A 122,732-nucleotide genomic window follows, 5' to 3' on the forward strand; every position below is an offset into this window, starting at 1 on the left:
AAGCAAAAATAAACAAATGGGACCTAATGAAACTTAAAAGCTTTTGCACAACAAAGGAAACTATAAGCAAGGTGAAAAGACAGCCCTCAGATTGGGAGAAAATAATAGCTAACAAAGCAACAGACAAAGGATTAATCTCAAAAATATACAAGCAACTCCTGCAGCTCAACTCTAGAAAAATAAATGACCCAATCAAAAAATGGGCCAAAGAACTAAACAGACATTTCTCCAAGGAAGACATACAGATGGCTAAAAAACACATGAAAAGATGCTCAACATCACTCATTATCAGAGAAATGCAAATCAAAACCACAATGAGGTACCATTACACGCCAGTCAGGATGACTACTATCCAAAAGTCTACAAGCAATAAATGCTGGAGAGGGTGTGGAGAAAAGGGAACCCTCTTACACTGTTGGTGGGAATGCAAATTAGTACAGCCACTATGGAAAACAGTGTGGAGATTTCTTAAAAAGCTGGAAATAGAACTGCCATATGACCCAGCAATCCCACTTCTGGGCATACACACCAAGGAAACCAGATCTGAAAGAGACACGTGCACCCCAATGTTCATCGCAGCACTGTTTATAATAGCCAGAACATGGAAGCAACCTAGATGCCCATCAGCAGACGAATGGATGAGGAAGCTGTGGGACGTATATACCATGGAATATTACTCAGCCATTAAAAAGAATTCATTTGAATCAGTTCTAATGAGATGGATGAAACTGGAGCCCATTATACAGAGTGAAGTAAGCCAGAAAGATAAAGACCATTACAGTATACTAACACATATATATGGAATTTAGAAAGATGGTAACAATAACCCTATATCCAAAACAGAAAAAGAGACTCAGATGTACAGAACAGACTTGTGGGCTCTGTGGGAGAAGGCGGGGGTGGGACGTTTCAAGAGAACAGCATTGAAACATGTATATTATCTAGGGTGAAACAGATCACTAGCCCAGGTTGGATGCGTGAGACAAGTGCTCGGGCCTGGTGCACTGGGAAGACCCAGAGGAATTGGGTGGAGAGGGAGGAGGGAGGGGGGATCGGGATGGGGAATACATGTAAATCCATGGCTAATTCATTTCAATGTATGACAAAAACCACTGCAATGATGTAAAGTAATTAGCCTCCAACTAATAAAAATAAATGGAAAATAAAATAAAATAATCTAGTAACCACGTGAAAAAAGTAAAAAGAAACAGGTGAAATGAACACATTAAAATTTTTATTGAAGCCCCCCCCCAAAAAAAAAGTCCTAATTGACTCTATCATTCCTTGTTGATGGAAATTGAGATCATTTTCTGGTTTTTTAGTGCTACCAGTCATGAAGCCACTGATAAGTTTTTTCATGTACCCTTATTTACTAAATATTTTATATCCATGCTCTAGATTGCCAGAGGTTTTTTTTTTAATAAATCATATATATTTTTATTAGATGATACCCAAAAGAATCTAAAAATTAGAGTTAACAGAAACAGAAAATAAGAGCACATTTTTCCAACCATTTTGCCAGCAGTGAATTTTCCTACTTTAATTTTCCGAATCTGATCATGTCAGAAGCAGTATTTGGTATGGTCATTTGCATATCCTGGATTACAGTAAATATGAGCATATTGTATATATTTATTATCAGCTGAATTTCCTCTTCTGTGATTTACCTATTCAAATATTTAAATTCAAGTAGTCCTATCATTTTTGCATAATTTCTATATTAAACAAGTTTTCAAATATGTAGTTGGGACATCTTAAATTTGTGATACTTTAATATTAATTCATGTAAGGGTCACATCTCTTTCTAATCTCTGAATTTAACCAATGACACAAACCTAGCCCCAGTCACAGTGCACACTCTCTTTTGGAGCATTTATCAAGGGAGTCAGACCCTGAGAGGAAACCAGGAAAGAAGCCTCAGCTTGACAAGAGGTCTCAGAATGGAATGTCACAGACATAGTCTCAATTCAGATATCTACCACTTGCCATACACCACACAGAAATTGGAAGATTATGCAGCACTCAAGGACAGGGATGGGCATGGACACCTGGCTAAATTTCCAATAAGCCAGCATTAAGAAGACACATAAACAAGGGGATCATATACAGAGTTTATAACAGAGAAGAGGTGAAAAGAAGTCCAGAGTAATGTAAAGCCTGGTTAGGTTTGTGTTAGGATCACAGATCAGCTCTCATCCTATTATTCCATCAGAGGAGATGAGGAACACACAGGGCTGCACAGTGACTGTCCAGCATTAGAAATCTGAATGCATGCACCAGACACAGCACTTTCCTACTAGTTACCAATAACTTAAGTATCATCTCTCCATGGACGTCTCCAATGGCTTCCAAATTAAAGTAACCCTCAACTTGTGAGCAGATAACTTGATTCAGTTTTCATCACAATATCACTCCCTGATATTTTCTTGTCTCATTGTTTCTTTGCCCTTTGTTTCCCTGGTTTTCTGTGTCCCTTCAAATAAATAAGCTCTAAGAGAAAAAAAGCTTACTTAGTTGCATTCTATTTCACAAGACCTAGAAGAAGGCCAAGTATTTGGGAGACTATAAATGTGAGTTGATTAGGAGGAGGAATGAATGATTGAATAAATATAATACAAATATTAAGCATTCCACAAAGGGGAGGAGTTTGAGAGAGGGAAGATACTGTGAAAAGTAAGGATGCAGCAGCATGTGAATGAAATCTTGAAAAGCTGAACCACAGGCTATGATTGTGAGCTATGATGTAAAATAGATACAGAAGAACTAGAAAGACAGGAATCCCATGAACAGAATTAACTATGAAAGAATTCCAGTGGTGTTTAGGAAAAAAGTTTCTTTATTATCTCCAAATTCCAAAATCATGTAAACCTGAATAAAAAGAGGGACACACACAAAAAAACAGCATGCACCTACAGATGAAGATAGGCGTACCCCACACCAGTGAGCCGTAGTCATCACTCAGCTGTATCTGATAAAACTCACAATACTTCCTGTACTGAAAATTAAGGAAGTTCCTTCCAAAGCTTCCCTGTGTGCTGGTTCGTTATGTTGCTATCAGAAAAGATCTCCCCAAAGTACAAATTTTCTCCACCATTGAAATTTCCTATTTATGGGGAAAAGCTTCTAATTCTTTCCCTAATTCTCTTTCTTTTCTCATGACTGCTCCATGCTGCAAAACCCAGAAATACCCTTTCATGAAGGTAAGCAATCAGAAGTGTGTTTTTGCCATTGTTATCACTTTTACCTTTTTTCTCTTTCTTTCTGGGAATACTCCACTGTTTCTTCTTCCTTTATTGTCTTTGGTATTCTTATTTTTCTGGACATCTTTTCCAAAATTTCTCCCTATTTCTTTTTGCAAGTCTCTCTGTCTCTTTGCATGTCTTTGTCATACTAAGTTTATCTATAGCTGTCATCATCCTTCGCCCTCATCCACAAATTGCATTTATTATATTTACATAAGTCTTACAGGCTGTGCAACATTCTCAGCCTTCCCAAACTCCTTTCCTACAAATCTGAAAATAATTACACACCAAAACAGTCCTCGTTGACACCTTGGGAAATACCTTTCAGAAAATGTGTCAGGTTTACCCTGGAATATTTAGATGACTTTTTAAGACTTTTTCCTTGTCCTCAGCCCCCTCAACCCTCACACTTACTCTCTCAATCACTGAGTGTCGCATTACACTCCAGGACATCTGAAGACACTTCTATTAGAAGTGTGTCGCTCCTGACACCTGAGGGCAGTATTGTTCTGAATATGGTGCTAGGTGCTTGTGCTCAGTTGTGTCCGACTCTTTACAACCCCAGGGACTGTAGTCGCCAGGCTCCTCCCGCCATGGGATTTCCCAGGCAAGAACACTGGAGTTGGTTACCATTTCTTTCTCCAGAATATGGTGCTAAGCAGAAGCTTACAATACCTGCGTTTCTCCTCCTTCCTGCTCACCACCCTCTCCACGAAAGCTTGCCTTAGTCTTTTACCATGATGCTTGAGGGATGTTTACTTTGCATACTGTTAAGGATTTATAAAAAAAACCTGAACAAGTACTTGTATATTGTAGTAAATTTTATTTGGAATTACTCTTGAATTATTCAGCACTATAATAGATGGGGAAACAGTGGAAGCAGTGTCAGACTTTATTTTTTTGGGCTCCAAAATCACTGCAGATGGTGATTGAAGCCATGAAACTCAAAGATGCTTACTCCTTGGAAGGAAAGTTATGACCAATCTAGACAGCATATTAAAAAGCAGAGACATCACTTTGTCAACAAAGGTCCATCTAGACAAGGCTATGGTTTTTCCAGTGGTCATGTATGGATGTGAGAGTTGGACTGTGAAGAAAGCTGAGTGCTGAGGAATTGATGCTTTTGAACTGTGGTGTTGGAGAAGACTCTTGAGAGTCCCATGGACTGCAGGGATATCCAACCAGTCCATCCTAAAGGAGATCAGTCCTGGGTGTTCATCGGAAGGACTGATGCTGAAGCTGAAATTCCAATACTTTGGCCACCTCATGCAAAGAGTTGACTCATTGGAAAAGACCCTGATGCTGGGAGGGATTGGGAGCAGGAGGAGAAGGGGACAACAGAGGATGAGATGGTTGGATGGCATTCACTGACTCGATGGACATGAGTTTGAGCAAACTTCGGGAGCTGGTGATGGACAGGGAGGCCTGGTGTGCTGCAGTCAATGAGTTGCAAAGAGTTGGAGACAACTGAGTGACAACTGAACTTAACTGATGTTACTTTCAGATGTAGCACATAGTGAATTCAAATTTTTATAAGTTACACTCCATTTGTAGTTATAAAACATTGGCCTTATTCCCCATGATGTACACAATATATCTTTTAGTTTAACTATTTTTTAATTAGTAGTTTAAACCTCCTAATTCCCTGTTCCAGTATTGCCCCACCTCACTTCCATCTCTGAACTCTTAACCTATGATTTGTTCTCTTTATGTGGGAGTCTGATTCCTTTTTGTAAAATGACTAATTTTTTCATTTTTAGGTTGCACATGAAAGTGATAACACAGTATTTGGCTTTCTCTGTCTTGCTGATTTCACTAAACATAATGCCCTCCAGATCCATTTATAAATGAAACCCAAATTGAAAAGGAGAAAGTAAAACTATCATTGTTTGCAGGTGACATGATATTCTTAAAGACACCACTGGAAAAATACAAGACTGCATCAATCAATTCAGTATAGTTGCAGAATAGAATATTCATATACAGAAATCTCTGTGTTTTCATATACTAACAATGAACTGTAAGAAAGAGGAATTAAGGAAACAATCTCATTTAAAATTGTCTCAAAAAGGATAAAATACTATGAATAAGCCGACCTAAGGAGTTAAACAACATGGACTTGGAAAAAGCATAAAACACTGATGAAAGAATTGAAAATGACAAAAATGTGTGGGAAGACATAGCACGATCATGGATTGGAAAAATTAATATTGTTAAAATGACCATACTACCCAGGGCAGCCTATAGATTCAATGTGATCCCTATCAAAATACAAATGGTGTTTTTCTCAGAAATAGAACAAATATTTTTAAAATTTGGATAGAAATTGCAAAGAGCCCAAATAGCCAAAAGAATCTTGAGAAGTTAGAGTAGAGCTGAAGTTATGTTCCTTGACTTCAGACTATATTAAATAGCTACAGTTATGGTATGATACTGATAGAAGAACAGACACAGAGACCAATACAACAGAACAGATTGCCCAGAAATCAATTCATACACTTGTGACCAATGTTTATTTGTCAAAGGAGGCAAGAATACACAACAGGGAGAAGACAATCTCTTCTATAACTGGTTCTGGGGGAACTGGCCAGTTGGATGGAGAAGAATGAAATTAGAACATTTCCCCACAACCTATAAAATGGCAAACTCAAGGGAGTCCCCTGGCGGTCCAGTGGTTAAGACTTTGTACTCCATGGTTCAATCTATGATAGGAAAATTAAGATACCACATGTCACTTGGCATGGCCAGTACATAAATAAATAAAAGGTAAACTCAAAATTAATTAAAGACCTAGAGGTAAGGCCAGAAAACACAAAACTCCTAGAAGAAAACAAGCAGAACACTCATTGACATAAACTGTAGCAATACTTTTTTTGGATCCCTCTCCTAAGGCAAAGGAAATAAAAACAAACAAATTGGGCCTATATAAACTTAAAAGCTTTTGCAGAGTGAATTAAACCACTGAAGGAATGCAAAACAACCAAAAAATGATAGAAAATATTTGCAAATGAAATGCCCAATAAGAGTTTAACATCCCAAGTGTGTAAGAAGCTCACACACCTGAATATCAAAGAAACAACCAAATTGCAAAATGAATAGAAGACATAAATAGACATTTTTCCAAAAAAACAATACAGATGCCCGATAGGCACATGAAAGGATTCTTAAGTCTGTAACCATCCCAGAAATGAGAATCAAAACCACAATGAGCCATCTTTTAGGATGGCTATTATCGCAATGACAATACATAACAAGTGTTGGAGAGAGATGTGGGGAAAAGGGAACTCTTGTGCACAGTCGGTGGGAACATAAATTAGTATAGTTATCTGGGGAACAGTATGAAGTTTCCTCAGAAAAATTAGATATAGAACTACTATATGATCCAGCAATTCCTCTCATGATATTTGTCTGAAGAAAACTAAAACACTAGCTCAGAGAGCTGTAAGCACACTGCTGTTTATAGTAGCATTATTTACAACAGCCGACATATGGAAGCAACCTAAGTGTTCATCAACAGATAAATGTATGAAGAAGATATTACATGTATTATATATAATGGAATATGACAAAGTCTTAGAAAAAGAATGAAATTTCGTAATGTGCAACAACATAGATGGTTCTGGAGGGTATTATGCCTAGTGAAGTAAGAAAGACAAATAATGAATGTTATCATTGATACATGGAAACAAAAAAGTGAAAGAAGTAGTGATTATACAAAAAAGAATCAGACTTACAGATATAGAGAACCAACTATTGATTACCAGCTGGGGAACAGAAGTGGGGAGGGGCAATATAGAAGTGAGGCATTGAAAGCTATAATCTAATGAGCATAAAATAAGGATAACCATATATTGTATTGCATGGGGAACATAGCCGATATTTTATAACTATAAATTGAGCAAAATAATGTATAGAATTTTTGAATTACTATGTTGCATACCTGAAAGTAACATAACATTGCAAATCATATATACTGCAATATTTTTTTCAAAAACTGATGATTTTAAAGTTTCATAATGCATTACTCTCAACCCAGAAATCTATCTGTTCCTCTCTTCAAATCTGTAACCAGTTTTTCTGACAGCAGTGCTGAATAATTTAACAGTAATTCCAGATAAAAATTACCAGAATGTCCAAAAACTTGATCAGGTTTTTTAGTTAATACTTGATTGTGTGCAAAGTAAATTCCAGCAAGTATGATGATGGAAGACTAAGCTATGTTTTGGGATAAAGGGAGCTGAGAATTCCATGAACTGTACAGTCCATGGGGTTGCAGAGAGTAGGACACGACTGAGTGACTTTCACTCTCACTTTTCACTTTCAAAGGGAGCTGAGCCAGAAGGAGGAAGACTGAAGGTATTCCAAGGCCTGTTTGGTACCACATTCAGAACCATACTGCCCTCAGGTGTCAGGAAGGACACTCTTGTAGTGGAAGTGTTTTCAGATGTCCAGGAGGGTAATGTGATGGTCAAAGACTAAAAGAGGAAGTGTGAGGATTGAGGGGACTGAGGACGAAGAAAATGGGTGCTTACATAAGTATTCCAGGGTAAGCCACACACAGTATTCAGAAGGATGTTTCCCCAAGGTGTCAGGGAGGACAGTCTCAGTGTGTATTTATTTTCATATGATCAGTACGGGTGTTTGGGAAGCTGGAGAACATTGCACAACCTGTAAAATTTACCTAAATAAATAAAATAAAGGCACTTTGTTAGTAAAGTTTGGATGAAGGTAAAGGATGATGGGAGCTATAGACAAACTATGTGTGACAAAGACTTCCAGAGAGATAGAGAGACTTGGAGAAAGACCTTCTGGAAAAGATACTCAGAAAAAGAATTCCAAAAGATAATAAATGAAGAAGAAACAGTGGCATATACCTAGAGAAATGGAGAAAAATAAAATAAAGTGGTAACACAAGATTCTGGAAAAGATACTCAGAAAAAGAATATACAAGATAATAAATGAAGACGAAACAGTGGAGTATTCCCAGAGAAAAAAAATAAAGTGATAACAGGAGATTCTGGAAGAGAGATTCAGAAAAAGAATACAAAAGATAATAAATGAAGACGAAACAGTGGAGTATCCTTAGAGAAATAGAGAAAAAAAGTAAAGTGATAAAACTAGTATAATATTTCTTCTGATTGTTTTGGTTCATGGAAGAGCATGTTTTGGTTTTCTGTATTTTTCAGCATGGAGCATCCATTTAAAATTTATGGGAACAGGAGTGGCACTTATAGGGAATTGATATAAACCAGTTGAGTGCAATGAGCCTAGACTGGGAAAAGAATGAAAATTAGGTAACTGTTTGGAATTTCTTCTCCTTAATTACAGAAACTAAATAGTGGAGAGAATTTGCTTAGGAGAAATCTTTCCTGACAGTTGAATAACGAACCCGGGGAAGGTTTGGAAAGATCTTTCCTGAATTTTCAGTACAGGAACTATTTTGAGGTTTTTCCGGTCCAGCTGAGTAGTGACTATGCTTCACTTGTGTGTAGAATTCCTATCTTCATGTGTAACTGCATGCTGGTTTTTTTTGTAACCCTGTATTATCCATATTTTTGTGACTATATAATTTTGAGACAATAAAGAATCTTTGTACATAAACACCATTGGAATTCTTCCATAGTTAATTCTGTTCATGGGATTCCTCTCTAATCTTTTTTGTTGTTTATTTCATATCTTAACTCACATTCACAGCCTGAGGGTCTCTTCCAAGGTCTCCCCCACAAGCTACTTAACCTTTTGTTTTCACATTATACTTCCTCCTAATACCTTCCTTAAAGACCTCCCTTTTGTGTTATGTGTATTATATGATTTGTTTTTCACTCATTATTTCATTCATTTGTTCACTCATTCCATCATTCATTCTAGTTAACTCACATTTATCAAGAGCCTATCCAGTGGCATTCTTCTAGATCTTGATAGAGTTGACAACTTTTTTTTTTCTCTTCAAGCTTGTTTACTTGGCAGGGACAGAAAACCAGAGAATCTGTGATTGAAGAAACAGTAAGACAAGAAAATATCAGAGTGATAAATATTGTGATGAATATAGAATCAAGTTATCTGCACACAAGTTGAGGATTCCTTTAGTTTGAAAGCCATTAGAGACTTCCATGAAGAGGTGCTATTTAAGTCGAGATGAACAGTGATAATGGAAGACGATAGACAAAGACGATAGACATTATCTACTGATGAGCAGAAGAAATGTGCTGTGTCTGCACGCCATGCTTAGTGCACGCATTCAGGTTTCTTACATTGGACAGTCATTGTGCAGTCCTGTGTGCTTCTCAGCTCCTCTGATGGAAGAATAGAAGGTGATCTGACCTTTTATCTTAACATCAAATCCTCCTGGGCTTCACATCACCCCAAGGCGTCTCTTCACCTCTCTTCTCTGTTATTAACTTGTATCCTATCCCCTTGCTAGTCTGTGTCTGGTTAGTGCTGGTTTATTGGAAACAGCTCTGTCATTGCCCATCCCAGTCCATCACTGCTGCAGAATCCTGCAACTTCTGTGTGGTATATGGCAATCGGTGAGCAGTCTGAATTGGACCAAGTCCCTGATGCTCCTCTATAAGAACTCCAGCCATACTGAGACTTCTTTTCTGGTTTCCTCTCAGTATTTTGCTCCCTTATTAAATGATCCAAATCTGAGTGCACACATAGGTGACTGGGGCCAGGTTTGTAATCAGTGGGGAAATCCAGAGATTAGAAAGAGATGCAACATTTGCATGAAGGAATGTTAAAAGGTCACAAATTTAAGATGTCCCAGTCATAGATTTTTTAAATTGCTTATTATACAGATTGGATTAAGATGAAAGAACTACTTGAATTTAAAACCTCCAATATTTATTGTGAATAAAATTAAAACATGTGGGTTAGATTGGAAAACTGTGATTTGTATAAAAGGTAAAGAATGTTAAAATTTGTTATGTACCATAAGTTCTTAAAATGACAGGAAAACAAAACAGAATAGGTTTAAGATTTGAATAGGTAAATCACAGAAGAGGAAATTTAACTGGTCAATAAATATATGGAATATGCTTTATTTATAGTCATCCAGGAAATGCAAATGAGTATAATAAACACTGCTTTTGACGTATCAAGTTGGCAAGATTAAACTGAGGTAAATTTACTGCTGGCAAGAAGGTTGGAAAAATGTGCTCCTATTTTTGTTTCTGTTAATACTAATTTTTAGAGTCTTTTGGGAAATCAATTTTGTATAGTTTAACAAAAATATACATATGATTTATTCAAAACCTCTGGCAATCTAGACCACTGATACAAAAAATTTGGTAAATATCACTTAAAAAGCATATCATTGGCTTCATAATTAATAGTAGCAAATAACTAGGAATGACCTCAATTTCCATCCACAGGGAATGCTAGAGTCAGTTATGACATAATGAAGCCACTGGAAGAAATTATATACTAGATCTATAATGGCTAACTTCGATTTCAAAGGTGTAAGCCTGTCTGCACAATGAGGAAGAATGGTCCAGAATATAATGCCATTTGGTATATCACTTTTTAAGAAACATATATACATACATTTGTATATATACACATTTGTCTATTACAAAGGGAACCTGGAGCAATTCACTTAACAGGTGCTTTCTTGTGGTGCTAATAGTGAGTGTGCAATGGCAGGCATGGAGAGCATGACTTCACATGAGCAGAAATGTGTTTAGCAAATATATAATTACCCAAGTAGTAATGTCAGTTATCTCATTGCATTAGATGATGTGGTAAATTTTACATTCTTATATATACTTCGATTTTTTGTTTCATAACAGAAATTATAAAAATAATTAAGTGATGGGAAAGGCAGTAGTAAAAATTTTGGAGATACATTATGAATTTAATTTGAGTTGTTAATTGCACTTCATTTTAATTTAACATTGTGGTTTTAATAAGCCTTTCTGGGTTACTTTATCTAAAATTATAACCTCCCTTTTCATCTCCAAAAACTCTTCCCTTTCTTCTTCTCTGTATTATTATTTATTAGGCCAGTAACATTACATACGAAATATTTCTTTCTTTCATGTTTCTTTCTTTCCTTTTCCATCTTTTCTCCCTCCCACTCTTCCTGTTTACTTTCTTATGTATGAATTTGCACAATAAGATGTATAGCATGGAATTTTTGCACAATATTTTCATTGTTTCTCTAAGATGACCCACCCTTATGGCAGAAAGAGAAGAGTAACTAAAGAGCTTCTTGATGAAGGTGAAAGAGGAGAGTGAAAAAGCTGGCTTAAAACTCAACATTCAAAAAACTAAGCTCATAGCATCCAGTCCCATCACTTTATGGCAAATAGATGGGGAAACTATGGAAATAGTGACAGATTTTATTTTCTTGGGCTTCAAAATCACTGTGGACGGTGACTGCAGCCATAAAATCAAAAGACACTTGTTCCTTGGAAGAAAAGCAGAGACAAACCTAGACAGTGTATTAAAAAGTGCAGGCATTACTTTGCCTATAAAGGTCTGTATAGTCAAAGCTATGGTTTTTTCAGTAGTCATGTATGGAGGTGGTGGACCATAAAGAAGGCTGAGCCCTGAAGAATTGATGCTTTCAAATTGTGTGTTGGAGAAGACTCTTGAGAGTCCCTTGGACTGCAAGGAGATCCAACCAGTCCATCCTAAAGAAAATCAACCCTGAATATTCATTGGAAAGACTGATGCTGAAACTGAAACTCCAGTACTTTGGCCACCTGATGCAGAAGGCTGACTTATTGGAAAATACCCTTGATGCTGGGAAAGATTGCAGGAGGAGAAGGGAATGACAGAGGAGGAGATGGTTGGATGGTATCACCAACTCAATGGACATGAGTTTGAGCAAACTCCAGGAGATGGTGAAGGACAGGGAAGCCTGGTGTGCTGCAGTCCATGGGGTCGCAAAGAGTCGGACATGACTGAGCGACTGAACAGCAAAAAATCACTCAATGAATATTTGTAGAATGAATGAATTGCCGCAATAGATTCATTAGTAAGTGTTAAGCTTTCTCTTTTCTTTCTCTTTCACTTTGAAATTTTCACAAGACACATTTAGATTCAGAAAAATCTTATCAATGCTGGGCTCTCTCTGTGTGTCATCTGACCTGATCTCTAGGTGCAGGAGGGAGGTGATAGCATGAGGAATGCACAGCCCCCCTAAAGAGGATGGTTCTTCAATCAGCCTATTGTATCCTGATCAATCTTTTTTTGAGGAGACAATGACTGAGTAAGCTTCAAAAGTCTCTGAAAAGAGCACTGTAGATTTGAGTAAAACGAGAAGGCTGGGTGTGTGGTTGGTAATCATGGAGTCAGTTTACATCACGCGCCAAGAGGAAGCCTGGAGGAGAAGTTGATGCCTGTAAAATCTTTAACATGGCAAACTCTTGGATTAAAGTCTGCGTCAGAATGAGGGGATTGAAGTCATGATTTTCAAGAGCCTCTGGCTATGCTGCTGATTCTCCAGTGGTTTCTCTGAGAACAGACATTCCTGGCATGAACAAACCTGGATTCTGGTCTTGTGGCTTCTGATTGGCACCCTCTGCCTATATAATGTCAGGATGTGGAATCCTAGAGTCGGAGTCTTATCTTCCTCTGGATTCTGAACTTCTCCTCTGTGCTGCCTGCTCTACAACTGACCATCATGAAGTTTTTGGTGTTCCTGGCACTGGTGGCAGTTTCCACCTTCCTGGTTTCTGGCCGTACGTAAAGATTCTTACCTGAAAACAAGGTTTTGATGAGTAGTATATCAAGCTGTGTGGAAGTGTGTTTGGAGGAGTCTTAAAATTATGGCCCCTCCTGTCCTCTACTCATTCCCCTGTTCCAGTACCATTTTCATAGATGATTCATGAATGAGTTGACTCTACCCTTTGGCTTTTCCTAATTCAGTCAGATCTTTGCTCAGTTCTAACTTTGGACCCCGGCTTCATGGTTAGAGTCAGTAAAATCTATTTAAAGTATGTAAAATCAGAGGTTTATTTCAGGAAAGCAAAAGTGAGCGCATGTTATGGTTTTGTGGGATTTTATATTATCTATCTATATAATATATAGTATTTTATATTATCTTTTCCCCCTCAATGTGTGTACCAAAGGCTAAAGTGATTCATCTGTGGAAGGCTGCACCATTGTCCATATTCTTATTCTCTCCACACCCAACACTGGTGTTCAATGCACATTCTGTTTTTCCCTTTTCTCTTTCAGAGGATACAGTAACCGTTCCTGCTAGTTCTTCTCCGGGTGAGTTTGCACTTGCACTTCATCTCCTTCTTGCAGTGACCATTTTCCATCCCAGTCTCATATCAGAGCTTCCATGAGAGATGGGTTATAAGAATTCTATGAAAAAGCCTGGAAAAGTATTGTTCCTCATATAAAAATTCATGGTTTCGTCACTAAGTCATGTCCAACTCTTTGCGACCCCATGGGCTGTAGCCTGCCAGGCTCCTCTGTCCATGGCATTTTCCAGGCAAGAATACTGGAGTAGGTCTCCACTTCCTTTTCCAGAAGATCTTCTGGTTCCAGGAATCAAACTGGGGTCTCCTGCATTGCAGACGGATTCCTGCATTGCAGGCGGATTCTTTACTAACTGAGCTAGGAGGGAATTCATGGAAACATATAAGAATCAGCTTATTTTTTATACAGCATTTGATAATATTAAGTCTCTTGCATGGATTTACAAAAATTGGGGGTCAATCATTGATTTTTCTCCAACAAAAGAACAGGGAGAGGTGGTCTGATGTGACCTGAGAATTTTGGGAATGTGCATGAAAGTCTTTCCGGTTATGCTGATTTGAAGGATTGAATACATGGCCATTGCTTCAAGGAGAGGCCTGAAGGAAAGAAGAGAATGCACACCCTGAAAGTGATTCAGAAATGAGGGCATGAGGATCACATGGGAGGGCAGGATACAGGATGTGTAATGTAGACGTCAAGTAAAAGAAGGGCTCTAAGCTTTGAGATTTGTAATGGCATCAATGCCTAATTCCCAGGCTGAGGTTTGTGTATCTTCTTTAAAGTGAATCCCAAGGCTGTGGACCAAACTCCTAGTCATTCTTGGGCTTTCTCCACAGCACCCTGCCCATTCTATGCTGTGTGTCATGCTCATGTGGGCATTTTGAAGATCTTTCTTTTCAGCCTCCACAGCTTGGAGACTTGGGTTCTCTGGTCATGAGGTCACTGACTCTTGTTTGACTTCATACACTGTGCCACATGTGCCATGTGGGGTTCACCTTAAAAAAATTCTCTGTCCTACATGAGGCCTGAGATAGGGTATGGAGATGGTGTTGAGGTGGTTTTAGCTCAGAGTTTGGGGGTCTGATTTGCTGTTTGCTCTGTAGGGGGAAATAAATCTCATCAATCTCGGCAGGTTCCCTTTGAATACAGGGTAGGTGACAGAGCCTTTGCTTAGCTTTATTATTATCAGAATAATACAAATATTTCCCGTTATTTCTAAGGGGCTCTCACAAATACTACTGTAGTACATGGAATCTTTGTGCCCTCCAAATGTAAGACAAATATACCCCCCCTTTCACGCAGGAACCTGTGGCAAGTGATTTTACTGCATGCATAGAAAGGAGATAGTACTTCTCAAGCAGAGTTGGTAGCCAGAGAAATGGTGTAACAGTATTGCTATCATTTGCAGAGATGAATTCAGAATGAGAAATGCATGTCCAAACTTGGGCAGCACAAATTTTATTGCCTGAGGAAGAATCAAATGTCTTAACTGCATTGTGTCCTAATTTCAACCTCTTATTCAACCACTCTTGATCCCCCTGCCACCTCGGCTGCAGCCACAGAGTCCACTGTGGCTGCGACGTCCACTGCTGCTCCCACCACATCCACTGCGGCTGCGACGTCCACGGCTGCTGCCACATCCACTGCTGCTCCCACCACATCCACTGCGGCTGCGACGTCCACGGCTGCTCCCACCACATCCACTGCGGCTGCGACATCCACGGCTGCTCCCACCACATCCACTGCGGCTGCGACATCCACGGCTGCTCCCACCACATCCACTGCAGCTGCGACATCCACAGCTGCTGCCACATCCACAGCTGCTGCCACATCCACTGCTGCTCCCACCAGAACCACTGCGGCTGCCACAACCACCACTGCTGCCAAGACCACCATGTCCTACGAAGACTGCCTCTTTTATTTTCGTAAGTTTACACTATGAGTACTTTCGTTATGGGTTTGCTAGAATCACTGTATTCCCTATTCTCAGATTAGAGTATATTTAGGGGGCAGAAGAAGTCATGAGAAAAGCCCTGTTATCTTCTCTTTATTCTCTAATTCCTTGTGGATTTACATATTGAGTCACAGAGAGACATTGAGGCTGCCTGAAGTCTGCAGTTTCTTGTTTACCAATTTCACCTGTGTGGCTCTTGAAATACTGGCCCCCTAACAGGCAAAATTCATCTTTAGCAGAATTGACATGGGAAAGACGAAAATATGGGTCTCCCTGAAACCAGGAACTTCTTTATGTTTGCTTTTTTCTACCAAAAATGTCTTTGTTTCTTTTAAAGAATATTCAAAAATAGAAACTAGCATTATAATGAGGCTTCCTTGATGTAGTTAGTGTTGAGTATCATTCAGGGTATTTCTCGGAATGTGGAAATCCATTGAGGGTCTAGGGTACAGTCTTCCTATTTCTGGTTAGATTCTCTCTTTCAACAGCCTAGTAAAATCAGTGACAAATATGATTGATTCTGAATATATGACAGAGAATGTGTTATAAATTCACATATATAATGTAATTTAAATCACAGTAATGCTATGAAATAAGTATTTTAAAGATAACAAAATTAAAAATTACAATAAAAATTTTTCCCAGAATATTATGCAGTCAGAAAAAGGTATGGATTTGTTCATAAACAAGGAAAGACATGTGGAACCTTTGAAATACTACATTATACTCTTTCTGTGCCTGAGACAATGCTTGGCACCCATCTCTAAGTTCTATATTGCATAGCCTATGGGTGAGATTATGAATAATTGTCTCTTATCAGAAGGTTGGATTGGTTTGTACCGTATACATGAAGAACTAATCCATATTGGTTGTCTCTCTGTTTTCTCTAAACTTTTTGCTGACCTAGATTTCCATCCCAGCCTGCGTGTCCTATTGCCTCTGGATGGGAATTAGGTGTTTATCTTCCAGGGATATAAATTTCATCTCTTTTTGATTCCACTGAATCAGTGTCATTTGACATTGTTAGTCTTGCAGGGTCCCAGGAAGGAAAACACACTCTTCATTGTTTTTGGAAAACCTCTTCACAATATTTTTTTCTGTTTCAGGTTTTACCCCATGGCTTCGATTAGTTTACTGCTAAAAGTTATCACTGAGATGGAATCAGCTTCAGCCTTCTATATTGATCCTACTGGATTCGGCCAGAGTGTCTCTTGATTTGTTTCACTGCTGCTACTTTCCAGCCCTATCATATCTCTATCTCTAATCAGTTTCTATTCATTCAAATAAAATGCTGAGTGACATCAAAAATAGTAGTTATTTTTTTAGCTGTCAGCCAAGTGGTCATCCAATCGTTATGTCAAGTGATAGATATTTTGAATCTTACCAAGTTCTTCCCTATATTACTGTAAATGAATGGACCTCCTATATACTTATCTAATTTTTAAAAACAAGTCACAATCCTTGTGTATATCACTGGTGACTAGAGCTTTCTCTATGTGAATCAATATTTCCTAGGTATAAAGGTTCACTTTGATTCTACCAAGCTCTGCTATCGACTGACCCATAAATACTCTATTTGGAGTGACTTAGCAAGTGAGAAAGAGGGAAGCAGTCCTGTGATCTGGGAACTGGCCTGACACTCCTGGGGTTTGGAACTGTTAGGACCTGGCCTAGGCTCACAGCTTGGAAATGACTCGCTCTTGTTGGACACAAACACTCTCACAAAACAGCAACATCAGAGAAGGGCACACAGTCACTTCTATAAATTTGACCAATTCATCATATTGGCAGTCTTGAGTACAGACAAAAATAAGATCAGTCCAAAACCATAAAACACTAAAGATCTGTCTCTCCTAGCTAAAGCATGATTGCAACTTCATTTACTGTTAGAGCTTTGGCTTCCCTCTATTCTCTTCTGCTCCAGATAAGGTTTGTTAAGACACTCAGTCACAGCATAAGTTATGTTCCCTTGAATCACCAATCCAGAGCAAAAGGGTCTTCCCTAAACCTTCCCCCAGATCACCTCACATAGGCCCCAGTTCTGTAAGAAGTCCTTTCTAACACCCAAGGTCTAAGGCACCTCTCTGATTTCCCATGGTTTACATTCTCCTCACTGCAGTGAGTACTAACCCAACTGAACTCAACTACAGTGGTAGTTGATATTTGATATCTGAATGTATAATTGGGATGGACATTATATAAGAACAAGGTGCGGCACCTTTGTCCCCACATTGGAAATTTACTGGGTTTAATAAAGCCTAATTTGGGGAGTCTTGCTAAAGAGAACCTTTAAAATTGCCTGAACTATCTCTATCAGTAAATTAAGCAGTACAAAATCCAAGAAGTGCAACATTAATGCTTTGATTAAGGAAATGATAAGGTTGGAATTTGGTGCTTACTAAATCTCTTTTCTTTTTGAAAAACAATTCTCTTCCACCTACCCCTGCTGAGAATCATTGCACTGAATGATTTATTGAGAAAAGGAAATTAAGTTAGGAGATTGTAGTTAAAAGCTCTTAAGTCAGAACTTTATTAGTGGCACATTAATATATCTTGTAAAAATTCTTACCTAAGTTTTTCGGTATTTAAGATTTGACCTAATTGGAGCAACCTGGTTTTTTAAAAACTTCATTTACAAATCAACAAGCATATACCTGGCCATTCAGAAACGGTTATCGGTGTACCTGTGTACAGCCAGCAATTCTTGCATATCTGGTATCATTTTACTTTGGATTTTGATGAGTCTCACATTAAATTTCTTCTCCCTTCTCTTTTCTTTCTTTTCCTTTCTGCTCCTCTGTCTCACTTAATCACCCTGTTCATATACATACAAAAACCCACATACTACTATATTCTCATGTTATATGTGGAGAAATATGAAAGCAGTTCTCTTTTGCTACTTAATAATGGGCAGAGGAGACTATTAAAGGTCAAACAAGGTGTGGCTTCTGATTGCTTCAGCTGTACTTAATATTGAGATAAGGTGGGACATGGGACCCTTTGCCAGAGTGCTCGCACCTGGACAAGGGGTCTTCTCCAGCAACAGAATACAAAGGAAGTATAAGGGACTGACAGTAAGATACAAAAAGGATAGAAGCAACGATCCAAAAACGTCCTAGACCAACTGCCACTCCTGAGGGGCCTGGAGCAAAAGCAGGGTAACTGTGCATGAACCCTGCATCCAGCACCAGAAAGGAGGTGGGCAGACCACCTCAGCTATAGCCCCCTGCTCAATCTCTCAGGCCTGTCTCTGTTATCACTTTTAAGGACTCGAGAAAATTTTCTTAGGGAATAAGCACATGTACTTGATATTTGTCCACATGCTGCAGTACAAGCCTTGCTTGCAACTCTGCTTTGGCCTCTTTCAATTTCTATTGTAGCAAGTGTGGGAGTTGGTAAAAATATGAAAAAGAATATTAAGAATAGCAACAATTCATGAGGAATTGGTGAATCCTTATGTATTTCAATAGCACCTTCCCTTTTATAATAATTTCTCAGTCCATTCAGGCACAATTTGAATTTTCATAGGTTGAAATCTGTGTACATTAACTCTATTGCCACAGAGATAGTTGAGTCTATTAGCATATTGCCATAATCTAATTAGACAAGATTTAGAGTTCATAATCATTAAAGTCAAATTACTACATACCATGATAATTACTTTCTCAGAGGAATATGCTCAAAAGAAATGTCCTTTCCTATTTGTATAACTAAAGGTAGTGGTTTTCATGTAATATTCAAGGCCTAATTCCATCTGTGAAATTCCTGGGAATTACGTGTGTTGAAGAAACCAGAGACATTGCTCAAATTATGCAACAAGTGGTCATGTTTTTCAGATCATGCTAAAACAAGAGATGCTGAGACCACAGAACTCTTGTGGTTTTGGCAAAATCATACTTTTAACCTAGAAATCCTATTGGCCTCTTCTCAAAAGTCACCAGGTAAATTAGCATTCGTTGTTGAAGTCTCACTCATTTTTTGATAAATTGACCTATTGTTAACTATATATTAATGATGCTGTTTTAAGTAATGTTATCAAATTTTTCAATTTTTATCATAGGAAACATGTGGGAATAACTTTGAATTTTATATAGTTTCTTTCTATCTCATGATCTTATTTTACTTATTGTTTCTGGCACATATTTGTATATGTGTGTGTATGTGATTATACATATACAAAACCATGTTATCTGTATGTAAGTTTAGTTTCCTTCATTATTTCTAAGGTTTTTAAATTTGTTTTTTTCCTGCCTATCACACTGGCTAAGACACCTGAAAAGATATTAAGTAGAAGTGAAAAGAACCAAGACCTACCCTAAATTCTAGTTTTTTTGTTTTAGGGGAAGGATTTGACTTCTTCTCTATTATAGATACCATTTTTGAGATTTTAGTAACTTTCGCTGACTCCTAGCTTAAGGTGATGAAAGGGAAAAACTTATGGATCTCATTCGAACACAAAGGAGAAATCAAAAGCTTTACAGACAAGCAAAAGCTCAGAGAATTCAGCACCACCAAACCAGCTCTCCAACAAATGCTAAAGGATCTTCTCTAGACAGGAAATACAGAAAAGGATTATAAACGCAAACCCAAAACAACAAAGTAAATGGCAATGGGATTATACTTACCAATAATTACCTTAAATGTAAATGGGTTGACTGACCCAACCAAAAGACAAAGACTGGTTAAATGGATAAAAAACAAGACCCCTATATATGCTGTCTACAAGAGACCCACCTCAAACCTAGGGACACATACAGACTGAAAGTGAAGGGATGGAAAAAGATATTTCACACAAATGGACAACAAAAGAAATTAGGAGTAGGAATACTCATATCAGATAAAATAGACTTTGAAATAAAGGCCATGAAAAGAGACAAAGAAGGACACTACATAATGATCAAAGGATCAATCCAAGAAGAAGATATAACAATTATATATGCACCCAACATAGGAGCAACTGCAATATGTAAAGCAAATGCTAACAAATATGAAAGGGGAAATTAACAGTAACACAATAATAGTGGGAGACTTTAATACCCCACTAACACCTATGGATAGATCAACTAAACAGAAAATTAGCAAGGAAACACAAACTTTAAATGATGCAATGGACCAGTTAGACCTAATTGATATCCATAGGACATTTCACTCTAAAACAATGAATTTCACCTTTTTCTCAAGTGCACATGGAACCTTCTCCAGGATAGATCACATCCTGGGCCATAAATCTAGCCTTGGTAAATTAAAAAAAAAAAATCAAAACAATCTCAAGCATCTTTTCTGATCACAATGTGGTAAGATTATATGTCAACTACAGGAAAAAAAATCTACGAAAAATACAAACATATGGACATTAAACAACACACTTCTGAATAACCAACAAATCAGAGAAGAAATAAAAAAAGAAATCAAAATATGCATAGGAACTAATGAAAATGAAAACACAACAACCCCAAACCTATGGGAATCAGTAAAAGCAGTGCTAAGGGGAAAGTTCATAGCAATACAAGCCTACCTCAAGAAACAGGAGAGAAATCAAATAAATAACCAAACTCTACACCTAAAGCAACTAGAAAAGGAAGAAATGAAGAACCCCAGGGTTAGTAGAAGGAAAGAAATCACAAAAATTAAGGAAGAAATGAATGCAAAAGAAGCAAAAGAGACCATAGCAAAGATCAACAAAGCTGAAAGCTGGTTCTTTGAGAAAAAAAAAAAAAAAATAGGCAAACCATTAGCCAGACTCATCAAGAAACTAAGGGAGAGGAATCAAATCAACAACATTAGAAATGACACAACAGACAACACAGAAATATGAAGGATCATAAGAGACTATTATCAGCAACTATATGCCAATAAAATGGACAACTTGGAAGAAATGGATAAATTCTTAGAAAAGTGTAACTTTCCAAAACTGAACCAGGAAGAAATAGAAAATCTTAACAGACCCATCACAAGCACAGAAATCAAAGCTGTAATCAGAAATGTTCCAACAACAACAACAAAAACCCACGACCAGATGGCTTCACAGCTGAATTCTACCAAAAATTTAGAGAAGGGCTAACACCTGTCTTACTCATACTCTTCCAGAAAATTGCAGAGGAAGGTAAACTTCCAAACTCATTCTATGAGGCCACCATCACCTTAACACCAAAACCAGACAAAGATGCCACAAAAAGAGAAAAGTACAGGCCAGTATCACTGATGAACATAGATGCAAAAATCCTTAACAGAATTCTAGCAAACAGAATCCAACAGCATATTAAAAAGATCATGCATCATGACCAAATGGGCTTTATCCCAGGGATGCAAGGATTCTTCAATGTTCACAAATCAATCAACATAATATACCACATTAACAAATTGAAAGATGAAAACCATATGATTATCTCAATAGATGCAGAGAAAGCCTTTGACAAAATTCAACATCCATTTATGATAAAAAGCCTCCAGAAAACAGGCATAAAAGGAACATACCTCAACATAATAAAAGCCATATATGATACACCCACAGCAAACATTATCCTCAATAGTGAAAAATTGAAAGCATTTCCCCTAAAGTCAGGAACAAGACAAGGATGCCCACTCTCACCACTACTATTCAACATAGTTTTGGAAGTTTTGGCCACAGCAGTCAGAGCAGAAAGAGAAATAAAAGGACTCCAGATTGGAAAAGAAGTAAATCTCTCACTCTTTGCAAATGACATGATCCTCTATATAGAAACCCTAAAGACTCCACCAGAAAATTACTAGAGCTAATTAATGAATACAGTAAAGTTGCAGGGTATAAAATTAACACACAGAAATCCCTTGCATTCTTATACACTAACAATGAGAAAACAGAAAGAGAAATTAAGGAAACAATTCCATTCACCATTGCAATGAAAAGAATAAAATACTTAGGAATAAATCTACCTAAAGAAGCAAAAGATCTATATATAGAAAACTATAAAACACTGATGAAAAAAATCAAAGATGACACAAATAGATGGAGAAATATACCATGTTCATGGATCAGAAGAATAAATATAGTGAAAGTGAGTATACTATCAAAAGCAATCTATAGATTCAATGCAATCCCTATCAAGCTACCAACGGTATTTTTCAGAGAATTACAACAAATAATTTCACAATTTGTATGGAATCACAAAAAACCTTGAAGAGCCAAAGCAATCTTGAGAAAGAAGAATGGAACTGGAAGAATCAACCTGCCTGACTTCAGGTTATACTACATAGCAACAGTCATCAAGACAGTATGATACTGGCACAAAGACAGAAACATAGATCAATGGAACAAAATAGAAAGCCCAAAGATAAATCCATGCACCTATGGACACCTTTTCTTTGACAAAGGAGGCAAAAATATACAATAGAGAAAAGATAACCTCTTTAACAAGTGGTGCTGAGAAAACTTGTCAACCACTTGTAAAAGAATGAAACTAGAACACATTCTAACACCACACACAAAAATAAACTCAAAATGGAATAAAGATCTAAATGTAAGACCAGAAGCCATAAAACTCCTAGAGGAAAACATAGGCAAAACACTCTCTGACATAATTCACAGTAGGATCCTCTAGGACCCACCTCCCAGAGTAATGGAAATAGAAACAAAAATAAACAAATGGGACCTAATTAAACTTAAAAGCTTTTGCACAACGAAGGAAACTACAACCAAGGTGAAAAGACAGCCTTCAGAATGGGAGGAAATAGTAGCAAATGAAGCAACTGACAAAGGGTTAATCTCAAAAATATACAAGCAGCTATTGCAGCTCAATTCCAGAAAAATAAGTGACCCAATCAAAAAATGGGCCAAAGAACTAAACAGACATTTCTCCAATGAAGATATGCAGATGGCTAACAAACACATGAAAAGATGCTCAACATCACTCATTATCAGAGAAATGCAAATCAAAACCACAGTGAGGTACCATCTCACGCTGGTCAGAATGACTGCTACCAAAAAAGTCTACAAACAAAAAATGCTGGAGAGAATGTGGAGAAAAACAGAACCCTCTTACACTGTTGGTGAGAATGCAAGCTAGTACAGCCACTGTTGAGAACAGTGTGGAGATTCTTAAAATGCTGGAAATAGAACTGCCATATGACCCAGCAATCCCACTGCTGGGCATACACACTGAGGAAACCAGAATTGAAAGAGACATGTGTACCCCGGTGTTCATCACAGGACAGTTTACAATAGCCAGGACATGGAAGCAACCTATATGTCCATCGGCAGACATATGGATAAGAAAGCTGTGGTACATATACACAGTGGAATATTACTCAGCTATTAAAAAGAATACATTTGAATCAGTTCTAATGAGGTGGATGAAACTGGTGCCTATTATACAGAGCAAAGTAAGTCAGAAAGTAAAACACCAATACAGTATATTAACGCATATATATGGAATGTAGAAAGATGGTAACAATGACCCTATATGCGAGACAGAAAAAGAGACAACAGATGTATAGAACAGACTGTTGGACTCTGTGGGAGAAGACAAGGGTAGGATGATTTGAAAGAATAGCATTGAAACATGTATATCATCATATGTGAAATAGATTGCCAGTCCAGGTTCGATGCATGAGGCAGAGTGCTCAGGGCTGGTGCACTGGAATGACCCAGAGATAGGATGGGGCAGGAGGTGGGAAAGAGGGTCTGGATGGGGAACACATATACACCCATGGCTGATTCATGTGAATGTATGGCAAAAATCACCACATTATTGTAAAGTAATTATCTTCCAATTAAAATTTTAAAAAAGCAAATATATAAAAATTTTTAAAAAGAGAAAATTCACAACTATGAATACTCTACATAGCAAAGCTCCCAGTAAGATTTTATGGATGGCTGAAAAATTTTACAGGCAAAAGATAAAAAGTTCAGAATCTCCAAACTAGCTGTATAAGAAGTGCTGAAGAGGCTTCTCTAAGAGAAAAAGAAAAGGCCACAAATAGAAACATGAAAATCAAGAGAGGAAAAGTACATTGGTAATGATAAGTATATAATATAGATAGCAAATCAACCACATATAAAGTTAGTAGGAAGATTAAAAGACAAAGGCAGTAGAATCATCTGTATGCACATCAAGCAGTTGAGGTATATACAAAACAGATGTAAAATATCATGTCAATAACCATAATGATGAGAGGAGAGCCACAGTGCAGGACTTTGAGATGTGTTTCAAATGAAGAGATAAGCAACTTAAATTTTACATATAGATGGACTACTACCTGTAAAACACAAGGGGACCAAGATCTGAAAATCTACATACACACAGAATGAAAAAGAATCCAAACACAACACTGATAATCAAGTCACAAAAGAAAAAGAAAAAGGAACTACAAAAATAACCCCCAAACAACTATAAAATGGCAATAAATACATACATATCAGTCATTACTGTAAATCTGTAGATTAAATGCTCCTATTAAAAGATACGGAAAAGGTCAGTTTTCGTTTCATTCCCAAACAAGGGAAATGCTAAAGAATGTTCAAACCATTGTACAGTTGCGTTCATGTCATGCTAGCAAGGTAATACTCAGCAGTACGTGAACTGAGATCTTCCCGATGAACAAGCTAGATTTAGAAAAGGCAAGATCAAACTGTCAACGTTCACTGGAATCCCAGAAAAATACCTACTTCTGCTTTCATTGACTACACTAAAGCCTTTGACTGTGTGAATCACAGCAAACTGTGGAAATTTCTTAAAGAGTTGGGAATACCAGACCACCTTACATGTTCCCTGAGAAAATGAGGGTCAAGAAGCAACAGTTAGAACTGGACATGGAACAAAGGACTGGTTCAAAATTGGGAAAGAATTACGTCAAGACTGTATATTGTTACCCCACTGATTTTACTTCTGTGCAGAGTACATCATGCGAAATGCCAGGCTGGAAGAATCACAAGTTGAAATAAAGATTGCCAGGATAAATATCAACAACCTCAGATATGCAGATGATACCACTCTAACAGCAGAAAGAAAAGAGGAACTAAAAAGACTCTTGATGAAGCTGAAAGAAGAAAGTGAAAAATCTGGCTTAAAAGTCAACCATCAAAAAACAACAATCATGGCATCCGGTACCATCACTTCATGGCAAATAGATGGGGGAAAAAGTGGAAGCAGTGACAGATTTTACCTTCATGGGCCCAAAAATCACTGTGTATGGTGACTGCAGCCATGAAATTAAAAGATGCTTCCTCCTTGGAAGGAAAGCTATAATAAACCTAGACAGTGCATTAAAAAGCAGAGACATCAGTTTGCCGACAAAGGTCTACATAGTCAAAGCTATGGTTTTCTAGTAGTCCTGTATGGATGAGGGATTTGGATCATAAAGAAGGCTGAGTGCTGAAGAACTGATGCTTTCAAACTGTGGTGTTGGAAAGACTCTTGAGAGTCCCTTGACTGCAAGATCAAACCAGTCACTCCTAAAGGAAATCAACCCTGAATATTCACTGATACTGAATTTGAAGCTCCAATACTTTGGCCACTTGATCATGATGCTGGGAAACACTGAGGGCAGGAAGAGATGGGGATAACTGAGGATGAGATGGTTGGATGGCATCATTGACTCAGTGGACGTGAGTTTGAACAAACTCTGCGTGATAGTGAAGAAAAGGGAAGCCTTGCATACTGCAGTCAATGGGATTACAAAGAAGCAGACACGACTATGGGAAAGAACAACAATAACAACAACATTTAAAGACATAGTAAATGAACTGATACAGAAACAAGACCCATATATATTCTCCAATGGGAGACTCACTTCAGACCCAAAGACAAGCACAGGTGAAAGGGAGGAGATGAAGAAAGATACTCCATGCCCAAAAGAAATCAAAATAAAGATTGGGTATCAATACTTATATCAGAAAAATGGACTCCAAAATAGACACTGTTAACAGAGAATAGGAAGGACATTACATGATGATCAAGGGATCAATCCAAGAAGATAAAAAAACTGAAAAGATAAATGCACCCCTAATAAGACCACTTAAATAGATACAGCAAATACTAACAACATAGAGAAAGTGACAGTAACTCATTAATAGTAGGGTCCTCTACTGTGTCACTATGATTGGAGATGTTTCTTAAAAGAGACAATGAATGACACATTAGACAAGGTGGATATAATAGATAAATGTAGAAATGTCCATCCACAACCAGTAGAGCACACATTCTTTTCAAGTGTACATGGAATATTCTCCAGGACTGATCATGTGCTAGCCTTAGTAAATCTTGTAAAATTGAAATGATAGCAAGAATCTTTTGCCACCCTGAGCTGTGAAACTATAAATCAAGAAGAAGAAAAAAAATGCAAACAACACACATATGTGGAAGTGAAATGATATGTTACTAATAATCAGTGATCCATTAAAGAAATTGAAGAAGAAATGAAAAAAATACCTAGAGACAAAGAAAATGAAAACACAACAATCCCAAATCTGTGGAATACAACAGAAGCAGCTCTAAGAGGAAAGTCTCAAATACATAACCTAATATGATTAGTTGCTCAGTCGTGTCCAAATCTTTGCAACCCCATGGAGCCTGCCAGGTTCCTCTGTCTGTGGGGATTCTCTAGGCAAGAAGACTGGAGTGGGTTGCCATTTTCTCCTCCAGGGGATCTTCCCAATCCGGGGATTGAATCCAAGTCTCCCACCTTGCAAGTGGATTCTTCACCAACTGAGCCACAAGGGAAGCCCAAGAATATTGGAGTGGGTAGCCTATCCCTTCTCCAGAGGATCTTCCCAACCCAGGAATCGAACTGGGGTCTCCTTCATTGCAGGCAGATTCTTTACCAACTGAGCTATCAGGGAAGCCCTGATAGCTTCTTACTTTCACATACCCTAAACTTACAGTTAAAGGAGTTAGAGAAATAAGAATAAATAAACCCAAATTTAGTAGAAGGAAAGAAATCACATAAATCAGAGTATAACTAAACGAACTGGGGTCTAGTAAAACAATAGAAGGGATCAATGAAAACAAGAGCCTTTTCTTTGATGATATAAACACAATAGAAAATCTTCTGTTAGACTCATCAAAAACAAAAGACGACAAGCAAAAACTCCAGAGAGTCAGCCCTACTCAATAAAAGTATAAATTAAAAGGGAGACGTTACAGGCAACATCATAGAAATATAAAGAATCCTAAAAGTTTACCATGAACAACTATACACCAGTAAGACAACCTAGAAGAAATGGACCAAATTCTTGAAATGTGCAATCTTCCAACACTGAAATAAGAAGCAGAAATATGAACAGACCAATTACCTGTAATGAAGTTCAATACATCAGAAAACAACTCCCCCCACCCCCAAAAAAGGTCAGGACCAAATGGTTTCACAGGAGAATTCTACCAAAAATAAAGAGAAGAGTTGATACCTAGCCTTATTAAAGTATTCCAAAAAATGTCATAGGAAGGAACATTTCTGAACCATTGTGAGACCGGTATCACTCTAATACCAAATCCATACAAAGAAGCAACCTAAGTGTTCATTAACAGATGAATGGATAAAGATGATATTGTGTATATATGCAATGGAATATGACTTGGCCATAAAAAGAAAGAAATTTTGATATTTGCAACAATATAAATGGATCTGGAGGGTATTATGTTTAGTGAAATAAGTAAGATAGAGAAAGCCAAATACTGTGTTATCACTTTCATGTGCAACCTAAAAATGAAAAAAGTAGTCATTATACAAAAAGGAATCAGATTCCCACATAAAGAGAACAAGTCATAGGTTAAGAGTTCAGAGATAGAAGTGAGGTGGGGCAATACTGGAGCAGGGAATTAGGAGGTTTAAACTACTAATTAAAAAATAGTTAAACTAAAAGATATATTGTGTACAGCATGGGGAATAAGGCCAATATTTCATAACTATAAATGGAGTATAATTTATAAAAATTTGAATTCACTATGTGCTACATCTGAAAGTAACATCAGTTAAATTCAGTTGTCGCTCAGTCGTCTCTAACTCTTTGCAAGCCATTGACCACAACACGCCAGGCCTCCCTGTCCGTCACCAACTCCTGAAGCTTGCCCAAACTCATGTCCACTGAGTCAGTGAATGCCATCCAACCATCTCATCCTCTGTTGTCCCCTTCTCCTCCCGCCTTCAATCATTCCCACCATCAGGGTCTTTTCTAGCTAGTCAGTTCTTCACATCAGGTAGCCAAACTATTGGAGTTTGAGCTTCAGCATCAGTCCTTCCAATGAATAGTCAGAGTTGATTTCCTTTAGGTTGACTGGTTTGATCTCCTTGCAGTCCATGGGACTCTGAAGAGTCTTCTCCAATACCACAGTTCAAAAGCATCAGTTCTTTGGCACTCAGCTTTTTTTATGATCCAAATCTCACATCTATATATGACTACTGGAAAAACCATAACTTGGACTACATGGATCTTTGTTGGCTAAGTAACGTCTTTGCTTTTTAATAAGCTGTCTAGGTTGGTCATAACTTTTCTTCCAAGGAGCAAGCATCTTTTAATTTCATGGCTGCAATCACCATCTGCCGTGATACTGGAGCCCAAGAAAATAAAGTCTGTCACTGTTTCCATTGCTTCACCATCTATTTGCCATGAAGTGATGGGACCAGATGCCATGATCTTCGTTTTTTGAATGTTGAGTTTTAAGCCAGTTTTTTCACTCTCGTCTTTCAGTTTCATCAAGAGGCTCTTCAGTTCATCTTCACTTTCTGCCATAAGGGTGGTGTCATCTGTGTATTTGAGGTTATTGATATTTCTCCCGGCAGTTTTGATTGCAGCTTGTGCTTCATTCCAGCTCGGCATTTCACAAGATGTACTCTGTACCACAGAGACTGAGACAGAACTGTGTTTGAGTGTCTCCTGTGGAGGTCCAGGTCAGCAGTGGACTGCCCCATGGGCAGGGGCTCTGGGTGTAGCATACCTGAGTATGGCATAAGCCCTCTTGAAAGAGGTCGTCATCAACCCCACCATAGAGCCACCAGAACTTTCACAGAACTGGGGAAACAGACTCTTGGAGGGCACAAACAGAACCTTGTGCATACCAGGACCCAGAAGAAAGGAGCAGTGACCCTACAAGAGACTGGCCCAGACTTGCCCGTGAGTATCCAGGAGTCTCTGGCAGAGGTGTGGGTCAGTGGTGACCTGCTTCAGGTTTGGGGGCAGAGTGTAGCAGTGCATGCATGGGACCTTTTAAAGGAGGTCACCATTATCTTCATTACCTCCACCATAGTTTGGCCCCAGGTAAATAACACGGAGGGAACACAGCCCCACCCATCAACAGAAAATTGGACTAAAGATTTACTAAGCATGGCCCCTCCCATCAGAACAAGACCCAGTTTCCCCCTCAGGCAGTTTCTCCTTTCAGGAAGCTTCCATCAGCTCCTTATCCTTCTCCATCAGAGGGCAGACAGACTGAAAACCATAATCACAGAAAACTAACCACTCTCATCACATGGACCACAGCCTTGTCTAACTCAAAGAAACTGTGAGCCATGCCATGTAGGGCCACCCAACACGAATGGGTCAAGGTGGAGAGTTCTGACAAAACATGGTCCACTGGAGAAGGGAATGGAAAACCACTTCAGTATTCTTGCCTTGAGAGCCCCATGAACAGTATGACAAAGCAAAAATAGGACACTGAAAGATGAACTCCCCAGGTCGGTAGGTGCCCAATATGCTACTGGAGATTAGTGGAGAAATCACTCCAGAAAGAATGAAGAGACATAGTCAAAGAAAAAACAACACCCAGTTGTGGATGTGACTGGTGATGGAAGTAGAGTCCGATGCTGTAAAGAGCAATATTGCATAGGAACCTGGAATGAAAGGTCCATGAATCAAGGCAAAGTGGAAGTGGTCAAACAGGAGATGGCAAGAATGAACATCGACATTTTAGGAATCAGCAGACTAAAATGGACTGGAATGGGTGAATTTAACTCAGATGACCATTATATCTACTACTGTGGGCAAGAATCCCTTAGAAGAAATGGAATAGCCATCATAGTCAACAAAAGAGTCTGAAATGCAGTACTTGAATGCAATCTCAAAAACGACAGAAAGATTTCATTTCCAAGGGCAAACCATTCAGTATCACGGTAATCCAAGTCTATGCCCCGACCAGTAATGCTGAAGAAGCTGAAGTTGAACTGTTCTATGAAGACCTACAAGACCTTTTAGAACTAACACCCAAAAAAGATATCCTTTTTGTTATAGGGGACTGGAATGCAAAAGTAGGAAGTCAAGAAACACCTGGAGTAACAGGCAAATTGGGCCTTGGAGTACAGAACAAAGCAGGGCAAAGTCTCATAGAGTTTTGCCAAGAGAACACACTGGTCATAGCAAGCACCTCTTCCAACAACACAAGAGAAGACTCTACACATGGACATCACCAGATGGTCAACACTGAAATCAGATTGATTATTTCTTTGCAGCCAAAGATGGAGAAGCTCTATACAGTCAGCAGAAACAAGACCGGGCACTGACTGTGGCTCAGATCATGAACTCCGTATTGCCAAATTCAGATTTTTTTTTTTTTTTTGGCTTATTTTGTGTTTTTTTTTATTGCTATTTACATTCACATTGTTATGCAGCCAACTTTTTTCATCTTGTAAAACTAAATTCAAAACTAAAACTAAAAACTAAAAACCAAATTCAGATTTAAATTGAAGAAAGTAGGGAAAACCACTAGGCCATTTATGTATGACCTAAATCAAATCCCTTATGATTATACAGTAGAAGTGGGAAATAGGTTTAAGGGCTAGATCTGATAGAGTGCATGATGAACTATGGACGGAGGTCATGACTTTGTACAGGAGACCAGGATCAAGACCATCCCCAAGAAAAAGAAATGCAAAAAAGCAAAATGGCTATCTGAGGAGGCATAACAAATAGCTTTGAAAAGAAGAGAAGCAATAAACAAAGGAGAAAAGGAAAGATATTCCCATCTGAATGCAGAGTTCCAAAAAATAGCAAGGAGAGATAAGAAAGCCTTTCTCAGAGATCAGTGCAAAGAAATAGAGGAAAACAATAGAATGGGGAAGACTAGAGATCTCTTCAAGAATATTAGAGATACTAAGGGAACATTTCATGCAAAGCCTTCATATGTATGATGACAAAAACTTCTATTATATGAACAATAAGATTGTATGGGCTTATGGGGACTGCCTGGGGCATGTTCTCAGTATATCTATTTAGGGTTTCTTCTTAGGGTCTGGATGAATGTCAGATGTCTATCTAGTGACTTTGTGAAAAAAGGCTAACAGGATTACTAGGTTAGGAATATGATTTTGTGAAAACCAAAAGGGTCCTACTTGTCTCTGCTCTTCTTGTTTATTAGTGTGATCTGAAAAACATGATATGTTGCAGAACTTGAACAGTGTCTCTGATTGATCCAACCCACATAATTTCCAGGAATTAGGCCTTGAATATTACCTGGTCCACTACCCTCTACTTATCTAATGAATGATAAAAGCCTTAATTATTTTGAATTTATTCCTCTGAGAAAGCCATTATCATTCTATGAACTAATTTGTCCTTAATAGATATAGTCTAAATCATGTCTAACTTGATCATGGCAATATGCTAACAATCTTCTTTAGCAATACACTCTATGTGCACAGATTTCAACCTTTGAAAATTCAAAATGTGTCCGATTGGCCTGAGAAAACATTATGGATGAGAATGTGTGTTAAAAGTGCATAAAGGATCACCAATACCTCATTGACTATTGCTCTTCCTACTTGTTGTTGTTGTTCAGTCACTCAATCATGTCCAACTCTTTGTGACCCATGGACTGCAACACGCCAGGCTTCCCTGTCCTTCACTATCTCCCGGAGTTTGCTCGAGCTCATGTTCATTGAGTGGATGATGCCATCCAGTCATCTCATTCTCTGTTGTCCACTTCTCCTGCCTTCAGTCTTTGCCAGGATCATGGTCTTATCTAATGAGTCGGCTCTTCCATTAAGTGACCAAATATTGGAGCTTCAGCTTCAGCCTCAGTCCTTCCAATGAATATTAAGAATTGATATCCTTTAGGATTGACTGGTTTGATCTCCTTGCAGTCCAAGGGACTCTCAAGAGTCCTCTCCAGCACCATGATGCAAAAGCATCAGCCTTGTTTTTGGTCCAACTCTCATATCTATGCATGACTACTGGAAAAACTGTAGGTCTGACTATATGGACCTTTGTTGGCAAAGTGATGTCTCCACTTTTTAATATACTATCTAGGTTTGTCATAGCTTTCTGTCCAAAAAGCAAGGGTCTTCTAATTTCACCACTTCAGTCACCATCTACAGTGGTTTTTGAGCCCAAGAAGAGAAAATCTTCCACTTTTTCCCCTTCATTTGCTGTGAAGTGATGGAACTGGATGCCATTATCTTAATTTTTTGAATGTTGAGTTTTAAGCCAACTTTTTCACTCTCCTTTTTCACCCTCATCAAGAAGCTCCTTAGTTCCTCCTCTCTTTCTGCCATCAGAGTGGTATTATTTACATATCTGTGGTTGTTGATATTTCTCCCAGCAATCTTGATTCCAGCTTGTAACTCATCCAGCCTGGCATTTCACACGATGTCCTCTGCAAATAAGTTAAGTAAACAGGGTGACTGTATACAGCCTTGTCATACTCCTTTCCCAATTTTGAACTAGTCAGTTCTTCCATGTAAGGTTCTAACTGTTGCTTCTTGACCTGCACACAGGTTTCTCAGGAGGCAGGTAAAGTGGTCTGGTATTCCCATCTTTTTCAGAATTTTCCACAGTTTGTTGTGATCCACACAGTCAAAGGTTTTCACAAAATTAATGAAGCAGAAGTAGATGTTTTTCTGGAATTCCCTTGCTTTCTTATGATCCAACTAGTGTTGGCAATTTGATCTCTGATTCCTCTGCCTTTTCTAAATCTAGCATGAACACCTGGAAGTTTTTGGTACACGAACTGTTGAAGCCTGGCTTGAAGGATTTTGAGCATTACCTTGCTAGCATGTAAAATGAGCATAATTGTATAGTAGTTTGAACATTCTTTGACATCTCCCTTCCTTGAGATTAGAATGAAAACTGACCTTTTCCAGTCCTGTGGCCACTTCTGTGTTTTCTCAATTTGCTGGCATGTTGAATGCAGCACTTGACAGCATCATCTTTTAGGATTTGAAATAGCTCAACTGTAATTCCATCACTTCCACTAGCTTTGTTTCTGGTAATGCTTCCTAAGTCCCAGTGACTTCACCTCCAGGATTTACTTTAATTAACCTTAAATCTGGATACTCAGCTAAGGCCATTCTACAAATAAGGTCTCTGCATTTAAGCAATATTCATCTACCTACCCAACATCCAACTGATAGTATGATTTCACTGGGTCACCTTCTTTCCTTTCCCTCCTTGATGATTTGCCTTCAAGAAAAGAAGTAATTGGCCAACATGGTTATACTGATTAAATTAAGTATAATTTAATTATGCTGTAGCAGGCAAGAAAAAAAAAAACCTATCTTTTCTGTCAGAAAGAACCTACCCATAACCTGGGTTCTTAGGGTCTTTCGCACCTTTAGCACACATTTTATATCCTAGATTACATTATTTAATGCAGATGCTCTGGATTTATTACTCTAAGTTTCCAAAGTGCAGCCCTAACTCTCATTGTTCCCTGAGATTTCTCCATTCATATCTGGATAGTTTTATAGTAACAAATTTTACTTTTGATGTGGCTTTATTTGAATGCCAATAACTTTGTTGAGACAAGTCGATGTGAAGAGAAGGTAGGCAATCAGGTGAAATGAAATGCAGACATATTCTAGCCTGAGACCAAAGGCAGAAAGGACAATGTATGCACAAGACTGACTAGCACAGTGGCTTCACCAAATATCCCCCAGTAGTGAGGCAATTCATGCAAATATACCTGTAACACACATTAAGAAGAGAGACAGAGATTGTTGACAGTTCCATAGAAGTTTATAGAACACGATCTCCTTATTTACCATCTGCTAGGGGAACAACAGTGCCTAATGCCACTGAGTTCATGGGAGGCAAACAGATCTGAGTTCAGAGTTTCTAGAGCCCAGTACATGTGAGAAAATCTACTTGTCTCCAAGAGAATGTGGTCTACACAAAACAGCATGGGAGCCTGCCACAAGGTGAAAGTTTTACAATGAGAATAATCCCAAGACTTATTAAACTGTTTTCCAAAAATATGCAACAGAGTAAGACAGCCTTCCTGTGAAGTCACCGGCAGTTTAATATATGCGGCAACATGTGCCCAGACAGTAGAATAATATAAAGCAGTGTTAGTAACAGTCTCCTCAGAACTGAGACTCCTTAAATATGAAACTTCTTGGCCATATATACCACGTGTCCAAAACAGCTACACAGTATCTCTGTATATCCATTTACTTTTCTTCAACACTTGCTACTTTAAGAAGTTGGTGTGAGATGAAACTTTTATTTAATATGTACAATATTTAACATGGTGCCCAGAAACCTTAGATTAACAAATTTATTGTAATAATATGTTGTTGGGAAGGGAAAAATAGGTAGCAAGGCAGGCCTAAATCTTGACCTGCAATAAGATTGAAATATCTCCAGTATATCCTGAAAGACCCTCAAAATGATCTGATCCATACTTCTTCCCTGAGAAATACCCATTATAAAGTCCTTTTCTACTTCTAGGGAAATTCTCCAAAGGAACAGTGAATGCCTTGGTCCTAACTGCCACAAACAGGTACATGGCCAAAGGTTGGACATTTCTGGTCTTTACTGTATAATTTCTCTTAAAGTTGAAGTTGTACAGACTGCATGCTAAAGGAAAATGTGAGTCAGGTAGTAGGCAATAAGTACAACCTTGTGGTCCCCATACTTTCTGTCTGCCTGCTTTGGAAAATGAACTGAAACTGGAGAGCAAGGAAAACAAAGGGCATTTCTTATATCTTCTCCTGCCTCAACACATATAGTCTACTGTGAAATAGGGAACCTACACAACCTAGAAGCCACATAAAGACACCCACTCAGAAGGTGGATATTAACAGATATAGCAGGTAGAGAAGGAAAGACAATCTACTGAATGGGAGAAAATATTTGATAATGATATGTCTAATAAAGGGTTAATACTCAAACAAACAAAAATACTAATCCAAAAATATGCATGCACCACAATGTTCATTGCGGCATTATTTACAATAGCCAAAATATGGTGCAATGTAAGTGTTGATCAATAGTTAAATGGATAAAGAAGGTGTGGGATGTGTGTGTGTGTGTGTGTGTGTGTGTGTGTGTGTGTGTGTGTGTGTGTTGGAGAAGGCAATGGCACCCCACTCCAGTACTCTTGCCTCAAAAATCCCATTGATGGAGGAGCCTGGTGGGCTGCAGTCCATAGGATCGCTAAGAGTCAGACACGACTGAGCGACTTCACTTTCACTTTTCACTTTCATGCTTGGAGAAGGAAATGGCAACCCACTCCAGTGTTCTTGCCTGGAGAGTCCCAGGGACGGGGGAGCCTGGTGGGCTGCCGTCTATGGGGTCGCACAGAGTTGGACACGACTGAAGCGACTTAGCAGCATGTGTGTGTGTGTGTGTGTGTGTGTGTGTGTGTGTATAACTCAGCCATAAAAAGTGAATAAAAATTTGTCATTTGCAGCAACATGGATGGGCATAGAAGGCATTAGGCTAAGTGAAATAAGTCAATCGGAGAAAGATAATTACTCTATGGTATCACTTATGTGTATAATTTTAAAAATACAATAAACTAGTGAATATAGCAGCAACAAAAAAAGCTGATTCATAGTTGCAGAGAACAAACGTGGTTAGCAGTGCAAGGGGCAGTGGCAATATAGGGGTGGGAATGTAGGAGGTGCAAACTACTGGGGGTAAGATTGGCTACAAAGATGTATTATTGGACAACATGAGGAATATAGCCAATATTTTAAAATAACTATAAATAAAACATAACCTTTAAAATTGTATAAAAATAATTTTTTTTTTTTTAAAGAAGAAAAGCTTCCAGAAGCATACGCTTTATAAACATTTCCCTTTTTTGAAGTTTATTTTCATAATTCTATCAGGAATTTCTGTTAAATAATTTTTGTTCATAACCCTATGATTCTTGTCCGGGTTTCAGTTTATAAATCTTCATCCATACCCAATGAGTTCATATTCCTCCTTGCTCTGAGAAGGCTCCTTTTCAAATTGGAACTTACAGTTTTAATTGTTCCAACCACTGTAATCCATACTAGAATGCACCCTGTGGGCTGTTCTACATGCTAATCCTGTGAGCTTCTGACTTGAAACCTTTCCAACTCCTTTCCTGCCTGGAATCTCATTATTCTAGATTCACTCATGCCTCCCCCTTTTTGGAAGCCTTCCTTGACCACCACCCACATTGGCTTGGAGAGCTGCCCTTCTTAACCTATTTCATCTGCTTCCTCTATTACATTCGCTTCTGTTATAATCATTCTCTCCACATCTAGACTTTACATCTTTACAACAGTCACATTGCACTATTTTCTTAAAATATGGCACAAAATACAAGATAAATATATTGATAAATATAGGGTGGAAAGCAGTCACAAAGGAGCCCCTTGGACAGCAAGTAGGTAAAACCAGTCAGTCTTAAAGGATATCAACCCTGAATATTCATTGGAAGGATTGATGCTAAAGCTGAAGCTCCAATACTTTCGCCACCTGATGCAAAGAGCCGACTCATTGGAAGAGACCCTGATGCTGGGAAATGTTGAGGGCAGGAGAAGAAGGAGGTGACAGAGGATGAAATGATTGGATGGTATCACTGGCTCAATAGAATCTGAAATGAATCTGAACAAATGAATCTCAAATGAATCTGAACAAATTCCAGGAGATGGTGAAGGACAGGGAAGCCAGGCGTACTGTAGTCCATGGGGTCTCTTAGCAACTGAACAACAGCATAAAAGAGAAGGAGAAACAATGGAAGGGCGAAGGCCAAAAAATTCATTCAAATGTTATAGTTTTCGGTAAGTAATGGACACCTAAAGGAAGTTTCATGTGGTTAATTTTCTTTGCTTCCTCTTGTCTGTCTCTCCCTTTGGAAGACAAATTCCATGAGAGTAATAACTTTGTCAGTTCACAGTAGTACCTCACGGGTATGAGGTAACATCTCATGTGGCTTAGAACAGTGTCGAGGATAGGGTAGATACTTAATGGAAAGAAAAGGCACTGGTAATAGATTATTAGTATATGGAGTTCTGATATCAGCTCTGCTACTACAGGGTAACGTCTGGACATATAGAAAAACCTGAAGTTTTTTTGAAGTTTATTTTTATAATCCTATAAGGAATTTCTGTTAAATAATTTTTGTTCATTTTGTTCAGTTGATAAAAAAAATTTATCAACTGTCCTGTCAAACTTAGGGAATTTGTTCTGATATACTAGGCAATGGGTGTAAAACTTCTCTGAAAATATTCTACATTCCAGGGTTTCAGAAGTTATGTTGAGAAATGTGGGACAATGTTTTGGAAAGTAACATAGAGGTAGGTACAAAAGCCGCACATGAAATGATCCAAAGAAAAAAAATTAAATGCATTAAAGTGATTACTGCCACATTGCTTAAGGTAACCCAAACCTGGAATAACCCAAATGTCTCACAACAAATGTGGATTTGGGGCTTCCCTGGTGGTCCAGTGGTTAAGAATCCGTTTCCAAGGCAGGGGACAAGGGTTCAATCCCTGGTCAGGGAACTAAGAGCCCACATGCCATGGAGCAACTAGACCTGTGTGCTGAGACAGTGTGCCGCGACAACTAGACACAATGAAGATCCAGTGCGGCCAAAAATAAGTAAATAAATACAACTGATTTAACACAGTGTTGGAGTATTTTGTAATCACTAAAAGAAGTTTTAAATAACAAATGGAAAGCATAATAAAACTAAGAAGCAATAAATATAAATCCAATCTTGTCTAGACACAGTGAACTCAACTCTATAAAATGAGTATGCGTGTTAAATATAAGCGAAAATTGATTGTGTATCAGAAGGATACTTATTGCAAACCTGGTGAAAGTGGCTTATTGCCTGGTGAAAGTGGCTCAGTTGTGTCTGACTCTTTTGTGACTACATGGACTGTAGCCCACCAGGTTAATCTGTCCATGGAATTCTCCAGGCAAAAATGCTGGAATGGGTAGCTATTGCCTTCTCCAGAGGATCTTCCCAACCCAGGGGATCGAACCCAGGTCTCCCGCATCGCAGGCAGATTCTTTACCATCTGAGTCACCAGGAAAGCCCAAGGAGACTGGAGTGGATGGCCTATCCCTTCTCCAGGGGATCTTCCCGACCCAGGAATTGAACCAGGGTCTTCTGTGCTGCAGGTGGATTCTTTACCAACTGAACGATCAGGAAACTAGCCTGGACTAAGGCTAATTTCAGCAGAAAAGTAACTTAATATAGTTTTTCATCTGGTTCCTAAAATCACTCAAAGTACTGGAGAAACGAATGAAGTGGAAGCTTATAGGGACACTAGCAGTATCTCTGCCACAGGACTTGGTCTAGTGAGAAAACCCCCACAAAACCCGCAGCTGCTGCTGGGTGCTGATGTGTGTGCTCGGCCGTGTCTGACTCTGTGACCCCGTGGACTGTCGCCCGCCAGACTCCTCTGTCCATGGGATTTTCCAGGCAAGAATACTGGAGTGGGTTGCCGTTTCCTACTCCAGGGGATCTTTCCAACCCAGAGACTGAGATTCAGTCTCTTGCGTCTGCTGCATCAGCAGGCGGATTCTTTACAACTGTTCCACCTGGGAAGTTGCCCAGTGCTAAATGCTAAGAATTTGATTAACACTAATAGTGAACGCTACCCATAAAGTGTGCTTCTGTGTCAGAATTCCATCCTATTAACACAACCGTTGCTCTCTTTGTAACCTGTATGTTTCTGCCACATATGCCGGCAAAATGAAGACCGTTTTCACACATGCTTATCTCCAGACTAAGGTCTTATGAAAATTGCTGAGATTAGCAGAGCAAATTCACAAACCTGCCTCCTGGTTGCAGGGGAAGCTAGAAACTATAGTCCTTTTTCAGTGTTGGGAAACTATACACAGCATCCTGCTGCTGCTGCTGCGGCTGCTGCTGCTAAGTCACTTCAGTTGTGTCCGACTCTGTGCGACCCCATAGACGGCAGCCCACCAGGCTCCGCCGTCCCTGGGATTCTCCAGGCAAGAACACTGGAGTGGGTTGCCATTTCCTTCTCCAATGCATGAAAGTGAAAAGTGAAAGTGAATTATCTCAGTCCTGTCTGACTCTCAGCGACACCATGGACTGCAGCCTACCAGGCTCCTCCGTCCATGGGATTTTCCAGGCAAGAGTACTGGAGTGGGGTGCCGTTGCCTTCTCTGACACAGCATCCTACTTACTTCTAAAAATTAAAAATAAAATAGCTGACATTATAATCTAGATTTGCAAAGAGAAATTGAGATATGACTATTTTGTAAATTATAAATTGTTTCAGGTTTCCTATAGAGATAATCAAGTCATTGACAAGCAGTGACTTTTTTCTTTCTCCAACTACTTAATCATGTATTTCCTTTTCTTAATGTTCACACTGAGAAATCTAGTATAAGATTGAAAACAAGTAGTGATAACAGCGTTCTCTGAATTATTCCTGATTTTAAGATAAATGCATTCAGTAATTCAAAAGTATGATATTTGCAGTAGGTCATTTGTAAATGACCTTAACTTTTTCATGTTAAGAAAAGTTCGCATTTACTTAGCAGGATACCCTCTGGTAAAGGAAATTAGGAGGTACAAACTTTCAGTTATAAAATAGATAAGCCACAGGGATATAATATACTGCATAAGAAATATGGTTGATAATATTTGTACAGGGACACATGATTACATGGGATTCCCCGGAGGCTCAGTGGTAAAGAATCCGCTTGCAATGCAAGAGACCCAGGTTCGATCCCTGGGTCAGGAAGAGCCCCTAGAGGAGGGCTTGGCAACCCACTCCAATATTTTTGCTTGGAGAATCCCGTGGGCGGGAGAGCCTGGCAAGCTATATACTCCATGGGGTCACAAAGAGTCAGACGTGACTGAAGCTACTGAGCATGCATGCATGCACATGATACATGATGGTCATTTCATAATGCATATAAATGTCAAATCACTATGTGATATACTTGAAACCAACATAATATTGCATGTCAATTATATTTCCATTTTTTTAAGTTCCCTTTTACTCTTCACTTGCCAAGACTTTTAGTAACAAATGGATATTGAATGCTACCAAATGCTATTTCTTCATTTAATTAAGTAAGTATATGTATTTTCTCTTTTAATTTCTCAATATGGTAAACTACAATAATAGACTTCATATGTTAAAACAGTGTTGCTTTCCAGGGAAAACTCCAGTTTTCCTAATGCAGTGTCTTGCCTTTAAAGAGGGTTGGATTCAGATTGCTGCTAATTTGACTATGATTTTTATATCACTTCCTAAACAACATCTACATGATTCTCCTGTTGTCCCTAAAAGCTTTTAATATCAAAGTTATAGTATGTTCATAGAATAAGTAGAATAATATTACCTCTTTTATATCTTCAGAAGGAGTTGTCTAAGTTTGGAACTATTTATTCTTTACTGGTATGACATATAAGGGCTGGAACTTTCTTTTCCACCATCTTGCTGATGCCACTCCCCTAAATTATATATTTATACGTTTGACATTTTATCTGTTTTCAGATACATTATCATAAACATATTTATGACATCCTCCTTATATCTATAGTTATGGTCCCTTTTTTTTTTCTACTAATACAGTTCATTTGTGCATAAGCAATATCCATCCTTAGAAGGAAATTCACTTCTGATTCCTTCTGATTTTCCTAAATAATCTCACAGCACAGCAGAGAGCCCAGGGCCATGGGGCATGCTGTAATCTTTGATTTTATAGATACCCAGCAGCCTTTAAATATTCATTTATTACTTATTAACTAAAATATAATGTCTATGAGTCCCTTGGGCTATCATCCAATTTTAACACATTCAGCCCAAAATATCAGAAAAACCAATGTACCAAACATCAAGCGTCAAGGTAAATGGACTTCTTCTAACAATAAGTGGGACAAATTCTGGATATGCTCCCACATCCTTAGGCAGGGGAAACACAAAAATCATAGAAGATAATAATGAAGTAGTTGTTGATGGTTATTACGGTTCAGTGGCAATTATTCAAATTGTGAACATAGGTTAAACATGCCACGACTCAGTACTTTAAGCAGATTGCAATGAAATATTCCTAGTTTCATTTATTTTATTCCTTAGTTTCACATTAACACTTAGGAGCTAGACAAAGCCCCTCTCCATTTCTTCTGACAGCTGATACCTCACTTCTTGGGGAGAAAGAGTGCTGCTCCAGTTGGTCAGATTTCAGAGCAAATGTGAAGACATGTTTTTCTGTGAATAAAAGCAATGGGAAATCTTCACTTTGGCTCTTTCTCTTCTAATAATTGTAAGTATAAACTCTTCATCCCTTTGAGTAGTAACCTCCAAGATTCAGTTTCGGGCAAGGGAAGGAGGGGACCATTTAGGCTTGGAGTAAAAAAAGATACCCATGGGATCTAGCCCAGAGATCCTTAAATATCCCATTCACAGGCACCTTTAAAATTTTGGGGAAACCTACATACCTTCTCACACATTTTTAAAATGACATTTAGGATTTTTAAATAAATTATTTAAGTCGAAATAGTTCCAAGTGATCTGACTTCCACTACATTAAAATACTGACATTTTAAATAAAACTGTTATTTCACTCTTTTAAAAGGTATCCAATGGAACTGAAATGCCATAACAATTTTATACCCACTATCAAACATTTTAAAGACAAGATGTTTATAAAGTTAAAATTTTTTTAATTCCTTTTTCTCTTTAATCTGTATTTATACCCCACTCCCCCACAAAACTTTACCCTAACATATTCTTATGGTTGAAAGTATTTTATGGATTCCTCTATCATATTCTTCTGCCACACATACACGTATAATATTTAAATCTTTTCGGTAGCTATAAAATTCCATGGGTTGAAAATTTCCTTCTGAAGTTAGTTATAATTTTTATTTATTCACTATTGATCAAAGTAGTACAGTGTAAATTCTAAATCTTGACAAATATGGAACATAAAAATATGTCTTTGGAAATGCATTCCATAGATGAACTTTTCCCCAATTAGTTCATGTATCTAAGAATGAATATTGCTTAATGCTACAGGGTTCAGCACAACTACTATTTCTATTTTTAGTTTTATTTGTGATCACTGATAAATTTTTTCAAATAAGTCAGTTGGGAGAAAAGGATAAACTTTTAGCAGTTCACTCATTTCTTTAAATTCCTTCTATGTTATGTGTTTTTAAAAAAATCACATAAAAAAAAAATAAAAAATAAAAAAAATAAAAAAATCACATAACCATCTATTATCAAAGAATAATCATCGTCATGTGACAAATATTTAGAAACCACTTGATTTGCAAAATGATTGGCTATTATTAGAGTCATTCATTTTCTCAGCACTGGTACCATATTTCAAATATTTAATATTAAATATATATTACTTAACTGCTTAATGCCCTAGAATTTTACACATCAGATTGATGCATGTGTTTTGCATGGATGAAAAATATGTTTTTCTTTTCAAAGTGGGAGAAGGAAAATTGTGGAAGAGGAGACCGGAAAGGGAAGCCGTGAGTCTTTGATGACATGTCAGTTCTCTGGCAAATGCATTTTCGGGAAGAATGTGTGAAAATTAAGAATCTGGATATTTATTCTCTTCACACTATCTGTAACTGTTTACCTCTAAGGTACGGGTATCCAGTTTTGAGATTGTTGCTGTTCTTGTTCAGTCACCGGATTGTGTCTGATTCTTTGCAAGCCCATGGACTTCAGCACACCAGTCCTCCCTGCCCCTCACCATCTCCCAGAGTTTGCCCAGGTTCATGTCCATTGCATCAGTTATGGCATCCAGCCATCTCATCGTCAGATGCCCTCTTCTCTTTCTGCCCTCAATCTTTCCCAGCATCAGGGACTTTTCCAGTGAGTCGGCTAAATGCATCAGGCGACCAGAATACTGGAGCTTCAGCTTCAGCCTCAGCCTCAGCATCAGTCCCTTCCAGTGAGTATTCAGGGTTGATTTCCCTTCAGATTAACTAGTTTGATCTCCTTGCTGTCCAAAGGACTTTTGGGAGTCTTCTCCAGCACCACAGTTCAAAGGCATCAATTCTTTGGCACTCTGCCTTCTTTACAGTCCAACTTTCACAACCATATGTGACAACTGAGAAGACCATAGCCTTGACTATACGGATGTTTGTCTGCAGAGTAATGTCTCTGCTTTTCAACACACTGTCTAGGTTTGTCATGGCTTTCCTGCCAAGAAGCAATCATCTTCTGACTTCGTGGCTGCAGTCACCATCCACAGTGATTTTAGAGCCCAGAAGAGGAAATCTGTCACTACTTCCACCTTTTCTCCTTCTATTTGCCATGAAGTATTGGGGCCGGATGCCATGATCTTAGTTTTTTTAATACTTAGTTTTAAGCCAGCTCTTTCACTCTCCTCCTTCACCCTCATCAAGAGGCTCTTTAGTTTCTCTTCACTTTCTACCATTAGAGTGGTATCATCCACATAACTGAGGTTGTTAATGTTTCTCCCGCCTATCTTGATTCCAGCTTGTAACTCATCCAGCCTGGCATTTCTCATGATATGCTCAGTGTACAGATTAAATAAACAGGGTGACAGCAGACAGCCCTGTCTTACTCCCTTCTTAATCCTGAACCAATCAGTTGTTCCATTCAGGATTCTAACTATTGCTTCCAGACCCTCATACAGGTTTCTCAGGAGACAGGTAAAATGGTCTGGCATTCCCTCTCTTTAAGAGCTTTCCACAGTTTGTTATGACCCACACAGTCAAAGGCTTTAGTGTAGTTGATGAAACAGTGGTAGATGTTTTTCTGGAATTCCCTTGCTTTCTCTATGATCCAGTGAATGTTGGCAATTTGATCTCTGGTTCCTCTGCCTTTTCTAAACCCAGCTTGAACATCTGGAAGTTCTTGGTTTGCATAATGCTGAAGCCTAGCATGCAAGATTTTAAGCATTATCTTCCTAGCATGGGAGATGAGTGCAACTGTCCAATGGTTAGGACATTGTTTAGTACTACACTTCTTGATATTATTAGTTTAACCCAATTTACAGGGCTTCCCCAGGGGCTCATGGGTAGAAGAATTTGCCTGCAATGTAGAAGCCACAAGAGTCGTGGGTTCGATTCCTGGGTCGGGAAGATCAACCCACTCCGGTATTCTTGCCTGGAGAATCCCATGGACAAAGGAGACTGGCGGGCTATCGTCCATAGGGTTGCAAAGACTCAGACATGACTGAATCGATTTAATGCACACAAAATCCAATTTACTAGATACCTCTAACTTAGGAAACAAGTACAAGATAGCAATTGGTCAGTCTAACTCAAGAACTGCTTAATAACTGACTACTAAGAAGCAGGTTGTAAAAATGTACAACAAAGAGTAAGAAGGATATGCTTCGGGCCCTTCCAGAGTGAGGTAGTTAAAAGGACAAACATTGGGTGGAAACACTGGGTGTTGATGTCAGGGATTAAAATATAAAGGATGACTGAGCAAGTACTGAAGTCCTCAGTGTGTGGCAGGAAGGTCTGGAAACAAGGATGGTGCCAACTGGTGCAGGTAAATGGAGTTGCTAGCTCTGAACATGAAGTACAGGATCACGAACAGTCTCCACCTGTGGAGGCCCGGAGATGAAGCATCACCAGGGGAGAGCCAGGTCTCAGGGAAGCCAAGAAAGCCGGGGAAAGAGGTGTGAACACAAAGTGAAAAGGCTAGTCGCTCTGTCATGTCTGACTCTGCGACCCCATGGACTGTAGCCCACCAGGCTCCTCTGTCCATGGGATTCTCCAGGCAAGAATACTGGAGTGGGTTGCCATTCCCTTCTCCAGGAGATCTTCCCGACGCAGGGATGGAACTCAGGTCTCCTGCACTGCAGGCACATTCTTTACCTCTGAGCCACCAGGAAAGCCTTAACCACATACGAAACCTTATTGCTTTTGCTTTTCTTGATTCCTTTGTAGATTTCTCTCCCTAAGGACCTCTGCTCAGAATGAAGGTGACTTGACCCAGGCAGAATGTTCTTGAGTTTCTCTAGCATTAAAAAAAAGAAGAACTTGGAGGTTATGGCATCTGCCATAAAGGATAGGACAAGCTTAAATGTCCTCCAGCTCCTTCAGGAAATGGAGAAACAGAATGAGCAGGACAGGCTGCTGGCACTGTGAGTGCCTGTCCACAGGCCAATCTCAGCAGCCAGACGCCTGGAATCCTGGAGCCCAAGGAAAGGAGAAAAGCCAGAATATGAGGTTTCATCTAAGGGTGGAAGAAGGAGGTCTCAGAAAATTCCTGCGAATGCAAGATACCAGTATTAGTGCCTCGGATACAATTCTTTGAAAAGTGAAACATTTTATTCTCCCGGTAGTTGGCTCTTTTCCACTAGTAAACTTTTGATATCGATGCTGAAAATGAAAACATAATCAGTAAAAGCCCAGGCCCTGCATAGCTCCAAGGGAAGCTACCAGGCTCCACCCAGGCCCCCAGGGAAAGATTCAAGTGACTAACTGAGAAAGAGAAGGAAATATTCTTGACAGTCAAGTTCTCTGTGGGATCAAAGAGCAGACTATTCAATTCAGAGACATTATTTCTGTATGGAGAAATGAAAATAGAAGGAAAGCAAAATTGTTCAATACAGGATGTTTCATTTTTTTGTTTTTTTTTTTAATTACTGGCATTGTTTTAAATTTGTGTTTACTGCCCTCTGGTGGTCATTTAAAAAACTACATGGTGACCAAATTTCTACACTGTGAAGTGAAAATGCTTTAGTTGCTCTGTCGTGTCCGACTCTTTGCCACCCCATGGATTGTACTCTGCTAAGCTCCTCTGTCCGTGGGATTCTCCAGCAAGAATTCTGGATTAGGGTGCCATTTCCTTCAGGGGATCTTCCCCACCCAGGGACTGAATCCAGGCCTCCCGCATTGCAGGCAGATTCTTTAGCATCTGTATCCAAGGGTAAAAACAGGAAGAGAGGAAAAGCAGAGGCAAACGCTTATTGAAAACTAACTGAATTAAATTCTACATAGTTCATGAGCTTCTCTGGTAATGTCAAAGAAGCTATATGCTCAATTGTTTTGGTCTCAGGTGGGTGTATAAGTGATATATCATTGATTTTCCACAGCATTAAAGGCAGGAGATGTAAGACTCGCGGGTTCGATCCCTGGGCTGGGAAGATCCCCTAGAGGAAAGCATAGAAACCCACTCCAGTTTCTTGCCTGGAGAATCCCATGGACAGAGGAGCCTGGTGGGCTGCAGCTCATGGGGTCGCAAAGGGTCGGACACGACTGAAACAACTTAGCACATGCACACAGCTGTAGTGGAGCCTTCAGGCTCTAAAGCCAGTCTGACAGTATTTGAATTCCAACTTGGGCACTGGAAGATGTTAGGAAAGTTATTTAATTTCTCTTGATTCCCATTTCCACATCTAAAGAATGAAATTAATAATAGCACCTGAGAAAAGCTAACTTGTAAATTGTCTAGAACAGTGCCTGGCACATGGTATCTGATCTGGACACGACTGATGCGCCTGAGCGTTATGCACCACTTCTGTTAAGAACCACTTGTTCCACAAAAGGAAACTATAAGCAAGGTGAAAAGACAGCCCTCAGATTGGGAGAAAATAATAGCAAACGAAGCAACAGACAAAGGATTAATCTCAAAAATATACAAGTAACTCCTGCAGCTCAATTCCAGAAAAATAAATGACCCAATCAAAAAATGAGCCAAAGAACTAAACAGACATTTCTCCAAAGAAGACATGCAGATGGCTAACAAACACATGAAAAGATGCTCAATATCACTCATTATCAGAGAAATGCAAATCAAAACCACAATGAGGTACCATTACACGCCAGTCAGGATGGCTGCTATCCAAAAGTCTACAAGCAATAAATGCTGGAGAGGGTGTGGAGTAAAGGGAACCCTCTTACACTGTTGGTGGGAATGCAAGCTAGTACAGCCGCTATGGAGAACAGTGTGGAGATTTCTTAAAAAACTGGAATTAGAACTGCCATATGACCCAGCAATCCCACTGCTGGGCATACACACCGAGGAAACCAGATCTGAAAGAGACACATGCACCCCAATGTTCATCACAGGACTGTTTATAATAGCCAGGACATGGAAGCAACCTAGATGCCTATCAGCAGACGAATGGATAAGGAAGCTGTGGTACATATACACCATGGAATATTACTCAGCCATTAAAAAGAATTCATTTGAATCAGTTCTAATGAGATGGATGAAACTGGAGCCCATTATACAGAGTGAAGTAAGCCAGAAAGATAAAGACCATTACAGTATGCTAACACATATATATGGAATTTAGAAAGATGGTAATGATAACCCTATATGCAAAACAGAAAAAGAGACACGGATGTATAGAACAGACTTTTGGACTCTGGGAGAAGACAAGGGTGGGATGTTTCGAGAGAACAGCACTGAAACATGTATATTATCTAGGGTGAAACAGATCACTAGCCCAGGTTGGATGCATGAGACAAGTGCTCGGACCTGGTGCACTGGGAAGACCCAGAGGGGTCGGGTGGAGAGGGAGGTGGGAGGGGGAATCGGGATGGGGAATACATGTAAATCCATGGCTGATTCATGTCAATGTATGACAAAAACCACTACAATATTGTAAAGTAATTAACCTCCAACTAATAAAAATAAATGGGGGAAAAAAAAAGAACCACTTGTTCCATTTCTATTGGTTATCTCGGGTGTGGTTTTGCATCATCAGAATCCTTCATGCCTGACTTTGGGCTTATGGAAAACCCAGTTTAAAAGCCTGCTTCTCATTTCTCACAAGCTGCACATGATGTAGCCTCCAGCCCTCCTCTGCTTTTTTATCATCTTTATTAATTTTACTTATTTTTGACTGCACTGGATCTTTGTTGCACGCATGGGATTTCTCTAGTTGTGCACGGGCTCCTCATTGCAGTGGCTTCTTGTGTTGCAGAGCACAGGTCTAGGCTCACAGGCTCCAGTAGTTGTGGTGCATGGGCTTAGTTGTCCTGAAGCATGTGGGATCTTCCCGGACCAGGGATTGAACTCTTGTCCCCTGCATGGCAGGTGAATTCTTAACCACTGGACCACCAGGGAAGTCTCCCTCTTCTGATCTTATCCAGTCCTCCTCTGGCCCTTTCTCATCTGTCCCTAGCCGCAGTGGCCTCCTTGCTGTCACTCACAGGAGAGACACACTTGCCCAGGACTGGATCGCTCCTCCCCAGATATCCACCAGGCTCTTCCTTCATTTCCTTCAGATCATCTCCCCAGAGAATTCTTCCCTAGTGACACCATCATAAGGAAAAATGTCACATTCCATCTGATGCTGGCTTTCTTCAAAGCAGTAAGCCACCTGACCTATGATACATTTACTTGTTTGATTGTCCGTCTTCTTCCACTAGAGTAACCTCTGTGAGGGCAGGTACTTTTTTTTCTTCACTCCAACAAAGCCAAACACAGATCTTTCCCCCTTTTGCCTGAACCTGCTGACAAAGCCAGCCTCAGAACTACCAACTTCTCATCCCTGCCTCCTAATTGATTAGATAAGATTAGAAGCATGTGTCCCTTAAAACTATCTAACCAGTGAGGAAAACATTTCCTGTTCAGATGACCAACTGGACTCCCCTTCCCTCTACAACTACTTCAACTCTGAATAACCCCACCTGCAATTTGCTTTCCCCTCCTTATAACAGCTAAGGCAAAACCACTCTGCTGAGACATTCTTTTTCATCTGGCCGTGCTCTTCACAATAGCCTGAATAGAATCAATCTCCTTACTTATCTGGCTGTTGTGTATGATGCCTCCTATATCTCCATCATATAGAACAGGTTTCACTTTTTAAAACTTTTCTATGGAAGTGTAGTTGATTTACAATGTTATATTAGTTTCAGGTATACCACAAACTAATTCTGTTTTACATATATATTCTTTTACGTATAATGTATATATTCTTTTTCAGATTCTTTTCCATTATAGGTTATTGCAAAGTACTGAGTATAGTTACCTGTGATGTACAGTAGATCTTTTTTGGTTATCTATTTTATATATGTTATTGTTGTTCAGTCGCTAAGTCGTGTCCAACTCTTTAAAACCCTCTGGAGTGCAGCATGCCAGGCTTCCCTGTTCTTCACTATCTCCTGGAGTTTGCTCAAACTCATGTCCATTGAGTTGGTGATGCCATCCAACCATCTTATCCTCTGTCGCCCCCTTCTCCTGTCTTCAATCTTTCCCAGCCTCAGGGTCTTCTCCAATGAGTTGGCTCTTTGCATCAGGCGACCACAGTATTGGAGCTTCAGCTTCAGCATTTTATTTATAGTAGTGTGTACATGTTAATCCCAAGCTCCTAATTTATCCCTCCCACCCACCCCTGACCCTGCCTTTCCCCTTTGCTAACAGTAAGTTTGTTCTCTATGTTTGTGGATCTGTTTCTGTTTTATAAACAGGCTCATTTGTATCATTCTATAGATTCCACATGTATGTGATATCATATGTTATTTGTCTTTCTCTGATTGGCTTACTTTGTTTGGTACAATAATTTCTATGTCCATCCACGTTGCCGAAAATGGCACTATTTCATTGTTTTTTACAACTGAGTAATATTAAAGTTTTTGATACATAGTCAACACTCAATAAAACTTTGTTGAATGAATGGATTACGGAGAAAGAGTTCTCTAAGAGATCCTCCCCAACTTATTGGAGTTCTGCACTGCAGCTGGCTTCCAGTAGCCCTGGCTAATCATAAAAATTGCTTTGATTTGGGTTTTGATTTTGACTTTACTCTTTTGGCTTTTGCTTTTGGTTTTTTTCTCTTGTGTATATATAACCCCTTAGGATCTCTAAGAACCAGAGATGTGACTGGAGTAACAGAATTCTGGTTTTTCTGGTCCTCCTAGCATAATATCATCTTAATAATACTTCATTATTTTACTATTCCATGAAGGCTAACCCATTTATGAGACAGAGAAGTGGACTTTAAATATTCCAGGAGAGGTACGTACATAATATACACAACAGATGCTCAGAAGAGAGATGTCTAGTTTATGGGCAAAGGTATCAATCAGTTCATTTCAGTTACTCAGTCGTGTCTGACTCTTTGCAACCCCATGGACTGCAGTACGCCAGACTTCCCTGTCCATCACCAACTCACAGAGCTTGCTCAAACTCATGTCCATCGAGTCGGTGATACCATCCAACCATCTCATCCTCTATCGTCCCCTTCTCCTCCTGACTTCAGTCTTTCCCAGCATCAGGGTCTTTTCCAATGAGTCACTTCTTCACATCAGGTGGCCAAAGTATTGGAGCTTCAACTTCAGTATCAGTCCTTCCAATGAATATTCAGGACTGATTTCCTTGAGGATTGACTGTTGGATCTCCTTGCAGTCCAAGGGACCCTCAAGAGTCTTCTCCAAACCACAGTTCAAAAGCATCAGTTCTTTATGGTCCACCTCACACATCCGCACTTGACTACTGGAAAAACTATAGCTTTGACTAGACGAACCAGTGTCGGCAAAGTAATGTCTCTGCTTTTTAATATGCTGTTTAGGTTGGTGCAAAGGTATATGTGTCTGTTAAATATTTGACACAGGCCTTTAGGACCTAACCAAGCAACTCCTGAGGGCTTGACACTGGGAATGAAGAGCAGGAGGAAGATACAAACTGTGAAATCTATAAAAACTAAGGACTCTTCCTTTGTCTTTGAATCTGCTTTTTACCTTTGACTTCAGCCTCAGTTTTTAGCTAAATACCTACCTCAGTTTCTGACATTACTGGGCTTCTGATGCCCAATGACTATCTTATCTCATAGGTACCTTCATAGCTAATAGCCTAAAACCATCAGTAATACAAACAAGCTGTGTCATTCAGATGCATTGCTAACTTTCACATAAGCATTCTGTTAGAAGACAAATTCTGCAAGCGTGCAATAAAAGGTAAACTCAGCAGCCTGGGTGTTCAAACCCTTTACATCTCAAAGAAAGGACTGGTCCTTACTGCCTTTGGGGTGACAGCCTCTAAGCTGTTGGAATAGTCTGACTGGTAAGAGTGTCTTTGACTACCTGGAACATGGGCCATGCCAAATAGTCTATGCCAACCATCTGATTTGTGGGAAGTACCTGTTTCTGTTCACCCGGGGCCCTGGGCCACAATGCATCTGTCTGACCTCTGCAGAAGCTAGAGACTAAGTAGCTAAGATCAGTCACACAGGTGCTTCATGCCTACATGACTGACCTCCTGTAAAAACCCCAGATATCAAGGCTCAGGTGAGCTTCCCTGCTTGCCAGTAGCTCATTCATGTTGTCACATGGGAGCAGTAAGCACTGTCCACGTGACTGCACTGGGAGAAGATAACTTGAACTCATGCCTGATCTCTCCTGGATTCTGTCTTGTGCACCATTTTCCTTTCTGTATACCATTGATACAATAGACTGTAACCATAACTACAACCTCTCTTTTGAGTTCTATGAGTGCTTCTAATGAGTCATTGAACCTGAGGGTGGACTTAGAGACCTCTGACACAGCAAGGATTAGCAACAATTGTAAAAATCCATTCATTTTATGTATAAAAATAATCCCCCAGGACTTCTACATAGTTAAATAATTAATAATTAATTAATATAGATATGAAGAGTATATATTCATCTGGATTTGACTAGTTGATCTTAGAATATAATATCATTTTGTGCCAAAATACTTATAAGATGATGTAAGAGAAAGACTCATCAATATTTCCACTGGTAGAATTGTTTGATATACCGACACAAATGACATTTAAAAAAACAGCCTTGAGGAATCATACTTTTAATTGCAGCTAACCATGAATCTTTCAAGAAAAAAAGTCTTATTTGGAAATTCTTCACATCATAGAAGGATGAATTCAAAAGCAAAATGTCAACTTCTCTACCTCAAAACATCGTGCAAGAGAAAAATACCAAAATCATGTAAGACCAGCTTTAAGAATCTATCACGCATATGTGCATTCACACATGAACCAAGTTTTTCCAGCACCAATCAAGCCATAATGAAGAATACAAAGGGTATGACTAAAAAAGGAAAATTATATAGGAATACTCTGTGAAATATTAGAAAAAACACACGGTGTTCTCACTCACCAAACTTCAAGCTTAATTATTCCAAGAATAATTTTAAAAGATACTGCCTTATAGTTTTGAGCCTGTCAAAGTTAAAAATTTTAACAAAAAGCTTGTTGAAATTATTACTATGAGCTGACGACCATCTGCAGCTGTTAAAAGGTTTTTGAGATTTTTCTCAAACTTCATCTGAGGTACGAAGTTCTTTCTAGAAATTATGCTCCTGAATTATATTTTACTGGTGCAACTCAGCATCCGGCTCCAGTGTCTGGTGTATCAGACACCTGCCCCACAAGGTGGACCCATGGTTACTTCATCTTATTCTCCTTCACTGGCCTTCAGAGAGAGAGCTGGGTCTCACATGCCTGTTGGTGAAGAAATATTTATAAACTGTCAAACTACAAGGAAACTCATGCAACTGGAACCATCCGGCTTGGTTCATGCCCTTCTGTTGTTTATTCTTAAAGTAATAAGGCACAGTGTAGTTAACATAATTATTGGCTGAAAACGGAGAAATAATGAGCCACTTTCACTGTTTTTCTGTCTGTCATAGGAGATACTTTAGAAGTTCTTTGGCATGTAATTATGTTCAAACAAAATGGAATAACAGCTATTATTTGTTCTTAAAAGAGCCAGGACTGACTCCAAGGAGGTGGGAATGATAAAGGACAGAAGAGTGAACGATGAACACCATACTAGACATCTGGATTTTGAAATGCCTTACAAATGTTGGGGGGTGAATAACATGGTAAATGGCTGGATACATTGCCATGAAACCCATGAACCCCACTTTCTTGTTGTGGGTCAGTTTCCTGAGCAGCAGATAGTATGCCTGCTCCCTCTTCACAGAATCGTCCATCAGGTGACAGCCCACCCTAGGCTTACCAAGAGCTGTCCGGGTATCTGTATCAGATGAAAGGTGAAAACTATACTTTGAGAATCAGGCAGACTATATAGACTGTCCTCACTTCTGACAGCAGATTGAGGTGTGATGTAGAGCTGTCATCATCCCAGTGAAGAGAGCCACCCAGAGAAAGAAAAGTTAGAACTCTGTAGATGTCTTTTTCATCATTGGACCCCAGAGTACAGAACAGAGTTCCTAATGGTTTTATAAAGGACCACAGGTAAAGAAGAAATTAAAGATGTTTGGAAATTAGGAAGGAAGAATTAATAAAAAGTATACAAAATTTGGAAAGAAGACCACACACACAAAAAAATCACTGTGTACCCTTTCAATTTCACCCAAGACACTGTCTAACAAGCCTACTTAAGGATCATCCAATTCTCTGGGAAATACAGTTGTATGACTTACTGTTTATTATTGAGTAGGGCCCAGACTCTGTGTTTAGAGAAGATAGTGAATTGTAAATATTTTCTGTCCCATAGAAAAGATAATCCCAAAGGTCTAATCCTGGATGCTAACTAGTTTTGTACTTAATTTTGCAATCTTATTCTTCCATTTCATTTCTTTAATTTAACAAATACACTAGTCCCTCCTATCTTGCTGTTTCCCTCATGGATGAATTAAGTAAATCCTTTAAATATTCTCATACTGTTTTGTGCAATAGTCATGTTTCTTGTTTAACTTTTTAAAATTTGTCATTTATTTGGCTGGACTGGATCTTCATGGCTGTGCACGGGCTTTCTCTAGCTACGGGAAGAAGGAGCTACTCTTCACTGCAGAGTGCGGGCTTCTCATTGGGGTGGCTTCTCTTGTGGCAGAGCACAGGCTCTAGGTGTGTGGGCTCAGTAGTTGGGACATAGGACTTAGTTACTCCGTGGCATGCAGAATCTTCTCGGACAAGGGATCGAACCCGTGTCCCTTGCATTGGCAGGCAGACTCCTATACACTGAGCCACCAGGGAAGTCCTGTATGACTTTTTGCAAGGTATGGTTTGATAGAAGGAAGGAAAGAAGGAAGAAAGGAATTGTCTTATCAGATTACTCTCAGTCAAGGGTAACCCTAGCATCTTCCCTCCCCTCATTACCTCTCCTCTCCTTTTTCCATCTCCTCCATCCACAGGCTCTCTCTAGTAAATCCACCAAACTCACTGAAGAGTAATACAACAGGCACATTCTGCTATAACACTAATCCTGAGACTTGCCAGTCACAGTAAGGATTCTCCTTGCCTAATGGAGGAAGGAGAAAGCACACAGTATAATCCAAAAAGCATAACTTCCCCTTCAGTCTGCAGTCACCTCTTGTGTTAAATGAGAGCATAGAACCAGAGAGGTCCCTCCTAACTGCATCCTACGAGCTCTGCGCATGCCTCTGAGCCCCTGTGTATGAGAGGGCTCTGGGTTCTCACTCACCAGGGCTTGCATCTGAGGCGCTCAGCTTTCAACCTCTTTAAACACCACACGTGTGGTGTGGTGTTTAGTCTCTCTGTCGTGCCCAACTCTCTGCGACCCCATGGGCTGTAGCCCGCCAGGCTCCTCTGTCCATGGGATTTCCCAGGCAAGAGCACCGGAGTGGGTTGCCATATCCTACTCCAAGGGTTCTTTCTGATCCAGGGATCGAACCGGAGTCTCCTGCGTCTCCTGCATTGGCAGGCGTATTCTTAACTGCCAAGTCACCAGGGAAGTCCAAATACCACACATAGGAGGCAGATTTAATGTAAAGCAAAAGGGTACTATAGGATTTTATTTTCATATAAATGTGAAATGCTTATGATATTTCCCATACTTCAAATACTACTTTTTAGCATTAGACTTTTCAATGGATATAATAATTCCATTTGAATAATACATTGTATATAGAGGAGTTTAATATATATAGAATTTAGACAAATCTATAATTAAAATGGCCAGCATCCTATTGTTATTTTTTTTTCCATTTATTTTTACTAGTTGGAGGCTAATTACTTTACAGTATTGCAGTGGTTTTTGCCATACATTGACATGAATCAGCCATGGATTTACATGTATTCCCCATCCCGATCCCCCCTCCCGCCTCCCTCTCCATCCCGTCCTCTGGGTCTTCCCAGTGCACTAGCCCTGAGCACTTGTCTATTGTTATTATTATATCTGTTGTCACATAGTATCATAACTGAGCTAATAACTGCAACTTGTTAAAAAATACTACCTTTCTGTGGCATTTATGTAGCATTTACATTATTTATGTACTGCCAGAGAACATTGAGTTAACCTCTTTTACCTGCTTATAAATGCAATGTATGCCTGATGTTGAAGAAAAAAGAAGCCTGCGTATGACAGATATCATATGCTAGAGAAAATGTACATCGTTGGAGACAAATCAAGACAGAAACAGTCACACCAACCTGCTGTGTAATTGCCAGTCAAGTTGCTAAGCAGCTCCACCCCCAAATCCCAAGCAATATATCAAGTACTTTTACTCAAATAAGATGATTTCTGAGGGGAAAAAACACAGATTTGTTTGTTTGTTAGGCCTCTTGTTAGTCAAACTGAAGACAAACCATTATTCAGAAATCTGACTTTCACCTCTCTATACCACCTTCTCTTCAGCTGGGTTCTTTTGAAAGTTATTGTTGTTTGGTACTCAATATTCTGTAATATTTATTTTTCTGAGCTCCAGAATCACTGCAGATGGTGATTGCAGCCATGAAACTAAAAGACACTTACTCCTTGGAAGGAAAATTATGACCAACCTAGACAACATATTAAAAAGCAGAGACATTACTTTCCCAACAAAGGTCCATCTAGTCAAGGCTATGGTTTTTCCAGTGGTCATGTATGGATGTGAGAGTTGGATTATAAAGAAAGCTGAGTGCAGAAGAATTGATGCTTTTGAACTGTGGTGTTGGAGAAGACTCTTGAGAGTCCCTTGGACTGCAAGGAGATCCAACTAGTCCATCTTAAAGGGGATCAGACCTGAGTGTTCATTGGAAGGACTGATGTTGAAGCTGAATCTCCAATACTTTGGCCACCTGATGCGAAGGGCTGACTTATTTGAAAAGACCCTGATGCTGGGAAAGATTGAGGGCAGGAAGAGAAGGGAACGACAGAGGATGAGATGGTTGGATGGCATCATCGACTCGATGGGACATGGGTTTGGGTGGACTGCGGGAGTTGGTGATGGACAGGGAGGCCTGGCATGCTGCGGTTCATGGAGCCACAAAAAGTCAGACACGACTGAGCAACTGAACTGAACTGAATTCTGTAATAACCTATGTGGGAAAAGTATTTGAAAAAAAAATGTATGTGTATGTGTAACTGAATCTCTTTGCTGTACACCTGAAACTAACACAACATTGTAAGCCAGTTATACTCCAATAAAATTTAAAATTAATTAAACTTTTAAAATAAAAATAAATGCTGCAGTAGATTTTTGTGATTGTATAAATTTGTGGGGAATATCAAGATTAGATCCAAAAATGTATTTTTTTTCTTTCACATAAGCATAGGCAAAACATGACTGTACTTGGCTCCACAATTACCAGTAACCCAGTTGCCTTCCACCCTGTTACTCTACCATCCTGAGAATTGGATTCTACATTGCCTTCTGGTTGAAGATACCTCTTCCACTTCCAGCTTTCATGCTTTCTTCCTGGCTGATAAGAAAGAAAAACAAAGAAGGGCGTATCCATTCTTCCCTCTAAGGATGATGCTCAAGCAGGTGCACCAACCTCTTTCACTGTACATACTCTCTGGGCCAGAACATAGCCCCATGGCCATAGTAGCCTCAGTGGCAGCTGGAAAGTCATCTATAGGTGCAGCAGCCAAGTCTCCAGATGAAATTTCTGTGACTGAGGAAGAAAGGAAGAATGGATATCAGGGACTAACTTGCAGTCTTCACCACCATCTGTCTTTTTGGCCACTCACCATCTATTTATCTACATCCTCCCTCTCCCTAAACGATACACATACGTACTTCTCAAAAAAGGACAACAGCAAAGTATCCAGACACAGCCAGGCACAGCCTCCAGGTCAGAGTCAGGGATCAGAGTCAGACTCAGATCAAAGTCTCTAGATGATGAACTCTTTCTCAGTTGGGTCTAGATATTGTGCTTTATGAGCTGGTGACCTGTAAGCTACAAGATCTCATCTACTTGGAACAGATCCAAGATGCAATGGAGGAGCAAGACAGATTAAATCTACAACTTGGTGAACAGGAGCAGGGACCCTTCTCTAGTGACTACACAGCAGTCACTAGTCCATAACAATTAATTAATTCCATCGTTCTTTGATAGTAGACCAAGTCCGTATTTTGACCAACTTCCCCTGGTTCTTGTCTAGGGGAGTAAACACCTTTTCCTTGTCCTCACTAGTCTGTCCTTCCTCACTCATCATCTTCTGTAGCCAAAACCAACTCTAGAAGCTTTAGAAAGCATAGCCTTCTTAGGAGCCACTGTTCAACTTTCCACTGTTCGTAGGTTTTGCAGGTGGAAAAATCATGGGCTTTTACAGTCAGGCTCATGGTTTCTTTATCACTATAATTCCTTAAAAACTTAGTAGAGACCTGATCTATTTGTATCCAGTAAATTCCATATATCCCACATGCAAATAACCCACAATTGATGGGTTTTTAAATCTGAAAACTGGTTTGTGCCAGCTGGCCTCTCTCCTCTCCATCAAGTTAATGGCAGCTATCTAGAACTGCTCAGAATGAAAAAATAATTATAGCATAAAGGCAACATCCTTTGCTATTGCAGACAGACCCCATTGTCTGACAGAAAACTCTTCCTAGAGGATGCTATACAAGGCTTGGAGCCACAGTGTATCTACTATTCCGGCTGTTCCTTCACAGCCACTGATATAACTGCTTCATTTCTGGATATTATAGTGATTATCTTTTCCAAATGTCAAGACTCCGAATTCCTGACTTTCAGTCAATTTAATTTAGAGGCCTCGGGCAGAGAGCATCTTCCAGAGTGCTGTACTTCCTCCTATCTCTGCTTGCAGATGGAGGAGCTCTAGCCTGAATTCTTCTCTCTCCCAGAACTTTGATGAAAGTGGCAGGAAGCAGCCAACCCACACCAATACTGCAACTTCCCATCATTTCCACTAATAGCACACACCCTCAGTTGGCAGGCAGTTAGCTTTCCAACTCTAGTAGTTTCCTACTTTCAAATGTGTTACCACTGAATGACAGTAGTCATCAGACTTTCACCCTGCAAATTCTGGATCCTTGCTGTCCACTAGTCAGTTCCCAAGCCAATGTCATGTTTTTACTTTCTGCCTGATGCATCTTCCCATTTCCTAGTTCCATAGTATTAATTAGTTAGGATTGGGTCTAGCAGGAAATAAACAGATAAATACATAAACAAAGAAGCAGTGGCTTAAACATGCTAAACTTGTCTTTCCTCTCTCTTCCTCTATTCCTCTCTCTCTCTCTCTCAGAAAGTCTGCAGTTGCCATGACCAGTCCATGACCATAAGGAATCCAGGGTTCTTTGATCTTGTTGCTCTATAATCGTCACCATGCATTCTTCATCTCATGGTCCAAGATGGCTATTACAGCCTCAGTTATCAGGCCCACATAACACTCAACAGGAAGGAAAGAAAAGTGAGAAGAAAAGCATGCCCTCTCTTTTAAGGAAACTTTTTGTAAGTTGCATGATACATTTTCGGCTTACCTTGCATGGACCCTGTTAAGCACATGGTCATACGTGTCTGCATGAGAGGTTGAGAAATGTCATTTTTCTTCTGGGTGGTCACGGACTCAGCTAAATTTAGGAGTTCTGATACTGATAAAGAAGAAAGGAATGGATTTTGGAAACTCCTAGCACATGGAGGATTGCTTATTTTCTGATTTTGTTCTTTCCGTTTGGTTGGATAAGATTCTGCTTGTTTGGTACTCTTGGCCTCTCATAGAACTCTCACTCACTCCCCTGTGCTTGGAGAGGTTTAATATGATTTGTGACTTTGACAAGTATAACATGGATGCTGAAACTAAATCCTTTCTCTCATCTCTCTCTCAAAAGTAAGTTGCTTGCAGAAAATGCAAAATAAACCCTGTCCCTGCATGTTCCAAATTTTGTGGAGATATTTCCCAAGCAGGAGAACCATGAATGTTCAGTGCTACCTGGGACTGGGTGTAAATCCGTCTAATCCTGGTGATGAAAATGTGCCTATATATATGTCACTTATCCAGTATCAATTTTATCAATAGCAAAGCTAATAATTTTCTCTCCATACATCTAACCTTGTTCTGTCTCTATTAATTAGTTAGAACCTGGACCTATAAAACAACAATATTATTTATTTGACCCATTTTCAAGGCAACTTAAATAATAGATGTTCATTTGAAAATTCCAAGCAGTGTAAGCAAGAGTAGGGAAGAAATTAAAGATCACCAGAAATCTCAATTCCACCACTTTAGGATTGCCATTATGTTTATTTATATAATCATATTTCATATTTGTCTTTATGCACATGTTCACTTACATGTACGCTAAGCTGCACACAAGTGGACTATTATGCAGTTTTTATATACCTGTCATTTTTCTTTTAAAAAGTAAGCAATTGAAAAAAATCACACTAGACAAAGTTAAATAGGCAAGAAAGACTTCATATAAGGCTATTGTAATAGAGAAGAGAGGCCAGAACTCAGTCTGAGCTCAAATCTACTGAGACAAAGGACTGGAGAGTTTTTAAGAGCTGGAATGAGAGAGGTCACAGGTCATCTGTGTTTGCTAATTGATTGTACCCAAAGGAAAAGTAAGCATTCTCATATCTTCATGACAAGAGGTAGTTTTATGACTTGGAGAAGATTCTCACCAAGGTGAGACTCTAACCCTCCTAGAGACAGGAGAGATGGAGCTATCTTCCCTGTTTTTAAAAAAGTTTTTTTGGCTGTACCATACAGCATGTGGGATGGAACCCACACCACCACCACTACCATATCCCCACATTGGCAGGAGTCTTAACCACTGGACCGCCAGAGAAGTCCCAGTGCTATCTTCCTCAGTGATTGCACTTCAAAGGGATGGTGCCCAGGTCTTTGAGGAAAACAGACACAGATTGTAGAGCTGGCAAGAAGTATTGCATCTCAAAGGGACACAAAGAAATTATAGTTTTTATACAAGTTCAGTTCTGTTCAGTTCAGTCGCTCAGTCGTGTCCAACTCTTTACGACCCCATGAACTGCAGCACACCAGGCCTCCCTGTCCATCACCAACTCCTGGAGTTCACTCAAATCCATGTCCATTGAGTCAGTGATGCCATCCAACCATCTCATCCTCTGTCGTCCCCTTCTCCTCCTGCCCTCAATCTTTCCCAGCATCAGGGTCTTACCCAACGAGTCAGCTCTTTGCATCAGGTAGCCAAAGTATTGGAGTTTCAGCTTCAACATCAGTCCCTCCAAAGAACACTCAGGACTGATCTCTTTTAGGATGGACTGGTTGGATCTCCTTGCAGTCCAAGGGACTCTCAAGAGTCTTCTCCAACACCACAGTTCAAACGCATCAATTCTGCACTCAGCTTTCTTTACAGTCCAACTCTCACATCCATACATGACCACTGGAAAAACCATAGCCTTGATTAGACGGGCCTTTGCTGGCAAAGTAACATCTCTGCTTTTTAATATGCTGTCTAGGTTGGTCATAACTTTCCTTCCAAGTAGTAAACGTCTTTTAATTTCATGGCTGCAATCACCATCTGCAGTGATTTTGGAGCCCAGAAAAAATAAGCCAGCCACTGTTTCCACCGTTTCCCCATCTATTTGCCATGAAGTGATGGGACCAGATGCCATGATCTTAGTTTTCTGAATGTTGAGCTTTAAGCCAACGTTTTCACTCTCCTCTTTCACCTTCATCAAGAGGCTCTTTAGTTCTTCTTCATATTCTACCATAAGGGTGGTGTCATCTGCATATCTGAGGTTACTGATATTTCTCCCGGGAATCTTGATTGCAGCTGTGCTTCCTCCAGCCCAGCGTTTCTCATGATGTACTCTGCACATGAGTTAAATAAGCAGGTGACAATATACAGCCTTGACATATTCCTTTTCTTATTTGGAGCCAGTCTGTTGTTCCATGTCCAGTTCTAACTGTTGCTTCTTGACCCACATACAGATTTCTCAGGAAGCAGGTCAGGTGGTTTGGTATTCCCATTTCTTTAAGAAATTTCCACAGTTTGTTGTGATCCACGCAGTCAAAGGCTTTCGTGTAGTCAATGAAGCAGAAGTAGATGTTTTTCTGGAATTCTCCTGCTTTTTCTGTGATCCAACAGATGTTGCCAATTTGATCTCTGGTTCCTCTGCCTTTTCTAAAACCAGCTTGAACATCTGGAAGTTCATGGTTCATGTATTGCTGAAGCCTGGCTTGGAGAATTTTAAGCATCACTCTACTAGCGTGTGAGATGAGTGCAATTGTGTGGTAGTTTGAGCATTCTTTGGGATTGCCTTTCTTTGGGATTGGAATGAAAACTGACATTTTCCAGTCCTGTGGCCACTGCTGAGTTTTCCAAATTTGCTGGCATATTGAGTGCAGCACTTTCACAGCATCATCTTTCAGGATTTGAAATAGCTCAACTGGAATTCCATCACCTCCACTAGCTTTGTTTGTAGTGATGCTTCCTAAGGCCCACTTGACTTCACATTCCAGGATGTCTGGCTCTAGGTGAGCGATCACAACATCGTGATTATCTGGGTCATGAAGATCCTTTTTATACAGTTCTTCTGTATATTCTTGCCACCTCTTCTTAATATCTTCTGCTTCTGTTAGGCCCCTACAATTTCTGTCCTTTATTGAGCCCATCTTTGCATGAAATGTTCCCTTGGTATCTCTAATTTTCTTGAAGAGATCTCTAGTCTTTCCCATTCTATTGTTTTCCTCCATTTCTTTGCATTGATCGCTGAGGAAGGCTTTCTTATCTCTCCTTGCTATTCTTTGGAACTCTGCATTTCTGCATTTGGAACTCTCCTTTTCTCCTTTGCTTTTTCACTTCCCTTCTTTTCACAGCTATTTGTAAGGCCTCCTCAAATAACCATTTAGCTTTTTTGCATTTCTTTTTCTTGGGGATGGTCTTGATTCCTGTCTCCTGTACAATGTCACAAACGTCCATCCATAGTTCTATCAGGCACTCTGTCTATCGGATCTAGTCCCTTAAATCTATTTCTCACTTCCACGGTATAGTCCTAAGAGATTTGATTTAGGTCATACCTGAATGGTCTAGTGGTTTTCTTCACTTTCTTCAATTTCAGTCTGAATTTGGCAATAAGGAGTTCATGATATGAGCTACAGTCAGCTCCCGGTCTTGTTTTTGCTGACTGTATAGAGACTCTCTATCTTTGGCTGCAAAGAATATAATCAATTTGATTTCAGTGTCGACCATCTGATGATGTCCAAGTTACTAACCACATAATCTTATTTAACCTGCTGGTCTTGCTTTCTTCACCAATAATATGAAGATAATAAGAGTACTGACTTCATAAGGTTAGTGTGAGGATTAAATTATTTAGAAAAATATTTGCCCAACACATACAAACCAATCAATAAAGCTAGCTGATTTTTATGGTATCAATAAAACAAGAAAAATAACCAAAAAATGGGCAAAGAATATAAAACAGAAAGGGAAATGCAAAGGGCTAAACAGTACTATATGAAGATATTCTAAATGTACTAACAATAGAAATATGCAAATTAAGCAACTAACTGCTACTTTACCACCATTAATGTGGCAAAAAATCAGAAAAACAGATAAAAACAAACATTGGTATATCCTCTGTTGATAAAGGGAATTTTCATCAGGTATTCTTGGGGAATGTAAACTGGTTCTCCCATGCCAGGAGGAATCAGACAGGTGATATTAAATATTTATATATCCAGTGGCCCAACAGTCCAACCCCACACACATTCAGGCAGACACATCTGAGGCTATTTACAGCAATAACTTTTGTGAGAGCAAAAAGCTGGAACCAAACGGGGTGTTCCTCTCTAGAGAAATGTATAAGTTGTAAGGTGTACCCTTTATGGAATATTCCACAACAGAGAGAAACAATAAATTGTATCTTGCTTGTCTATTTGCTCAGGAAAAAATCCTAAATGTGAAATTGCTGGGATAAAAATATATACATCTTTTTAAAAATATTTTCAGACACACTGGCAAAATTACAATTGTTTGGCATGGAGTAAATGTTCCCAATTTATGCAAAACCCCTCCACACCTGATCCTCATTTTTCTTCTCCACCTTTGCCAGTCAGATAAGTAAAAGATAATGTTTCTTTGTTTTAATTTGCATTTTTTTACTCACAAGCAAAGTTAAACCTGTCTCAAGGTTACTTGATCATTTGAATTCTTTTGTGTATTTTTTATTATACGGTTAGCACAATTTTCTATTAGATTCTTCAACCTTCCACTGATACATGTGGTGGAAACTTAGTTCTTGACTCAGCTGATAACCCATGTCTTCACCTGCCACTTCCCATATTCCTTGCTGCCAGCCTATTGGGCTTTATCCAGGATACAAAGGCAGATGATAACATCCTTACTTCAGTTAGGAGTGGGTGGCCAACAGCAGCTGAAAAAAGAAAACCTTAGATAGGGTTTTTGGAGAATATTTCCTATGCCCCCTAATAAAAACAAATGCTTGTGATGAGACTTGTTGTCTTCATTATTGTCACGTCTTCATCTTCAGCCATGATGAAGAAGAAAATCTCGCCATTTAAAACAATGTGGATGAGTCTGGAGGACATTGTGCTCCGTGAAACAAGCCAGACACAGAAAGACAGATACTATATAGTATCAATCATATGTGGAACCTTAAAAAATTGAACTTATAAAAGCAGGGAGGACAATGATGGTTGTTGGAGGCTGGCGATGGGAAAAAGGAGAGATGATGGTCAAAACAGATTTTCCGTTATAAGATGAACAAATCCTGGGGGGCCTAAAGTACACCATGATGACTAAGTTAGTAATGCTGTATTGTATATTTGAACTCTGCTAAAAGAGTAGATCTTAAGTGTTTTCACCACATACACAAAAAAAGAATTAGGTGAGGGTAACTATAGAAGGTGATAGATGTGTTTTAATTAACTTGACTGTGGTGATCATTACATAATGTGCGTACTCAGTCGTGTCCGACTATGAGATCCTATGGACTATCGCCTGTCAGATTTCTCTGTCCATGGAGTTTTCCAGACAAGAATACTGAGTGGGTTGCCATTTCCTACTCCAGGGGATCTTCCCAACCCAGGAATGGAACCTGTGTTTCCTTCATTGGCAGGCAGATTCTTTAGCACTGCGACACCTGGGAAGCCCATTCACAACATATATGTGTATCAAAACATTGTTTTACAAGTTCAATATATATAACTTTCGTTTGTCAACTATACTTCATAAAGCTGACATAATTTTTTTAAATTTTAAACTTAAAAGTTTTAAATTCAATTTAAAAAAGGAGAGAAATGAAAACAGGGGATTAGATGAAGATTGATGGAAGTCAGGGTGGTAACTTTAGCTAAAGGAGTCTGGAAAAGTGAACTCTTTTTTTTTTTTTTTTTTTGCTTCTTTTTATTTATTTATTTTATTTCTAATTGGCAGATAAATGCTTTACACTATTGTGTGAACTCTGAACAGCGGCCTAAGAAGCGTAAATAAAGAGTAGATATGTGGACTGTAGCTCACCAACGGGGCTCCTCTGTCCATGGGATTCTCCAGGCAATAATACTGAAGTGGGTTGACATGCTTTTCACCAGGGGATCTTCCAGTCCCAGCGATCAAACCTGCAACTCAACATCTCCTTCATTGGCAGGTAGGTTCTCTATTACCACCACTAGCACCATCTGGGAAGCCCTAAAAAGAGTAGATATAAGATGATGAATCCTAGAATTTACTCTATGACATTTTGCCTTTGGTCAACATACTTTTCGAACACTTTCAAACTTGTTAAGAGGGTAGATCTTGTTTTAAGTGTTTTTATGACAGTAAAAAAATAAATTTTTTAAAAAAGAAATTCACAAAAGCAATGCTAAAGCTAATAGACATACGAAAAAAACCTTCATCTTCTCTGATAGAGAAACACAAACTTAAACAACACAGTCTTCCCTGGTGGTCCAGTGGTTAAGACTCTGTGCCTCCAATGCAGGGGGTGCAGACTTGATTCCTGATCAGAAAACTGGCCCCACATGCCACTTGGTGTAGCTGGAAAATAAAAAAGAAAAGAAAGTAAATAATGAGAAACTACTTTTTAAAATGTATGTTCATTTGTTTTTACATTATGTACATGTATATCTGTATACAAATACTGTAAAACATTTATTGAAATATAAACTGGACACTGATTTACATATATATACACATATGTTTATATGTGGGTTTTTTTTTACAAATTCTAGCCTCTTTTTTTTTACTTTATTTGTAGAAACTAATTTCATATCCATTATATTTGTAAAATTTTTAGAGTGTGATAACACTAAGTATTGGAACAATGGGAACAAATATTTCATGTGTGTCCCCAGTGCGGAGCATTTGGTTGAACCATTTTTTTAGAACAGCTTGACAAAGTATATTAAAGATGAAGGCTTCCCTGGTGACTCAGCAATAAGGAATTTGCATGCAATGCAAATATATCCTGTTAAACAGGATTATTAACAGGAGATGTAGGGCCAACCCCTGGATCGAAAAGATCCCCTGGAGAAGGAAAAGTAACCCTCTCCAGTATTCTTGCCTGGGAAATCCCACGGACCTCTGTAGCCTGGCGGCTACAGTCCACTGTGTTGCAAAAGAGTTGGCCATAACTTAACAGCTAAACAACAACAACAGTAAAAGTTGAAGATGCTCACATCACACAACCTGACAACTCTAACCCATGGACAGAAAAAGACAGGAAACAAAGGAACAAAGATATTCTTGTAGTAAGGCTAGTACGTGAAAGAAATAGAAAACCAAACATCCATCAACAGGGAATAAGAATAAATTGGTTATGTTCATACAACAAGATCCAGGACAGAGGTTTAAATAAATGAACTAGAAGTACACTTATCACCAGAATTAAGTCTCAAAGATATAACATAGGAGACAAAAGTATGAGACCACTTGTATGAAATTTAAAATCTGTAAAGCCAGACTTTAGAATACTAGTGGAAACATTTTACGTAATAAAAAAAGTTAAAATCCTAAAAGAGAGGAACAAGCAATTAATGAAACTGGCTAGTTCCTGATGGAAAGGGAGAAGAGTCAAAGTTCAACCAATATTTACTGTTTTGGCATTTTATTATTATTAAATTCACGTCCTGTTACTCTATGTTATGGCTTCCCTAATAGCTCAGTTGGTTAAGAATCCACCTGCAATGCAGGAGACACCGGTTCGATTCCTGGGTGGGGAAGATCCTCTGGAGAAGGGATAGGCTACCCACTCTAGTATTCTTGGGCTTCCCTTGTGGCTCAGCTGGTAAAGAATCTGCCTGCGATGTGGGAGAAGGGAAAGGCTACTGTCTCCAGTATTCTGGCCTGGACTTCATGGGGTCACAAAGAGTTGGACACGACTGAGCGACTTTCACTAACACGTGTTCACTATATTATTCTGTTTTTGTACGTTTATTTGAAGTGTTTCACAAACTAGATTAATTGCAATCAGTAAGACCTATAACAAAATGATCAAAATGAAATCCTCAGCATCCCTAAATTTCACACATGAAGATCTAACTAAGAGCGCCCTCTGCTGCTGTATGTGAGCTATGGCCAACAATTTACAGGAAAAATCAGCCCTGAAACCAGAAAGGTCTCCCTCACACTTCTTTCCACTCCAGCAAGAAGCAGCTTGTGCACCAGAAGTATTAGGTTTGGGAACCAGAGAATATGGGAAAAAACAGAGTTTTGGGAGATTATTCTCTAAGAGGGATTTTTCCCAGGCAGATGAGGAGCCAGTAACTTGAGGAAAGTTATCTGCAGGGCATACATCTGTTTAGGGACCTCTGTAAGGCAGTGTGTCTAAGGCAAGAGAATGCAGATCAAGGGGTGGGCCAGAAGGGGGACACTGACTGAATGAGGATCAAGGCCAGGATTGAGCAGCCAGTGGTCTGAGAGAAATCTGATTCAATCTCTCTATTTGCAGTGAGGAGTTTGAGCTTTGAAGATGAAGAGTGTCTCTTCCTGGGTCACCCCCCAGGGAAAGTGGAACCAGGCATATGGTGGTACTCTGTCCTCATGCATGAGCCCTAATCTACCTCCCTGATCCTATCCCTGGAGGCTACACTCGAGCCCAGTTCGCGTGCACTCCTTCCCCCACCATCTTCACCATCACCCATCTCAGTGGCAGGAGGGGTTGTAACAGAAGTGTTCTCCCAGGTTAGCTCAAAACTCAGAACTGCCTAGAGTTTTGCACTAGAAGGACATTCTCCCCAGAGAGAGGCAGCTGGACACGGTGGCCTGCCAAAGATATTTGCCATGGTGTACATTCCTATTGCTGCTATAACAAATCACTGCAAATTTAGTGGCTCACAACCACACAAATCTTATAGTCCTGGAGATCTGCTGCCTGAAATTGGGCTCCATTCAAGGCATCAGCTGGGCTGTATTCTTTCTGGAGGCTATGAGAAAATCTGTTTCCTAGTCTTTTCTGACTTGAAGAGGTTGCCCACATTCCTTGGCTCATGGCCCCATTCTTTCAGCAAAGCCAGCAGTCACATCAGTCCAACCTCTGCTTTATATCTCCTTCTCTGACTCTTCTGCCTCCTTGTTTCATTTATAAGGACCCTAATGATTACATTGGACCCACCCAGGTAATTCGGGATGATCTCCCATCTCAATGTCAGTTGGTTAGTAAACTTAATTCCAGCTGAAACCTTAATTCTTACTCTTTACCATGTAATGTAATATACTCAGTTTCCAGTTCAAGATGTGGATATCTGGGAATAAAGGGAGCCTTATCCTGGCTGCCACGCCCAGTCACAGCCAATGCTGACTTGAAGAAAACCTGCACCCTTCAACTCATGTCTCCATGGACCCTTAACCTTCCCTAATACTCCATCATCTCTCTCTTTCTCTCTCCCTCTGTCTCTTATACACACACACACACACACACACACACACACACACACACACGGTCTAATTTCAGAGAGACAAGAGTGCCAAGAGAGAAGAATTAGCTCTGAGCCTGGGAAGCTTGGGGAAGCCACAGAGGAGATGGCCGTTATGCAGAATCTTGAGAATGGGTAGTGTTTTGATAACAGAAGAAAGAGGAAAGAGCACTTCAGGGAGAAGGGGTAGAATAAGTAAGGGCCAGGAGGCGGGAACATCCTTGGAATGTCCAGAAATAACTGAATGTGTCCACTTCACGTTCCCAAAGGTGGAAATGGAATCAGGTTATGAAAAGCCTGGAGTGCTGATGTTAGTGGGTGCCCTGACTTCTAGCATCTCTGTGTTTCCTTACTGCCACCTCTTATCTTGAAGCTGGCACAGGGCGGGTCTCAAGACAGGAGTTTCAGGAAGGGCTTCCTCCTCTGTCCCTTGTAGACAAGGCCCAGGACCCCCTGAGAACCCAAGGGCAGGAGTGTTTTCTACCTGAGCAGGCTGTGGATGGGCCAACTCTCCTGAGACCCTTTCCCCCTAACTGTGCCTCTCTCTGTTGTGGAGTTGGTCCCTTTCTTTGTCAGTTTACTTTTTCAGAACTGGCAGTGGGATGCTGCTTGGAGAAGGGCAGAAAGCAGGAAGGATCGCCACCTAGAATTTCAGGAATCATAAAAGGGATCAAAGAAGTTGCTTCATCCAGGTTTTTCCCCCAACACTTAGGTCTTCTACCATCCTATGGGGACCACCATGGTATCCTGGCCCTTTCACAAGCTTGCTCCACTCTTTCTCCTCTCAGGGCTCCCTGGGACATTGCCACCTTATTCCGCCTCTCCTTTCTCTGCTGACAAGCTCCAGACCAACCATTCCTCAGGCCTGTTCCTCCAGGAAGATTTCTCAGATTATTCCCACACTCTCCAAAGTCTGAAGATTCCTCTGGGATCCCATTGACTTTTTAGGACTTAAATTTTTTGTTTGCAACACATTAATTAGCCAGCAACATTGTTGTGGTCAAGTCCAAGAGAATGTTGGTTAAGTGAAGAAAGTCAGTTAATCACTTTTCACGAATAAATCAGAATATTTCATGAGTGTGATGGAGGACCTGGCAGGCTACAGTCCATAGGGTCGCAAAGAGTCGGACACAACTGAAACAGCTTAGCCTGCGTGCATGCATGCGGCCAAAGAAGTTGAGATGAAACATTAGAAATGAGGGGGTCAAAGAATTGGGCAACTCCAGAAAAATGCAAATTGTCTGGGACGTTAGTAGGATGTGGGATAGGAAGCTACACTGATCTAGGAACCAAAATCTTAAAAGGAAGATTCATTGCGGGGAGGTGAATGGATGAAGCAATGAGGAGGGGTAGCCAGAGGGTCTGGAAACTGCAGTGCCGACTCGGAACCAGCATGTCTGTGGGCTCCAGCTCCCAAGCCTGGGGAGCGGACTGCCAGTACAGCGGAGTGGGCTGCGCCTCTGGTACCTCCCGGGGAAGAGGGGGTCCTGAGAAGCTCGTGTTCTGTTTATGGTTTTCTATTTGGATGACTTCCGCTTTGGTATCTACTAATCCCCTCCTACTCTCTTTTGGTTTCTTTGGCTTTTACAGTTTAATCTCTAAATTAGATGTTTTGTTCCTTTACTTTCCATGTGTCTCATTTTGCAATAAAAGTTGCCAGGAGTGAAGAATTCTCTGAGAACCACATGGACTGCAACTCATAAATTAGATGTGAATTGCTCCTGTTGTCAGTTTTCAAAGAGCCTGTAGTTGAATGCCTAGTTTTCCTTTTGACCAAGAGATGTTAATATTTTGAAAAATGCTTAAAAAAAAATATTTCCTTGCAAATCAAAACCACAGTGAGGTACCATCTCACGCTAGTCAAAATGGCTGCTATCAAAAAGTCTACAAACAATAAATACTGGAGAGGGTGTGGAGAAAATGGAACGCTCTTAACACTGTTGGTGAGAATGCAAACTAGTACAGCCACCATGGAGAACAGTGTGGAGATTCCTTAAAAAACTGGAAATAGAACTGCCATATGACCCAGCAATCCCACTTCTGGGCATACACACTGAGGGAACCAGATCTGAAAGAGACACGTGCACCCCAGTGTTCATCACAGCACTGTTTACAATAGCCAGGACGTGGAAGCAACCCAGATGCCCATCAGCAGACGAATGGATGAGGAAGCTGTGGTACATATACACAGTGGAGTATTACTCAGCCATTAAAAAGAATACATTTGAATCAGTTCTAATGAGGTGGATGAAACTGGAGCCTATTATACAGAGTGAAGTAAGTCAGAAAGAAAAACACCAATACAGTATACTAACACATATATATGGAATTTAGAAAGATGGTAACAGTGACCCTATATTCGAGACAGCAAAAGAGACACAGATCTAAAGAACAGTCTTTTGGACTCTGTGGGAGAAGGCGAGGGTGGGATGATTTCAGAGAATAGCATCAAAACATGTATATGATCATATGTGAAACAGATCGCCAGTACAGGTTCGATGCATGAGGCAGGGTGCTCAATCAGGGCTGGTACACTGGGATGACTCTGAGGGGTGGGATGGGGAGGGAGGTGGTAGGGGGGTTCAGGATGGGGAACACATGTACACCCATGGCTGATTCATGGGAACGTATAGCAAAAACTACTACAATATTGTAAAGTAATTAGCCTCCAATTAAAATAATTAATTTTAAAAAATTTTTCAAATGGTTAATAAAATGATGGCAATTTAATTCTACTTAATACATATTATTTTAGAAAATGGGTCTTGTGCATTTTCAACCTTAGGGTTTTATTGAGATTTTCTTGAGAGCTTAATATTGATCAATGGCCTATATTTAAGGCACCATGGGAACTGAAAATAATAGTCATTCTTTGATCACTGTGAGCAAAGCCATAATAAAGCTTCTTTGTCCTAGTTCTCAAATCTTCTATGTTGTTGAGATTTATTTGAGAGAGGCATTTTAAATGTCTCCTACTATCATGGTTGTGTTTTTTTCCTCATATTTTTGACAGATTTTGTTTTACTTGTCTCGGTGCAAAGTAGTATTGATATATAAAGGTTCACGACTCTTCCAGCTTCTTGGTGAATGGTACCTTTATTTTCTACATAAAAGGCATTCTTTTTTCCACCTAATGAACTTGGCCTTGATTTCACTTTTTCTGATACTTACATGACTAACCTTTTTTTCTTTGGGTTAACATTTACCTCACATATATTTAGGCTCCAGTTATTGTTTACCCTTGTGTCCATTTACTTACGGTGCCTCTCTCATAGAAAACATACAACTGTATTTTACTTTTTGACTCTGCTGTCTATTTTTATAGCATTCTCCCCTTGTTTTTTCTATTTTTTTTTCCATTTATTTTTATTAGTTGGAGGCTAATTACTTTACATCATTACAGTAGTTTTTGTCATACATTGAAATGAATTAGCCATGGATTTACATGTATTCCCCATCCCGGTCCCCCCTCCCACCTCCCTCTCCACCCGATCCCTCTGGGTCTTCCCAGTGCACCAGGCCCGAGCACTTGTCTCATGCATCCAACCTGGGCTGGTGATCTGTTTCACCCTAGATAATATACATGTTTCAATACTGTTCTCTTGAAACATCCCACCCTCGCCTTCTCCCAGAGTCCACAAGTCTGTTCTATACATCTGAGTCTCTTTTTCTGTTTTGCATATAGGGTTATCGTTACCATCTTTCTAAATTCCATATATATGTGTTAGTATACTGTAATGGTCTTTATCTTTCTGGCTTACTTCGCTCTGTATAATGGGCTCCAGTTTCATCCATCTCATTAGAACTGAATGCTGGAGAGAGTGTGGAGAAAAGGGAACCCTCTTACACTGTTGGTGGGAATGCAAATTAGTACAGCCACTATGGAAAACAGTGTGGAGATTTCTTAAAAAGCTGGAAATAGAACTGCCATATGACCCAGCAATCCCACTTCTGGGCATACACACCGAGGAAACCAGATCTAAAAGAGACACGTGCACCCCAATGTTCATCGCAGCACTGTTTATAATAGCCAGGACATGGAAGCAACCTAGATGCCCATCAGCAGATGAATGGATGAGGAAGCTGTGGTACATATACACCATGGAATATTACTCAGCCATTAAAAAGAATTCATTTGAATCAGTTCTAATGAGATGTTTTTTGTATTTTTAAAAATTTTCCCCAGACTGACATTGACAAGTTCAGTTGAGTTTTAGGTTGCTCTTCCTATTTTTCTTCTAGTGGTTTCAAGGATCTCTATATAATTAGTATTTGATTCTACTGAGTAAAGCAGAAACTCTAAATGAAGCTTAAGAACACACATTCTTACATGTAAAAGAAATCTGGAGGGAGGCAGTCCAGAACTGAGATGGAGACTCCACCATCTCAAGAACATAGGTTCTCACTCTTTCTGCTCCACTATTCACCAAGTGCAATTTCCAGTCTCAACATCATAAAGTGGCTGCTGGAGCTCCCACCATTATGCCCACATCCCCTGCAACAGGAAGGAAAAAGAGGGAAGGACAAAAAAAGGATGTCTCTCAGACTTTTCCTGGTTGTCTAGTAGTTAAGACTTCACGCTTAACAATAATTATTATTAAATTTAACCAAAAGTTATAATAGCAATGGCAAGCCACTCCAGTACTCTCGCCTGGAAAATCCCATAGATGGAGGAGCCTGGTGGGCTGCAGTCCATGGGGTCACTAAGAGTCAGACACGGCTGAGCGACTTCACTTTCACTTTCAACTTTCATGCATTGGAGAAGGAAATGGCAACCCACTCCAGTGTTCTTGCCCGGAGAATCCCAGGGACGGGGGAGCCTGGTGGGCTGCCGTCTATGGGGTCGCACAGAGTTGGACACAACTGAAGCGACTCAGCAGCAGGCAGCATCATAATAGCTTCCTTGCTTACCAACTATGAATACAAAACTACATTATCTTGTTTCTAGGATTTTTTCACCTGTTGAGGGTAAATTTTTCAGAAATGGTATATGAGTGGCCCTGTTATTTTTACCTAATTTCTGTATGATATTTTTAAACTATAGAAATTCAATTTCTCAGTTCTTTCTCCTCGAAATCAAGTAGCCTCTGCTTTCTTGTCCATGGGCAATTAATCTTGTAGACAATGAATCTTATGCCATTCCAGGTGGCTTTCCTTTACATGGAATTTTTTTCTGAAAACTTGTAAATTATTATCATTAGCCCTAAAATTCAGAATTCAGAAATAAATCTCTATTATTCCTACCTTCAGTAGGGGGTTTCGATTATAAGTATTAAGTAGCCACCAAGGACCTACTATATAGCACAGGGAACTATACTCAATACCTGGTAATAACCTATAATGGAAGAGAATGTAAAATAAAAAGAGTATTTATATGCATACATATATGTATACATAGGGCTTCCCTGGTGGCTCAGATGGTAAAGAATCTGCCTGCATCACAGGAGACCAAGGTGCAGTCCCCAGATCAGGAAGATCCCTGGAGAGCAAGGCTACCCACTCCAGTATGCTTGCCTGGAGAACTCCACGGACAGAGGAGCAATGGGTCACAAACAGGCGGACACTATTGAGTAACTAACACTTCCACTTTCTTTCACATATATTTATGTATGTATGGAGAAGGAAAAGGCAACCCACTCCAGAATTCTTGCCTGGAGAATCTCATGGACAGAGGAGCCTGGTGGGCTATATAGTTCATGGGGTCACAAAGAGTCAGACATGACTGAGCAACTAAACACATATGTATGTTAACTGAATCACTTTGCTGTATCCAGAAACTACTAAAACATTGCAAATCAACAACATTTCAATTAAAAAAAATTTTAGAGTATTAAATGTACCTTCTCAGGAGGGAGGTGGGAGGGGGGTTTGGGATGGGGAACACATGTACACCCATGACTGATTCATGAGAATGTGTGGCAAAAACCACTACCATATTGAAAAGTAATTAGCCTCCAATTAAAATAAATAAATTTTAAAAGATTAAAAATAAAATAAAATAAGCTAAAAAAATAGGTGTATCTTTTCTTCTGAAGTTTTTCTATTCCTCCTTCATTAATGCCTCCTCCTCTTAATATTCTGACTTATTCTTTTCACCACCTCTTAAATATGTATGTGATCTCTTGGACTTATCCTTCATATCTCTTATCTTCATTTTCATAATTTCTATCTCCTTGTTGTTTTGGTCTACACTATGGGAGCATACCTTGATTTTCCAGTTAATGGTGTATTTACAGCCATGTCTAACAGTATTTGGAAATTTCTTTTGGTAAGTGACTTCTTAATTTATAAGAACTTCTTTGTCTATGATTGATTTATGAATATGATATCATCTCAACATTTTCTGAAGAGAGTAATTAATTTTTTTTCATTTTTCTCTATTTCCTTCCTATCTAGTTATCTCATCAATTCTTCTTAGCCTTTCTGTTTATGATGTTAATTGTCCTCAGTTCAGTTTGTTCAGTCACTCAGTCAAATCTGACTCTTTGCAGCCCCATGGACTGCAGCACACCAGGCTTCCCTGTCCATCACCAACACCCAGAGCTTACTCAAACTCATGTCCATTGAGTCAGTGATGCCATCCAACCATCTCATCCTCTGTCATCCACTTCTCCTCCCACCTTCAATCTTTCCCAGCACCAGGGTCTTTTTCAGTGAGTCAGTTCTTCGCATCAGGTGGCCAAAGTACTGGAGCTCAGCTTCAGTGTCAGTCCTTCCAATGACTATTTGGGCCTTATTTCCTTTAGGATGGACTGGGTGGATCTCCTTGCAGTCCAAGGGACTCTCAAGGGTCTTCTCCAACACCACAGTTCAAAAGCATCAATCCTTCATCTCTCAGCTTTCTTTATGGTCCAACTCTCACATCCATACACGAACACTGGAAAAACCATAGCTTTGACTAGATGGACCTTTGTTGCAAAGTAATGTCTCTGCTTTTTAACATGCTGTCTAGGTTAGTCACAGCTTTTCTTCCAAGGAGCAAGCATCTTTTAATTTCATGGCTGCAGTCACCATTTGCAGTGATTTTGGAGCCCAAGAAAATAAAGTCTGTCACTGTTTCCATTGTTTCACCATCTATTTGCTATGAAGTGATAGGACCAGATACCATGATCTTAGTTTCTGAATATTGAGTTTTAAGACAGCTTTTTCACTCTCCTCTTTCAGTTTCATCAAGAGGCTCTTCAGTGGGAGAAGTGGGAGTTGCTGTTAATGAATCTGGGGTTTTGGGGAGGGAGATGAAAATGTTATAGAATTGATTTTGTGGTAATGGAGGTATTACTCTGTGACTACACTAAAAACCACCAAATTGTGCACTTTGTGTGAATTGTATGGGGTGAGAATTATTTATCAAGTTGTACAAATAAAACTTTATTTTTCTCCTTGAAAAAAAAAAAGAGGCTCTTCAGTTCCTCTTCACTTTCTGCCATAAGGGTGGTGTCATCTGCATACCTAGGGTTATTGATATTTCTCCCTGCAATCTTGATTCCAGCTTGTGCCTCAACTAGCCCAGCATTTCGCATGATGTACTCTGCATATGAGTTAAATAAGCAGGGTGACAATATACAGCCTTGACATACCCTTTTCCAATTTAGAACCAGTCTGTTGTTCCATGTCCAGTTCTAACTGTTGCTTCTTGACCCACATACAGATTTCTCAGGAAGCAGGTCAGGTGGTTTGGTATTCCCATTTCTTTAAGAAATTTCCACAGTTTGTTGTGATCCACACAGTCAAAGGCTTTCGTATAGTCAATGAAGCAGAAGTAAATGTTTTTCTGGAATTCTCTTGCTTTTTCTATGATCCAACAGATGTTGCCAATTTGATCTCTGGTTCCTCTGCCTTTTCTAAGTCCAGCTTGAACATCTGAAAGTTCTCAGTTCACGTACTGCTGAAACCTTGCTTGGAGAATTTTAAGTATTACTTTGCTAGTGTGAGTGCTAGAGATGAGTGCAATTGTGCAGTAGTTTGAATATTCTTTGGCATTGCCTTTCTTTGGGATTGGAATGAAAACTGACCTTTTCCAGTCCTGTGGCCACTGCTGAGTTTTCCAAATTTGCTGACATAATGAGTGCAGCACTTTCACAGAATCATCTTTTAGGATTTGAAGTAGATCAGCTGGAATTTCCTCACCTCCACTAGCTTTGTTTGTAGTGATGCTTCCTAAGGCCCACTTGACTTCGGACTCCAGGATGTCTGGCTCTAGGTGAGTGATCATACCATTGTGGTTATCTGGGTCATGAAGATCTTTTTTTGTGTAGTTCTTTTCTGTATTCTTGCCACCTGTTCTTAATATCTTGTGCTTCTGTTAAGTCCATACCACTTCTGTCCTTAATTGTGCCCATTTTTTCTAGAAATGTTCCCTTGTTATCTCTAATTTTCTTGAAGAGATCTCTAGTCTTTCCCATTCTATTGTTTTCCTCTATTTCTTTGCATTGATCACTGAGGAAGGCTTTCTTATCTCTCCTTGCTATTCTTTGTAACTCTGCATTCAGATGGGTATATCTTTCCTTTTTTCATTTGCCTTTCGCTTCTCTTGTTTTCTCAGCTATTTGTAGGGCCTCCTCGGGCAATCATTTTCCCTTTTGTGCATTTCTTTTTCTTGGGAATGGTCTTGATCACCGCCTCCTGTACAATGTCATGAACCTCCGTCCATAGTTCTTCAGGCACCCTTTCTATCAGTTCTAATCCCTTGAATCTATTTATCACTTTCAAGGGATTTGATTTAGGTCATACCTGAATGGTCTAGTGGTTTTCCCTACTTTCTTCAATTTAAGTCTGAATTTGGCAATAAGGAGTTCATGATCTGAGCCACAGTCAGCTCCAGGTCTTGTTTTTGCTGACTGTATAGAGCTTCTTCATCTTTGGCTGCAAAGAATATAATCAATCTGATTTCAGTATTGACCATCTGGCAATGTTTATGTGTAGAGTCTTCTCTTGTGTTGTTGGAAGAGGGTGTTTGCTGTGACCAGTGTGTTCTCTTGGCAAAACTCTGTTAGACTTTGCCCTGCTTCATTTTGTACTCCAAGGCCAAACTTGCCTGTTACTCCAGGTATCTCTTGACTTCATACTTTTGCATTCAAGTCCCCTATGATGAAAAGGACACTTTTTTTTTGGTGTTGATTCTAGAAGGTCTTGTAGATCATCGTAGGACCATTCAACTTCAGCTTCTTCGAATTAGTGGTTGGGGCATAGACTTGGATAACTGTGGTATTGAATGATTTGCCTTGGAAACGAACAGAGATCATTCCGTCTTTTTTGAGACTGCACCCAAGCACTTGCCTTTAGGACTTTTGTTGACTGTGAGAGGTGCTCCATTTCTTCTAAGGCATTCTTGCCCAGAGTAGTAGATGTAATGGCCATCTGAATTAAATTCACCCATTCTGGTCCATTTTAGTTCACTGATTCCTAATATGTTGATGTTCACTCTTGCCATCTCCTGCGGACATCTGTAGTATCTTTTAAATTTGTATAGAATCATCAGTGCTTTTTTTCTTTTTTTCGTTTATCTTGTTTTAATTCCTATGTAAGAAGGTTCCACCCCCAAGATATTTTCCTAATCTCCTAAATGTTTATTTAACCTTTTTGTTTCTTTTTGGTTTTAGATTTTCAGGCTATATGGAATATATTTTATACATAAACAAGGTTAGAAACAACTTTCTTCTAGATGAAAAGTTAATTTTACTTATATATATGATATTATATATAAATGATATTATTATTATATCCTTTATTGCATGATTATTTCACCCACTGAATTCCAGCTACCATTTTTCTATGTATTACTCTCTTATGCATCTGGCCTGGTAAAGTTACTCAGGGCTAGTGGTTTTCTCCACAGAAGGCAGGATGGCTTTCTTTGCTGTGAGGAACTGAGACATTAGTAATCCATGTATTTCACTCACGGCTTCACGTTACTCAAATTATCATGAGAGGTAACCTGGGACAAAGGGCAGGTGGAAAACAAGAAGGCCTCAGGGAATCCAGTGTCTTTGGCACTTAGTCGCCATAACAACAGTGGTATTTTATAAGTATCACAGTCACCTGGTTTCTTCTTGCACTCTTAGAACTGAGACTTAAGGGAGTGTGGGGGGGCTTCCCTGGTGGCTTAGCAGTAAAGACTCCTCCTGCAGTGCAGGCAGACTCAGGAGACAGGGATTCGAACCCTGGGTCAAGAGTTGGGAGACAGACAGACAGGTGAAGTGGTGAAGTTTTTCACAGCAACTTCATTTTTAATGAGCTCCATTACGGTAATTTTCTATCATATAAAACTATGTGGTGGCTTTAGCTGGAGCCTGGGTCCTCTGCAGGGGAACTCTGGGGTGGATCTTTGTAAGATGGTCAGTGAATTCCTGATAGGCAGACTCAATGAACACCATAATCTTTAGAGAGATCAGGGGTGAGATAACTGTCGTTCTAAGAAATGGCATCAAAAGTGGCCTTGGCGAAGTTGCCCAGGGTGACAGGGCACCCCCTGGCAGAGGTGCAGCGGTGATCAGTTATGGCCATCACCAAGGAACTTCTTGGGCACAGGGGCTGAGATGATGCCAGTGCCCCTGGGGGCAGGGATGAGGCGCACCAGCACAGAACCACAGTGGCCAGTCACCTGGCCAATGAGGGACCTGCAGATCTTATTCCCCCAGTAGCTTCACGGCACAGGGACAATGAAGAGCTTGGCAAGAATGATAGCCCCACGAAAGGCAGTGGCTATCGTCTTAGAGCACTTGACACCCAAACCAATGTGACCATTGCAATCCCTGATGGAAACAAATGCCTTGAACCTGGTCCCTGGACAGCAAAAGCATCTGCTTTTGCACAGGCATAATCTTCAAAACTCATCCTCGAGGGATGCTCCCAGGAGAACATCAATTATCTCAGATTCCTCGATTGGCAGAGAGATGAGATATATCTCCTCCAAGGATTTGATCTTCACATCCCTGATCAGGCAGCCCAGTTTGGTGATGGGGAGCCACTCGTCCTTGGTCTTGCCTAGGCAAGACCGCAGCCTCAGGCTCCACAGCCTCGGCCCTGGCCCAATCCCTGTCTCAGATACCGCAGCGAAAGCCTCCACTGAAGCCACTGAGGCCTCCCATTCCAGGGCCCTAAGGGCCTCTGGGCCTCCCTCAGCACCAGCGTCAGCCACCATTTGGTGTTTTTACAGAGAAGAAGCCTTCATGGCAACTGTGAGGGAGTCTCCCATTCCCTGAGGGCTTCTGAGTTGGCCCCGTGATAAAATATCCCCCTGCCAAGCAGGAGACACAGGTTCGATCCCTGGACAGGAAGATCCCCTAGAGATGGAAATGGCTACCTATTCCAGTATTCTTGCCTGGAGAATCCCATGGACAGAGGAGCCTGGTGGGCTACAGTCCACTGGGTCACAAAGAGCTGGGCATAACTTAGTGATTAAGCACAGACACCCATTCCCTGGAGTCACAGAGAAAATTGATCTGAGGACCTCAGGAAGGGTCTGATTGGAAAACTTTCGAAGTTGCAACACCAACTGAATGTTTCACCCTCTAGGTCTCTCACACAGAAGTTAGAAGTAGGATCTTGCTGTGAGGGTATTGAGCAGACATAGTTAAGACCAAGAATTTTGAACCTTCAGATTCTCCTGAATTTCCTTGCCAAGTAAGAGCAGCTGGTCACCAGTCTGGTCTTAACTCATGGATTTTTGAGGATTTTTTTCCTCTTGAAGAGCTCCTTGACTTCTTGCAAACTCAGTAATGCAGTTTTGGTTTTTAGGTTTTTGTTTTTTTTAAACTGATCTATGTAGGTTCTATGTTTTTTATAGTGGAGGGAACTTTCAGAATATCTGCTCTATAGTCCTGTCCCTCATTCACCTCTAAGCTCACTCTAGGCCCCTAACAAATACTCTGGAAAGGCTCTTGTCAAGACCGTAGGTCACCTTTTGATTCATTAAACTTCACTTTGTCTTCCTTGACCCATCAAAGCATATGATGCAGCTCATCATCACAGCCTCCTTGAGACACTGTGTCTCCGAGGCTTCCGGGCCACCTCACTCTTGGTTCTCCTGCCTCCTCACGGGACAAGGTTGCCCTGTCTCCTTTGTCGATTCCTCCCATCTTTCTGATCTCATCCTCCTCTCTCTCTCTCTACGCATGTTTATGATGATCTCATCCAATCTCTTAGCCTTAAATATTAGCCAGCCCAGAAACATTCTCTGAACTCCAGCCTTACATATCAAACTGCCTCCTGAAAGCTCCATCAGAATGTCTAATGAGCCTTTCAAACTTAAAGTGGCTGGGACAGCACTCATGATTTCTGAAGCCATCCTTACCAACTGGGTTCCTTCAGAGGTCTTCCTCAATTCAGTCCATAGAAATTCCCATTCTTATAGCTGCTCAAAGCTGGTATCATCCTGGACTGCTCTCTTGTGTGAGTGACAACTAATAATTTTCCCGCAAATTTTGTCACATTTACCAAGAAAACACTATAGAATCTGAGCACCACCAACCATTTCCTTCAATACCACCTGGTACAAGCCAACATCCTCCCCTCCCCTGGATTATTGCAACATCTTTTTAATTGTGTGGTGGAGGAGACTAATGAGCCCCCAATGTCATCTTCGCCTTCTTCCTTGGTGACAAAAACCTGGACAATACATGCAATAGGGAAACTATTTCCCAGCTGCCCTAGAAGCTAGGTGTGGCCACGTGGCTCAGTTCTGGCCACATAATCAGAGGTGTTGCACAGACTGCTGGGAAGACTTATGGAAGGAGAATGAGCTAGCCCTTCCTCATCCTCCCTCCTCCTGCTGCCTTCAGAGTGCTCCATGGCGGCAGCCTCATTATAGAACATGCAGTGTTCATTATAGAACATGAAGTGTCCATGGAGGGTGGAAGCCAGACACTCAGGACAGCGAAGCAAAAATATAGAAGAAACCTGAGTCCTTAATCACTTTGTGGGACTACCCTACTAGCCATAAGCTGTGTGCCTCTGGATTTTTGTAGTATAAAAAATAAGCCTATCTTGGGTTTTCTGTAACACAAAGCAATCATGGTTGATGAATGGGTCTCTCTGCTTCTACAGCCTATTCTCCATCCAGCAGCCAAAATGATCCTTTTCAGGTATAAGTCGGATCATGTAGAAAATAAATTTATGGTTACCAAACAGGAGAGTAGAGTGGCAGGGAAGCAGGAGGGGCTGTAAATTAGGAGTATGTGATTAACATATTCATGCTACTCTATGCAAAATAGGTAAACCACAAGGACCTACTGTATACCACAGGAAACTATACTCAATATCTAATAATAACCTATAGTGGAAAAGAATCTGAAAAAAATATAATATGTATGTATTAATAGGTATAACTGAATCACTTTGGTGTACATGTGAAACTAACACAACACTGTAAATTAACTATACTTCAATATTTAAAAAAAAATAAGTCAGATCATATCACTTCTGCACTCAAAATCCTCCTGTGGCCTTCTCTGTCACTCAGAGTAAAACCAGAAGTCCTCACAGTGGTCAGTAAGACCCAAAATGACCTGCCCGCCCCCACTACTTCCCTCTCTGCATCTCCCACTACTACCCTTCTTGCTCACTCGACTTCTGCCACCTGATTTCTTGCTGTTCCCCGACGTGCCAGGATGCTCTAGCCTCGGGGCCTCTGCCCACCCTCTCCGGCCACCTTCACTCGCTCACTCACCCAAGAGGTCTTCCCTGACTACCCCATGCACGGCCTGGAGGTCTCCATTGCCAACCTGCATCACTGTTATCACTGCCTCTCAGTATACTGTGTGTGTTTGTTTGTATTCTGGGCCTCCCTCCCCCTCCACCAGGATACAAACTCCACGACCACAAGCACCTTGTCTGTGTGACTGCTGCTCTATCCCTCTCAGGGCCCAACCTGGAAAATAAAAATATACCTGATGATTTTAAAGAGGGGATTTAAAGCAGGGAAGCTACACAGTTGAGTAACAGCCTGAGAAACTAACCATAGAACAATGAAAGGGAGGAGGGGAGGTGAGTGTCAGTGAATTTTGCCCCTGGGATTCAGCCGTGGCTCCCAGGAGGAGGGGGGGCAGCCTCAGGTGTCCGTCTGAGCACAGTGGAGTTGTTTAGGTCCTGAACCTGGAGGAGCCCTGCTGAACATGCCACATTCAGAGGCTCACTCCACATCACACACAGGGGGCCGGTATGCGCAGACCCCGTTCTCTCTCACAGGCTCAGGCCTTCATTTCTTGATGCTCAGCCATCCCTTACTAACCCTCCTGGGGCTCCATTCTGACCCTCAACCTAAGCCAGCGAAAATGACTTCATGGCCTCACTCTCTCGGCCGGTCCAGCTCCTGGCATCAGAGCAGGCAGGCATCTCCCTGAAACCTCAGACCATTTGCTCCTGGGGATAGAGGATGGGTCACACCCCTCCGAAAAATAAGCCACCCCATCCAAACTTCAATTTCTCTTCCAGCCAGGTAAAGTCCATTGCCTTTGGAAGGTTATCTGCTGACATGCAGTCCTATCCTAATGCCCAGGGACCTTGGGAAGCCTTTCCAAGCTGCAGCCACCAGGGTCAACCATGGTCTTCGCTCCATGAACCCAAAGGTGAAGAAGAAGGAGTTTCTCAGGATAGATGAGTGTGTGCCGTGATGAATTTATTTCATGATGTCTTAAATGATGAAATTTATATTCTCAGAGGGGGAAACTATGTGTGTTATCTGATTCAAGCTCAAAGTAATGAATCAGTTCAGTCATCAGTATCATAAACAATACATCATATCAGAGACATGCAAGGAGACTCCCTTTAAACTGGAATATTAGTGCTATTAAAAAATCAGTATGCAGAGAACAGCCTCTGATAAGTCTGTCTGGGAAAGTATAGGACTTTTGATATTGGCATTCACCATGGGATGGCAATTCTAATGAAACACTGCCATGATTAGGGGATGTTATATAAGGTGACTCAGAGAAAGCTCCTTTGCACACTTCTTCCTCACCTGTTCTAAGGACAGACCTTTTCTTCTCTCTCTTTGAGTCTCTCACTCTGGAAGTCTCTTAACTTTCTCCCTCTCCAGCCTCTCCCTGTCCCTACTGGTCTCTCTCTTCCTATCTTGCTTTGCAGGTGTCTCTGTCTCTTTGTATCTCTGCCCACCCGCCTACCAAACCCTGCTCTTCCCTCTGCCCTGACTCATTCAAATGCCCCTTGCCATGAGCAGGTACTGCTGCTGCTGCTGCTGCTGAGTCGCTTCAGTCGTGTCCGACTCTGTGCGACCCCATAGACGGCAGCCCCCCAGGCTCCCCCGTCCCTGGGATCCTCCAGGCAAGAACACTGGAGTGGGTTGCCATTTCCTTCTCCAATGTATGAAAGTGAAAAGTGAAAGTGAAGTCGCTCAGTCGTGTCCGGCTTTTAGCGACCCCATGGACTGCAGCCCACCAGGCTCCCCCGTCCATGGGATTTTCCAGGCAAGAGTACTGGAGTGGGGTGCCATTGCCTTCTCCGGAGTGGGTACTACCAGTTCCAAAATCCTCACCCACAAACCTGAGAGTCTGACACCAGGGCCTCAGCCGTGAGACAGGAAAACCACCCTCAGTAACCTTGACAGGGTCAGACCACGTAGCCAAAAGACCCGTCCTTCAGTTTCCTTTCTCCTTCTTCTTTCCCCTGACCCTAAATCCATTGATCCAGCTCCTGCTGCTATGAGGGCATTGACTCTGTGCTTTGTCAAGTGTTCCCCAGGGTTCCTGCCAGCACCAGCTTGGCATTTACTTTGGCACTGATGTTGCCCCACTTCATTCTCCCAAAGTCACAGTGAAAGTAGGCTGGGGAGGTGGGGCGGGCGGGGGCAGCAGTAGAGACCGAACTTGTGCAAGAAGTTTGCAAGTCACCTGGGGACCCCATCTCCCCTTAATAGACAACCCAGAGGGCTCCCAGCCCTAAGCTTAGAATGCCCCCCAGGAAAATGGGATGGGGGGGCAGCAGAGAGCTGGGAATCCACGCAAATGGACCTCCTGGCCCTCTCTGCAGGCTCCCTTGAGCTGTTTACATGCTTCCTTCAGGTCTCATCCTCTGTCCTGCTCCTTGAGGCACTCCTTTCCCCAAGACTAACTCTGGGACGTTACAATTCAATTAAATTATTAAGCTGAATTACACCGAACACAGCGTGTGCACAAGTTCACAAACAAAACAGATACACAGTACACACATGCCACATACTCACAGTGCACACACAGACACAACACTCCCAAGCACGTAAGATGCACAGACATTCTCAGACACATGCACACGTGTGCACACCAGCTGGCCCCCTGCAGTAAACCCACACACAGGCTGCAGCACCCCCCTCTCTGTCTGTCTTCCCTCATCCTGTCCTTGGGGACTCTGCAGTGTTTAGCTACCGCGCGCACTCTGCCCACACCCGCTGTCCTTGGGCCATCACAGACCCTCATCGGTCCCTTCTGGCCTTCCCTCTTACATTACAGGCTAGAGTGTTCACTCCACTGAACTTTAATCAAGATCAGAGGGTGAGAACGCGGTCATACCTTTCTTGCAGACTCAAGAGCTCAGCATCTCCTCAAGGCCACTCAGCAAATAAGGGCAGAATGGGAATCCAAGCCCAGCCACTCTACCCTAGAAGCTGGGCTTTGCTACCTCATACACAGGGTCCTGACCTTCCAGTGGCAAACTAAAGCCACAGCTCATAGACCATCCCGTCTACCTTCCTGCCTCCCTAATAGCTGACCTCCAGCTGCCCTGAAAGGACAGGCAGAAATCCGCCCCCACCTGGAGAACTCACACCCCTCCACCCAGGAGCTCTCCAATGTCACCGTCTCCTCCCCTTTGACTGCCAGGAGACCCCCCTCCTTTCCACACAGGGTCAACTCGGCAGCACTGGTCCCTGGGAGGTGTCAGCCAGAGAACAGGGCACTCATGGGGAGCCTGAGAGAGAGGGTGGCAGGGAGGCTCTGAGGCTCAACGTCAGAACCTTGTTGTGAACACAGATTGTCTATACTGCCTAGGGGGTCTCCTCACCCTGCAATAGGACCCTCCCTATTCTCTCCAGCCCTTCACTCGAGCATACACATGCACACACACACATACACACACTGGCACACTACACCTAATGCCCCAGAGAGTAAGAAAACTTCACAATAAAAATAACTACAGCCTCGATTCCTGGACCAGGATGATCCATTGGAGTAGGAAGTGGCAACCCACTCCAGCATTCTCATCTGGAAAATTCCAGGGACAGAGGAGCTGGAAGGGCTACAGTCATGGGGTTGCCGAGAGTCGGACACCACTGAGAGACCGAGCACCCATCTTCTAGAAGAGTAAAACTTTCATCTAGGAGTAGATGGATTGTTGTTTGTACTGTTCTGTTTTGTTGCTTAAAAATACATTCTGAGAACCTCTGACAGGCCTTTTATCAGAAAGTCGAGTTTCCCCTGAGCAACAAGACAGAAAGAACTAAACTCACCCGTGTGCAGAATGGTGCCTGTTGCCTGCAGCACTGTCAGTTCAGTTCAGTCGCTCAGTCGTGTCTGACTCTTTGCGACCCCATGAATTGCAGCACGCCAGGCCTCCCTGTCCATCACCAACTCCCGCAGTTTACTCAAACTCATGTCCATCCAGTCGGTGATGCCATCGAGCTATCTCATCCTCTGTCGTCCCCTTCTCCTCCTGCCCCCAATCCCTCCCAGCATCAGGGTCTTTTCCAATGAGTCAACTCTTCACATGAGGTGGCCAAAGTATTGGAGTTTCAGCTTCAGCATCAGTCCTTCCAATGAACACCCAGGACTGATCTCCTTTAGGATGGACTGGTTGGATCTCCTTGCAGTCCAAGGGACTCTCAAGAGTCTTCTCCAACACCACAGTTCAAAAGCATCAATTTTTCGGCACTCAGCTTTCTTCACAGTCCAACTCTCACATCCATACATGACCACTGGGAAAACCATAGCCTTGATTAGACGGACCTTTGTTGGCAAAGTAATGTCTCTGCTTTTTAATGTGCTATCTAAGTTGGTCATAACTTTCCTTCCAAGGAGTAAGCGTCTTTTAATTTCATGGCTGCAATCACCATCTGCAGTGATTTTGGAGCCCCCAAAAATAAAGTCTAACACTGTTTCCACTGTTTCCCCATCTATTTCCCATGAAGTGATAGGACCAGATGCCATGATCTTAGTTTTCTGAATGCTAAGCATTAAGCCAATTTTTTCACTCTCCTCTTTCACTTTCATCAAGAGGCTTTTTAGTTCCTCTTCACTTTCTGCCATAAGGGTGGTGTCATCTGCATATCTGAGGTTATTGATATTTCTCCCGGCAATCTTGATTCCAGCTTGTGCTTCTTCCAGCCCAGCGTTTCTCATTATGTACTCTGCATATAAGTTAAATAAGCAGGGTGACAATATACAGCCTTGACATACTCCTTTTCCTATTTGGAACCAGTGTGTAGCTCCATGTCCAGTTCTAACTGTTGCTTCCTGACCTGCATATAGGTTTCTCAAGAGGCAGGCCAGGTGGTCTAGTATTCCCATCTCTTTAAGAATTTTCCACAGTTTATTGTGATCCACACAGCCAAAGGCTTTGGCATAGTCAATAAAGCAGAAATAGATGTTTTTCTGGAACTCTCTTGCTTTTTCGATGATCCAGCGGATGTTGACAATTTGATCTCTGGTTCCTCTGCCTTTTCTAAAACCAGCTTGAACATCTGGAAGTTCATGGTTCATGTATTGCTGAAGCCTGGCTTGGAGAATTTTAAGCATTACTTTACTAGTGTGTGAGATGAGTGCAATTGTGTGGTAATTTGAGCATTCTTTCAGATTGGAATGAAAACTGACCTTTTCCAGTCCTGTGGTCACTGCTGAGTTTTCCAAATTTGCTGGCATATTGAGTGCAGCACTTTCACAGCATCATCTTTCAGGATTTGACACAGCTCAACTGGAATTCGATCACCTCCACTAGCTTTGTTTGTAGTGATGCTTTCTAAGGCCCACTTGACTTCACATTCCAGGATGTCTGGCTCTAGGCGAGTAATCACACCATCGTGATTATCTGGGTCGTGAAGATCTTTTTTGTACAGTTCTTCTGTGTACTCTTGCCACCTCTTCTTAATATCTACGTATCGACAAACACTTGTTTCCTGAATGAGTGAGGAGAAAATGTGAAAATAATTATGGGGCAGGGGGCTGAAAGCCAAGAGCCCAGGGCAGTGGGGAGCCAGGAAGAGAAGTGTTGTGGGAGAAAGAGAGGCTAGAGGAGGAGGTTAGTGGGAAATTGTGTCCCACATCGCCCAAGAGCATACACTGTGGGTGATTCATCCTCAAAAAATTGTTTTTCATCCTGTGATGTCAACACAAACCTTCAGCAAGAGCCTGTCTCACACAATAGCTTCATGCTGGTGATGCTGGAGTGGGGGCTGGAACTCAGAGAAAGGGAACTAAGACTTGCATTTGGGGAAATTGAAAGCCAACAGAAGAGCTACCGAGAACAAGATGCCAATGAGACCAGCAGTTCTGCAGGAAAAGGAAATCATAGGGAGAGTGATTGTGAGACCAGAAGCCTTTGGGGCTCCAGTGGTATTTAGGGGTGGGAGCTCGACTTCCATATGTTATTTTTCATGTCATAGAAGGAGATTAAATTAAAGAAGTTTGGAGAATGAGAGACTCCCAGCCTTGACATGTGCTTGCCTGCTAAATTGCTTCAGTCATGTCTGACTCTTTGTGATCTCATGGACTATAGCCCACCAGGCTCCTCTGTCCATAGGGATTCTCCAGGCAAGAATACTGGAGTGGGTTGCCATGCCCTCCTCCAGGGGAGCTTCCCAACTCAGAGATTGAACCTGAGTCTCCCACATGGCAGGCAGATTCTTTACCATCTAAGACACCAGGGAAGCCCTAGCCTTAAGATAGATGTATCTATAAATACCCAACCATAGCATGTATCCAGAAAACAGAATCACAAACTTATAGCAAATGGTAAAGCCCGAATCAAGACGTAGCCTCTCCCCCTACCTCCTCCCCTCTCACTGCCAGTCTGACATATATGGGTGGAATGACACCCACGTAAGCCCCTTCGCTTCTAAGTATCTCTGAGTTACTAAGGAAGCAAAATCCCTCCATGTACCCAGCTGGTTCCTTCCTTGTTGCCAACTCAGAAGAGGGGAAGAGAGTGGAATTCTACCCAATACAGAATGAGAGGGAACCAGGGATCGTGGCCATTTGGGAGCATTTTAGGACACAGCGGCCTCCCAGGGTTCCTGGAATCTCAGCAGGAAACAGGAACCCTTGTGTCCTTCATACTCCGCTGGGCAGCTTTTTCCCCCACCCCATGAACTAACAGGAAAATAAAAATTCTGTTTGTCCAAGTCATTTCCATGAGTAAATTGGCAATTCATGTGTCTGGGCTTGCCTCTCTGATGCCTCTAGGGATTAAACGGATGGGTCAGGAGGACTGGGAGTTGGCAAGGACCTAGACCCGGTTCAGGTACCATCGTACTTTAGAACTGGCCCCAAGGGCCAAAAGTAGATCGAGGCAGAGAGGTAAGCTGGCAGCCCCCTTCCCTCCTGCTTAGGGTTCCATCTTATCACAGCCTCCCATAAGAACCATCCCAGGCTCCAAATAGCTCCCTCCACCTCACTTTTATGCCACTCTTCATTTATAGGGGTCCCCAAAATCAATTCCACCAAGCTGAATTGTCCTGGTTTTGTCTCTCCCCTTCTATATCCAAGATCCACAGTAAACAATCTCTAGATTGGCAGCCCTAAGTTCTACGCACCCTTCTTTCTAACTCCTTCATAGTTTCTTCCTTCAGTACGTCCCCAGAAGGAAGAAACCTATGAAGGTCCCTCCCCCACAACTTCCCACGATCTAATGATGCGTCAGCCCTCCATCTCTTTAGGGTGAAGAAACTTAGCATCCACTAAATATGTCCCTGACTTTGCTAGGTAAAACCAAGTCCAAGATACACAATGACAAGGTGAAAACAGCTTTGTCACCAATAGACTGGAATTTCTACGTCAAAGTGGCCATTATCCTGTCCAAATAAGTCACTGAGTGACCAAGCACTTATTCCAAAAGAGCATGCAGTGCTCGCTTCGGCAGCACATATACTAAAATTGTAATGATACAGGGAAGATTAGCATGGGTCCTGCGCAAGGATGACACCCAAAAGAGCATGCAATGACCAATTTCATGTGGAATCTAAAAGAGTCTAACTCAGAGAAAAAGACTGCAGAGTGGTATTTACCATGGGCTGGGGGAAATGGGGTGATATTGGTCAAAGTGTACAATTTCCTAGTTATAAAAGTAGCAAGTTTGAAAATTCAGTGTCCAGCATGATGATTATGGCTAATAATACCATATCATATACTTGACTGTTGCTAACAGAATGGATCTTAAATTTTCTCACCACAAAAAAAGAAATGAAAAACTATGTGATAAGAGGGAGGTGGTGGTTAGTACTATGGCAGTAATTATTTTGCAATATATGTGTATCAAATCAACACACTGTACACCTCAAACCACCTGAAACTCACATAATGTTATTATATTTCAATAAATCCTGGGGGTGGAGGACTCGAACATTCATTACTCTAAAATTGCTTTTAGAAGCTTCCCTTTTAAAATGACCTTTTGAAGCTCTTTTGCAAACCATGCAGACTAGAAAACCTTATGTTGGTGTCATCAAGCCCTATTTTCATTTTTCTTTTCTTAACATGTTAATTTTGTTTTTATTTATTTTGAAACTTCAGTTTTTTAAGTATAAGCAATGCATAACACATAAAATAGTTTTTTAATTTTTTAATCAAAATATAGTTGATTTACAATGTTTTATTAATTACTACTCTACAGCAACGTGATTCAGTTACACATATATGTTTGAGTTAAGTCGTTCAGTCGTGTCTGACTCTTTGCAACTCTATGAACTATAGCCCTCCAGACCCCTCTGTCCAGGGGATTCTCCAGGCAAGAATACTGGAGTGGGTTGCCATGCCCTCCTCCAGGGGATCTTCCTGTCCCAGGGATCAAACTCACACCTCTTGCATTTGCAGACAGGTTCTTTACCAGTAGCGCCACCTGGGAAGCTACACACACACACACACACACACACATTATTTTTTTAATATTCCTTTCCATTATGATTATCATAAGGTATTGAATATAGCTGTCTGTGTTATACAGTAGGACCTTGTTTTTTATCCATTCTATGTAAGCTTACTTCTGTCAAGCCCTATTTTAAACCTAAATCTCTCTCCTCATGTATCTCACCATTGGAGCTTGATGTCATTTGACTATTTCCAAACATCAACTCAAACTTCATAGGACTGCGATGTGTTACCTGAGAGTATTCAAAGTCTGGAACATTAATTCTCTCAGGCATTTTTCTGGTAAGTCAACTTCTCTGCCTTCTGGTCATACCTGTTGCACTTGACCAAGGTGACTGATCAGCTTGCATCTATTCAGGGAAACCAATCGTTACTGTGGGCCTTGGCAGAAGGACCAGTGAAGTCAGGGTAGTCAGGGTGAGATGACTCATGTAAAGACAGTTTATACATGTGTCTTGGAGATGAAAGGTGCTAGGAGCTCCTGGAGGAATCTGGGTCATTTCTTTTCACTGAGTTCTCTGCTATATATCTCTTACTCTCTGGGACAAGGCTCTCACCCAGATGCTAGAGAAAGAACATGAAGGCGTGAGGACAGTCAGACATACAATCATTAGGACCTTCCACAGCAGGTCCAGGGAGGACAGCCTCTCAAGCTACCCAATACAAAGGGTAGGAGTATGTTTATTAGCCATCTCAGGAGAAAACAAATAACCCTTTCTGGAGTAACCCCTACCTCTTCCATCCTGTGCCTTCTCACTCTATCCCCACGTGCTGGCGCTAACTGTTTCAGTAGTGTCCATCTCTTGGCGACCCCATGGACTGTAGCCCACCAAGCTCCTCTGTCCTTGGGATTCTCCAGATAAGAATACTGGAGTGGTTGCCATATCCTCCTCCAGGGGATCTTCCCAACCCAGGGATCGAACTCGTGTCTCTTAAATCTCCTGCATTATCAGGGGGGGGATCTTTACCACTAGTGCCACCTGGGAAGCCCACTTGAAATGAACATTAAATTTAGGTCACTTTAAAAAAATTAATGAGAAAGTCTTTACCACTCAGACCCCTGCCTTCGTTCCCGTGAGTACACCCCCTTCAGTCCCTGGGTCTCAAACAAGAGAAAGGCCGGGAGGGCTGAAGCTGAAGAGGCGTTTCCTGCTGTAAATTCTGAGATAGGAATCCTGCGGGCCAGTTTCCATCTGAAAAGAGCCCGGTGGGGATAGCAGGACCCGCCCCCATTGTGTTTTCAATGATACACCATGGAGAATGAGAAGACCCACTTCTGTGTACACATCCTGCAAACACACATATGCACACCTGCCTGTGTACATATGCGCGCACACACACACACAATGCTCCACCTGGATCCCTGTCCTCCCCATCAAGTTCCCGCATGCCTGTCTAGGCCAGTCACCCTCTTACTCACTTACAGGGAAACCCCCAGGCACTCAGCACGGTCCCCACACCTGGCCAGCTCCCGAGTCCTGTCTTTACAGACCCTGGAGTGTTTACCCAACACACCCCCTTTCCTCCACTTCCACTGATGCTACTCTATTCTGCCTCTCTTTTAGAGGCTTCCTATTACAGTTTAGATTAATCTCAACATTGTTTGCATAAAGCTCAGTACCAGTCCCACCCTATAAACTTCTTGAAGGAAGAATCTTATCAAATTAATTTCTCTTACCCCAGTGCCTAACAGGGCTTTCTTGGGGCTCAGATATTAAAGAATTTGCCTGCATTGTGGGAGACCTGGGTTCGATCCCTGGATTGGGAAGATCCCCTGGAGGAAGGCATGGCAACCCACTACAGTCTTCTTGCCTGGAGAATCCCCATGGACAGAGGAGCCTGGTGGACTACAGTCCACGGGGTGGCAAAGTGCCAGACATGACTGAGCGACTAAGCACAGCACGGTGCCTGACAACTGATTGGAGAGCCAGAGAGGATAGTGTAAGGTGGGGTGGAACAGAAAAGGTCGGCTGGGGCCTCTGGCAGATATGAGGTGTTCCAGAACCAGGCCACAGAACTCCCCCCTCCCAATTCCCTTCAGCCACACGCCTTGCCTGTACTGGGAGGAAGAAAGCAGATGAGGTTTATACTAAACTTGATAGTAACTTTCAAAAATGGACTCTTAAATAATCAAATGACTAGAAAGTCATGGTATCTGCCCAGAGTGTGGTTAAAGAATACGAGAAGATGATTCGACAAAGCTCATGTAGGAGCAAGAAACAGCTTAACAACTGTTTCCAAAAGTCAAATCAGCCCACAAAAGAACAAGATTTGCCACATGTTGACTCTCAAGGACTGAAGCAGGGATCTTCTGAGGCATCTAGTAAATATTCAGTACCATTGCTTTCTGGTCATATGTCCCCACGAGGCAAAGGTGAAGGGTCAAGGGCATCAAGGACGTGAAATGGCATCACAGGTGCCTGGTGGAGAGCAGTCATGTCAATCACAGCAGTCAGGGTAAGATGGCCCTCACAGAGACAGCCTATCTCTATGTCTTGATTCCAATGGGTCAGATCCCAATGAGTCCCAACTTTCTGTCTTCAGAGTCTCTGTTACGCCTCCCACTCCCAGGCAAGGTCTGCACAAGTGGGCATAAAAATGGGAAAAATAAGTCCAGAAAAGCCTGGTGGGTGAAGGATACACAACTGGGCAAATAGATGGCTATTCATCAGGTCCTATAGGACTTCACAGAGAACAGCCCTTCTGCAGGACACAGCAAAGAGGAGGAGGCTTCATCTTAACAGTCCCTCTCCTAACACACAAAGTGGATTCATTCCTTTCCCTTGCAGTTAATAACTTTGAACCCAGGGCCTAATAACTTTGAACCCAGGGCCTATCACAGAATAGTGGGGGAAAATACTAGAGCACACATGCCCATATCTCCCAAACCCCCATTTCTGTGAATAATTTTCTTGTCAACTCCTGGAGTCAGGAGTGAGGCAACTAGAGAAATGGGTGGATAGTAAGTAGTGATAGTGATATTTGGAAAGACTCTGCTCTGGCTGGAGAAGGAAATGGCAACCCACTCTGGTATTCTTGCCTAGAGAATCCCATGGACAGAGGAGACTGGTGGGCTGCTGTCCATAGGGTTGCACAGAGTTGGACACGACTGCTGTGACTTAGCATGCATGCATGCATTGGAAAAGGAAATGGCAACCCACTCCGGTATTCTTGCCTAGAGAATCCCAGGAACAGAGAAGCCTGGTGGGCTGCCGTCTATGGGGTCGCACAGAATCAGACACGACTGAAGTGACTTAGCAGCAGCAGAGGCTGCTGCTCTGTGGCTATTCTGGTATTGGTTTTGGAGACCCAGCCTCTTCTTTTGTGAAAAGTGTTAGTCACTCAGTCGTGTCCAACTCTGCAATCCCGTGGATTGTAGCCCACTGGGCTCCTCTGTTCATGGGATTCTTCAGGCAAGAATATTGGAGTGGGTTGCCAAGCCCTTCTCCAGGGGATCTTCCAGACCCAGGGATCTAACCTTGTGCAAGTTACAGAGTTTGAAATGGTTGACTCTAACACTCTGCTGCTGGAGACCTTTTGGATTCTAGAGTCAGAGCTCCTCCCCTTGTCCACAAACCACCATCCACTCATACACTACACACACACACACACACTCATTTATACACACACACTCACATACTCAAACTCTCAGACATGCAACCCTTATCCACACCCTCACTCTCCTCGTCCAGTCAACAACCCAGTCTACACTACCTCTGAATATTTATCAGCACATACCCTTTTCTCCTCCCACTGACCCTAAAGCACATCAGACCTTCATTCTATCTCTTCTGGATATCTCCCGTTAGAAACCAGATAAATCTCATATTGTTTGACTCATATTTAATTCCAAACTTGACTGTGGATCCTTTGAGGATGGGGATCTGCCAGATTCTTCTCTCCAGCAAAACATTCTTCCAATGAGAGTACGTGGGGCCCATATCTATCTCTCCTGTCCCACCTCCCACTACCAACCCCCTCCACCCCTCAGTGCCAGGAATCTCTTTCTGGACCCTCCTGATCAGAGAACCAAAACCAACTAGCTCAGCCCCTACAATTGCTGGTCACTTTATTTCCACCTCATACTGAACCCCATGTGGCGCTAGTGGTATAGAACCCACCTGCCAATGCAGGAGACACAAGAGACACAAGTTCAGTCCTTGGGTCGGGAAGATACCCTGGAGGAGAGCATGGCAAGCCACTCCAGTATTCTTGCCTGGAAACTCCCTTGGACAGAGGAGCCTGGTGGACTGCAGTCCGTAGGGTCACACAGAGTTGGACACGACTGAAGCGATGAGTGCATGCACACTGAGCCTGCTGTCTCCTGCAGACCTACCTGACCCTCTTTCCTGCATACCAGCCCCGACAAGAAGCAGCCGTTCAGGTGGACCAGGGCTGTTCTCCACCCAGCCAGCCATGGTGACTTCACCGTCCTTCTGACACTTCACAGAGCCCATCCTACCCATCCTAGAGAACCTCAGACAGGCCACGCTCAATAGGGCACCACGAAGCCCACAGGCATCATCCCTGACCCAGACTGGAAAGGATGGGGAAGATTCAGAGAACTCCAGCAAAAGCTTCAGGTAGGAAGAGATTCCTGGTTTGAGACTTTAGGATGAGTACATTTAGACATCTATTAAATCCACCAAGGGCTCTCAGGTTTAGAGAACAATGTGGAGAAATTTAACAACTTAGTGGAAAACCTTGATTTACTGAGCAACATTAAAAAAAAAAAAAAAAATCTGTCTTGAAAGCATAAAGTCTGAATGAAGGTTTAAAAAGTAAAAAAGCTGAAATTGTGACTGGGCCAGATCATGAAAGGCTATGTTGGCTCGGCTAAATAGCAAGGGTTTATCCTAAAGGGAAGTTGAGAGGCTTTGGAAGATTTTAAGCAAGAAGTGACGAGACCAAATTTGCATTTTAAAAACTATTCTGGCAGCATTTGGAGGAAGGACCAGATCATCAGAAAACAAACCCAGTGTGAGACTGTTCTTTATCAGGGTGAGATGCAGTAAGGGCTTGGACTGAAAGGGTAGCACTAAAAATAAACAAATAAAAGGGTGGCATTAAAAATAAGGACAGGGAAAGAATCCAGAGGACCCTGCAGGGAAACCCCAAGATTTCTGACTTGGTCGTTTGAAAATGTGCTCACATCATTAGGCCACGTGAGAAACACAACAGAAGGAGCAGTTGTGGGGGCGGGAGGTGAGAATGATAGAGGGAGTGGAGATGATACTGAATCTGAGACACCTGTGGGGAGCCAGCAGGAAGGTGTACAGACGTGTCAGAAGAACTACCTGGGAAAGAGATGGAAACAGTCAGCAGAAAAGATGGTTGAAATTATGCAAAGACCTTGAGCATAGAAAAGAGCTGAGGGTTCATGGAAGGTTTGAGGAGGAAAGCACTGTGTGAGACAGCTAATTGGGTAAATGGGGAGCATATTTACTGGAGAAATGTTGTAGGACTGATAGGCAGAGATAGGTGCCCAGTGTAGGTTTGTAGTAATAAATATAAACTAGGACCAGCCCGCATGTGATTTTCCCTAACACTGTTCAACTGAAGAAGTATAGATACCAAATAGGTAGGTTGGGATTCTTAGAACTGCATATGTGCGTAAGGACTCTCTGCCAGACTCTTTTCCATTTAAATGAACATATGAACACAACTATATTTAAAATGGATAACCAACAAAGATCTATTGTATAGCACATGGAACTCTGCTCAATGTTTTGTGCCAGCCTGGATGAGAGAGGGACTTGGGGGAGAATGGATACATGTACATGTTCTGTTGAGTTCTTTTGCTGTTCACTTGAAACTATCACAATATTGTTAATTGACTATTCCCCAATACAAAATAAAAAGTTTAAAGCTTGGGGGGAAAATGAAAAAAAAAAAAAAAAGCTTGGGGGAAAAATGAACATATGAACAATTCTACGCAAACTGCATTATTATTCAAATTATTAGTTAAATGTTCATAATAAACCACACTGGATTAGCACATATTCTCTGCAGGCCCATGAACATTCACCTACTTCCCAGGTAGATAGAAACTATACTTTCTAAGTGTTTCAGCCTTGCTGGGGGTCTTCTCATGGCTCTCTAACAATTTATATGAAATTCGTACCACTCTTAAAAAATGAATCAAGTGTTTTCAACATTTGTGAAAGAAGATTAATATGTAGTGAAAAACTAGCAAAGAATCACTTGCTGTGCAGGTGACTCAAACCATGATCCAAAAATCTAAAAATTCAGGAAACGAGATTATTGCTTAACACTGAACTAGTCATGGAGTGGTGTTTCTGAATTTTCTATCCCTTTTGATTTCTGGAAGGCATGGATTGTGGCAAAGAAGTTTTCCCCAAATCCTGTTTGACTTTTTCCTCTCCATGGGGGGGCAGGGGGTGGGGATCAGACCTGACAGCTAAGAGCAGCTTTGTCACAAGAAGTTTCACTACGTTTTTCCTCTTTTTTTTTCTCTTTTGAATAATCAGACACAGATAGAAAGGCCAGCTCCCAGTGCTATGTTTTTAAAAGACCCAGGTGACCTATCTCTAAAAAAGAAACTGTTTCAAGGATTAAACATTCTGATATATTGATCTTGTTGACCCAGTATTTTCCAGAGGTCCCCAGAAGTTGGCAGGGAATGTGATTAAATGTCTCTCACCCGGGGAGTTCAAGGTGGACTGTTTCTGAAGACCATTTATTTCCAACAGTTCCAGAGAGCAACACACAAAAAATTACAGATTAGCAATCACTTAATTTTAATATTAAGCTATAATACAAGTGCAAGCATTGACATTGCTAGGATGTAATAGACACGCCATGCTTCAAACCATACATTTAAAAATAACATAAATAACATAAGAAAAATAATTCTTCTGGGAATGTATTCACAGGTTTTAACTGTTTCTCAACCATCTCTGCTTCTAACACCATGTCATTTTTATTCTGAAGGATATTTTTAAACAGTATTTTATTATTTTTTACTTCTTATTAAAATTGCCAGTGACCATTCCCAAATTTACAAGCTATGAATAATAAATCTGAAATTGTTGGCATTTTTATTTAACTCTTTTCTGCAGACCATGTATGCGTGTTTAGGTAAGTAATGAATCTATTTAAAGAGAAACACTCCACAGACAAGAGCGTGGGCCATCTCAGAAGGCGAGAGGCCCTGAAATTCAGCATGGTTAGTTTTTTTTAATTGGAGGATAATTGCTTTACAGTGTTGTGCTACTTTCTGCTGTACAACAATGTGAATCAGTTATTGGACCAGAATATTTTAAGTGAGAAAAATACTCTTTACAATTGCTGAAGTAACCTGGTAAACTCAGAAAATTCTGCCAACTAAAATACTCTATCTTAATTTTTTCTTTTGAAATGTGTAAATATTTTCACAGATAACTGTATTCTAACCTGTTGACAAATATTTTTAGAAGGCAAAAAGAACTGACAAGTAATCTTTACTTTATGGTTCTTAGAATGTTTCACCAGATTGAGATTCTACTCAATTTCATCTAATTCCAGAAAAGAATATCAATTTGTTTGTTTCAATATACGAGTTCTACCAAAACATTCTTTCCACAAAGTTGAGATATTCTAAATTCTCAAAATTAAACCTTGTAAACTGTTTGCTAGTCATTTGATTTGTTTGATTTTCATTTGCTTTTGTGGAAATAAATTTCAATGTCTTCACAAGCAAACTGTATTTTCTATTATTGCAGTTTACTAAAGACTTCAAATGCTGAGGTTTTGGCATATCATTCAATGAATATTTTGATTAAAGGTTTCTAATGAATTTTAAACAAAATGCACTCACAATTCACAGGTTACTGTTTATGAATATACACCTATAATAATCAACTCATTTTTAAAAACCTAATACAATTGTAGAATATTTAGGTCGATGACACCAGCTTCCTCATAAATTATCTTAGCTCATAAATATATAATATATTGCATAACATAATACATACATGTCTATGCTCATACATATAAAATTTATATATATACATTTATGTATGTATATTTATTATGTATATATGTACATCGGTTGTTGAGTCACTAAGTCATGTCCAACTCTTTTGTGACCCCATAGACTGTAGCCTGCCAGGCTCCTCTGTCCATGAGATTTCCCAGGCAAGAATATTGGAGTGGGTTGCCATTTGTTTCTCCAGGGGATTTTCCTGTCCCAGGGATTGAACCCATGTTTCCTACATTAAAGGCAGATTCTTTACTGCTGAGTCACCAGGGAAGCCTATATGTATGTCTACACATGTATACGTTTGTAATTATATGTATATTAGTAACTTTAATATATACATTAGTAAATTCTTACAGTTATAACTCTGTTTGGATTGGTAAAATATTGTCACTTATTTTGCCTCAGTTATAAATTATATATGCACCATAGGTACTTTTCTGCTTAATGGTTTTGGGGTTTTTTTGTTTGTTTGTTTTTTGTTTTTTTTTTTTACATAGTGAAAACTTTTATATTTGGAATTAGCCAGCTGGACTCAGTTTAGGTGATCCCAATTTTGTTGGCAACATCCAAAGCATCATAGTCAGGAGCCAGTCGAACATATGCCTTCTTCTCCCCATCAGGCCTGATCAGAGTATTGACCTTAGCCACGTCAGTGTCATAGAGCTTCTTCACAGCCTGTTTAATTTGGTGCTTGTTGGCCTTGACATCCGCAATGAATACCAGTGTGTTGTTGTCTTCTATTTTCTTCATGGCTGACTCGGGGGTGAGGGGGAATTTGATGATGGCATAGTGGTCAAGTTTGTTTCTCTTAGGGGCGCTCTTGCGAGGATATTTGGGCTGCCTCCTGAGCCGCAAAGGTGGGTGACGTCCGGATCTTCTTTTTCGTGTGGCTGTGGACACCTTTCAACACTGCTTTCTTGGCCTTCAAAGCCTTTGCTTTGGCTTCAGCTTTAGGAGGGGCAGGGGCTTCCTTCTTCGCCTTCGACGCCATCTTCATGAAAAGGGTTTTTTTTTTAATATATATTTTTACCACAACATTATGATCCTCCAAAAACTTCACTCATATTATCACCACAAAAACACATGATTTCCTCTTCAAACATAAACTGCTTAGCTAAATTTATAATAGCATTCACAATAATGTCTAATGAACTTCCAAAAGTTTCATTTTGATTCCGTAACTTGAATGAGAACAAAAAACTGAATTATTGGAACTAATTTTCTACTTGAAATATCCAATAACACTGATATAAAATAGATTTTATTTATTTAGCTTTCTCTAGTTGTGACAAGTGGGGGTTACTCTCTAGTTACAGTGCTTGGGCTTTTCATTGCAGTGGCTTCTCTTTTTGCAGAGCATGAGCTTCAGTAGTTGTGGCATACTGCCTTACTTGCCCCGAGGCATGTGGAATCTTCCCAGAGCAGGGATCGGACTTGTGTTCCTGCATTGGCGGGGGGATTCTTATCCATTGGACCACCAGGGAAGTCTCAAACAGGTATCTTTTAAATGTTTGCGAAGTTCCTTTGTTAATGGAACCAATAGCTTAACAGCTGTAAGTTCGCTTTTCACACATGCTCAACAAAATTAAAAATGCAAAATTAGTTTAGAACAGACATTTGATCTAAATAAAAAGTCATGTTTCCACAGAGTAATACAAATATGTGCTTTCTGCAGCTGCAGATGTAAATCGTCTCAAAACACAGTCTTCTTGAATAACTCCAAACCTGAAGATTATAGTGCTTCTTTGGTAGGTTTGTATTTTCTTGTTTTCATGTGGTCAGTAATATGACAAATGTGTCTTAGTTTCTGTAGGCTGTTAAAACAAAAATGCCACAAATTGAGTGGCTTATAAACAACAGAAATTTTTTAATCTCAATTCTGGAGGCTGAGACATCCAATATCAAGACACCAGCAAGGTCAAGTTCTGGTGAGGGCCCCCTTCCTGGTCCATTGGTGACTTCTCACTATATCCTCACATCGTAGAAGGGGCATCCATGAGGTCTACCCAAGAATTTTACAGGGACACAAACATCCAAACCATAGCACTGTGGTCCCCACAATGGACAGTGCATGTCAACAAACATTTGGTACATGGTACACCTTTTCATATCCTTCAACAACTTTCTCTAGGAAATGAATATCAGTTAATTTCTCATTTAAATGCTTTCCTCTCTGCAAACACCCTCTGTATTTTTTGCAGTTTTCTAGCTATTGAGGATTTCAGTGACTAAGTCAAAGCTCTCTTGGTAAATGTCACATTGCACTTGAAAAATACATGGGTTACTTTCAAATATCTTTTGATATTGATTTCTAACATCATTCCACAGTGATGAGAGAACTGATTCTGTATGATTTCAATACCTTTAGACCATGAAATTTTTGTACCTTGTTGTATGTCCCTGAATATGTTCCAGTGTCTGCTAGTTTATAGTTTATGGGAACTTGAATAGAATTTGTATCCCACTGTTGTGTGAAAATTACATAAATCTTAATTATGTTGAATTGGCCCATAGTGCCTTTCAGGTCTACTATATCCTTCTACTTTTTCTGTGTATTCATTCTATTAATTTTTGAGAGTTTGATATTGAAACTCCAACTAAAAATCTTAATTTATCTACTTAAAAAATTTATTATAATATATAGTGTAACTATATACAACTTTGTTCTATACTTTCCAAGTCTCCTGTAAATGTGTTATCATACTTTTATAATTTAAAAAATAAAAAAGAAAGAGAAAAAACTAACTATATTGCAGACACTTTGTATGTTGACACAAGGTTATTAAACTTATCATGTTGATCAGTTAATAATGTATATGTGTTGAATCACTATATTGTATACCTGAAGCTAATATAATATGTATGTCAACTATACTCCAATAAAAAAATAAAATAAGTAAATAAAAAAGAGAGAGAAAAAATAAATGAATATCATAATTCCCTGGTGGCCCAGTTGTTAAGACTCCTGGCTTCCTCTGCATGGGGAGTGGGTTTGGTCCCTGGTTGGGAAACTGAGATCCCACATGCCACATAACCAAAAAAAAAAAAGGGAAATGAATATTAAGTACTCATTTTTGTTTGTTGTTTTAGTTCATTGCTGTCAAAAGTGTTCAAAATTTAAAAAGTAATGCCAAACAAAATAAGGAAATGAGATCTGTATAAAAAAATAAATGATGAAACCACTTAGCTAAGAAAATCAGGCTATTTACTGTGAATCTATTACAAAACTGATCAGCCTCTGTCTCTCACAAATATCTCATGTAACATCCAAGTTTCCTGCTGACTCTTGTCAACCTATGCCCTGGTTTTTATTGCACTTCACAAGTCACTTCACAGGCCATTATACAATTGGCTGACACCCCAAATGGCCAGCAGGAAGTATTGTGTCAAATATTTCTCCTACCACTGTCCAAGACCTGAAGGAAATAACTGTCCCTCACTGTTCCAAGTAAGTGCATTATTTTTTTTTTATCAAGAAGTGCCCTACCTGCAGGCCCTGAAAGGGAAGTGTTAGTCAAATTGCATCTGTAAAAGCTAAGAAGAATGAAAGGTTATCACTAGCTGTCTTTCAGATTTATTCACACTTCAAAGTGAGAACATGGGTTTCTCACACTTCTCAACAATACCACGACAAATACACAGCGAAGATCTATCAAACTATCTCAGTTTACTGTAATGTGACTATGAATAATCATATTAATATCTTATTAAAATATGAAAATTCCAGGTCAGATGTTAACCTAGACTGAAGACTAGGAAAAAATAGTCTTAGACTGGGACTGTCCTAGGCAAAGAAGACATATGGCCACCTTATTCAGTACCCACTGTAAGCATTTTACACTGTCTGCTTCCACCACAGAAAATACAAAATTTCATGGTAATAATCCAATCCCTCAATAAAAGAAAAAACTATTCAACTAAGGGATATTTGCTAAGAATATACCTAAACCAAGTAAGGTGTCCAAGCAGAATTGCATTAATAGAGCTTAAAAGTTTTTTTTCTCAGTTTTATTGATTAGACTTCGCCACTGAAGGATATCATTGTATTGGTCTCTAGAGGAAGAAGCTCAAGGTCCCTCTTCACTCTTTTTCAAGGAGAGGCAATAAATTCTTGGAGGCCAGAGCAGACTGCAGACCCTCACTGAACCATGTTTTCTAGTTGGGGGAGGGGCAGGGTAGGATAAATATTTGTGTACAGTGAAAATTTCTCTCTGGTTCATTTTCCTTTGACACTGATGACTGTGGATTTCATCTCTCCTGAGTGGAAAACTTCAAAATTTAAATTTGGGCTTAACAAATGTCACCATTTAGGATTCTAAATCAAATAAAATGTATTTCCCATAGGGTCCAATTAAGCTTCCTAAAGTTCTGCATTTTGCCTTGAGGCCAAAGAGTCAGTCAAATGACTGAATCAATCCAACAAAAAATGAATGTTGAGTGGTTTTTGTACGCCTGACGTGTTCCAGATGCCAGAATTCGACATTGAATAAGAAGTCTTGGTCTTGTTGGAAGAAGCAAGAGTAGAGAAGCTCAGAAAAATAAATCTCTTAGTAGATTTCAAATCAGTAAATGTTATGAAATGATATTATAGGGTTCAGGATATTTTATTTTAAAATAAAATAAATTAAATAAAGTTTAGTTCTAAAGTTTATTAGAACTCTGCCTAATCAAACCTTAAAGAATAGTGATATCTCTTTCCCAGAGAAAGTGATATTTGATGAAAGATGTAAAAAGCACTGGGGATCCAATATGGAGATTGGAAGTGAAGAGGAAGAGAACATTTCAGAAAAAATGACCAGCATGTGATATTTAAAATGGATAACCAACAAGGACCTACTGTATAGCCCAGGGATCTCTGCTCAATGTATGTGGCAGTCTGGATGGGAGGGGAGTTAGGGGAAGAATGAATACATGTATATGTATGTCTAAGTCTCTTTGCTATTCACCTGAAACTATCACACCATTGTTAATCAGCTACAGTCCAATACAAAATAAAGTTTTTCTTTAAAAAAAAAATAGTCAGCATGTGCAAAATCCCAGGAGTAAGTGAGACAAGGTATGCTCAAGGAACTGAAAGAAAATCTACAGGGCTAGGACACATACTGAGAGTGAGAAGGGATTAAAAAAAAGCCGAAGAGGTGATAGGAAGAAGCCAGATCACACTGCACTATGTAATAGGACTTTGTTCTATATTGATTTTATGTAAAATAGTGTGTTTCTTAATCCCAAGATCCTAATTTATCCCTCCCCACCCTTTTTGCTTTGGTAACCATAATTTGTTTTTTATGCCTGTGAGTCTGTTTCTGTTTTATAAATAAGTTCATTTGTACCATTTTTTAAGATTCCACATATAAGTAATATCATATATTTGTCTTTCTCTTTCTGACTTATTTCACTTAGTGTGATAATCTCTAGGTCCATCCATGTTGCTGCAAATGGCATTATTTCATTCTTTTTATGGCTGAGTAATATTCCATGATATATATACACCACATCTTCTTTATCCATTCATCTGTTAATGGACACTTATGTAGCTTCCATGTCTTTGCTATTATAAATAGCACCAATATAAACATTTGTATCTTTTCAAATTAGAGTTTTCTCTGGATGTATGCTCAAGAGTGGGATTGCTAGATCGTATGGTAGCTCTTTTTTTGGTCTTGTAAGAAAACTTCATACTATTTTCACAGCAGCTGCATTAATTTACATTCCCAGGGCTCCCTTTTCTCTACACTCTCTCTAGCATTTATTTGCAGAATTTTTGATGATGGCCATTCTGACCCATGTGAAGTGATACTTTACTGTAGTTTTGATTTCCATTTCTCCAATAATTAGTGATGTTGAGCATATTCTCATGTTCGCCATCTGTATGTCCTGTTGGCCATCTGTATGTCCTCTTTGGAGAAATATCTTTTAGATCTTCTGTCCATTTTTTAACTGTATTGTCTGTTTGGTTTTTATGTTGAGCTGTATGAGCTATTTGTATATTTTGGAAATTAAATCCTTATGGTTCACATTATTTGCAAATATTTTCTCCCAGTCTGTAGGTTTTCTAATTGCTGGGTTTTGTTTTGTTTTGTTTTGTTTTGTTTTGTTTTTAATGCCAGGAGAAAGTTCAGGAGAGAATGAAGATAATCAACAGAGCAAGATTCCCGAGAAAGCAGAAGATGGGAATTTGGAACATAGATGAAGAGTCAGTCGTAGACAAGAGACGTAAAAACTCTCTCACACAGTCACTGTAGAAGAGGAGAAAAAGGTGGGGTGTAAGTATATGGAAGATTGCAAGTATTACCAGGAAATAAAGGGAATATATGTCCAAAGCCTTCTATTTTCTCTGTGAAGCTGATGGGGTTACCTGCTGTGGGTGAGACATGATGTGATGGGATAGGTTTAATTGAGATTACACGCCAGAAGTTTAAATATATTGTCTTTATAATTTTGTATCTTTTCCTCTATAGATCTGCTCAATATACCTGGAATAGGACTAGAGAAAGTAAATAACTGGGTTCATCAACGGTTGAAATTTTGTCAAATTTGCAAAAGTGGAGTCAGTGAGGACAATGTATTGGCAGAAGAGTTGTCAAAGTTGGTGGACTATGCAACTTAAGCTGGAAATGGAAGCAAGTAAAGGCTGGAGTGGGCACATATAAAAAAGAAAGAATTAGAAGGTCAACGAAATGAGTTTTGAAAAAGAGATATAAAGAAAATATCACAACAATAGAGTTAGAAGAAAAGGAGATCGTGGTCAGAGAATGGGTGTTTTTGGAAGTGGAGTAGCTCTGAGCGAAGACCAGGTCCCTGTCGGGCACGGGAGTTGGGATAAAAGTCATGCTGAGCTCAAGACACTGGAAACCCAGGTTGCAGGTGGGTCACACACATGAACCTTGAGGTTGTCCAGAAACTTGAAAGAAAAGAGAAGACATAACATCCAAGGGCCAGACTTCCATGAAGGAGGCGGGGTGACTGAGAGTTCTGTCACTGAAATAATGAGGACAGGTAGACAGATGACCCGGGACTCCTCAGATGAGGAGTTGTAAGTGACATGTCTGGACACTGCTGTGAGTCCAAAGTGATCAACATGGTAGCGTCCTCCACTGTTAATCTAAGGAGCACAGCTATGGGAATGAGTGGGCCACACTTCAGAGAGAAAGGAAGATGCCTGGGAGAGCTGTGATTTTCCTATTGGGATTGCTTCTTTTTTTCAATTTCATTTGTAAACTATAGTTGATTTACAATATTGTGTTAGTTTCAATTGTACAGCTTCAGATTCTTTTCCATTATAGGATATTAGTTTCTTTTCAAACTTAGTTAAATTAATTCTATTTTTATATCTATTCACATTCTCCTCTCTTCTATTTCTCAGGGTATTTGGTTGGCCATTTCCTAACCACTAAACCTGAATTTGTTTTTGCTGAGTATTCATCTCTCATAAAAGCGCTAAACACCAGGAATCCTTTAAAAACTCCATTGACTTCAATCCAGGGAGAAATGTATAGTGTTCATATAACATTCTTTCCGAACAATCATAATTTAAGTTTTGGTTTTCTTCTTGACCCCAAAATTATAAAGAACGTTGTTCTTTTACCCCAATGGTTAGTTTTAGGTTTTTTTTAAATTATTACCAGTTCCCTTTCATTTTTAATTTCTAACTTGTATTTTACTGTATTAAGAGAATGTGACCTTTATAATCTCTTTTTGGAGAATTAATTCAGATTTTCTTTGGTACATAGTATTTAATCAATTTTGTAAAGCCCTATGGGTGTTGAAAAAAGTGTTTATTCTCTTTTCATTGGGTATAACATTCAAAGAAAACTTATCTATTGTGTTATTCAAATCTGCCATATATAAAATTATATTCAGTCCACATGAATCATCACTTCCTGAGACTTCCTACAGAGATCATGGCTTTGTCAAATATTCTTCATAATTTTAATAGTGTCTGTTTTGTTTCAATGCAAATTCAGTGCATGAATGTTGGTAACTACTTTATCCTCTTGGTGAATTTTACCTTTTTTCTATTTAAGCTATCTAAATAGCACTTGATATTCCCCTAAGTATTTTGGTCTTGAATTCTATTTTGCCATGTATTAATATTGCCATCTCTTTTACCTAACATTTCTCTCACTATACCTTTATTTTCAACTTCTGTGATCTGTCTCTTACAAAAGAAATCAATGACTTCAGTTCACTTTCTAACCCTGCCGTTTCTTTACCTGGTTTCCTTGTTCTTGATTTCTTTTTTTCCCTTGCCTTCTCAACCATCACTGGGTGGGTCAAACTTTTTGCTGTTGTTCCTCTTTTCCCTTTCCCAGTATAGAAGATTCTAAATCAGCTAAAATTCAGTTCGGCTACATAAAACAGAAATTCCAAAATAAGCAGCTTAAAGACATGACTGCTTTTTTCCCAAGCAAAAGAAGTCTAGAGACTAAAGTCAGTACACATCAGTTGTATCAAGGCTGGAAAGGATGCTCCAATGTCTTCAGGAATCCAGCCATCTTTCCTCTTTTTGCTCCATGGTTCTTAGAACATAACTACCGTTTCTCAAGGTCATAAAGCAGCTGCTTGGGCGTTAGCCTTGTGGGACGATTTCTAAGCAGTAGGAAGAAAACAGGCACAAAGGGCAAAGGTCAAGTGAATCAGCTCCTTTTGAGAAGCCTTTAGGGACACATTCACACAGTACTCCACTTACATTTACTAATGGGACCACTACTTACTGCCAGAGTGGCTAGAAAACGTCATCAGAATTCTCTGTCTATGGAAGAAACCAAGAATGGATACTGAGTAGGCCAGTAACACACTGCCACAACTCCATACTATACTCATTCTGTTGATAAATATATTTCTAACAAACCTATTTCAGTATTTTTATATCAATATCAACAATAATATCCATGACTTACCCCTGCAAAAAATGAGACCTGTGTCATGTATAATTTTATATATAATTTACCCCTCTTTCCTACTTGGTCTGCAAAATTTTGATGAGATTATAATTTTATTTCAGATATTGTTAATTTGTATTGTTATAATGTATAATAATGGGCTTCCCAAGTGGTACAGTGGTAAAGAATCCGCTTGCCAAGCAGGAGACACAGGTTTGATCCCTGGGTCAGGAAGATCCTCTGGAGAAGGAAATGGCAAGCTACTCCAGTATTCTTGCCTGGAAAATCCCATGGACGGAGGAGCCTGGCAGGCTACAGTCCATGGAGTTGCAAAGAGTCAGACACGACTGAGTGACTCACTTTCACTTTCTGTTTTCTTCTCTTTCTCTTTTCAATGAATATATATTCTCCTGGACATATCCTCTATATCTCTTAACATTAGTCCCATTATTTCTGTTGTCTTTTTTGCTTTACATTACAAAAAAAAAAAAAAAAATCCCTTCTTTTCCAAATTACTGATTTGGCTTTCAGTCATGTGCTTTCAGTTACTTAGCCCTCCTATTCATTGTTTTACTTTTAAAATCATCTTTTAAAATTATAAATCTTTCTTGTTTAGAAATTTGCCTTTCTTCATTGAAATCTGCCCTAGTTTTATGAATTTAATATCCACTCAAGTTTTCCTAAATAATAATAATTTTTGTGTGAAATGAAAAAACATTTGCTTCATCATGAATTGAAGTGAAAGTGTTAGTCACTCAGTCGTGTCTGACTCTTTGCAACCCCATGGACTATAACCTCTGTCCATGGGATTCTCCAGGCAAGGATACTGGAGCGGGTTGCCATTCCCTTCTCCAGGGGATCTTCCTGACCCAGGGATTGAACCAGGGTCTCCTTCATTGCAGGCGGATTCTTTACCGTCTGAGCCACCAGGGAAGCCCCCCTATTAGTTACTCTATATTTTTATCTTGATTCTTTTTTCTCAAACTGTTCTTCTTCTGCAAATATTTGGTAATTCTTTGTTTTAAATGAGGCACCTTTAGCTCTTTCTCTCCTACCACTTTATCATGCTATAAATAGCTGGCACAGGTTTCCATCAGAGATGGCTTTCCTTCTCCTGGAAGGCCTAGAGGAGCAAACATGATGAGGATGTTGACAGAGGGTTTCTTATTAAGATATGTAGATGTTATGGAAATGGGGTCAACAGGTAAGCCAGTGTCCCCCCGAAGAACAGTTTTACCTTTCTTTTCTCCTCTGTGACCATCTGAAGCCCCAGAGTCACGAGAGGCCCTGGTTCACTCCTCTCTCTGTTTGCTCATTCCAGAGCAAACCCTTCAGTCAGTCACTCTGTAAACATGAGGTGTGGCGGGGGATGACTAGCCTGGCTATTCCAGGAACAGTCATTTGCTTATTTATCTTTATGATTACCCCCTCAGTCAGTTTCTCCTCAAGCTTCTTAATTCCTGGCTTCAAGTTTCTCCAGGACTCCTGGGGGAAGAGCAAGTCTCATTTCTGGCGGTAGCCCTGTCCTGCTTTTATTTCTTCTTGAGTTTCCCAACACCTGTCCCAAAAGTTTTCTTTTAGCTTTTTAACTGGAAATGTATTTGGTGTTAATTCATTCAACAAATACTAACTTGAGGGATTTTTCTGGACCCTGGAGATACAGCAGTGGAGTTTTCCAGACTGAAGGAAGCTAAAGAGATATGAAGACCAAATATCATGCATGATCCTAGATTCAATTCTGGAAAGTCCAGGCACTACAGAAGAGATTTCTGTTGTTGCTGGTTTTCTTTTGTTATTGTTTTTTCTGCTATAAGGGATATGATTGGGACAACTGACATTATTTGAATATTGATTAGATGGTAGTATTGTATCAGTGTGAAGTTTCTGATTTTGATGGGTATACTATGCTTATCTCAATTAATGTCTTTGTTTTTAGGAAATATACACTATTTATTTAAAGGTAATTGGGTGTCATATCACAATGACTGAAAATAATAAAAATAAGTAAGAGAATAATAAGGCAAATGTAAATTATTAACAATTGGGAAATCTGGGTGAAGGGTATATACAAGTTTTCTTGCTTATTTGTGTGACTTTTATTGAAGTTTGAAAGCATTTCAGAATAAAAAGTTGATCTTTTTAAGGAATATGGCAAAAGTTGATTAAGAAGCCATTCAGGCTTCTCTGGTGGTCTAGTGGTTCAGGATCCACCTTATAATGCACGGTTATTCAATCTTTGGTCTGGGAAGATCCCACATGCCACGGAGCAACGAAACTCTTGTGCCACAACTACTGAAGCCCGTGTTGCCTAGAGCCCATGCTGTCCAACAAGAGAAGCCACTGGATTGAGGAGCCCGCACACTGCAATGAGAGAGTAGACCCCACTCGCTGCAACTAGAGAAAGTCCTCTCAAAAACCGAGACCCAGGACAGACCAAAGAGAAAACAATTAATAAATTAATTAATTTTAAAAATAGATACTACCTATACATAGGTACTACCTATGCATAGATACTACCTATATATAGATACTTATATATCTGATAGTGGAGAATGAAGCTCAGGTCTATACAAAAGAAGCTTTCTACCACTGGATCCCAGAGTTAAATACAGTTGCCCATCTACTTACAGATAGTGCTGGAGGCCCCCCCAGCATGGGAGGAAGACTGCAGAACAGATGCACTCCAAGGGCAGGTTGGGTCCCAAGGGAAGGAGAACAGGTGCTCAGCCCACCGCACCTGTTGAATCTGTTCTTCCAAACTCTCCACTCATTTTGAGTCAGTTCTGCTTAGGAGTGAAGACAGGCCATGAGTGTTATGCTTGGAGTTTTAACATAGAAAGAGCCATTCTGAATAGAAGAAAGCTGATCAGTCTTCTGACAACATATGATAAAATAAACGGTTAGTAAGGAAAGTATTTTAAAGGAACATATCCCTTGAGTCAGCAATTCAACTTCTAAGAGTCTATCCTTCAAAAATATTCACTCATGTACACAAGGAATTCCACTTAAGCATTATTAATATAGGGGGAAATTGGAAACGGCCTCTAAAAATCTATCAACAGAGAAGTGGCTGAAGTAAAGAAAGTATATTCATTCTTTGAAATAGGAGGCTGCCACTTTTCACAATGAGGTAAGGCTGTATATACTAATAAAATAAGAGCAATGCACAAGATGAGAAGTCAGCATTAAGTCATTGAGCTATAAATAAAATATAGTCCTATTCCTAATTTTTGTCTATACATATGTTTATACATTGGTGATAAAAAATTTGGAAAGAGGTACATATACACCATGGAATATTACTCAGCCATTAAAAAGAATTCATTTGAATCAGTTCTAATGAGATGGATGAAACTGGAATTCATTATACAGAGTGAAGTAAGCCAGAAAGATAAAGACCAATACAGTATACTAACGCATATATATGGAATTTAAAAAGATGGTAACGATAACCCTATATGCAAAACAGAAAAAGAGACACAGATGTACAGAACAGACTTGTGGACTCTGTGGGAGAAGGTGAGGGTGGGATGTTTCAAGAGAACAGCATTGAAACATGTATATTATCTAGGGTGAAACAGATCACCAGCCCAGGTCGGATGCATGAGACAAGTGCTCGGGCCTGGTGCACTGGGAAGACCCAGAGAGATCGGATGGAGAGGGAGTTGGGAGGGGGGATCGGGATGGGGAATACATGTAAATCCATGGCTAATTCATTTCACTGTATGACAAAAACCACTGCAATGTTGTAAAGTAATTAGCCTCCAACTAATAAAAATAAATGAAAAAAAAAATTTCGAAAGACACATAGAAAATAAAATGACTTTTTACAGAGAGAATTTCAATAGCAAATAGGAAATTTCACCTTTCCATATTTTCTGAATTTTTATATGAGCTTTCAATTATTTCATTTAATAATTAAAATGAAAATTATACTCCATTAAGGTAAGATATGCATGTACAGTTATTACAGTATAGTGTCCATTGAAAAAAGCAGTCTATGTATAGCATGACAAAGTTCTTTTGAATGTGTCTGTGTCCCATGTGTGTAACTGAATTTTGAATGGGACCTTTATGTCTTTGTTTTGGCAAAAGCCCCCAAAACTAAATATTAATAATAAGTACCAAGTACCCTCACTTCTGGGCTTCCCTGGTAGCTCAGAGGTAAAGAATCCACCTGCAATTAAGGAGACATAGGTTCAATCCCTGGGTTGGGAAGATCCCCTGGAAGTTGGCATGGAAACCCACTCCAGTATTCTTGCCTGGAGAATCCCATGGACAGAGGAGCCTGGAGGCCTACAGTCCATGGGGTCGCAAAGAGTCAGACACAACCAAAGCAACTTAGCACTCACAAGCACCCTCACTTCTAAAGCAGGGTGTTATACCACCTGTGCAGAGCAAAGATAGTTCAAAGGACTCTGTCATCCCCCATCTCCAGATTCTATGAGAGTAACCTCAGAATTCATCCCCATCACTGGGAATTCCTATGGAGAGGATTGTCAGTGTGCTGAGGAGGAAGAATTTGCTTCCTCCCTTCATGCTAAACTAGATGAGAGAGGCTTCCAGAGAAACATGCAGGGAGTGTGACACGTGTCCTCTGGATTTGAAGGAATGGGGAGTGATATCAATCTTTCTCCTGAAAATTCCAGAAGAAGAAGCTATCCTGTCACACTGCTCTACAAAGGAAATCAAAATGGTTCTGTTGGTCACAGCCCACATGTCCAGACAATGGCAGGGCAAATTTTCCTGTGGGTCAGAGATCGAGTGCACTTGGGAGGAAGGCTTACTAGGTCTCCCTGAGAGAGACTACCAGTAGGACTTCCCACAAATCAACACAGGAGAGAAGGGGTCAGGGATATATAGCAGGGGGCATTGGCAATCATCCCAAAGATGTATGCTTCCAGGCCAGAATAGTCCATAAGGGAAGGGAAAGATTTTAAATGGATGAAAGTTTAGAGTTTTTATATCATGTATGTTCATGCTAAGTTGCTTCAGTTATGTCTGACTCTGAAACTGCAGCCTGCCAAGCTGCTCTGTCCACAGAATTTTCCAGGCGTGAATACTGGAGTGAGTCGCCATGATCTCCTCCAGGGCATCTTCCCAACGTAGGGATAGAACCTGCATCTCTTATGTCTCCTGCGTTGGCAGTCGTGTTCTTTACCACTAGCGCCACCTGGGAAGGCCTTGATACCATACTTGACTTCTTATTTATTTGACAGTGTTTGGAAAAGGTATTAAAAACTGTTTGTAGTTTCTTCTGGAGGTGGAAAAAAATGGTTTTATAGAGAAGGTTTTCAAAGGTGGTGATGAGAAAAATATTGTTTCCCTTTTTTCCTCCTACCAAGTGCAGCTCATTCAGTAAACAGTTTACGTAGATTAACAGTGGCAATGGTCCCACTCGTCACAATGACTCTGCCTAGTTATCCTTGGTCCAGAGGGACCTCATCATAGCCTCATCATAGATCCCAATGTACCACCTGCCCAGGGAGGCTTTGGAAGAGCCCAGGATTGTTGTAGAGAGTTTTCTATAGGATAAATGGACTGTGTGGGTCCACATTCAAGAACTGGTTCAGCACTGAGTTCTGACAGGCAGCTCCCAGGTCCTCAACATGCAACCCGAGGACTGTGACCCCTCACCTTCTCCAACTCCACTCAACCCCTCCTTCTCTCCTCCAGCCCTGTCTTGTCTGGTCTCTGGGAGAGGGAAACCATAGCTCAGCAAGCATGCAACTGTATCTTTCTTCTTGAAATTAAGCTGAGATTTGAATCTTTGTATCTGCTCCAGTGTTGGCTGGGGGATAGAGAGAAATAGAAACAGTCCTTGAGACCCTGGAACAGAACCCCAGGAACTGAAGACCTGCTATATCCATATGCATATATATATCCCCCCAAAAGCCAGTAAAGGTTAACAACAGCTACCTCTCAATGGTGACATTCCAAGTGATTTTTTTTCATTCTCATTCTTTTTTTACTGTTTTATATAGTTTTTTATTTTTCTAAAATTATCTTATGTATGTGTATAAAAATATATGTTGTAATGTAATGGCCTATACGGGAAAAGAATCTTTAAAAAGTGTGGATATATGTATGTGTATAACTGATTCACTCTGCCATACACCTGCAACTAGCACAACATCGTACATCAACTACACTCCAAGAAAAAATTTTAAATAATAACACCACATAGAAGTGGAAGCACAGAGATCCAGCATAAAAAAAGAAACATATCTGAATGTGTAAGCATGAAAAAATTAACAGTGTTCATCTGCAGGCTCCTTTCCATCAGCATTTAAATATAGTCAAGCCTCTCTTAACTTAGAGAAAACGCACCCTCAGCACCAAATCTCTGCCAACACAGATCTCTCACCACTCAGACCAAACTCGTTTGAAGTGTCTATACTCCCTGTCCTCACCTCTTCATTTCCCATGGACCCCTTTGTCAACTCACCAGAAGAACCAGCCTCTGATTTCCCTTCTTGGCTGCATATCAGAGGTCAGATGTCCTTCTCACGGTAACTACCGTGGTCACAGATGAGGAGGTGTCCAGAGCGGCCAGCCTGTCTACTGATCACCAAAGAAGACACTCCCCTTACCGGGTACATAGGGAATTCAGTGTCCTTTCAGTCAAGACCAAGAATTATTTTCTTACTTGGATGACATGTGGTTGAGACTGTTATTCTTTGCTGTTGGAAAACCTATGAGGAGAAAAAGTCAAGCCACGAGGTCCAAAGGAGGGAGAAAAAGAATCAAACATTAAGACTATGAATTAATCCCCTAATAGCTGGGCTAGAGCTAGAAGTGGTGGTGGTTTAGTCACTAAGTCGTGTCCAACTCTTGCAACCCCATGGACTGTAGCCTGCCAGGCTCCTCAGTCCATGGGATTCTCTAGTCAAGAATACTGGAGTGGGTTGCCATTTCCTTCTCCAGGGGATCTTCCCAACCCAGGAATCGAACCCAGGTCATACATTAAAACATATGCATCTCTTAAGGAAAATAAGCCAAAATATCCCTATATCCAAATTAGGAATAAGAGAGATTGAAATTGAGAGAGGCTGAGAGAGGAAGTACACGGGAGAGGTTAGAGTGTGGACTCTGGAGAGTCCACTTATTAACCTGGCTAAGTTGCATCACAGCTTTTGCTTTAATTTCCTAATTTATAAAAACATGACTAGATAAGGAAAGTAATTTAAATCTCCCAGTGCAGTATCTAATACACAGTCACATTATTTTGTTATCACTCTACTCCCAGCCTGAAATCTTCCCTGAATTTCATATCTGTACTTTGAACTGCCTTAATGACATACTGGATAACACCCAACCAGCTCAATACGACATTCTAGGAATCAAATTCATTATTTCAATCCGCCCTCCAGCCTGTGCTTCCTCCAGTGTTCAATAAATATTTTTAATAATATATTTGTTCTCATCATTTTTTATCCCTATTTTCAAATATTTTAAGTGAACTTGTATAAGGAAAGATGATCAATACTTTTATTTGTTAAAAAGGAAACCACTCAGCAAAATCGAATTTATAAAAGAAATATCAAAGAAGGATTCAAGGATTTTTTTCTGCGGAAATGCTACAGCAGAATCAAGATAAATGGATGAAGGAGTAAATAGAGAGATGAGGAATAGAATAAAAAGTGTGGAGGAATCAGGGTAAAATGTTTAAAAGCGACAGAGCAGGAAGAGGGGAGCACCTGCTTAAAAGAGAGATTTCTCTACAAGGAAAGAATAAAATAATTGTGGACAGGGGGAGAACTACCAGAAGAGGAATAAATTCAAGATGTTGCAGAAAAATGTGGAAATAAAATCAAGGTAGGAACAATGCTTTATCCCCTGAGATTTGAGAGCAATGGAAAGGGTATTGAGAGCGAAGGTAGCAGAAGAAGGTGGAAGAATGGAAACAGATGATACTATGTATGTATGTTTAGTGTGCGTGCTCAGTCGTTTCCAGTTCTTTGTGACCTCATAGACAGTAGCCTGCCAGGCTCCTCTGTTCATGGAATTTTCCAGACAAGAATCCTAGAGTGGGTTGCCCTTTCCTTCTCCATGGGGTCTTCCTGATCCAAGGTTCAAACCCATGTTTCTTGCATCTCCTGCATTGGCAGGTGGATCCTTTACCACTGAGCCACCTGGAAAGGGGTGTGTAAATATACTTAGGAAATTGGAAAACATTTTTTCCCAATATTTGGATATCAAATGAATAATGAAATGACCTCAGAGAAATACAGTTGAAGCCTCTGAAGCAAATGTCAAAGAATTTGATGAACCTTAGATACTAACCAGGAAGTCAGTGGGTAAACAACAATTCAAACACAAAATGAACTCCAAGTTCTAACCAGAACCCCAGGTGCTTGGCGTAAGTTGGATCTGGAAATGTGTTCACTTCTTGTCAGATGACTTCCTGCTTCCAAAAAACCAGACTCTGCTTAAAGAAAAAAAAAATCAATGTATCTGTCTTGTTTCTATTAGGTGAAATAGGGAAAAAAGAAAATAGGCCTGTGTTCATCAGATCAAAGATTTCTGAGTGAAGAGTGTGGAACAGATCATTCCATACAGATAATTAAGGGGTATTATTATCTGTATGGGTAAGATCAGGAATTCCCTGGCAGTCCAGTGGTTAGGACTCAGAGTTTCCACTGCAGGGGACGTGAGTTCAATCCCTGATCAGGGAACTAGGATCCCGCATGCTGAGTGGCATTCCTTATGTAACTAAATAAACAAATAAGAATATAACTGATTTACTTTGCCGTACAGCAGAAAGTAACACAACACTGTGGGTCAACTGTACTCCATTTTTAAAAAAAGATTTATTTCAAGACAGGTGAGATCAGTATTCCAGGTGAAAAGAAGACCATGGGCAAGGTAGCCTAGGCATAGCCAGAGTTTCCAGAACTCTAGAATTCCTCTGCACCCACCCTGCCTTCCTTCCTGACTTACTAACTGCTGTCCTAGCAAAGCCCTGTACAAAATATCCTGAAATATAAGACTAGGCAAAGGATCTTTTGAGCTCAGGCTCCAATTCTTCACCCCAGCTCCTACAAAATAGGCTCTTTCCCCTTTGGTGGAGTCGTCTCAGTCCAGGTGTCCTCTGATTGGCTGTCTGAGATGTTCAGTAAATTCCAGCTTGATGTGAACAGAATTGTGCTAAGCTGGACCTGGGTCACCCTGATGCGCTCCTTAGGTTTCATACAGACTATACCACAGGAGTTCTGAGTGATACTTGGGTTTAAGAGTAATAATATATTACATTTTATTGCATCTTCCCCTCCCCACCATGTGCCAGACCAGCTGAGAGACTAAAAGAGGAGTAAGGCAGTCCCAAAGAAAAAGTGCTGTTGAAAGGAAGCAGTAGATATGTGGTTCAGAAGGAACGGGGGTGGGGGAGGCAAACAGGTGAGGACCAAAATGTGTCAGCCCTGCTTCCTGGCCCCGAGACAGAGGTGATGTGGGGGGAGGTTGAACAGCTTCATCTCCAGGGGGCTTGGAGGGAATAGAGCAAATATTTTCATCATTATCACCCACTAATCAGACAGTGCACAGCTTCTGGTCAAGATAAGTTACCAAGTGCTTAAAGAGTTTATCTCACTTAATTCTCACAACAAACCATGAAGGAAACATGTTACTATAATCTCTGCTCTGAATGAAAAAGAAACTAAAATTTAGAGATGAAGAATTTCCTTGCAGCTACATGTTTACTGGGTGGTGGAAACAGGATTCCTTCATTCTCTTTACATCCACTCTCTCATTTAATTCTCACAGCCACTCTTAACAACAAGTTGGGTTATCCTTCTCTTATAGGTGAAGACACAGACTCAGAAGCCAAATTACTGTTTGAAGTCCTAGAAGAGGGGAGCTAACATATTGTTTCTGTCAGGAAAGTTAAAGGTGGCCAAACAACACCGCCCTGCTGGCTGCCCTGTGGCCCAAAGGTAGCAGCTTTCAGGTAAACCTGGGAAGCAGAAGAAAGTTCCAGAAAAAGGTTCATTTGTAGAAGAGATTCTTGGGGACAAAATGTAGTTTCAGGAGCGGGTGAAGGAGAAAGTTGAAAGTCTGGGGAAAGAGGAGTTAGGGGTTATCATGGAAAACAAAATCTCCCACTAACCCAGAAAATCCTTCCACAAAAGTTGAAGAAGAAACACTTGTATTATTGAATAAGCATTAAACCAGAATGTGGCACACAATACAGGCAATTCACTAGAGATGGCAAAGATGGAAAGAAATCACCTTATGTACAGACAAGTACATACAACTTTCATACATGGTCTCCAGATAAATGATAACCATAAGTGATTCATCCTAATTTACCTGTTAATTGGGATGATCATGCACATTAGCTAATTGCCTTTATCTAAAGGAAAAATACCCTTCTCTCATCTTTATGACGGGAGGTAGTTTTGCTGTTGGAACCAGGCACCTTAATTAGACTTACAGCCTCCACCAGACCGGGAGATAAGGGGCTCTGGTCCTCAACTACATTTCAAAGAGATGGCTCCCAGGCCCTGAGAAAGATGTTCCTTGATTGTAAAGCCTACAGGAAGCTTTTTTTTTCTTTTTTTTTAAGATTTACATCTCAAAGGAGCAGGGAAAGGATTTACAATTTCAAGTTTTCTGAAGTAAATGCTCTAAGGAAAGGGAGGAGGGATAAGACTGAGGGAAGAGAAAATTTCCCTCAAAGAGACAGGGGATCGTGGATGAGTTGTGCAGTTTACTCCTTGAGCTGCTGCTGTGAACAGTGGCTTCTGAGCAATACTTCAGTCCAGAGTTGCTCTGTGCCCTGTCAGCCTGCCTCTCCCAGGAGTTCGAGGAGGGCCTGCCAACGGCATTACAGATTTGGGTACAAGCTGCCCAAGCAGGTAAGTTCACATGGGACCTAACAGGTACCATTTATATACACAGTGAGCACTGGTCATTGTCAGCTGCCCCCAGAAACCCAAGAGAAAGGGGGGAACCACAGGACTCATTTTTAAGCATCACCACCCTTCCAAGGAAGGTGTTATCATCACCCCCTTCAAGCACCAAGGTGTATGTTTCTCTGTCATCATAACAGGGAAGTGTGTCCATTAAACCCATGTTCTCTTCTATCTAGTGTTGTCCTCCTGGGGACAGGGAAGCAACACCTGGCCCTCAGTGCAGTGATTCATTTGTCCTGTGATGGACATGAATAAGCATGCAGAGCAGGACATGCGTCCTTCGAGTCTCAGCAGAATATCCTTAAGGAAGCCCTGAGATGGTGTGTGTTCTGGATCTATGTCACATAAAGCTAAGTTTCCAGCCTGGGTTACCCAGATTTCTAGGGGTACATGGTGATGTAGGGCCTGTATTTGTTGTCTTTCAAAGACTCTAATAATAATTATACACATAACTAATAAGGATACACAGGAAAAAATGTAAAATATCACTCCCTTTATTTTAAGTTATATAAAATCAACATGCCAACTCTAATTAGCTTATGTTGATTTGGTTAAAAGTGTCTTACACGAATATTGAAACTGATTATTACTTATAGAATGGGATGCTTACTAAGACAGAACTTAAGATTTCTGAGCGAATTTTCATTATTCTGGTGCATGTGCGTGATAAGTCGCTTCAATCGTGTCCGACTCTGTGCGAATGTATGGACGGTAGCCCAGCAGGCTCCTTTGTCCATGGGATTCTCCAGGCAAGATCCTGGAGTGGGTTGACATTCCTTTCTTCAGGGGATCTTCCCGACCCAGGAATTGAACCCGAGTCTCTTACTTCTGCTTTGGGCGGTGGGTTCTTTACCTCTAGCACCACCTGGGAAGCCCCATTATTCTGGTTGCTGCTGCTGCTGCTGCTGAGTCACATCAGTCGTGTCCAACTGTGTGCGACCCCACAGACAGCAGCCCACCCGGCTCCCGTCCCTGGGATTCTCCAGGCAAGAATACTGGAGTGGGTTGCCATTTCCTTCTCCAGTGCATGAAAGTGACAAGTGAATAACTAAATAGTCATTTTAATTGTACAGTTGGAAGGTGGGTGGGCATCCACTCTTCTGGGGAAATGGTATAATCAGATATCTTATATATGGCCAGACAAGGCAGTTTATTTAAGATCCTCAGCAATTAGAGCAGATCGCTGGGGTGAAAGTGGATATATATGCAAAGAGTGCAACAAGGCTTCTAAGAGGAAAAGGTCAAGACACTGAGCCCTTTCCTCCCAGGATTAAACAGCAACTATACTCTCCCTTCTTGTTATCCCAACAAGAAGATATCCCAATTTTGTCTGTTGATAGAAAATGATCTCAGGGCCCCCCAGAAGGGATTTCACTAATATTGTTGACAACTAAAACAATGCACAATGTGAGAGCTGTGAATTAAGTTTATTGTGGGCAAAATGAGGACCGTAGCCCAGGAGACTGTATTTCAGATAGCTCTGAGAAACTGCTCCAAAGAGGTGGGGGCGGTGGTGGTCAGTATATGTGTGATTTTGGAGGAGGGGAGTATATGCAGTCAAGCACAGACTTTTTGCAGAAGGTTTCTGCTAGTCTCCTAGAAGTTATTGCTAGTCATGAGGAGCAGATGCCACCATGAAGGATTCTAGTACTTTTCTAGATATGAGGAGATATAAGAATTGGGCTCACAAAATCCTCTCCTGAAAACATCTAACTATCTGAAGGCCTGTCCTGCCAGTTTTTCCCAGAGCACAGAGTACCTCATTCCTCATTTCCACTCTGAACTCCTTTCAGGGGTGTTGAAGGCCAGCAGCTGCGGCAGCACATGATTTAATCCTAGTAGAGGTAGATGTGTGTGCATGCGTGCTAAGTCTCGTCAGTCATGTCCAACTCTTTGTGACCCAGTGGACAGCAGCCTACCATGTTCATCTGTTCATGGGATTCTCCAGGCAAGAATACTGGAGTGGGTTGCCATGCCCTCCTCCAGGGAATCTTCCCGACCCAGGGATTGAACCTGCGTCTCTTATGTCTCCTGCATTGACAGGTGAGTTCTTTACCACTAGCACTATCTGGGAGGCCCAGAGGTAGATGGTAAGTGCCAATTAGTAAGGCCCAAGGTGGGATATTGAAGAAGCTGGCTATAGTCCAGCATGCAGCTTGTGACCATAAAAGCCACTTAACCCAAAACCTCTGGCCTCATGCCAGGCTTTGGGAACAAGAACAGGACATGGCATTAACAGAAAGAACCATGATTTTGTGCCTGATCAGGCCTGGCACCGCTGTTGTGCTGGCTTATCATCATTTACCACACTGTCTGTCAAATTACATATGGTGTGTTCTTGCCTGAAGTTAAGACTAAGAAGATTAGAACATCCCAGGTAGCCAGGAGGAAGGAGAGCAGTGCCAAAGACCACAAACTTTAAGAAAATCAGTAGAGGGAACACAGTCCTAAGTTCTGAAGCCAGAGACCCTAAAAAAACATGGGGGCATCTAAGAATTATGTAGGTGACAAAAGACCCTAGTTTCATTCAATTAGCAGCCCAGGAGACTTATCACCAAAGAAGTAGTAGTGGTAGGACAAAGCAGATTTCTGAATCTATTTGGATTATGAAAGAGGAACAACATACAACAGTGAAAAGAGCCAGGACCAATAATCAGCCAACTCAACTTTGTAATTTATTCGCTGGATGACCTGGAAGGGTTATTCTAGGCAAAAAGAGCAGTTAGGCAAAGTTGTGGTTGGGGAAAGTGCACTGAGCTGTCAGAGGAATCATTAAGTTGTGCATGGGAATATGGAAAGAAATTTCCAGAAAAGGACTAAACTTATGTTAAATTTTGTTGTAAAACAAAACACAGATACAGAAAATTTTCTATACAGAAGCTATAAAGCATTACTGTTAATATTATATTACTAATTAATAATTAGTAATAAATGAGGAAATAGATCATATCCATGATGAAAAGACTCAATATTGTAAAGATGTCTATTTTTTCCAAATTATTTATAGATTCAATGTTATCCCAATAAAAATCCCACTAAGTTTGTTTTTCTTGCCTGGAAAGTAAAAAGAATCCTAGTTCTTAAGAACACAAGATGATGGAATAGCCCCATAATTACTTATCTACATTATCCTATACTATATAACAATAGTCTAAAAATAACAATGTTGAGACTACAAACTTATTGCCTATGCATGCTCCTCATTCTTCAGTTCAGTCACTCAGTCATGTCCAACTCTTTGTGACCCCATGGACTGCAGCACACCAGGCTTCCCTGTTCATCACCAACTCCTGAAGCTTGCCCAAACTCATGTCCATCAAGTCAGTGATGCCATCCAACCATCTCATCCACTGTCATCCCCTCCTCCTCCTGCCTTCAATCCTGCCTAGCATCAGGGCCTTTTCCAATGAGTCAGTTCTTCACATCAGGTGGCCAAATTATTGAAGCTTTACCTTCAGCATCAGTCCTTCCAATGAATATTCAGGACTGATTTCCTTTGGGATGGACTGGTTTGATCTCCTTCAGTCCAAGGGACTCTCAAGAGTCTTCTCCAACAACAGTTCAAAAGCATCAATTCTTTGGGGCTCAGCTTTCTTTATGGTCCAACGCTCACAGCCATACATGACTGCTGGAAAAACCATAGCTTTGGCAATCCTGACCTTTGTCAGCAAAGTAATGTCTCTGCTTTTTAAATATGCTGTCTAGGTTTGTCATAACTTTTCTTCCAAGGAGCAAGCATCTTTTAATTTCATGGCTGCGGTTATCATCTGCAGTGATTTTGGAGCCCCCCCAAATAAAGTCTGTCACTGTTTCCATTATTTCCCCTCCTATTTGCTATGGAGTGATGGGACCGGATGCCATGATCTTCATTTTTTGAATGTTGAGTTTTATGCTAGCATTTTCACTCTCTTCTTTAACTTTCACTAAGAAGCTCTTTAGTTCCTCTTCACTTTCTGCCATAAGGATGGTGTCATCTGCTTATCTGAGGTTATTGATACTTCTCCCTGCAATCTTGATTCCAGCGTGTGCTTCATCCAGCCCAGCATTTCGCATGATGTACTCTGCATAATGTACTCTGCATAAGGCTTCCCTCATAGCTCAGTCGGTAAAGGATCTGCCGGCAATGCAGGAGACCTGGGTTCGATTCCTGGGTTGGGAAGATCCCCTGGAGAAGGAAATGGCAACCCACTCCAGTATTCTTGCCTGGAGAATCCCATGGACAGAGAAGCCTGGCAGGCTACAGTCCATGGGGTCTCAAGAGTCAGACACGACTTAGCGGCTAAACCACCCACTTTGCACATAAGTTAAATAAGCAAGGTGACAATGTACAGCCTTGATATACCCCTTTCCCAGTTTGGAATCAG

The 122,732-nt window shown here is 40.5% G+C and overlaps 1 protein-coding gene, 1 long non-coding RNA gene, 1 other non-coding gene and 2 pseudogenes across 4 annotated transcripts; 2 read left to right on the forward strand and 3 right to left on the reverse strand.

The window, feature by feature from the left end:
- Positions 1-1,028: 1,028 nt before the first annotated feature.
- On the forward strand, positions 1,029-16,722 carry MUCL1 (mucin like 1). Of its 2 annotated transcripts, none has more exons than XM_020916267.2 (4): positions 1,029-3,200; positions 13,431-13,466; positions 15,017-15,385; positions 16,521-16,722. In XM_020916267.2, the coding sequence occupies exons 1-4, from the start codon at positions 3,167-3,169 to the stop codon at positions 16,553-16,555; spliced, it is 474 nt and encodes a 157-aa protein (XP_020771926.2). In that variant the 5' UTR covers positions 1,029-3,166; the 3' UTR covers positions 16,556-16,722. The 2 variants fall into 2 exon arrangements, with proteins under 2 accessions (XP_020771926.2, XP_020771917.2); XM_020916258.2 differs by lacking the exon at positions 1,029-3,200 and adding an exon at positions 3,209-12,931.
- A 35,250-nt stretch (positions 16,723-51,972) lies between these two features.
- Positions 51,973-73,153, reverse strand: LOC110152489 (uncharacterized). The gene is made up of 5 exons (XR_011483213.1): positions 72,856-73,153; positions 59,146-65,649; positions 55,871-57,316; positions 54,578-54,719; positions 51,973-52,954 (listed from the first exon to the last, which is right to left on the reverse strand). It is a non-coding gene; the product is annotated as an uncharacterized lncRNA (long non-coding RNA).
- A 2,770-nt stretch (positions 73,154-75,923) lies between these two features.
- On the reverse strand, positions 75,924-80,439 carry LOC110152461 (small ribosomal subunit protein uS5 pseudogene; annotated as a pseudogene).
- Positions 80,440-89,566: 9,127 nt separating this feature from the next.
- Positions 89,567-89,673, forward strand: LOC139031005 (U6 spliceosomal RNA). Its single transcript, XR_011483435.1, has one exon. It is a non-coding gene; the product is annotated as a U6 spliceosomal RNA (small nuclear RNA).
- Positions 89,674-97,258: 7,585 nt separating this feature from the next.
- On the reverse strand, positions 97,259-114,408 carry LOC110152479 (large ribosomal subunit protein uL23 pseudogene; annotated as a pseudogene).
- Between the last annotated feature and the right edge of the window lie 8,324 nt (positions 114,409-122,732).

Source organism: Odocoileus virginianus, chromosome 24, assembly GCF_023699985.2.
Source record: "Odocoileus virginianus isolate 20LAN1187 ecotype Illinois chromosome 24, Ovbor_1.2, whole genome shotgun sequence".
Lineage (NCBI taxonomy): Eukaryota > Metazoa > Chordata > Mammalia > Artiodactyla > Cervidae > Odocoileus > Odocoileus virginianus.

Bases quoted from the DNA above. Each gene is read 5' to 3' on its own strand.
- MUCL1 (XM_020916258.2), top strand. From the start codon at position 12,874: ATGAAGTTTTTGGTGTTCCTGGCACTGGTGGCAGTTTCCACCTTCCTG. The intron at 13,467-15,016 runs GTGAGTTTGCAC...CCTCGGCTGCAG, and splicing joins TCCTGCTAGTTCTTCTCCGG to CCACAGAGTCCACTGTGGCT. The intron at 15,386-16,520 runs GTAAGTTTACAC...TTTCTGTTTCAG, and splicing joins AGACTGCCTCTTTTATTTTC to GTTTTACCCCATGGCTTCGA.